The sequence below is a fragment of the Monodelphis domestica genome, chromosome 2, assembly GCF_027887165.1.
Source record: "Monodelphis domestica isolate mMonDom1 chromosome 2, mMonDom1.pri, whole genome shotgun sequence".
Classification (NCBI taxonomy): domain Eukaryota; kingdom Metazoa; phylum Chordata; class Mammalia; order Didelphimorphia; family Didelphidae; genus Monodelphis; species Monodelphis domestica.
In genome coordinates, this window is record NC_077228.1 from 52,163,113 (window position 1) to 52,307,291 (window position 144,179).

The 144,179-nt window shown below is 34.4% G+C and overlaps 1 long non-coding RNA gene across 1 annotated transcript; it reads right to left on the reverse strand.

Moving 5' to 3' along the window:
• Positions 1-13,838: 13,838 nt before the first annotated feature.
• Positions 13,839-111,313, reverse strand: LOC103102853 (uncharacterized). Its single transcript, XR_461220.2, has 4 exons — positions 111,148-111,313; positions 84,840-84,970; positions 47,181-47,234; positions 13,839-15,286 (listed from the first exon to the last, which is right to left on the reverse strand). It is a non-coding gene; the product is annotated as an uncharacterized LOC103102853 (long non-coding RNA).
• Between the last annotated feature and the right edge of the window lie 32,866 nt (positions 111,314-144,179).

Sequence of the window (144,179 nt, forward strand, 5' to 3'; positions counted from 1 at the left end):
AGAATACTGCTAAGCATCGTAGAAATAAACCATTATTAGATTTTAGAGGAAATTTCCAAACCTGAGAAGAATTTTTAAAAAAAGAATTTTTCAGATATAAAATTCATTATTATTTTTAAAGAAACCCTATCACAAATGAATCATGTGAGTACTTTCCTTGTAATTATGCTATAAATGCTGAAAAGTGTCCATATAGTACTAAAACAAACCAGAGGAAAGGGAATAATTTGTTTTGCAATCCAGAAGGAGCTGTAGTGACTGTGAACCCTGACCAGGTCCCAAGATATCTAGTCATAATTCTAAATCCAATCCAATCTAACGAGCATTCATTGAGAATCAAATATGTATAAAGCATGATATACATATTCCAGAGAGCACAAACAATTTTATATGGGATCAGGAGTCTTATAAGATCATAGAATCAGAATTAAAGCTAAAAGGGACCTTAGATGTCATGAAGGCACAGGAAGTTAGAACAGAGATAGGGTACTGCTCTGGAAGTCAGGAAGAATTGAGTTCAAATCTGACCCCATTCTCTTGTTAACTGTTTCACCGTAGGCAAATCACTTGATCTCTGTTAGCCTCAATTTTCTCATCTGTAAAATGGAGGTAATAATAGTGTCGTTCTTTGGATGAAATGAGATCATAGTCATGTGTTTAGCACAGTGCCTAACACATAACAAGCACTATGTAGATTTTATTTATTTTGATGATGATGGCAAATTTCTAATTTTAAATATGTCTAAATTAGAATTAGTCAAAGCCAGCTATAGGCCTTTTCTCTCTTGTATTACACTCACCTTGGTGTATTTTGAATAGCAGTGGACAACTTGGCAGGGAAGCAATACTTTATGATGTTGACATCATAGAGGCTGCCAACAGTACCAATCCTTCTGATCCCAATGATATATAAATCCAATTGTTTATCCTCAATTCATTTATACTATGTTAAATCTTCAAAAATATGAAAAGTACAACATCCTTTAAACATGTAAAGACCCCTTTTCTAGATCACGTAGTTTTCTGGTATAGGTAGGCATTTAATTTTCACATCCCTGGTTCCCACTTTTCAAGTAAAATGCAAAAGCTACACTAGAAAAATGCTGTTTTCCAGGAGTAGGTAAGTCATAGACCTACTATATTCACATTAGTCAAAGAATATTTATAGTATAATGGTCAGCTAAGAACATTCCAGTTGACAAAAGCTATTTATGGTCTGCCCAGAGGAGGGAATTCAGGGTGACAAATGGTCTTTGATTTCATGAAGACTACTAGGAGTAGGTAGCATGCAGAAGAGAAAATTCTAGGGTCCCAAGATGGAGTTCTTCAAATATTTGAATGTTTATGGAATTAAAAGTTTAGGTTCCTCTTCATGATCAAAGGCAGTCAGTAAAGTGGCATTTATTAATCACTGACTGTGTGGTAGATACTCTAGTATAAACTCTGAATACAAAGAAAGGTGAAAGACAATGTCTGCTATCAAGGAGCTTATAGACTCATCAGGAAGATAACACGCAACTAACTAAATATAATTAAGCGCTATACAAAACAAATTGTAGATAATTTCAGAAGAGAAAATACATAATTAAATTGTAGAATATGGAATTTTACTGAAGATTTGATGAAAACTACAGATGCCAGAAGATGGAGTAATATGTGGAAGTTATATGGAGGTGTATTTAGGATTGATATAAGGTGAATAGATAAATAAATAAATACAATAAAAAATAAATGCAGGAAGAAAAAATACTCAGAGCTATACAAAAGTGTCATTATCAGTCTCAGGAGAAATACTCTGAGTCTTCAAGCAGCATTTAGAAAACAACTTAGGGATGTTCTAGTGGAGATTTTCATTTAAAAATTATTTGGGTTGGATGGCCTCTACTATCCTATCCAGTATTGAGATTCTAGGCTTCTATGATCTGAGTAAGCTATTGTCTTAAGGTAAATAATTTAATTAAGGTAAAGAGGGGATGAGAGGGTAAAACATTAAAAAATAGAAAGATTAATTGATTTGTTTTTCTATTGAGTCATCAAATTGGATGAATGTATGTCTTCCTCTAAACTTCAGTTATTCTCATATACAATTAAGACTATTGGAATTCTTATGCTGCCCTCCCTTATTTCCCAATTCACTCCCATATTTTTTTAAATTTAAAATTATTTTTATTTGTTGCTCCCTCTCTTCTTTTCCAAGAGAGAAGGAATTGTTTGTCAAAAAAGATACTATATGTGTGTATTTATATATATATGTATTTACATATATATACATATATGTGTATATTATATTATATGTAATTATTTGAGGAGGATAATAATATTCTGGGGGTGACCAAGAAAAGCATCTTGAAAAACATCTAATGCCCAGTGGACTTACGCGTCGGCTATGGGGGGTGGGGGGGAGGAAAAGAAAATGATCTATGTCTTTAACGAATAATGCTTGGAAATGATCAAATAAAATATATTAAAAAAAAAAAAGAAATTGAAGGAATCAGAATGGCCAAGGAAATAATAAAACCATGTCTTTTTCCAGAAAAAAAAAAAAAAAGAAAAGCATCTTGGAGAAAATCACATATTAGATGAGTCTTTAGGACATCAAGTGGTCAAGTGGAATGAGCTGGGAGTATATCTAGGCAAGAATGGGGAAAGAGAGATCCTATTTAAATGCACTAAATTAGGAGATGGAATGTTGAGTTCCAGGAATATAAATTAAAATTTTAGAACTCAGAGTAGATGGGGTGGGGAGAATGTAAAATTAAGCCAGAAAAGGTTATCAAGGGCAAAAGTTTCTGAGATTTTAGTGTCAAAAAAGGGGATTCTTATTTTATTCTAAAGGTCATAAAAGCATTGGAGGTTTTTGAGGTGAAGAGTGACATGATCAGTGTGCTTCAGGAAGATTATCTTGTTGGTTTTGAAGAGGGTGGGTTGCAGAGGAGATAAAAGCAAATTTGAGAATTCAGTAAATAGACTCTTTCAATAGTTATACAAGAGGTGATGCTACCATGAATTAGTTAGGTGGCCATGTAAGGAGAGATAAAAAGAAAAAACTGCAACATATCTTGTAGATATTGAAAAGGCAAGAATTAGAAACTGATCACATACAGGAACAAGGAAAATATATTATGTTGCATTATACATATGTGTATATGAAAATTGTAGATAGCATATCATATTAGATAGAGTGATGGGGGGTTAGATTCAAGAGAACTAAGTTTCTTTTTTTAAATTAATTGGGAAAGTAAAGATTTTAACACCATGCAAGAGTTAAAAAATTATAAAGTGTAAAATAAATAATTTTGATTACATTAAACTAAAAAGCTTTTGTACAAACAAAACCAATGCAAACAAAATTAGAAGAAAAGTAACAAATTGGGGGAAAATCTATATAACAAAAACCTCTGACAAATGCCTAATCACTCAAATTTATAAAGAGCTAAATCAATTGTACAAAAAAATTAAGCCATTCCCCAATTAATAAATGGGGAAAGGACATGAATAGGTAATATTCAGATAAAGAAATCAAAACTATTAATAAGCATATTAAAAAGTGTACTAATTCTCTTGTAAGTAGAGAAATACAAATCAAAACAATTCTGAGGTACCACATCACACCTAACTGATTATCTCACATGTCTATAAAGGAAAGTAATAAATGTTGAAGGGCATATGGCAACATTGGGAAACTAAAGCATTGCTGGTGGAGTTGGGAATTGATCCAACCATTCTGGAGGGCAATTTGGAACTATGCCCAAATGGTGCTAAAAGACTGACTGCCCTTTGATCTAGCCAGAGCACTGCTGGGTTTATACCCCAAAGAGATAATGAGGAAAGTGACTTGTACAAGAATATTCATAGCTGTGCACTTTGTGGTGGCAAAAAATTGGAAAATGAGGGGATGCCCTTCAATTGAGGAATGTCTGAACAAATTGTGGTATCTGTTGGTGATAGAATACTATTGTGCTGAAAGGAATAATGAATTGGAGGAATTCTATGTGAAATGGAATGACTTCCAGGAATTGATGCAGAGTAAAAGGAGCACAATCAGGAGAACATTGTACACAGAGACAGATACACTGTGGTACATTCAAATGTAATGGACTTCACTACTAACAGCAATGCAATGATCCAGGACAATTCTGATGGACTTATGAGAAAGAACACTATCCATATTCAGAGGAAGAATTGTGGGAAGAAAACAATTCCTTAATCACATGCATTGATGGGGATATGAGTGGGGATATAGACTCTAAATGCTCATGCTAGTGCAAATATCAATAATATGGAAATAGTTCTTGATCAATGACACATATAAAACCCAGTGGAATTGCTTGCTGGCTATGGGAGGGAGGTGGGGGTAGGGAGGGAAAGAATAGGAATCTTGTAACCATGGAAAAAATAATTTAAATTAATTAATTAAATGAAATTTTCCAAAACTTTTCAGAATGAAAAAAAAATTATTTTCATTTATTTTGAATAGTTTTCCATGGTTACATGATTCATGATTTTTCCCACCCCTCTTTTCTACCCACTCCCAAAGCTGACAAGCAATTCCACTGGATTATATATGTATCATTGTTCAAAATCTACTTGCATATTATTCATACCTGCAACAGAGTGATCTTTTAAAGTCAAAATCACAATCATATCCCCATGGAACCACATAATTGATCATATGTTTTTCTTCTGCATTTCTACTCCTGTAGTTCTATCTATGGATGTAGATTGTATTCCTTCTCATAATTTCTTCTGTATTTTCCTGGATCTCTTCATTGCTGCTAGTAGAAAAGTCTATTATATTTGATTGTGCCATAATGTGTCAGTTTCTGTTTATAACGTTCTCCTGGTTCTACTCATTTCACTCTGCATCAATTCCTGGAGGTTTTTCCAGTTCAGACAGAATTCCTCCAGTTCATCATTCCTTTCAGCACAATATTCCATCACCATCAGATACCACAATTTGTTCAGCCATTCCCCATTTGATTGACACCCCCTCATTTTCCACCACATTTGCCATTTGCCACCACAAAGTTCCACTATAAATATTTTTCTTCAAGTATTTTTCCTTATTATTTCTTTGGGGTACAAACCCAGAAGTAGTATGACTGGATCAAAGGGAAGGCAGTCTTTTAGATTCCTTTGGGTATAACTCCAAATTGCTTTCCAGAATGTTTGGATCAATTCACAACTCCACCAGCAGCATATTAATAGGTCCTAGGTTTCTTGGTTTTCTTAACTGTGACACCCTCCCTCAGCTCTTTCCTTACTTTGTTCCCATGGGGTCCTTCTCCTATTGATGAGGTTCTCTTAGAATCCCCATTTTGGAGAAGAACCTAGACCAGTCATCCCTTATTCTCAGGATCATGACATCATGTTAACATCAGAGTAAATTCTCCCCCATCTGTGACTTTTCATATTCTTTTTTATATACTGTATTCCTCCTTTAGAATGTGAGCTTATTGAAAAATTAATGTTTTTATTCATTTTCATTTGTATTTGTATTCCTAACAGTTAATATGAATGACACATAGTTTACAATAAATGCCTAAAGATTGACTTGTTAACTAAATTTCTATTTAGCATATGCTCTCTCCATAGTGTCTCAGGCAATACCTCAATAAAGATTTTCAATTACTTAGATGGATTTAATGTTACATGGTCAAGAAGTTTTCATAATGGAAATTAATTTATTGATGAAATTGTAAATTATCTCCATGTACACTTTATTTACTTAACTTGCATGCAGATTATATTACATAAATACCAAGATGGAGAAATCAAAAGGTGAAATTAAAGGTGCTTGGAGAAGCATAAACAAACTCAGATATGCAGATGATACCACTTGGATAGCAGAAAATGAAGAAGAATTAAGATGCCTCTGAATACAGGTGAAAGGAGAGAGTATAAAAGCTAGACTCAAGCTCAACATCAAAAACAAAACAAATAAACAACAACAAAAAAACCCTAATATTTTTGCAATTGGACCTTGCAAATAGAGGGAAAAGAAATGGAAACAGTGTCGGATTTTATATTGTTGTGCTCAAAGATCATTACAAATGGTGACTGCACACCAAGAAATTTAAAGACACTTGATCCTTGGAAGGAAAACTGTAGTTAAGTTGGACATCATACTAAAATGCAGAGACATCACCTTGCATGCAAACATCTATATAGTAAAAAATATATTTTTTTTCCAGTAACAGTGTTTGCCTGTAAGAACTGAACTATAAGCAAGTGTGAGTAGTGAAGAATCAATGCTTTCAAATTGTAGTGCTGGAAACTTTTGTGAGTCCCTTGGACAGCAAGATCAAATCAATCAATACTTAATGAAATTAATTCAGACTATTCACTGTAAAGTCAAAATTACTGAAGTTGAAGTTTAAATACATTAGCACCTAATGAGAAGACAGGGTTCATGGGGAAAGTCCTGATGTTGGAAGATTGAAGGCATAAAGAAAAGGGGATGGCAGAGGATGAGAAGGATAGACAGTGTCATATGGTCACAAGGAACATGAATTTGAATAGACTTCAAGAGATAATGGAGGATAGAATTTCCTGATGTCCATGAGGTCATGAAGATTCAGACCCAACTGAACAATTGGAAAATTATATTGGCAGAGTATCTTTCATGGAGTCTATTTTGATTATAATCTGATGACATTATTTCCTTAGTTGGATGTTCACTTCAAATTGGTTTGTAGACACTCATTGCTAAAATTTCAGTAACACTCCATATATTTTATTGTTGTGATTTTGTTTTAATGAGCTACAGAATTTCTACAAATAATATTTATTATAAAAACAATTATATTAATTCATTTGCCTAATATCTATTAGATCATTTAACCTAAGATTCATTAAATAGGCAAAATTGAATAAGAAATATATGAACTTTAACATATTTTCAGTCTTCTAAGTATAATTATTATTCAGATTTCTTGCTTTAACTTGGGGCTTTATTTAACTCAAGGATTCTGTTCACCCTAGCTAGAAATTCTGATTTCTCTTAAAGGATTTTGCTTTTTTTTCCTTTTTTTTCCCATATAGGTAACTCCTAAGATTTCTAAATTCTTTGCCTTTCTATTCCATTTTCTTCTTTAGACTACTAGCTACAAAATTACAAGGCAGGCTGAGTATAAATAAATATTAAATTATCAGACTCAAGGTGATTTTTTCTCATTATAAATATTCTTATTATATTAGGTGGTTAAGCAGGATAATTTTCTTTGTTATAATTTTATACAATGTTCCAATCTGAAATGCATAAAATTGAAATGGATTTTTTGCAACAGAAAGAGAACTGGCTTTGGAGTCACAAAACTTGGACTTTGATTCCAATGTTGAGATGGAATGCTTCATAGTGGGCCGTGCTGTAAACAGGATCAACAAGATTTTTCTATTCAATGCTGCCTTAGATTATTACTAGATGCTGTATAGCCTTAGTCATGTCAAATAACTTATCTGAATTTCATTTAGTCTTTGGATATTCATCACAGAATTGTGGCTATTAAATCACTAAGTTATGTAAATTAATGCCATATAAATGGTGGGTGGTTATTACTATAATTTTTTAAGTGATGCTTCCCATATTTTTAAAGGAGAATTCTTCTATCTACCAACCCAGTTCATATTCTAATTCATATCTTCAACAACTTTCTTTAAAAAGCAAAACAAAACATTAAAATTATTTTTTCATTTGCATGCAGAAACATTTTTTTGACAATTGCTATCTAACTTTTTTTTATTCACAATTCCTTTCTCCCTTCCTACCTCCACGTAGTTGCTAAATAGTCTGATATAGGTTATGTCATTGCTATCATGCAACACAAATTTCCATGTTCCCCAGGCCATGAAAGAAAACACAACACACATACAATTAAAAAATATTATGGAAATAAAGTGAAAATTGCATGCATTTATATGCAAACAGACAGCAACAGTTCCCTATTTGGCTGAGGATAACATTTTTCATAATGAGTCCCTTGGGGTTAGTTTGGAATTTTGCTTTGCTGAAAATAGTTTAGTCCAGCACAGTTGATCATTGTATGGTAGTTCTGTTACTATATACAATGTTCTGCTGGTTCTTCTCATTTCAATTTGCATTGGTTCATATAAGTCTTTCTAGTTTTTTCTAAACTAGTTCTGCTAATTATTGTCTAGACATTCTGTAATTGAGGGATTTTTCCCTCAAAAAATGATGGATTGGAGAATTTTTTCATGTGACTGTAGATAGTTTTAATTTATTCAAATGAAAAATGTTATTTCTTATCCTTTGATAATTTATCAATTCAGAAAGGAGTTTTGTATTCTTATAAACTAGCCTCAATTCTCTATGTTTTTGACAATGAGGTCTTTGCTAGAGACATTTGCAATACATTTTCCCCAAGTTGTTGTTTCTCTTCTAATCTTGATTGTATTGGTTTTGTTTATACAAAACTTTTTTTAACTTTATATAATCAAAATTATCTACTTATTTTTATAATGTTCTCTATGTTTTGTTTTTTCATAAATTCTTCCTTCATCCATAAGTCTTAAAGGTAAGCTATTCCATGTTTTCATGAAATCGCACTTTATTTCTAAATCATGTATCCATTTTGACTTTACCTTGGCATATGGTATGATTCACTACTCTGTTTCTTAGGCAGTATGAGGTTGTTTTGAAAGTTTCCACTTTATAATATGGTTTGAAATCTGATATGGCTAGACAGCTTTCCTTCATATCTTTTTTTTTCATTCATTCCCTTGGTATTCTTGACCATTTGTTTTTTCTAAATCAATTTGGTAATTATATTTATTCTAATTCTAGGAAATAATTTTTTGGGTAGTTTGATTGGTATGACAATGAATAGGATAATTAATTTAAGTAGAATGGTCATTTTTGTTACATTGGCTTACTTTTTCATGAGCAATTAATGTGAACATGTATATACATATATACATACATGCATAATTCACACATATAAATGTTACAAGGAATAACTGATCCAATTCAATGGGGACTTATAAAAAGTTCTGGAATGCTCCATTCAATATTGTAGGGAGACTGGCATTTTGCCTTTTTAGAAAGTAGGAAGTTGTTTAAAAAAGACAAAGATTTTATCATCTTCTATTTTTAAAAGGGGTATTAGAGTTAGAGTTCTATCTACCTATCGAACATCATATATATATATGTATATATATTATTATTATTTCATTAGATTCCAGGATAAAAAACAGTTTCCCTGAGCTCTACAGTAAGGGGTTAATGATTAGATCGATGGTACGGTAACCTATCTAAAGAGTAACTTCTACCAGTCTTGTACTCTGCCTATCACTTTACATAAAAGACATTCATATATTGCAAGCATATTTATTATCATTATAATAAGAAGACAGTAATTGGGAAGCTATACAGGTTAGTTTATCTCTCAAAATATACAAAAGTGAAGAGAGCAGTGAACTCTGAGACTTTCAAATAAAATGACATCTCTCAATTGAGGAATTATTTCATCTGAGAAATTTTTTATTATTCTTTGAAGATTCAGGTGCTGGAAATCAACGGACATGTTGAAATTCTTTCTTCCTAATAGGATAATAGCAAAAGAAACCTCTCATTCTCCATTCAAAGTTTGTGTATCCATTTGCTTCTTTTCTTTCTATTTCACAAAAGTATATATGTATGTATTTTGATGTGTACATACATGTTTATGAATATACATACACTTGTGTATATATCTTGCTTTTTATATTTCTATATACAAGCATTATATTCATTTACATGTTTATATACACAGCATAGATATGTATATATAAACACAGATGATAGAGAAAATGAGTTTAGTAAAACAACTGTAAAGGTAAAAAATAATGGTTGGACAATAATTTTATGAAATTATGTGATCACCAATATTTATTATATCTAGAGTCAGAAATTTATTTACAAAATAGAAAGGAAACAATAAAGTAGATAAATGTGAAAGGGATAGAAAAGTTATCTATCCTATCTTAATCCAGACAGAGATTAATTAGCTCTTAACCAGGAAGGCCAGTAGTGAGTAATCACCTGGCCTCCTCCAAGATGGAAGCCAGTCTCTCCAGAAACTAGGAAAGAATCAGCTTTTCACTCACTCCAGGAAGTAGTCCAGGAGTCAGAGTCCATGTTGAAGCTGAGCTCCAAGTCCCAAATCCAAGCCACAGTCTCCAGCAAAGCTCCCTCAAAGACTTTCTCTATTCAATAGACTATCTCCACAAGACTGACTTAAGCCACAGGATTTATGGCTTTTTATGGTGATTTCTTGTCCCTGTCCCTCTTCACAGGGGCAGTCATAGTTTCCCAATTGTCTAGAACTGCCCAGAGGGCAGCATTTGTGGGAATCAGTTCTCACCTTCTGGAGGGGTGAATATTTATTAAAAGGGTTCACAGATTCCTGGCTGACTGAGTTTCTGAGGGTCTATACTCTGATAATAGGATTCACAAGTTTGGGACTGAGTTAAAAGTGTGTTATCTAAGTAAGTGACTTGTGAGTTCTCTAAGTACCTTGCTACCTTCTTACCTAGTACTAAGTAGGGTATTCAGTCTTTTGTTGATTCAATTAAAAAGTAGACAAGGAGATTTAATCCTATTTTCACAATCTAAGTAGGGGTACTTAAGTTAATTTTAACTCAAAATCAACAAAGGGAATAAAGGATTGCCTTTCACAAGTGTAAACTCAGAGAGAACAAAGAATTCCCTATTACACAACCTAAAACAAATTCCAAATAGACTTAAATTCCTTTGTGTACATATTTAAATATATATTCTACATTATAAACCAACACGTGTATTAAATCAGTGCATATTAAGACTAGTATTTAATAAATGTCCCTTAATTCAGTCTATGAAAGCTTTTAACTGTCATTTCAAAGTGGATAGAGGCTATATGAAAGATATCTTCAGCATTCAACTTTTCTGAAAATTCTTTCTTATTAAGAAATGCTCCAAGATCAAGCTGGGCCAGTTCCCCATTTCAATAAAGCATGTGAAGCATAAAGCCAACATTGAGTCTTTTCCCTGGTGTCCTTTTTTTGTGCTACATATTTAGGCTGGTGCTAGGTAGAATTAGTCCCATATCTCTATGTAATATTTCCCCTGCAGATTTGGCAAGGGAAAACCTACCTGCTAGAGAATGGAGGGAGGTGGGAAGAAGGATGTCAATATGGGCATGAGCCTTTATGAACAATTTATCTTCAAAAGGTAGTTGGAGAAGTTTGGAGGGGAGTTAAGGGCTGCATCCTTAAGAAATGAGTTCTGGCATTTATTAAAGAAGCAGCTAAATCAACATGCCTGTCATTATCCTCAGAACCATTCATCAGAGAACAGATGGTCCCCTAAAAGTGAAACTAAACAGTTCTAGGAACATGACAATCCATTTATCTTAATGTGAACATCCTCTAGCAGATATCAAAAAGCAACAGAAGCAGATTTATAACTCCTGGAGTACATTTTACATGCACTTGAAAACCCCAAAACAATCGTTTTAGTTCAATAGTATGATTCATATTAGTAAATGACACATACAAATTTGAGAAAATCTGGCTTAAATATTTTTAAACTTATTCACAACTATTTCCTTATCATTGGTGGAATTCATCCTTGAAATTTATTCATCTTGTCCATTTTAGTGTATTGAAAAAATAACTTTTTTTGTTCTATGTATAACCTATAAAATCTTATAGTATAATTGAACAAATATTGCCTTGAAAAATCTGGCCTTCTGGATTTCAGTCCTGACACTTACTGGCTATACAGCTTTGGTGAATTTTTAATTCTCCTTTGCCTCAGGCACATCATTGGCAATATATTATGAATACTACCTGAGTTTCCCCACAAGGTTTTTTTTATTTTATTTTATTTTTGCCAGTGTTCTCTTTAACTAGCTAGATTCTTAACAATGGACAATAGGGTGCTTGGTTTATTGAACCTTTCTTAGAACATGAAGTATCTGAATACTAAACCTCTTGATTTCTTCAGTCCCAGGTAAAATCCTACCTTTTCAGTCCCCCTTAAGGCTAACACTTTCCCTCTGACCTTGCCTCAAATTATTTTGCATACATCATTTACATACAATTGTTCACATGTTGTCTCACTTAATTAGGTTGCAAAATCCTTGAAGGTAAGGACTGTTTTTTTTTTTTCAATCTCCAGTGCTTAGCATTCAGACTATAACATATGTGTATTTAGAAAATTTAGAACCCTTGGACTCCATCTCCCAGAATTCTTTTCTTGTCCCAAGAATCCTTTTCCCTTCCTACATATGACTGTCATTATGCTATTATTTTTTTAACCTGTGTATTACTCCTCCCTCTCTCTCTTTTTTCCTACATGCATGGCTGGGTGAGCTCTCTCTGTTTCTCTAGCCTTTTATTTTCCTTTTTGCTTCAAGTCATTATAGAATAAATCTTATTAAATATACTTGGAGTATTTTAGATATCAACTTTTTTTTTTAAACCTTTACCTTCAGTCTTGGAGTCAATACTGTGTATTGGCTCCAAGGCAGAAGAGTGGTAAGGGCTAGGCAATGGGGGTCAAGTGACTTGCCCAGGGTCACACAGCTGGGAAGTGTCTGAGGTCAAATTTGAACCTAGGACCTCCCGTTGCTAGGCCTAGCTCTCAACACACTGAGCTACCCAGCTGCTCCCTAGATATTAACTTTTAATCTACACATAGTAGGTTCTTAATAAATGTTCATAATGTGAATGCTTAGAGGGATGATCCCCTCTTAATACCTCAAATATTAGATTTCATCTGTGACACCAAGACTTATCAGATATAATTAAGAGAGTTAGAGATATTGTTACATGTTCAAGGTTATAAAACTCTTAAAATGTAGAGGTAAAATCTGAAGCTGGCCATTTTTAACTCCAAATTCTAGACTTCATTTACCATACTATGCTGCTGATACTTCACTGAATAAGCTGCCAATAATTCTGAGATTTAAGAAAGAGAAAAATGAATTTTAAATTCCTTAAATTTAAACATTTCCTTCATGGTAATAATTGTGCTAAATAAGGAGAAACAGTGAAAGAAAAGAAGTAAAAGAAGAAGAAAACTACTTTTTCCCTTCCAATTATATAATTTATTGCTCATCAGCTTATTTCCTAACCTATTCTTCTAGCTAGGTGTGAGTTGGATAGAGATGAGGTTTCTATTCCTCTTTTCCAAATACCTAGAAAGTAAATTGGTAAAACATTTTAATTATGCTATTTTCCAAGAAGTTAGATGTTGCCTCACTTACATGGCCTCACTTACATGTGAGGATGAGAATTAAAATTAATAAAATCTCCCAAAAACTTTGAAGCTAGAATGTGCTCATTTTTGTATACATAATAAAAGATAGCATAAGTAAATAAATTACAATGCATAACTATAAAAACCAAACAAAAACCACTCATCTTGTATTCAAATTATGCTAGGGGATAGGATTTAGGGATTTGACCTATGATATCATTTGTTTAGGCAACTCACTTATAAGAAAACACTGTCTACTAGGGTCACACAACACCTTTTCTATCAGTTATTGTCTTAGAGATTTGCATAGAGCGCTGAAATCCTCAATAACATTCTGAGACTATTTCAGCAGCAGGACTTTAGCCCATTTCTTCCTTTCTTTAAGGTCAACTTCATTTCTAGTAGCAGGAAACTTCTAGGGTTCAAGGTATGTTATGATATTTAAATAAGAATGTGGCCCCTTAGGAGCTGACTCTTGTAAAGGGCAAAATAAGTAGCAAAGTGATTTAAAGGAGATTATCTACAGATAATTTCACAAGTGGGAAGGGTCAAGGAAGGGAAAAGCTAAGATTATCTATCTATCTATCTATCTATCTATCTATCTATCTATCACTATTTATCCATTCATCTATCACATTAATAGGTTTCCCTGAATGAGGGTGAAATCCACATTCTAATCTGGTATTAAATTTATATTGAGTATTTTACAATGAAATAATAATACATAATTTGACATCTGATGACTTCCTCAAACTGGATAAATATCTGACATCCTTAACTTAATATATTCAGAAATGATTTAATTATCTTTCTCTCCATCAAATTCTCATTTCTCTCTAATTTTCCTATTATTGTTGAGGGTTCTACCATCTCACATCACTGGGTTTGTACTTTGTTTTTATCATTGACTCTTTTCTCTCTCTCACTCCCATGTACAATCTATTTTTGATAGCCAGTGGATTCTAGGGCCAGTTTGGTGGCATCCTGGATAGAAAGCTAAGTCTGGTATCCAGAAGTCCTGAGTTCATATCTTTCCCAGACTTTTACTAGTGACTCTGGGCAAGTCACAATCTCAATAGTCTCACTTTCAATAACCAAAAAGAGAGTATAATAATAATACCTAAACATTAGGGTTGTTGTGAAGATCAAATGAAATATTTGAGAAGTGCTTACTGTAGGTTTTGTTACATTTTTTTAAGTCATTTTCAGTGATAGCTGACTCTTCATGAGCTCTTTTGGGGTTTTCTTAGCAAGGATACTGGAATACTTTTCCATTTTCTTCTCCAGCTCATTGAGGAAACTGAGGAAGTATTAAGTGACTTGCCCAGGGTCACCACACCCACAACCCACCTAGTGTTACCTGAGGCTAGATTTGAACACAAGTTTTTCTGACTCCCTCTCTGACATTCTATCTTCAAATGCCACATAGCTTCCCTCCTGGTACTTAGTAGTTACTTAATAAATATTTGCTTCTCCTCCAACATCTTTTGTATATGGCTTCTTTGCTCTGTTACTACAAACAACTCTATCTGAATCTTTGCAAATAACCTGTTGGTAGGTCTCTCTGCCTCAAGTCTATCCCTATTCCAATTCATTCCTTATTAGTAGGTTATGTTGGTATTCCTAAAGCACAAATCTATATCACCTCTTATTCAATAAACTATAGTGTCTCCGTATTACCTTCAGGATAAAATGAAAAATATACTACGGTGTTCAAAGTTCATCATGACCTGACCTGTTCATGTCTTTTCAGTCTTCTTAAAACTTATTACTTTACCTGGCTCCTGATCCTCCATCCCTTCACATCCAAGAGTTCTCCAGTGCAGTGACACTAATCCCTTTGTGGTTCCTTGAGACTACCTTCTGAATCTTGACATTTTTATGGGCTATGCACAATAACTGAAATTCTGTCTCTCTTCACCTCATCCACTGGCTTCATTGTCTTCCATTAAGTCTCAGCTAAAGCCCCATCTTCTGCAAGAAGTCTTTCTTCTGTCTTCCTTAATCCTGGTGCCTTCACTCTGAGACCATATGTAATTTATCCTATTAAGAGAGAGAAAAAATAGTTAAATAAAACTACAGAAGGAAAGTGGTTTTAGAAAGAGATGGAGTTATAGATATTATTAATACATAATTCTTTGAATGTTTTCTTCCTGATTTAAGTATGAATTTAATGAGAATAGGGCCTGTTTTGCTTTTCTGTATTCCCATAAAGCTCAACATAGTGCTTAGAAAGTAGAAATTGTTTAAAACTTCTAGTTGATATCATGTATGTATAGAATCGTATATAATATTTTAATGTTTGTTTCCCATGTATCTTATTATTATGGGTAATTATAGATCACATTTAGTCCATATTTATTATATTAATATATTGTAATACATCATATTTGTTCTTTCTAAAAGTGTTTTACCCCAGATTCATAATTAAGGCTTTCTGTTAGAGAGATGTGGATCATGTTTATTAGCTACAAAAAAAGAAACTTATTAACATACAATGGAAATTATCTTGAATTATAGTCATAGGCAAAAGAATAGTGCTTCTGCCTCTCAGAAGATAGATGTATGCAAGAGATCAAAAGCTTTTTCAATGAAAAAGAGCTATTTAAAATGTGATAATTTTTGAGAGTTCATATTATATAAAAAATAAGAATATGATATATTATAAGAACATGCTCTTGTGTAGATACATATTATATGTTTTTCATTTGGAGTTTTGTTCTCTTTTGTAAGGTTAATGAAATTTGTGTCAACTTTCCATAAAGCATTGAATGATATTTTTTGTGGAAGAATGTGCGTCACAATTTATTATTCTATTCAATTTGTGTGCAAATTATAAAGAAGAAAGAATAGACTACTTATTGTTTCTAAAATACCCTTATTATAGCCCATACATGGCCTTGGTGCTGAGTGGATTGTCAATGATGAAATCATATGAAGATATTTGTGTTAATTTATCAAAGTAGCATGTTGTTAATTTTGTTTTCAAAGAAGACCAATGGCATAAAGAGGTGAGGTCTTGTCTCTCAAATGAATTGGATTAAGTGAGGGAGAATTACAAAAAGTCATTTTCATGATTGTATTTTCTTCTCACTTTTTTATTAGATTAATCAATGATTCATCAAATTTATCATTTTTTTCATAAACCAAGATCTCTAGCTATTCATTAATTCAGTGTTTTTTTGCACTGAATTTTATTGATCTCACCTTTTTGGAATTTTTAATTTATTCTTTTTCTATTTTTTAATTGTAATTCTAATTTATTGACCTTTTCTTTCTCTATTTTTAAATATAAGCATTCATATATATATATAAATATTTATAGATATATATAAATATAAATAAAAAAATACACACACACACACACACACACACACACATATATATATATATATGTATATATATATATAAATCTTTCTCTAATTACTGCTTTAGATGTATTCCATAGGTTTTGGTATGTTGTCTCATTATTATCATTCTCTTTATTGAAATGATTTTATTGGTTCTATAATTTACAATTTAGACAAGTTATTCATTAAGTTATCTTGTTTCCAATTAGTTTTTTCTTTGTGTTTCTGTGGTCCTTTATTATATGTAATTTTTGTTGCATTATGAAATAAAAATGTATTTCATATTTCTGCTTTTCAACATTTTTCTATAATATTTTTATATCCCAATATAGGATTAATTTTTAAATGTATCTTATGCCACTGAGATGAAGACAAATTCTTTATTGTTTCTGTTAAGTTCTCTCCAGACATCTATCATATTTAACTTATTTAAGATTCTATTCATTTCCTTGACTTTTTTTTTATCAGATTAATCCAGTTCTGAGAGAGGAAAATTGAAATCCCTGGTATTAATATTTTGTTATGTATTTCTATCTCTGACTCGTTGGGTTTTTCATTTTAACACATAGATGCCATAAAATTTGATACATATGAGTTTAGTGTTGACAATGCTTTATTATCTGTGGTACCTTTTAATATAATATAGTTTCCTTTTTATCTTCTTCATATCAATTCAACTTTATCTTTGTCAGAGATCATGATTGCTACCCTTGCTTTCTTTGTACCATTTGAGGCATAGTATATTCTGCTCCAGCCTTTTATTTTTACTATACGTGTGTCTCATTTTTAAGTGTGTTTCCTAAATAATGTATTATCAGATTTTGGTTTTTAATCCATTCTGCTATCCATTTTTTTTGTTTGTTTTGTTGTTGAATTATTTCCATTTACATTCAAAGTCATTTTTATTAGTTGTGAATTTCCCTCCATTCTTTTTTTCATATTTCTGCTTTTCTGATTCTCTTTTTTGTTGTATCCCTCCTCAGAAGTACAATTTCCTCCATCTACTATCTCTCCAATTCACAGTCTTTCTTAAAAATATTTTCCTTATCCTCTGCTTTTGCCTTCTTACATCTAAAGTACCCCATCCTTCTAAAAGCCCCTCCCTTTTTTCTTACCTCTTTTTTTAGTTCTCATTCTATCTATCTTTCCAAGTGTCCCACCCTTATCTCCCCAATCCTGCCTTTATATGTCTTATTAGGAGGTTGATTCTAAAAATCTTTCCATTATCTTATCCTAAGTCCCTTCCTTATCCCCTCATCTTATCCCCTATTTCTTGATATGTAGTTTCTTCTAGGTATCCCTCCTTTTTTATCTCCTTCACTCTTTTCTTTTAATCTACCCTCCTTTCACTTAGTCTTCCCTTTATCCTTTTCCCTTCAAGAGGGAAATGGGGTTAATTTTTAAAGGGTTGGACTTGATTATTTAAGAGTGTGGTTGCCAATAATTTAATTAATTCCAAAGAGATTCTATTTACAATTTATTTACAAAATGTAGAAAGAGTGAAACAAGAAATCTGAGAGGATAAGGTAAGATATCTAGTCTAAGCACTAAGCAATTTATCTCAGCCCTTCCCCCACTCCCATCTCAGGAAAGGAGAGTTAGTTTCAGTCAACCTCAGCAAAGCTGAGGACCTAGGGAAGCCTCTCTCAAGAGTAGGTCTTACCTCAGGCCAGTCTCTTCAGAGAAAAACCAGAAGTTAAGTCAGTCTTTCACTCACCACATGTTAGTCCAGTAAGCATATTCTTTATCAGCCTCACCAGAAAAACAGGGTCATAGGTCCAGTCAGGAGATCCTTCTGCCCATCTTCACCAACTTCAACTCCAAAGCATGAAGAATTAAATTCTCACAGGAAGCAACAGCTCCTTTTAAAGACATTTTCTCTTGTGTTACTTCCTGTGTCTTTCCCTAATTCTACATCTACCAATCACAGTTAAAGAACTGTTCTAGGGCCTGCCAGAAGGCAGTTAGTTGATTCTGATTCATTACTCAGTATCTCACACATGGGTCACAGACATCCTACTTCATGATTAAGTGGGATATTTGCACTTTTGGTGATTAGATCTAAATGGGCAGATCTTCATATTTAACTTTTAAGTACTGTGTTTACACTGATGGGGATTAAATCTAAAAATAGACAAAGTTACAATTTAATCTTCACAATCAGGGGAGAGTTAAGTATTTTCATTGTTATAATCAGGGGAGAGTTAAATTTAATCTTCACATTCCCCATGCCTACTTTTTTTCTGTATGTTAAAAAACAACAACTTTTATCCTTCTAAGTGTATATGTTATTCACCTATTAGAACAGATTTGATGAAAGTAAGGTTCTAGTACTACCAACTGTCTACCCTGATGTTCCCTTTTATTTTTTTTAAACCCTTACCTTCCATCTTAGAATTAATACTCTATATTGGTTCCAAGTCAGAAGAGTTGTAAGGGCAAGGTAATGACTATTAAATGACTTCTCCAGGGTCACACACACAGCTACAAAGTGACTGAGGCAAGCTTTGAACCTAGGACTTCTGGTCTCCAGGGGCCTGATTCTCAATGCACAGAGCCACCTAGCTTTGCCCCCTGCCCTTCTGTTTGACTTTCCTTCTACTCATTCCTCTTTTATATAAAATAATTGTTCTTTCCATTTTAACTCTTCCAGCTCTATTTTATTATTAAACATAGCTCATTCTATTATATTCGACTGATATTCAAATCTATCTTTCTATGCTCTTTTAAATTACTCAAGTGATTATATTTTTAAGTTACAATGGCATTTTTCCATATAACAAATAAATGATATGACATTTCAAGTCATTTATAATTGCTTTATATATATATGTGTATATATATATATATATATATATATATCTTCTTATGTTTCTTGTAGATAAAATTTTCTGCTCATTTCTGCATTTTCACCTAAGAATAATTGAAACTCCTTTAGTTGGTCAAATAACCATTTTTTTCTTGTGTAAGTAAGCTCAGCTTTGTTGGGTATATTAATCTTGTTTGAGAATCCAGTTACTTTATCCTTCAAAATATTGTGTTCTTTACCCTTTATTCTTTTAATTTTGATATGACTAAATCTTGTGCCATTTTGACTGTGACTTCACAGTACTGATTTTTATATCTTGTTGCTTGTAGTATTTTTTCCATAACCTGTGTGTTAAAATGACTTAGCAATGATCTTCCTATGCGTTTATATATGTATGTATTTATGTATATATAAATACATACATATATATATTTGTTGTTGTTGTGATGATCTGGAAAATTCTTTCAAATTCTATTCTACTGTCTAATTGTAGAATTTCTGGGAAGTTTTACTTGGTGATTTTATGGAATATGATGTCTAATTTCTTTTTTATCATAACTTTCCAAGATTCTGAAAATTCTCATATTGTCTATCAATTTATTTTCCTGGTCAGTCATTTTTTTGTAATAAGATGTTTCTTATTCTCAACTATGATTTAATTCTTTTGATTTTGCTTTGTTATTGCTTCTTGCCTTCAGAAGTTTTTATCTTCCTCTTTCCCAATTCTTTTTCTTAATGAATTATTTTCTTCCATGAGTTTCTGGATCTATTTCCATTTCGGTCATCTTTATTTAATAACTTTCTTGAATTTTGTGCACTGATCTTATTTTTTTTCTAATTTTTACTCAATCTCTTTCATTTTTTTTGTGTTCTTCTTAAAGCTTCTTAAAGCTATTAAAAAAACTCTTTTTTGAGCTGATGACCCTTTATTATTATTATTATTATTATTTGCTTTTTTAAAAGTAATTGTTTTTGATTTACTGTCTGGACTTTGAACCCAGGTCTTTTCTGTCCCCATGGTAGTTATCAATAGTTGGGCCCTTTCTTTTTTGGATACTCCTTAAAAGAAACAGTAGCCAGGGCAATCAGGCCTGGTTTTTTTCTTTATGATAGATTTCCAGGGTTCCTAGGTTATAAAGGATTATGTCTCTGGTTTCAGTATATTTTGTTTGTTATTTCTGAGTCCCTAATTAGTTCATCCAACTTTTATATTCCAGACATATGTAGTCCATGAACTCAATATTCAAGACCCAGTCTGATTACCCTTATATGTCCTACAAAAAGCATCCCTGATAAGTTCTACCACTGTAGGAAGAGAGCTCCCCTCCTCTCTTGGGAAGCAGCCAGCAACTCCACTCTCATGGGGATGACCTCAGTAGACTGAGCCCCAGTCCTTCAGTAACCACACTTACACATTTCTGCCCTCTTCTCACTCTTCCTTTTCTAGTGCCTCAGGTTATGATAGAACAGGTGTCTGGTCCACATGCTTGGATCTTCAAAGTCCTTTCCATGTTAATAGTCAACCCCCAACATGGGTGAGTAAGAATCTCTGAGGCCAATGCTTCAATCCATACAATCATTCCCAGGTTTTGTTGCAAGTTGTCTCCACCTGTTTCTGCCACTGGGATGTAAGTTTTCAGGGCCAGCAGACAGATAAGCTGCTGGTCCTGCCCTTAAGGCTTGGTGCTTATTGATTCTGTGGAATCTGCTCATGGGTGAACAATCAACTCCCAGCTGTGGATGAATGAGGATATCTAGAGCCATGACTACAGCTGCCACAGCTACTCAAGGGTTTCTGCCTTCTAGACTCCACAGTTATCTGTCACTGGGATGTAAGCCTCCAGGTTCAGCTGACAAGGTGAGGCTGTGGGTCCTTCCCCAAGGACTTGATGTTTATTGATTCTGTATTGTTTACTCCAGTATATTTGCACTATCTGGTGAGACTGAAGAAAAGGAAGCTATAACATTTCTTTCCTGGTTGTTGTTGGCTGCTCAGTTTCACTGCTGAATCTCATGTTTTTGTTTGTTATTTGTTTGTTTGTGTTGTTTTTTGCTGCTTTTAGCATTGATTCTGTGGAACTATTTTGGAATGTTTGTAAGAAGTATTAGAATACCAAGACATTTCATGCTCTACTCTATCATATTCCCACAATCCCTGAGGCACTAGTGTAAAGTATACAATTTTTAACTTTATATAATTTGAATGATCATACATTTATAATCCAGATCAAATTGCTAACTGTCTCAGGGAGTGGAGAAAGGAGGAAGGATGGAAACAATTTTGATCTCATTATTTTAGATAACATATGTTGAAAATTATGAGTACATATAATTAGAAAATAAAATTTTAAAAACACACATAGTTGAAGTTGTGTAATATAGAAATTTATCAGAGATTCTAATAGAATTTGCCCTCCCAGAATAGGTACAGCAGTCTATAGAAGTGATATTTTACTTTTTTTTAATTAAATATGTTTTCAAAGAAAAAGAAGAAATCTTTAATTGGAAAACCAAACGAAGCCTCTCTACTTCAATCATTGGGGAGCTAAGAATTCAGAGGGATGGACCAATATGAGAATTTTAAGACTAAGATTTGTTGATGTCAAAGGTTAAATATTCATTGATCATTGTGCATATTAATTTGGTGAATCAACAAACAGAAAAAGGAATCACAGTTATTAGCATAATAGTCTAAAATAGCTTCAATTACATACTTAAAGAGCAGAAAACCACTTAGAATCACCTGTTTCTGCTCTATCTATTGCCTAAGTAATCAAATTATCTATTAAACTTATATGTCAAAGGACAGATGTTTCAAAGTTTGTCTGGAACAATTTGGGATATACATAGTTCTAGGAGGTTGAGAATTGACTGGTAGACTAAGATTTTTAGTTAAGAACATAATTCTATCTCGACCCTCAGTGAAATGTGAGACTAGTACAATCTTTAGAATAGATTCAGGAGTTCTTTTTATTTTCAATTTATTTATTTTATTAATTAAATTGGAATATATTTCCATGGTTACCTGATTCATGTTCTTCCCATCCCCTTCCCATTCTGCTCCTGTATCTAATGAGCAATTCCACTGAGTTTTACATGTGTCATTTATCAAGACTTATTTCCGTATTATTAATATTTGCACTAGGGTGATTGTTTAGAGTCTACATCCCCAATAATATCCCCATTGAACCATGTGATCAAGCAGTTGTTTTTCTTCTTTGTTTCTACTCCCAGTGTCCTTTCTCTGGATGTGGATAGTGTTCTTTTTCATTAGTCCCTCAGAATTGTCATAGATCATTGCATTGCTATTAGTAGAAAAGTCCATTACATTTGATTGTACCACAGTGTATCCAACTCTGTGTACAATGTTCTCCTGGCTCTACTCCTTTCACTCTGCATCAATTCCTGGAGATCATTCCAGTTTACATGGAGTGATTCCAGTTCATTATTCCTTTGAGCACAATAGTATTCCATCCCCAGCAGATAACACAATTTGTTCAGCCATTACGCAATTCAAGGGCATCCCCTCATTTTCCAATTTTTTGCCACCACAAAGAGCATGGATATAAATATTTTTGAACAAATATTTTTCCTTATTATCTCATTGGGGTATAAACCCAGTGGTGGCATCACTATATCAAAGGGAAGGCAGTCTTTTAAAGTCCTTTGGGCATAGTTCCAAATTGCCTTGCAGAATGGTTAGATCAATTTACAACTCCATCAGCAATGTATTAATGTCCCAATTTTGCCACATCCCCCTCAGCATTCATTGCTTTCCTTTGCTGTCACATTTGCCAATCTGTTAGGTGTGAGGTAGTACCTCAGAGTTGTTTTGATTTGCACTTTTCTAATTATAAGAGATTTTGAACAATTTTTCATGTACTTATTGATAGTTTTGATTTCTTTATCTGAAACTTGCCTATTCATGTCCCTTTCCCATTTATCAATTGGGGAATGGGTTGATTTTTTTGTATAATTGATTTAGCTCCTGATAAATATGAGTAATTAGACCTTTGTCAGATGTTTTTGTTATAAAGATTTTTTTTCTCATTTGTTGCTCCCCATCTAATATTGATTGCATTGGTTTTGTTTATAAAAAACTTTTTCATTTAATGTAATCAAAATTATTAATTTTACATTTTGTAATATTCTCTATCTCTTGCTTGGTCTTAAAATCTTCCTTTTCCCATATATCTGACAGGTATATTATGCAGAAGATGCTTGCTTATGGTTTTAGATATATACTGTTTATTATTTTTAGGAAAGGCCCTTCTATTCCTATACTTTCTAGTGTTTTTAATAGGAATGAGTGCTGTATTTTGTCAAAGGCTTTTTCTGCATCTATTGAGATAATCACATGATTTCTGTTGGTTTGCTTGTTAATATGGTTAATTATGAGAATAGTTTTCCTAATATTGAACCATCCTTGCATTCCTGGTATGAATCCTACCTGGTCATAGTGAATAACCCTCATGATCACTTGCTGGAGTCTTTTTGCTAGTATCCTATTTAAGATTTTTTCATTGATGTTCATTAAGGAGATTGGACTGTAGTTTTATTTCTCTGTTTTTACCTGGCCTGGCTTTGGAATCAGCACCATATTTGTGTCATAAAAGGAATTTGGTAGAACTCCCTCTTTGTTTATTTTTTCAAACAGTAGATTCTGAAGGGATCACACAGAGGTTGTAAAAGAGAGATAGAGAATAAAGATTAAGTATTGCAAGAACTGAGCCTCAGCAGCAACAGTAGGCAGATGGGATCTCCAGCCCAAATTAGAGATCTAAGAAGCTGAAGTAGAAAAAATTGGTAGCATGGATTAATAACTAAAAAGGGGAAATTAAAAAGAAGAAACAAAAAAAGAAAAAAGAAGGATAACTGAGCTACAGCAAAAAAGGAGCCGTAGAGATAAAGTCTTGTGCTCCTTCATGCTTCCTGCTATGGAGAATTCAAATTGTGACTGCTAGTTAGATTTTCATCTTCAAAGAGAGAGGGGAATTTCCAAAGATTTACTGTTTTTCCGAATATTTCCTGATATGTCTGTCCAGGAATAGGCATTACCATATCCTTTGTTTTTTTCTTTAACTAAAACATGTCCTGATTTATGATTTTGTCTCAAAAATATAGAAGCTTGGAAATAGGAACAATATGATGAAGGAGAGAGAACCAAGAATCTATATGAATGGTAGTTTTCCTAAATTGAGACTCTGAACTCTTATAATAATATGAATTATAGAATACAATTATATTGTTAATTATTTCATATTTTGAATTTCATATTTTATTTTTATTGATTATATTAATACATTTTTCACCTCATTTAAGCTATAAAAATTGAGAAAGGGATCAATTGTCCCTGATGATTATTTGACACATAGGTTAAAAATATAGTTATAGTAATGTCATAATTATGTTTCTCTTATCTTTGTTGTTTCAAAAGAAAGGAGTCAGAGTAGAAACAAGTGAGGCCTAAGTGAATTGGGAGAGGCCTAGGAGAGATTAAATTTCATGCCTTCAAGAAGGAGTGTTAAAAATAAAAATAAAAGATTTAGATAATATTTTCAGTGTTACTTCTTTGGTTTTACTTAAATATTACATTTATATGAAACTAGATGTCAGAATATTGTGTTGCAAAAGTTCTAGATTTTTTTTCAGTATGAAGTTCAAAGTTTATGTTTCCACTCTGCAGTTTCCTCCCTATGTGACAATTAGAAAATTATTTTACATGTTTGGACCTCAGTTTTCTCATCTATAAAATGCTGGACTTGGAGAAAATGACCTCTGAGTTTCTTTCACCTCTGAAACTATGAACCTAAATAACAAAGCAACCCTGATGTTATTATCTGAAAGAACTCACTTTACAAAATCAGTTTTAGAGGAGAGAGAAATAAATGAAAATCCATTTTAACCATATAATGTAACTCCAAAGGACACTTGCTTGTTTTCTGAACTCTTTTTAGCCTATATATACTAGAAAATTAAGTAGAATATATCCAGTTTCCAAGGGGGAGATGCATGTCATTTAATCCCATTTGGCTGAAATATATACATGGGATTCAAAAGTCACTTTCAACCAAATAAACAAGCAAAAAATCAATAACTTTGTATTTGTTTTTCATAATTATAGGGGTTGTGTATTATTTTGAAATGAATATCAGCATGGGATAATGGATAAAGAACCTAACTCAGATCCAAGAAGACATGCATTGAAATCCTGCCTCTTAACAAAGAGTGATTGGGCAAGCAATTTCAACTACCTCTAAGAAGAAGATAGGTAAGAAATAAATTGCAAATAAAGTGATGGATAGTATGGGTAGAAGGTAGTTTTACCCTCATATGTTTCACTGATTATTGAAATCACTGGGCTAGACCATCTGTCTTGGTAAAATAAATTAATGAATGGATAGTTAAAATAGATAAATAAATAAATAATTGAAATAGGTTAGTTAGTGAATGACTAAACCAATAGATATGAAATAGATGAATAAATGAACAAATGAATTATGAAGTTATAATTTCTTTAAAATTATTCAAAAAGGAAAAGAAATACATGAATGGACAAATTTATAAAATAATAATTAGATTAATAAGTTGAAAACACAAATTAATGTGTCAATGAACCAATGAATTAAACTTCTTATCTGAAATTTTGAAGCTCACAGTAGGCAAATACTGTGGACAGTATATATATATATATATATATATATATATATATATATATATATATATATATATATATATACACATATGTGTGTGTGTGTGTGTGTGTGTGTGTGTGTGTATTCCAGAATTACTGGAAAAATTTTTCTTGTTACCCTGACATACCAAGAAACTGAGCAAACAATGTATGTAAGATGAAAAATCACTTCATTTATTTTTAGTGGAATAACTTTCCATTCATAAATTCCTGGAAATGAAATAATTATAGAAATTAAAGTGTAGAGAGTCAGAAACTCATTTTGAATATATGTATATGTTTGGCTGAATCAGGATCTGTCTGTCTCTATATATATGTTATCTAGCTCTATATCCATTGCTATATAAATATCAATAAATATTATAGCTAATTTCATCTCTATTTATAACTAGAAATCCATTTGTGTACATATATGTGTATAAATATCCATATACATTGTGTGCTCATATAAACAAAAATACACATGCACACACATCCATATTCTTATCTCTATACTTATACATATCAACTCATACATACTCATATACTGTATATAAAAACAGGCATGTTATATATATATATATATATATTTATGCATATGAAATTCATTTGTCATAATAACCAACCAAATTATAACATTCATTTGGATTGTTACTATGTGGTGCTTTTTCTATACAGACCAGACTCACAGAAGTTATGTATCCCCTAATCCCTTCATCATCTAATTCCTTGACACAGTGGTATTTACCTTTTAAAACTTTCCATAAACATTTGTCCTAGCATATGAACTTTTCCAAATAATCATGGGAAAAATAGAAGTGGTAAATAGAATTTTGAAAGACTTCAAGTTAGTGCCACTTATTGATTGGTCTAAAATAACTAAGGGTATTTAGTTTCCAAAAGAGAAGATCTATGGGGGATAGATGGATGTAAGAAATGAAGGCAATGGAAAACAAAAATTTTGAAAAAATCATAAAACACCGACTATTAATGCAAAAAAATGTGGAAAATAAATTAAAAAGAATTTATTATATTTTAGTGGAAGAGAAACCCAAAAGCCATGTGACCCTACCTAGCAATCTAAAGGTAAAATGTAAAAATATTGTTTATTTGATTTCTGATTTATATATTCAGTCCCTAAACAAATATCTTCTATATGTGAAGATTAAATTAAATCTCCCCTGATTGTGAAAATGAAATTAAGTCTCCTCTGATAATGAAGATTAAATTGTAACCCTTGCTCATTTTTAGATTTAATCACCAAAAGTATAAACACCCTACTTAAAAGTTGAGTATGGAGATCTGCCCATTTTTAAATCTAATCACCCAAAGTGTAAATATCCCACTTAATCATTATGTGGGAGGTCTGTGACCTACATGTGAAATAGTGGGTGACAAATCAGAATCAACTGACTGCCTCCTGGGTAGTCCTAAGGAAGGTTTTAGACTATGATTTGTTCACATAAAAAGTGGAGACATAGGAAGTGACACAAAAGAAAGGGTCTTTAAAAGGGAGTTGCAACTTCCTGAAGGAATTCTACTGACAGTTCTTCATTCCTTGGGGTGGAGGCTAGTAACAAATCTGCTGAATCGACCTGAGAACCTGTTCCTGGTGAGGCTCTCCTAAAATCTTTTCCTTTGGACTGAAATGTGGTGAGTGAAAAATGACACGTAACTGCTGAATTTTTATGAAAAAAAATAGCCTCAGGAGAGACTTACCTCTTGAAAGAGACTTCCCCAGGTCCTCAGCTTTGATGAGGCTTAAGGACTGACTCTCCCTGCCCGGGTTCCTTCAGGGGCCTGGAGTAAATTACTTTGTGTTTAAGCTAGATATCTTACCCTAACCTCTCTTTGATTTTCTTACTTCACTCTTTTCATATTTTGTAAATAAATTATAAATCTCTTTGGAATTAATATAAATTCCTGGTGACCCTATTTTAAATATAATCCAGTCCAACCTTAAAAATAAATAATGCCCCTCCCCTCTCACATATACTATTTATTGTATTCAAAATCTATATAAAAAGTAATTGTTACCATCTCATATCACCATCTACTAGATGACTATCTGCAATCACATCAAGTTGGTAGCAAAAACAAAATTACAATACCACTCTATACATCATGAGATATCTGGGTATCTGCTCATTGTTGCTGCAGTTGTTTACCTTAAAGACTTCTAACTTGAATAGTTACCAAGCATTGTTCCCTGGATTGGTTAATAGTATCCAACTAATTAGAAAGGGTTACTAGTTCTGAGCTTGATTAGCCAGTCTATGAGTGAGTGTAAATTCCTATCTAGCTTGTTAAAATAAGCATTTTTGCTTTTAGAAAGAGTATTGCTATATATTTTCCTATTAATTTAATTTCCATTTCTAAAAAAAAAGACAATAAAACCCTCCCTTCACTATGAATGATTCACATATTTGTATGGAATTGTCTTTTTAGAATGTAAATCTCTTTAGGAAAGAGGATATTTCACTTTGCTTTTCTATTCTTGTTATGTAGCATGTTAAACAAGAACAGATGCTTAATATGTTCTCTGCTGCCCCCCCACTTCCATTCATTCCTCCATTCTTTACACACCAAATTCTACATGTCAGAAACAGAATTTATTCTCTCCTTCATAATATACTGAACTTACTATCTGCTCGTTTTTCTCTTTCAAATTTACCCGTCTATTCAGAGAATCACCATCTTTCTAATCACCTCGGTTTAAAACTTCAGTATCATCCTCAGCCAATCTCTAGCCTTCACTTTTCATAGTTAATTATTTATCAAGTTTTATTAAACCTAGTTTCTATAAGAGAAATGAGCAACTTAAGAAAGAAGAGGGTTTTCACAGGACAGAAAACAATCTAGACTTAAGATATTTTGGTTTTTAGTACTAGGAGCACTGTCACTGACCCTGATAAGAATGTTATTTTCAAATTTGATGTAGAATGTGTGTGCTCACATTTTTAAAAAGAATATTGAGAAAGCAAATTTAAAATTATGGAATTTTATAAACTTACATTACGCCACTCCCTTGGCAAGTCAATTGAGTACATAGTTCCTATATTCTCTCTGGTATCCAGAATACTTAATGAAACATTAAAGAGAATTAATAAATATGACAATTTAAACTAATAAGAGTTTGAGCTTTTGCCACTGTAATTTGATTTCTTCTTCTGCTACTCCATTCACCTTCTTCGGTATATAGAATAAGGATCCATGGTCCTATGAGATAGAGCACCTAATCAGTTTGGTCAGAAAGCTCCCTTCTACTGCTAAAGGTGAAGATAGATTGAGAGTCTATTCTGTGAGGATATGAGATAAAGACATTGTTCTATCTCTTTCATCTCACTAGGCACTGCAGAAAAATAGCCTCACAGAAGAGCATAACCTATCTGGCAAATCTGCTACTGATGAGGCTTTAGGAGATGGAAAAACTTAAATTATGTCAGTGCTTTACTTGATGGTACAGGGTTATTTCCTTACTCTTTTCATCTCTAGTGCTTTGCTACAGTTCATTTTCAGTGGCTGGAGTGATCTAAACTTCCATTCATTAGACCTTTGGTGGTATCTCCATATTTTGAGAGATTTCATTAAATGAGATGCTCTGTCATAACTTAACATGTCTCATTCTAGAATACTACAATATCCTATACTCTTTTGCTCAGGACAGTAGCATTTGTTTGCAATAATGCTTTTGATAAAGAAATTAATTTGGAATATCACTATCACTAGAGATCCAAATCAAATGTATTTATCTTCCATTTAAATAATATTGCTGTGGAACTACCACCTTCCACCTCCAGCAACATTATTTCACTTAAAATCACGAAACCAATTTTAATGAAACCAATTAATTAATTTAGCTACATTGTAAGCTTTCCTTCTTCTCCCTTTCCTTACCCTTCCCTAATCACCTGCCACTCTACAACAGAGATAGCTCTATCCCCAACAAAACTATGATTAAAGGATAGCTATCTTTCTGGACCACAGAATTACAGAATTTCATATTTAAAAGAGACCTCAGAGACCATCAACCTTAAAGTATATATGAACAAAAATTCTTTCTGCAACATTACTGACAAGTGATCATCATTTCATTTGAAATGATTTCATTTGAAACCTTCTGGTGAAAGGGAAACTAGTACTCCTGGCATATTAGTTCTTTCCCATTGGTGGCATCTTTAATTTGGAGTTAATTAGCTACCATATTGCCCAGAAATCTGTTTCTCTGTGATGGCTACATTGTCCCTCTTTTTGGATTTTAGGAAAATTTGAAAATATTTTCATACCTTACCTACATGACAACTTTGACATCCTTGAAAATATTTATCCTACCTCTCTCCCCTTCAACATCTTTTCTTCTCTAAGATAGTCATTACTATTTTTTTTCAAATGATACTTCTATGACATGATCTCTAGATAGGTTCTTTTTTTTCCTTGCTAGACACAACAGAAATTGTTAATGTCTTCACTAAAATGTAGATCCTACAGACAGGTAGGTGGCTCATTGAATAGAGAGTGAAACCTGAAGACAGGAGGGCTTGGGTTCACATTTATCCTTAGATACTTCCTAGCTGTGTGATCCTGAGCAAGTCACAACCCCATATCCCTAGCCTGCACCTCTTTTCTGCTTTGGAATTGATACTTAGTATCTATTCTGAGACATAAGTAAAAAAGTTTAAAAATTTTAAAATAAAAATGAAATATATTACCTAGAACTATGGTACCTTAATTTAAATATGGTATAACTTGGATAATGTTCAGTGAAGATGTAACCTCCCAGTTCTAGACTGTCTGACTTGTTAAATATAGTTTTGATTCATATTATCTTCTATGCTAGCTTCCATTACAGATAGGGGGTTCATTGTTATTATATTCAGCTTTTTATTGAAAAACCTAAAGAGGGAGAGATTAAAGGCAATAAATCCAAACAATACTACTTCTCAGAACAGCCATTTCTCATATGAATGAAGTCCATGGTCACTTCCTTCCATCTTTGAAGATTGTCTTCTCAAATTTTAGTCCCCGTGAATACATCATGGAACTTATATGAATTAGATTCTTGGCACCAAGATGTTGATAACACCAATCAAGTAGGGAACAAATTTGTGAATGAAATCTTTGTCCTACATAGTAAGGACACTCCTTGAGCCATTTTAATTTTTTAAATTAAAAATATTTAATTAACTTAGAATATATTTCCATGGTTACATGACTCGTTTTTTTTTGTTTTGTTTTTTACTTCCCTCCTTACCCCCCTTGCGGAGCTGATGCACAATTCCACTGGGTTTTACGTGTATCATTGATCAAGACCTATTTCCCTATTATTGATTGAAGTCTACATCCTCATTCACATCCCCATTGACCCATGTGATGCCAATTGTTTTTCTTCTGTGTTTCTACTCCCACAGTTCTTCCTCTGAATGTGTATAGCATTCTTTCTCATAAATCTCTCAGAATTGTCCTGGATCATTGAATTGCTTCTAGTAGAGAAGTCCATTACAATCGGTTGTATCACAGTGTATCAGTCTCTGTGTGCAATGTTCTCCTGGTTCTGCTCCTTTCATTCTTTATCAACTCCTGGAGGCCATTTCAGTTCACATGGAATCCCTCCAGTTCATTATTTCTTTGAGCACAATGGTATTCCATCACTAACAGATACCACAATTTGTTTAGCCATCCCACAACCCAAGGGCATCTGCTCATTTTCCAATTTTTGCCACTACAAAGAATGTGGTATAAATATTTTTGTATAAATCTTTTTCCTTATTATCTCTTTGGGGTATAAACCCAGCAGTGGTATGGATGGATCAAAGGGCAGACAGTCTTTTAAAGCCCTTTGGGCATAGTTCCAAATTGCCTTTAAGAATCGTTGGATCAATTCACAATTCCATCAGCAATGTATTAATGTCACAATTATGCCACATCCCCCCCAACATTTATTACTGTCCTTTGCTGTCATGTTAACTAATCTGCTAGGTGAAAGGTGGTACCTCAGTACTGCGGTGTGGGCCAGCCTCCCACAGAGGATGGGATCTTGGAGGTGGGATGGTGTCAGTGGAATGATGGATGGGACACAGTTTCAACCCACAGCACAGGTTTCACAGGATAAACTGCTTTGCCTTAGTTGAGGCCTTTCTTTATTTTATACCCTCATGATCACACATCTACTAGGCACACAGTATCTTTCTCAACATACATATTTCCATGGAACTTAACAACAGACGCAAAGTCTAAGGAGATAGTCAATGAACATTGTTCCTATAGATGAATGGCATAAACAGGGTGATCTAGAGGTTAGTTTTCCCTGACCTAAAAGAATCATTGTTACTTTTGGTCAGTTTTCACAATCAATCACAATTACTTAGGAGATGAATAACAAAACATTTCATAGCTAGGTATGTGGTTAGAAGGTAATTTGAGACAGACCAGATTTGGGGTTTTCCTCAATTTCCAAGTCACATTTTTCTTATGTTTTACTTGGGTGCTTGGAGATGTTTCTCTTGCTATTGTAACATAAGAAACCAGGGAAGTGTGTCTTGTCCACCTGGGTTTGAAGGTGATTGATGTTCTTTGTTTGCCTTGCTTGTATTGGGAGTGAATGTAATTCTGTGGAGAGTGAAAGGAGGGGGGTAATGGGTAGTGATCTTTAGGTTTTAATTCTGTGAATGTAATCTTTTATGGTAATAATCTGGGGGGGATTAAGATGTGATATATGTGTGTTAACCCTATAAGTCTTTGCTCTCATATTATTTCTCCTGTATTGGAGAGGGAACAGTAATCATAACAATTCTATTAGAGAGAGAAGTCACATAGAGGGGGATTCCATGAGTGCCTTATTTTTCCAAAAATTCTCTTTGCAACTCTGGAACTCACCACGTCAGTGACCATGTCAGATAGTGTGAGATTGATGGCTTCCCACAATTCAAAGTTGTTTTGATTTGCATTTCTCTACTTCTAAGACATTTACAACCCTTTTTCATGTGCTTATTGGTAGTTTTTATTTCTTTCTCTGAAAATTGCCTATTCATGTCCCTTGCCCATTTATCAACTGGAGAACAGCTTGACTTTTTGTACAATTGATTTAGCTCCTTATAGATGAGTAATTAGACCTTTGTCAGAGATTTTTTTATGAAGTTTTTTTTTTCCCAATCTGTTGCTTTCCTTCTAATTTTGTTTGAATTGGTTTTGTTTGTACAAAACCTTTTTTAATTTGATGTAATAAAACTTATTAATTTTACATTTTGTAATATTCTCTGTCTCTTGCTTGGTTTTAACATCTTTCCTTTCCCAAAGATCTGACAAGTATGCTAGCCACTTCAATTTCTTATGCTTTATGAAAGTAGTGGTTTTGGGTGACAAATTCCTTGCCTGTGGCTCCCTTGTATTTTATTCACCAAATCCTATCTGTGAGACAACTTTCTACTCTGAGATTACACTCACTCGGGCCTCAATGGGTGGCACTAGCAGAGAGCGCATTGTCTCTGTGAAAGCTCCAAAGCCAGGTATTTGGCAATATGGCTGAAATTTTGGATGTTGCCGTCATCAGTGTTTGGGATACCGAAGCGCAATGCATATTTTGAGATTTTGTGTACAGTCATCACCTGGGGTTACCCATGTTATATAGATGTCATTGTATTTCTCTTTGATATTTTTGATCATATTAATTTTCAAAATGGAGTTTCCTTGGAAAGAGTCCATTACATCTACTTCAACACTGCTGTGGACCAGCAAGTCAAGCCAATATTTCTCTTTTGCATAAGTGCCAATGTCTGTTCCACACAAAAACTGCTTTTGGGTACTTGAAGGCCAGGAAGTATTTCTTATTCTTCTTTTGGTTCATAGAAACAATGGTGACCACTAGAATATCATCCTTGCTCAAAATGGGTAATTTCCCTTTCTTGCTGTTCTCCAGGATTTCATTGACTTCATTTAATATGACCACAGGATAAAGGATGAAGCCCCCACTCATATATCATCATATTTTTTCTTGTTTACACCAGATTTATTTATTTTTATTTAATTGATTAACTTAATGCAGAGTCTAGGTAAGCTTCACTCATACATAAATGAGGAAACTGAGTTCAGGAAAAGGAAGACTTTCTTTTTATCCGAAAAGGACACAAAGTGGCATTCACTCAAGTCTAGAATTTTTTTTCTTTTGGCTCTCATTCAGTACTCTGCATAATATGCTATTAGATTAGGCCACCTGGAAAAAAAATCTTTCCTGGGCAAGGGAAAGATTGGTAGGTAGTTGTTGAGGATGATGATGAGGTTGTTGATGATTATGTTCTTGTTGATGATGATGCTGCTGCTGCTGATGATGTTGATGAGGATGCTCTGGATGTTGAGGTTGATGAGGATGTTGTGGATGTTGATGATGATGATGTTGTTGATGATGATGATGACTGAATTTGGATTTGGAGGTTTTCTTTCCTTTTGAACCTTTCTGGTCCTTCCCATTGTAATGATTAAAATTTTCTTGGAGATTGTCTCCAACCTCTTTCACCCTTCCATTATCTTCCTTCCCTTTCCCCCATGTGTTTTTTTTGTAAAATGTAAAATTTTATTTTGTTTTATTCCTTTTCCCATTTCTCTTAGTATTATCTTATTGTTTTACCCCTAGTTTATATATTAATGCTTTTTGACATTTCATCCTATACAGTGCTTCAGTTTTCCCTCTAAGTATACTTCTTCTAGCCTCCCTGATGATAATAACACTTTTTAAGAGTTACCAATATCGTCTTTTCTTATACAAATACAAATAATTTGAACTTATTGGGTCCCTTAAAAAGTTGTTTGTTTTTCCTTTTCTTAATTGCCTTTTGGTGATTTTCTTGAGTTCTGTGTTTCGGCATCAAATTTAAGTCAGGTTTTTTCTTTAGGAATGCTTAGAAGTATTCTATTTTATTAAATGACCATACTTTCCACTATAAAAATATACTCAGTTTTGCTGGGTAGTTGATTCTTGATTGTAGATCCAGTTTGCTCACTTTCCCAGAGTATCATATTCCATGCCTTCCAGTCCTTCAGTGTGGATGTAGCCATGTAACCCTAATCCTTAATGGGTAGCTTTAAGAGAGCTCTTTCTCACATGATATTATATACTGTCACAGATCTTCCATTCTTTATTTTATTATAGTTGGTTTTGAATCCAACTGAATCTACATTTATTCTTATTCAATTTCATCTTTTATTTACTTATTTATTTTTAAGATTCTGTTCATCATTTATGCTCATTGAAATAGCCTTGATTGCTGATTCTACTATCCAACATATAAGTGATGTCTTCAACTTTGTGTCTTCTGCAAGTTAAATAAGGATGCTATATATTGCCTCTAGGATAAAATTAAAACTCCTTTTTGATATTTAGATTGCTTCTCAGTTTAGATTCAACCTATTTTTTTTGGACTGATCTCATGATATTTCTTCACACCCAATCGATAATACAGTTTGGTTCAGCTGCTTGCTATTCTATAAACAATGCCATATCCCCATCTTCAACTCCAACTTTTGGAATCTTTAGAGTCCTTCAAAGAGATTTCTGAGTCCACCCTGTGCTAAAGTATATAGTAAAGCAACCTGAAAATTGAAAAATATTGAACATTGTCTCAGCTAAAGAGAAAAATAGAGGAAGGGATTTCTGAATCAAAACAGACTATAGCTATTGTGAAAATTATTGCAAAACAAACAAATAGTGTGGGAGGGCAAAAAGAGTGAGACTAGATCTTGTGATTGTACATTTAGGTAAAATAAGGGAAAGAGAGGAGGCTGATTATGAAAATATCAATCTAAGAAATAAGAAGTAAGGGTTAGTTGTTTTGTTGTTTGTTTATTTCTTTTGGTTGCTTTTAATGTCTTATTCTAAGGAAAAACATTTTAACAGGTTTTGACGGAAAGAACATAAAAGAAATATAACCATAAATATGAGGGATAATGTTAAAATGGTGGCAGAAGGCTTTAAAATGAATATCCATTTTTAATTATAATAAGTTTGGTTAAAACATATTCAGAAAGAGATCCAAAGAGGTATTAGAGTAGATTTTTCTCATACTGTGAGTCAGTCACAGAAAATTATTCATAAGAATAGTCAATTAAATAGAAAAAATCTGTATGGACAATGAAGATATACACAGGAAATACATGGCTATATTTTACATAAAAATTTTATAGATGATGAAAAAAATGAGGTAGGGGATCCAGACCAATTTCATTTAATTAATATGGAGAAATATGAGTGAGTACCTTCCTATTGCTGTGCAGATGACCAGCAGTTCTGATACCATCTTAAAGTTATCTAAAGTAATATGAAATTAAGTAATGTATTCTGGGTCACAATATATTGCTGATAATAAAGTCTTCTCTATAATCATTATTTCCTATTGCTTCAATATCAACACTATTTATACTACATAGTACAATAGAGGCAATGAGATTTATAGAAAAAGGTACTAAAGATAGTAAAGGGAAAAATATTGCTATCATTGACATGTCTCATTCAAATTTAGAGATATCAAATAAAATATTAATTTTTATAAGGAATAACAAAATATTAGAAAAATTAGATATGAAAGAGCCTTGACAACTATTGAATATGAATTTTAAATATTGTTTTTCAGTTTTATATGACACCCCAACCATGAATGATGCTAAATAATGATGGTATTAGAAATTGGATTAGAAGATTGAAAAAGTCAATGAGAACACAAAAATTAGAAAGAATGAATGCAAATGTTTCCCCCACCCCGGGTGTTTAGCTATAAATTGCAGAAAACATATTGAATGATATCTTGAAAAGAATGTATTTTTTAAAAAAACACATGAGGATGCAGAAGGGAGGAGCTAGGTGACTCGATGGATTTAGAGCCAGGTCTAGAGATGAGAAGATCTAGATACAAGTATGATCTCAGACACTTACACTTCCTAGCTGTGTGTCCTTGGGCAAGTAACTTAACCTTCATTGCCTACCCCTTACCTTTCTTCTGTTTTGAAACCAACATACAGTATCAATTCTAAAGCAGAAAGTAAGAATTTTTTTAAATACATCAAGGAAACCCAGTCATATTTGTAGGCAGTAGAGATTGAATCAATATTAAATGAAAAGATTGAAGATGATTGTCAGAGAGAAAGTAAAAGAGGATGATTGCCAGAGCAATATTTTCCAGGAGAAAAAAGGCCACAATGCTCCATTGAAAATGGAAGAAAGTAAGGTCAAAATGGAATGTCTTCTTGATAAAGGTTATGCAGGTAGTAAAGACATAGACTAAATTCAGACTCGGGTATTTTTTAGCTTTTATTTCAATAATCTTTCCATTATATCATACTGAATTGGTGAAAAGATACAGAATCTAAGGACTTAGATAGAAACAGAGATAGAAGAAGAAATGTGGCAGTGGAAAGAAGTAATGAATGATTAGAACACCTTCTATAATGCTAGATCATCTTCATACAACAGCAATGGAAATATTTCAAGACTGAATTTTTATTCATGTTTTCTCCTGGCTGGTCAGTATTATCAATTTAAATTTCCCAAGCCATCCAAACAATCTGTTGTAAAAGAAATTTCAAGGATATGATCTTAGTAGATATTCTCTAAATCCCTGATGAATTGATAACCCTTGGCTAAAATTTCAAATTTTATGGAACTCTTTCCTCATTGGTGAACATTGATTGCTCAGTGCTTATATGCCTCAGTGAGGGTTGGCTGCAGAGTTGGTTACAGTGGGAGGGAAACTTCCAGATAGATGTGCAATGCTAAATATATAAACAATTACAGAAGGAACAGAAAAACTGAGAAAAGTTGACATACCTGGCAATATTCATCATATTCATTTCCTAAGACTGCTGTATTAGAAATTTCAGGATATTTTGCACTTGGGTCAAATACAGGACTTACCCTCTGCATAGTTTTAAAGTATGCTTGTGCTACTTCAACATCATGTATTGTCTTTCTCATATGTGTATTTTCTTGGAGTTGTTCTACTATTTGACTAGGATAAATGGCATTTGGTGGGATGGGTGTCAAGCTTTGGACAGAAAACTTGGGTTTTCTCATTTCCACATTAAATGAAAAGAAGTTAGAAGTTCAGATTGAATTTTGAAATTATATTCCCTTAATTAAAAATATTTAAGGAAGCAAATAGATATAAATCTAGCACCTCTCTCCTCTGAGGAAAGTAGATTGGTCAATATCTGACTCCAAACTCTTGCTTCTTTCTTGATGGGAATAAAAATTTCCCTTGTGATTTTTGTTTGTTTGCTTATTGATATGGTCAATTATGTGAATGGTTTTATAATATTAAACCATCCTTACATTCCTGGTATAAATCCCACTTGATCATAATGAATAACTTGTGATAACTTGCTGGAGTCTTTTTGCTAGTATTCTATTTAAAATTTTTGCATCTATATTCATTAAGTAGATTGGTCTGTAGTTTTCTTTCTCTGTTTTGGCTTTGGAATCAGTACCATATTTGTGTCATAAAAGGAATTTGATAGAACTCTTTCTTTGCAAATTATGTCAAATAGTTTGTATGGTATTGGGATTAGGTGTTTTCTGAATGTTTGATAGAATTCAATTGTGAATTCATGAGACCCTTGAAATTTTTTTCTTAGGGACTTTTTTGATGGCTTTTTCAATTTCTTTTTCTGATATGGGATTATTTAAGCCTTCTATTTCTTCTTCAGTTAATCTATGCAATTTGTATTTTTGTAAATATTTATTTATATCACCTAGATTGCCATATCCATTCTCATATAATTGGGAAAAATAGTTTTTAATGATTGCCTTAATTTCCTCATCATTAGAGGTGAGGTGTCCTTTTATATCTTTAATGCTGCTAATTTGGTTTTCTTCTTTCCATTCTTTATTAAACGAAACAGTACTTTGTCTATTTTATTTGTTTTGTAAAAATACCAGCTTCTAGTCTTATTTATTAAATCAATGGTTCTTTCACTTTTGATTTTATTAATTTCTCCCTCAATTTTTAGGATCTTTAATTTAGTTTTTAACTGGGGATTTTTTATTTGTTCCATTTCAAGTGTTTTGATTTGCGTACTCAATCCCTTGATCTTTGCCCCCTCTAATTTGTTAATATATGAACTCAAGGATATAAATTACCCACTGAATACTGTTTTGACTGCAGCCCATAGATTTTAAAAAGTTGTCTCATCATTGTAATTTTCTTCAATTAAATTATTAATTGTTTCTATGATTTCTTCTTTAACTAACCGGATTTGGAGGATCATATGAATTAATTTCCAATTAATTTTTATTTGGCTCTCCATGTACCCTTAATAATTATTTTTATTGCATTGTGATCTGAAAAGGTTGCATTTATTATTTCTGCTTTTTTGTACTTGTCCACCATGTTTTTATGCCCCAGTACATGGTCAAACAATCTTTGTGAATGTACCATGTGCTGATGAAAAGAAGGTGTATTCCTTTATGTTCCTACTTAGTTTTCTCCATATATCTATTAACTCTAATTTTTAAAATCACATAACTATCTCAATAGACACAGAAAAAGCCTTTGACAAAATACAACACCCATTCCTAAAGAAAACACTAGAATGTATAGGAATAGAAGGGCCTTTCCTAAGAATAATAAGCATTATATAGCTAAAACCATCAGCAAGCATCATCTGCAATGGGGATAAATTAAAAGCATACCCAATAAGATCAGGAGTGAAACAAGGATGCCCATTATCACCTCTATTATTTAACATTGTACTAGAAACACTAGCAGCAGTAATTAGTGAAGAAAAATAAATTGAAGGTATTAAAATAAGCAATGATGAGACTAAGCTATCATTTTTGCAGATGATATGATGGTCTACTTAAAAAATCCTAGAGAATATACCAAAAAGCTAGTAGAAATAATCAAGAACTTTAGCAATGTTGCAGGTTAAAGATAAACCCACATAATTCATCAGCATTTCTATATATTTCCAACACATCTCAGCAGCAAGAGTTAGAAAGAGAAATTTCATTTAAAATTACTCCAGACAATATAAAATATTTAGGAATCTATCTTCCAAGACAAATATAAGAACTGTTTGAAAACAACTACAAAACACTATCCATACAATTAAAACTAGTTCTAAATATTTGGAAAAATATTAATTGATCATGGGTAGGAAGAGCTAACATAATAAAAATGACAATCCTACCCAAACTAATTTACTTAATTAGTGCCATACCCATTAAACTACCAAGAAACATTTTTGCTGAATTAGAAAAAAAAACTATAACAAACTTCATTTGGAAGAACAAAAGATCAAAGATATTCAGGGAAATAATGGAAAAAAAAATGTGAAGGAAAGTGGCCTTGCAGTCCGAGATCTCAAACTATACTATAAAGCAGTTGTCATCAAAACAATATGGTACAAGCTAAGAGAAAGAAAGGAGGGTCAGTGGAATAGACTTGGGGTGAGTGATCTCAGCATTACAGTCTATGATAAACCCAACATTTCTAGCTTTTGAGACAAAAATCCACTATTTGACAAAAGCTGCTGGGAAAATTGGAAGACAGTATGGGAGAGATTAGGTTTAGATCAATATCTCACACCTTACACCAAGATAAACTCAGAATGGGTAAATGACTTGAATATAAAGAAGGACATTATAAGTAAATTAGGTGAACACAGAATAGTATACTTGTCATATCTTTGGGAAAGGAATGGTTTTAAGACCAAACAAGAGTTAGAAAAAAAATGTAAAATAAATAATTTTGGTCACATTAAATTAAAATGTTTTATATAAACAAAACCAATTCAACTAAAATTAAAAGGGATGCAACAAATTGGGGAAATTTTTCATAACAAAAACCTCTAACAATGGTCTAATTACTCCAATTTATAAAGAGTTAAATAAATTGAACAAAAAAATGAAGTTATTCCCCAACTGATAAATGGGCCAGGGACATGAATAGACAATTTTCAGATAAAGAAATGAAAACTATTAAAAGGCACATGAAAAAGAGTTCTAAATCTCTTATAATCAGAGAAATGCAAATCAAAACAACTCTGAGGTACCACCTCACACCTAGCAGATTGGCTAACATGACAGGAAATGAAAATAATGAATGTTGGAGAGGATGTGGCAACATTGGGACATTAATGCATGTGATAGAGGCTGGCACTAGAGAAAACGTGCCAGACTGAAGAGTATATGAAATTGATCACCTTGATGGGGGAGGGGCCCCAGGAATGAATTTCTGGAGGAGAGAAGATTCTGGCTGGGAGAGTAGTGAGGGTCTCTCCGTCTTGAGACATCGAAGAGAGAAGGTAGATAAAGACTTTCTCCTGAAGGTTACCCACTTTTCCTGCTTCTGACTGGAAATCTTTCCCCCCACACTTCCCAATTGAAGGGACTTTCTGAAGAGAAACCTCAGCTCCTATTGACCAGGGGTGAGTCAACCTGATTTTTTCTCAGGGGGCATAGGCTGCCAAGGCCTGAGACCCCCCCCCCCCACAAAATTGAGGAGGGATAAAAAGGGTTTAAATAGAAACAGGGACCCCCTTTTCCCACTTTCCTTTTCCTATTCTTTCCTGCAATTATTCCTTTTGTAGTATCTGATTGATTTAACATTAAAAGTTATCTGTTCCCCAAGCTGAGTATGAGTGAATGGACCTAGGGGAAACCTTTGGGACTGGAGTAGTGGAGGGGAGACAAGAGGGACAAGAGTAAATTGGGGAGAGCAGCATTAGGTAAGGAGGGAAGGCAAAAGGGGGAAAAATCTTCAAACCCCCTCTCTTCTCTCTGAGCCAACCCATTACATCTTCTGTCTCCCATGAACTCCACTTTGTGAGAAGTGGGTCTTTCCCCATCTCCATATCTCAGGGTCCAAGCCTCCCCTCGGGGTCCATCCCTTCCTTCTCTTTCTTTTTTATTTTTTAAAACATGCATTGCTGGTGGAGTTGTGAATTGATCCAACCATTCTGGAAGGCAATTTGGAAGAATGTCCAAAGAGCTTTAAAAGACGCCTGCCCCTTGATCCAGCCATACCACTGCTGTATTTGTACCCCAAAGAGATAAATGGGGAAAAAAAGAATTGTACAAAAATATTTATAGCCTCACTCTTTGTGGTAGCAAAAAATTGGAAAATGAGGGGATGCCCTTCAAATGGGAAATGGCTGAACAAATTGTAGTATCTATTGGTGATGGAATACTATTCTATTCAAAGGTATATTGGACCGGAGGAATTCCATGTCAAATGGAATGACATCCAGGAATTGATGCAGAGTAAAAGAAGCAGAACCAGGAGAACATTATACACAGAGACTGATACACTGTGGTACAATCGAATTTAATGGACTTCTCTACAAGTAGCAATGCAATGATCCAGGACAATTCTGAATGACTTAAGAGAAAGAACGCTAACCCCATTAAGAGTAAGCTCTGTGGGAGTAGAAACATAGAAGAAAAGCAACTGCTTGATCACATGGGTCAATGGGGGTATGATTGGGGTTATAAACCCTAAATAATCACCCTAGTGCAAATATCAATAATATGGAAGTAGGTCTTGAACAATGACACGTCTAAAACCCAGTGGAATTGTGCATCGGCTATAGAAGGGGGATGGAAGTAGGGGAGGAAAAAAAAACATGATTTTTGTAATCCTGGAAAAATACTCTAAATTTATCAATTAAGTAAATTTTATAAAAAATTATAAAATAAACATTTCCCTTGGAGCAATGTGGGGAAAGGAGATGGTATAGACATATTGCCTATCTGCAAACAACATTAAAAAGTCAATGCTACAAATGAATTAATACATAAAAAAGAGGAAATCAGAAAAAATGAAAAATTCCTGACAAATTTCATCAATATCCAAAAGATGGAAAAAGCAATGTTTTCTCCTGGAAATTATCTTATGAAAAAAAAAACCCAACATTTTTACTTATCTACTCTAATAACAATCATAGCAATCTAAAGAGCTTGAACATTTGGCAGTCTGATAACTGATTTCTCTAGAAAAATATAAGTTCATTCAAGACCGGAATTATTTTGTTTTTGTTTTGTTTTTAATCTTTAGCCATAGCATAGTACCTTCCTCATAAAAGGCACTCAATTAATTTTTATTAAATTGAAGATAATGGGAATGAGTATAATTGATGTAATGATTGATTATCTAAAGATTAAATTGAACAATGTGAGATCAATCACATGTACCAAAATATTGGACTTTATCACAAAAGCTTTTGTGTTATTATACTGTAGATACAATTGTACAAAGTTTCACAATCCAAAGGTGGGGGGGAAATATTTGATCTATGTTGTTCAAATTATATAAATTAAAAAATAATAATGACTTCCTAGAGAAAAATTCATTCATATATTATTCAATTTGGAACCAATGTATGTATGCCTTAGTCTATTCAGAAAATTTGGGATCAAATCCTCAGGAATACTAACATTTTATCTTTGCAAGGTCATGACTAATATATTTTTCTTCATCTTTTTTACAATTGAGCTGTTGGGCTTTGGAATCACAGATGTTTCTTTGCACAATACCAAGATTTCTTTTTAGAAAAAAAAAATTAAGTGATGTTGATATAGTAAAAATATCCCAAGTTCCAAAGCAAGGGTCTCAAAGCACAGAGTGAGTATAAGGTCAAAGTTCAGGGAACAATATGGATTGGATTATATGTTTTCTTAACTTGCTGCAGGCTTTAAATGACTTTCTAAATAATTTACTCCTGCAATTCATATTTAAGCAACAGGCCTGAGATTTGTGAGTTTTTTTCTCATGAACACAAACCTGTTAGCAATGCTTTTACTAATGAATGTTGATTTTTTTAGCTTTAATAAACATAGGTGTGTTTAAATCATAAAGCTCTAATAATATTTTCACTGAGTGTTATTAAGAATTTTAAATGACTAATTACTACTAGTATGCAAATTTAGTGAAACTCAATTAAATAGATATCAGACCTATGGATCAGCTAGCTAAACAAATTCTTTCTATCAGCCATAGACATCCTAGGTATGTAGGGAAAGCTGTTTAAACAAATAGATGATAAAAGATTAAATGTATCTAATGAGGTATTCCCATAAGTTATGAGTGCTGGAATCCAATGATTGCATTTGCCTTATAAATGTGCTAATACTTTGTTTCAATTTTTCAAAGGATTAAAATAATATTATCCAAAATAAATATTATCCCCAATTGATAGGAGGCTTTGTTTTAAGGGAATGGAATAACATAATGTGTTTGGAAAAATACTCTTTGGAGCCATAAGATCTGGGCTCAAAACCTAGTTCTGTTATTTGCTATCTAGGTCACTTTGGGGTGCTTCAAATCGCTGAGCTTTAATTTCCTTTTTAAAAATCATTTATATCACTTTTTTTAACTTTTACATTCTATCTTGGAATTGATACTAAATATTGGTTCCAAGGCAGTAGAGTGTTAAGGGCTGGGCAATTAGAGTTAAGTGACTTTCCCATGGTCACATAGCTAGGAAATGCCTGAGATCAGAATTTTGAGGTTTCTTCCCATAAGACTCAAGGGACTAATGAATGGCCAAGTCACTACACTTATAGATATGAATGACTGCCACATGGAAGAGATTTTGGATTTATTCTGTCAATTCCCAGAAGACAGAACCAGGAACAGAGGATACAAATTGGTGGGGGGGAGGGCAAAATTCAACTTGATTTAAGGAGAAACTTAATCAAAGTAGAATGAATTGCTTTGAGAGGGTCTGTGGCTGACACTGGAAGTCTAAAAAGGGAAGCTTATAACATTCATTCATTCATATTGGGTAGTGTAAAGATGCTTAACAGTAGCTTGTAGAAGCAACTCAAATTAGGTGGCTATGCAATCACCGTTTTCAACTGAGATTCTATTAATTTGTAATTCTTTTATGCCATTATCATTATTAGCCCATTGAATGGCTAGATTATACCTTATATTAATGGAAGCAGTATGGCCTAATGAAACCTAGGATGGTTTTAGAGTCAGAGGATCTTAGTCTAAAACCACATTCTGCTTCCCTCATCCCTTGGGCAAGTTATCAAATCTTTCTAGCCTTCAATTTCTTCATCTTTATCATGAAACTACTGAAATGAGTTATTTATAAGATTCTGAGGTTGCAGTTCTAAATCTATGTTCTTAAGGTAGCCAATTTTTAAAGAGTTCTTCTTTATATTACAATGAAGCTGAGATTTTTACAATTTATGTGTGTGTGTATGTGTGTGTGTGTGTGTGTGTGTGTGAGAGAGAGAGAGAGAGAGAGAGAGAAAGAGAGAGACCAAAGAAACTTTCCTATGCCCCAAAGGACAAAATGAATGAAAATAGAATTACATATATATATATTTATATTTATATAGATAGATATAATGAAAGGACAACATCCAATAAAGTTTTTATAAAATCTCAGCTATCAAAGATATTTAACTAGGCAGATTTCATTGATGTGCTCTAAGGTTTTGTCAACTAAAGCTTCTCCCTTTCACACTCCCCCTTTAATTGATTATCCATTCCGTCTTCTTTTCTCAAAGGCACTCAGCAGGAGCCACTGTCTACAGACAGAAAACAGGATCTTGCTGTAGGCATGGGTATAAAACAAAAAGACACTGATTAAAGGGGGGTAAGAAAGCAGACCGCTGTGACCATTTGATCTTAAAATTATTGATCTTGTCTATCAGTTACCGACACAGAGTGCCCATTTAAATTGGTAATAACTATTAATGTTACCACCATAATGCTAAGCATTTTTAAAGTCCAAGAAATCCATAGGATAATGTGATTTGATGTTAATTTTACAATGAGGAACTACAGTAGCTAAGCCAGTAAACATTTCACTTTATGGAAGCCAGACTTCCAGAGAGGCCTCCTCACTCTTCCTTGGTGGATCTCAAGGTAGCAGATACTAGTGAGTAATGACACTAACATCCACATTTCCTAAAGAGAAAAGATGGAAGAGAGTATCAACAGGTCGATAGAATTAGATGTTGGACATGGAAATTGATCTAAACCCCTCCAGGTCAGGGACTATTTCATTTGTGCATGTTTCCCTGGTACATGCTAAAGTGGATTGATTGATTAGCTTATTTAAAAGATAACTGGCATATTAAAACATAAAATAATCCCAGTGTAAGAGTAGGGGAAGGACTGAGCAAATTTGTTCTCAAAACGATCCTGCCTTCAGTCACCTCAATCTTGATTATGTACTTTCTCAGCATAGATGGCTGATACATGAAGATTGCCAATAGACTTCCTTCCCTACTCTACAAACTGGGATCAAACAACAGAGAGAATTGCTGTATTAAAACAGCAAAAAACCCCAAAAAACTTCTAAAATACTTCATCCTTTCAAACCATTGTTCCTTTTTTTCAACTTGAGAACTAATTTGTTAATAACAATAATAATAATTAGTGTTTATGAAACAATTTCAGCTTTACAATGTGCTTTATATATATGTATATGCATATATATATATTATCCCATTTGATCTTCTCAATAATCCTGGGAGGTAGATGCTATTATTACCTAAACTTATAGGTGAGACAACTGAGGCAAAGAAAGATTAAATGACTTGTTCTGGGTCACACAGCCAGTAGGTATCTTAGGCAGGATTAGAATTCTATTCTTCCTGTTTCAGGACCAGCATTCTTTCTGCTAGTCAGAAAGAACATGACTTGTGTGTATATATATACATATATATACGCATATATATTTAGTACAATAGCATCAAACTCAAATAGAAATGGAGGCCATCAAATGAGATATGAGGATTCTGATTAGCTGTCTATTGACTGAGAAAAACACATATTATTATCATCTATTTTTATCACACATTTGTTAAATATTTCCTAGTTACATTTTAATCTGATTGGATTGTACTTTGCAGTGTCAGGGGCCATTTGTGGCCTGTGGTTTGCCTCTTTAACCTCTCTTGTATAACAGATAGACAACTGGTTTTGCTTCAAATGGTATCTTTGACAGATATTGGCTGTATGGTCCTGGGTATGTCATTTCTCAGAGTTCCAGATTACTGTTGAAGAATATAGGTTATAGATTGGATAGTATTATATTGGAAGAAGGAGCTTCTTATTCAAAGTCAGATAATGTGGGTTTAGACCCATCACTACCACTTACTTTTTGGAGTTGGTCTTCTAATTTCATCATCAGATTGTACCTCAGTTTCTTTCTCTGTAAAATAAGAAGTTTGGTTTTTATCATACTTAAGTAAATTCTGAATATGTCTCAGATATCACCTAAACTGACTGATCTTTTTAAAAAATCCTTTCTCTAAAACACCCAAACAGTGGGATATCGAATCTTTGCTTGAAGACCTTTTAGGAGGGAGAAACCTCCCCAAATAGTCTATTTCCCTTGTGGACACCTGAAATCATTAAGGAGATAGTTTTGTGCTATTATTTATTTTTTATCCTGATCTCAATCTAAATCTACCACTATCAGTGTAGGCTCCAAATTCTGTTTTCCAAGGATAAGCAGAATGAGTTTAAACATGCTTCCACTTGACATGATGCTCTTCTCCAGATTTAAAAATGTGTTCCTTTACTATAATTCACCTGCCACAGTCTGTTTATTAATTTCTTTTTGAGGCATCTTTCTTTCTTAACATTGGAGATTTTTGTTTTTCTTACTCTCATGAGAAATGGAATGGAATACCCTTGATAAAGAGATAGACATGAGGTCAGAAAAACCTGTGTCAGATCCTTAAATCAATCAAGAAGCATTTATTAAGTGCCAACAGGCCTTACTGATAAAATGTCATAAATGAAGCTCTTTGGCTTAAAAAGTTGAATTATACAAGTAAGTCTTTAAGATCCAAATTATAAAGCCTGCTGATGTTCTTCATCCACAAAAGTGATTTCCATACTGGGAATTCTCTATATCTATGAATTAAAAGATCCAGACATCTTTCCTTTCCACCTTTTCCTTCTACAGCCTCCTAAAAAAGTTATGCTATTATTAGCACCTTAGAACTGACAAATTTAAATCCAAATAAATCTTCTCCAGGGTAAGTAGGGAAACATATGTATCCCACACAGCTAGAACAACTTCTTTAAAAAGGCTTTTATATAATTGCTATTACAACTAAAATATGTGAACCATAGAACTCTTCACCTTCCATCCTAAATGGGCATTTTAAAATATCATTATTCCAGGGTTCTGGGAAATTTCACAGACAACCAAGTGCATATTTAGCCATATGTTTCTCCCATTCTCTTTGTGCTCCACATCATTGTGGCCAATATACAAATGAGTCATTCTTTCATTTCAGTGGCAATGAAGTGTTCTAAGTTTTAGATATGATATGTATTCATATTCATTCAGGCCTTCATTTTATTTTCCACTGTTCGTGCTCAGATCTCCAAGATTACTAGAACTATAATTGTGATTGTGCTTCAAAAGATAAATTGTAGGATGCACTGAGTAAAGTTGGAATGACAGATCTCTAGCTTTTAAAAATTTTAAATGTCTTCCCTATTATCTATTTTCTTGAAACCACAATGTAGCCTTATATGATTAATTTACATTTATAGACTTTTCTTTTTCTCCTGCTAAATGTCATTCATACTGTGAGGTAAGCATTATTCACCACAAGAAGAAGAATGGAAGAGGAAAGACAAAATTTACACTCCTACTAGCTTCTTAACTGCATGAGCAACTTGATCTCAACAAGACAAAGCTGGGGACAGTGAGGCATAGAAACTGACTTCAAGTATTTCATATGGAAGAAAAATGTTAATTTAACAGTTTGATGTCAAAGCACAGAACCAGGGGTAATGAGCAGACATTGCAAAAAGGAAAATATAACTGTGATTTTAGGAGGAAAAAAAACATTCTAAAATTCAAGGTATCTAAAAGTAGTAGAGATTGATGACCTGGGTCATGGGGATATGACTGGGGTTATAGACTCTAAATGATCACCCTAGTGAAAATATCAATAATATGGAAATAGGTCTTGACCAATGATCCATGTAAAACCCAGTGGAATTATGCATTGGCTATGGGAGTGGGTGGGGAGAGGGGAGGAAAAGAATATGATTTTTCTAATCTTTGAAAAATACTCTAAATTAATTAACTAAATAAAATAAAATTAATAAATAAATAAAGATAAAATAAGGATAAAAATAAAAGTAGCTGGAATGAGTTGCTTCTTAGTCAATAAACATTTATTAAGGACCTATTATGTTTCAGAAACTACAACAAATGCTAGAATTGTAAGGAAAGGCAAAAGATTTCCCCTTTTCTTATGGAGGTCACAATCTAATGGAGGAGATAAAATAAAAATAACTTCATGAAAACAAGCTAAAGATGGGAAACACTGGCGATAATTAGCAAAGGACAAGAATTAGCAGTAAGAAGGATCAGTATAGATTGCCTATAGAAAAGGGACTTTTAGCTCTTACTTGAAAGAAGTCAGGGAAGCTATAAGGAATAGATAAGGAAACAGATCATAGGCAAGGGGAAATATCAATGAAAATACTTGGAGTGTGGAGATAGAGTGGAATATCTTGTTCTAGTAAAAGCAAAGTCAGTGTTACTGAACTCATATATGTGATGAGATTTTGGTTTTGGGGGGGAAGAAGTAGTTCTAAGGAATATAAATTGTAAGAAGACAGAAAAGGAAGGAGGTGACAAGTTTTGAAGGGCTTTATAAATGAAATAGAATTTTATATTTTATTCTAGAATTTTTAAGATCATGCTTATGAATTAGTATCACAATGGCAGCTAGACTGGAGTGAAGAGAATTTGAAGTCATGGGACCAATCAGTAGACTATTACAATAATCATGATATGATGTAGTTAGAACCTGTACTATGGTGGTGGCAATGTCCAAGTAAAGAAGGGAACAATTAAAGAGTATTTTATTAAGGAAGAAACAAGATGACTTGCCAAGACTCAGAATGTGGGAATTAAAAGAGTATGTAGCTCTAGATGACACCTAGATCATGATGAGTCTGGGGGACTGGGAGGATAGGGGTGCCTTAAACAGCAAGAGGAAATTTGAGAAGTGGAGAGAGTTTGGCACAAAAAGATAAAGAGTTCAATTTAGAAAATGTTTTATTTCAAATGTCTCTATGACATTCAGTTTGAGATGTCTAATAAGGGGTCTATTTGCATGAAATGTTTGTATAGACTATATGTTCATATATATTCTTCTATAGAAGTCATTCTTGATTTTTCTACTGATCTAGAAATTTCTCTGAAAATTCATGTTCTAGTAAGCTTTCATTAAATGATCCCATCTTTAACAGATTGATGATGTCATGTCTGTTGGATTATTTTATATTTTTTCTCAATTAATTGTAAAGCAAAAATTTTAACATTCTTTTTTTAAGTTTCAATTTTTAAATTGTCTCCCTGACTCCTTCCCATTTCTACTCTTTGAGAAGGTAATTTGATATCTATTATACAAGCTCAATCATACAATACATTTTCATATTAGCTATGTTGTAAAAGAAAAACACAGATAAAAAAATTCAAGAAAGTTTTTTAAAGTATATTTTAATCTGAATTCAGATATATCTTTAATGTTGAGTGAGATTAAGTAAGCCCAATATTTTACTAGCCACTTTCAAAAACTGGTTTCAAAAATTGCTGCCTGGGAGAGAATCAATTGAGCCCCTATATCCTTGCCTCAAGAAATATAGATAATAAATAGCAGAGAATATAGGTCAAATCTTCATAAAAATCCATAATGAACCAACAGAAGGGAAGAAATTGATTACTAGAGTTCATTAAAAAGATAAAATAAAATTCTTGGATATTCAGAACTTGCCATGATTCATTCATTCATTCAACAAATATATATTGAATAGCTCTTCTGTGCAAGATATTCTGTTAAGCTCTCCAGTTATACAATAATGAATATGATAGGATCTATAATGGAGGAAAATCACAATTCAGCTTAATTTTAGTTCACTAATAATCCTATTATAGGGTAAATTGCTACTTGCTAAGAGAAACATACACATTATATAATATAACATATGATATTATATAATGTGTGTTTGTGTTTGAGTTTGTGTTTGTGTGTATATACCATAAGGGTTTAGAAGATGTTTCTTTTGATCAGAGTTGATCCAGCCATAGCACTGCTGGGTTTGTACCCCAAAAAGATAATAAGGAAAAAAATGTACAAGAATATTCATAGCAGCCCTCTTTGTGGTGGCCAAAAATTGGAAAATGAGGGGATGGCCTTCAGTTGGAGAATGATTAAACAAATCGTGGTATATGTTGGTGATGGAATACTGCTCAAAGGAATAATAAAGTGGAGGAATTCCATGGAGACTGGAACAACCTCCAGGAAGTGATTCAGAGCAAAAGGAGCAGAACCAGGAAAATATTGTACACAGAGACTGACACACTGTGGTACAATCAAACATAATGGACTTCTCCATTAGTGTCAATGCAATGTCCCTGAACAATCTGCAGGGATATAGGAGAAAAAACACTATCCACAAGCATCTTGACAAATTCCTTAATGTCTTTGGGATAAAAAAAATGACCCTTTTAATTTGGAATTTATAGCATTTCTTATTCTAGTTCCATTTGAAGTTTCTATAGATAATTCATTACAAGTAAACTCACCTAGATATTGTTCCCTATAATGGAATTTCATCTCCTGCTATCAAACCTTTATCAAGGCTGTTCCCAGTGCAAACTAGAAAGTAACTCCTTTGAATCATAGATTCTTAAAATCCCCAGTTTCTTTCAATACTTGATTCAGAAATGTCCTTTAAAGTATGTAAATTAAATTCAATATGATATTTGGAGAGAAACAATCATAACTGTAAAATGACACGAGTTGAGAATTTCATGAACATGATATGATTGGCATTATCAGTGATCATCAATTGTATTCCAACTAATCCCATGACATGACATTAAATATAGCTTTTATGAATTATGAAATTTATTATGAATTATAATTATTATTAAATTAAATTCATGTAAAGTAATATATGGTCTCTACCCCACCCTCACTCTCCAAACACACCACTACCACCTATACACAATTTTATTGTACTCTCTATTTCCAATGTAGTCTCCCATTACTTCAGTAAAGTGATTTGGAGTATAATCTAAGCTCTATTACATTCTAGTTTTTAGTACTTCACTATTCATACCATCTCTCTTGGTTTCATTTTAATCATCTATTAAATGAGACAGAAAGTCTCTAACATCTCTTCAACTGAAAATCTTGTCTTCCACTCAATATGTTTTTTTATCAGAGGTTTTAGATATATGGACTGCTGGCAATATGCAGCCTATAACACTCCCGAGTGCCTTGAGAATCAGGTTAAAATGTAAATCTAAAATATTTAAGAAAATAGCATAAATACAAAAAAACATAAATAATATGAATGTGTAGCTTTTAAGACAATATTTGTTCACAGAAATCCTTATGAATGTTTAGTGGCATCTATTTCTATTTTATTTTGGCACCATTGCACCATTGATCTTTATTGCAGTCAAACTTTTCAATTTTCTATACCCATTGTCATTCATAATTTGTGTTTTAAGTTAAACTGCAACTTTCCCAAGAAGTCTATCCTGAATCCTCTGGTTGATCATCTCCCTTTTGCCTTCAGATCCATGTTTGTTTTGCGTATCTCTAGAAAATTAAGTATTACTGAGCATAAATTAATAAATTAAGCCATGGACAAGAATTTGGCAAGGGTCTACATTATATCAAACATTGGGTTAGGAATGGTGTATGCATCTGTGTTGAGGGGGGGAGGTAGTTATCCATCATAATAGTCTCTTCCCTCAAGGAACTTACAATCTACTGAGGGTAGGGAATTATGACCATATCTGGGCTTATAATTAAAAAGAAAACAGATAAAAAAGTATTTGGGAGAAAAGAATGAGCATCATCTTTAACTAAGGGATCTTATCCCCCTAATAAACTCTGGGATCCCATAGAAAGATGTCTTGTTTCTCCCTAAGCAGTATTGTAGTGGTTGGAGAGCCAGCCATGGAGCCAACAATACCTGATTTCATTTTTTCTCTCTTACACGTGTTGTTTGTATGACTAGACATGGCATTATACTCTCAGTTGTCAAAGAAACTAAGAATGTAAGTTGCAGAAAGGTAATGATCTGCATTATTAGAAGGAATTTAACAATTTAACAATTTAAGAATAATTGGACTACCAGAAGACCAAGACAAAAGAAAAAGCCTGGACATAATACGATAGGAAATTATCCAGGAAAACTGTCCCAAGATCCTAGAACAAGAGGGGAAAGTGGAGATTGAAAGAATCCACAGATCACCCCCTGTATTTAATCCCCAACTGACAATACCAAGAAATGTTAGAGCCAAATTCAAAAACAATCAGATAAATGAACAGATATTACAAGCTGCCAAGAAGAAACCATTCAGATACCATGGAGACACGGTGAGGTAACACAGGATCTGGCTGCATCCACATTGAAGGACTGAAAGGCATGCAATATGATATTCTGGAAAGCAAGGGAACTAGGTCTACAACAAAGAATAAAATACCCATCAAAACTAACTATATTCTTACAGGGGAAAGTATGGTCATTCAACACAACAGAAGAGTTCCAAGCATTCATAAATAAAAGACCAGACCCTGAACAGAAAATTTGATGTCCAACCACAGAACTCAAGAGAATTATCAAAAGGTAATTTAAAAAAAGGGGGAAAAACAACAAAAACAAAAATTTTTTAAGAGACTCAATAAGTTAAAATGATATGTATCCCTATAAGAAAAGAGGTCATTGGTAACTCTTAAAAATTGTTGCTATCACCTGAGCAGCTAGAAGAATTACACTCAGAGGGAACAGTGACAAACTGTATAAGATGAAAGGATAAGACATAAATAAGTATATAGATATATGCATGCATAAATGCATATACATGTGTATGTATGTATATATATATATACATGACTAGAGCTAAAAAAGAAAAGAGGTTATGACTAAAAGAAATGGGAAAAGAAACAAATGGGGGTAAATTTATATGTCACAAAGAAGCTCATGGTGGGAGAGGGGAGAATATCGATACACTGGAAGAGTAAAGAGGTGGGAGATAGGAAATACTCAACTCTTACATACTTTGAAACTGACCCAAAGAGGGAAGAACAATCCAATCCATTGGGGAAGAGAATAGATTTGTGCCCTATAGGGGAGTAGAAGGGTAAAAAATGGACTGGTGGGGAGGGAAGCAGTATAAGGGAGGGAGAATTTGGGGGAAATTTTAAAAGGACTACAGGGGAAAATAAGGGAGGGAATAAGAAGGGATGGGGGTAGAAAGGGAAGTAAAATAAGGGGGGGAATTGGAGGGGACTGACTAGAAACAAACATTGGTATAGAAGGAAATAGTGAAAGAAGAAAAGGCAGGACCAGGATTAGAAATCAAAATGCTGGGAAACACACAGTTGGTAATCATAACTCTGAATGTGAATGGAATGAACTCACCCATAAAACGCAAACAAATAGCAGAGTGGAGTAGAATCCAAAACCCTGCCATATGCTGTCTACAAGAAACACACATGAGGAAGGTAGATACTCATAGGGTGAAAGTAAGAGGACGGAGCCAAACCTATTGGGCATCAAATGATAAAAAGGAGGCAGAAGTAGTAATCATGATATTGGACAAAGCCAAAGTAAAAATAAATCTAGTTAAAAGAGATAGGGAAGGTAATTACATCCTGATAAAAGGCAGTATAGACAATGAGGAAATATCTGTACTCAATATGTATACACCAAATGGCAGAGCATTCAAATTTTTAAAGGAGAAACTAGAGGAGCTCAAGGATGAAATAGATAGAAAAACTATACTAGTGGGGGATCTGAACCTTCCCCTATCCGAACTAGATAAATCAAATCAAAAAATAAATAAGAAAGAGGTGAGAGAAGCAAATGAAATTTTAGAAAAACTAGAGTTAGTAGACATATGGAGAAAAATAAATAGGGACAAAAAGGAATACACCTTCTTTTCAGCAGTACATGGTACATTCACAAAAATTGACCATGTACTAGGGCACAAAATCACTGCAAACAAGTGCAAAAGGGCAGAAATAATAAATGCAACCTTTTCAGACCACAATGCAATGAAAATAATAATTAGTAAGGGTACATGAAGAGAAAAATAAAAAAATTAATTGGAAATTAAACTATATTATTCTCCAAAACCAGCTAGTTAAAGAATAAATTGTAGAAACAATTAATAACTTCATTGAAGAAAATGACAATGGTGAGACATCTTTTCAAAACCTATGGGATGCAGCCAAAACAGTAGTCAGGGGGAAATTTATATCCTTGAGTTCATATAAAAACAAATTAAGAAGGGCAGAGGTCAATGAATTGGGCATGCAAATTAAAAAACTAGAGAGTGAACAAATTAAAAACCCTCAGATGAAGACTAAATTAGAGGTCCTAAAAATCAGGAATTAATAAAATTGAAAGTCAAAGAACTATTGATTTAATAAATAAGCCTAGAAGCTGGTACTTTGAAAAAACAAATAAAATTGACAAAGTACTAGTCAGTATAATTAAAAAAAAAGAAAAAAAAACAAATTGACAAGTATCCAAGATGAAAAGGGAGACCTCACCTCTAATAAAGAGGAAATCAAGGCAATCATTAAAAACTACTGGGCCCAATTATATGGCAAAAAATATGGCAATCTAAGTGATATGGATGAATACTTACAAAAATATAAATTGCCTAGGCCAAAAGAAGAAATAAATTACCTAAACAACCGCATATCAGAAAAAGAAATTGAACAAGCCATCAAAGAACTCCCTAAGAAAAAATCCCCAGGTCCATACAGATTCACAAATGAATTCTATCAAACATTCAAAGAACAGCTAACCCCAATACTATACAAACTATTTGACAGAATAAGCCAAGAAGGGGTTCTACCAAATTCTTTTTATGGCGCAAACATGGTACTGATCCCAAAGCCAGGCAGGTTAAAAACAGAGAAAGAAAACTATAGGCCAATCTCCCTAATGAATATAGATGCAAAAATCTTAAATAAGATACTAGCAAAAAGACTCCAGCAAGTCATCACAAGGGTTATCCACTACGATCAGGTAGGATTCATAACAGGAATGCAAGGATGGTTCACTATTAGGAAAACCATCCACATTATTGACCATATAAACAAGCAAACCGACAAAAATCACATGATTATCTCAATAGATGCAGAAAAAGCCTTTGACAAAATACAATACCAATTCCTAGTAAAAACACTAGAAAGTATAGGAATAGAAGGGCCTTTCCTAAAAATAATAAACAGGATATATCTAACACCATCAGCAAACATCATCTGCAATGGGGATAAACTAGATGCATTCCCATTAAGATCAGGAGTGAAACAAGGATGCCTATTATCACCTCTACTATTTGACATTGTACTAGAAACACTAGCAGTAGCAATTAGAGAAGAAAAAGAAATTGAAGGTATTAAAATTGGCAATGAGGAGACCAAGCTGTCACTCTTAGCGGATTATATGATGATTTACTTAAAGAATCCTAGGGAATCAACCAAAAAGCTAATTGAAATAATCAACAACTTTAGCAAAGTCACAGGATACAAAATAAACCCACATAAGTCATCAGCATTTCTATATATCTCCAACCCAGTTGAGCAGCAAGAATTAGAAAGAGAAATTCCATTTAAAGTCACCCGAGACAACATAAAATACTTAGGAATCTATCTGCCAAGACAAACACAGGAACTATATGAACACAACTACAAAACACTCTCCACACAATTAAAACTAGATCTAAACAATTGGAAAAACATTGATTGCTCATGGATGGGACAAGCTAACATAATAAAAATGACCATCCTACCCAAACTTATATATCTATTTAGTGCCATACCCATTGAACTACCAAAAAACTATTTTACTGAATTAGAGAAAATGATTACAAATTTCATTTGGAAGAATAAAGGATCAAGGATATCCAGGGAAATAATGAAAAAAAAATACAAAGGAAGGTGGCCTTGCAGTCCCAGATCTCAAACTATATTACAAAGCAGCGGTCATCAAAATAATTTGGTACTGGCTAAGAGACAGAAAGGATCAGTGGAATAGACTTGGGGTAAATGACCTCAGCAAGACAGTCTTTGACAAACCGAAAGACCCCAGCTTTTAGGACAAAAATCCAGTATTTGATAAAAACTGCTGGGAAAATTGGAAGACAGTGTGGGAAAGATTAGGTTTGGATCAACACCTCACACCCTACACCAAGATAAACTCAGAATGGGCGAATGACTTGAACATAAAGAAGGAAACTATAAGAAAATTAGGTGAACACAGAATAGTATACATGTCAGACCTTTGGGAAGGGAAAGATTTTAAAACCAAGCAAGACTTAGAAAGAGTCACAAAATACAAAATAAATAATTTTGACTACATCAAATTAAAAAGTTTTTGTACAAACCAAACCAATGTAAATAAAATTAGAAGGAAAACAACAAATTGGGAAATGATCTTCATAACAAAAACCTCTGACAAAGGTCTAATTACTCAAATCTATAAAGAGCTAAGCCAGTTGTACACAAAATCAAGCCATTCTCCAATTGAAAAATGGGCAAAGGACATGAATAGGCAGTTTTCAGTTAAAGAAATTAAGACTATTAATAAGCACATGAAAAAGTGTTCTAGATCTCTTATAATCAGAGATGCAAATCAAAACAACTCTGAGGTATCACCTCACACCTAGCAGATTGTTCAACATGACAGCAAAGGAAAGTAATGAATGCTGGAGGGGGATATGGCAAAGTAGGGACATTAATGCATTGCTGGTGGAGTTGTGAATTGATCCAACCATTCTAGAGGGCAATTTGGAACTATGCCCTAAGGGCGATAAAAGACTTTCTGCCCTTTGATCCAGCCATAGCACTGCTGGGTTTGTACCCCAAAGAGATAATAAGGAAAAAGACTTGTACAAGAATATTCATAGCTGCACTCTTTGTGGTGGCAAAAAATTGGAAAATGAGGGGATACCCTTCAATTGGGGAATGGCTGAATTGTGTTATATATTGGTGATGGAATACTATTGTGCTAAAAGGAATAATAAAGTGGAGGAATTCCATGGAGACTGGAACAAGCTCCAGGAAGTGATGCAGAGTGAGAGGAGCAGAACCAGGAGAACATTGTACACAGAAACTGACACATTGTGGTACAAGAGAATGTAATGGACTTCATCTGTAATGGCTTTACAATGTCCCTGAACAACCTGCAGTGATGTACCAGGAAAAAAAAAACTATCCTCAAGCAGAGGACAAACTGAGGGAGTAAAAACACCAAGGAAAAGCAACTGCCTGACTACAGAGGTTGAGGGGACATGATGGAGGAGAGACACTAAATGAGCACTCTAATACAAATACCAACAACAAGGAAATGGGTTCAGAGCAAGGACACATGTGATACCCAGACAAATCATGCCTCGGCTAGGAAAGGGGTGGCAGGGGTTTGGGGGGGGAGGAGAAAAGAAAAGGATCTGTTTCTAATGAACAATGTATGAAAATGACCAAATAAAATAATGTTTTAAAAACTAAAATAAATAAATAAATATTAAAAAAAAAAGAAAGGCAATTTGAAACTATACCCAAAGGGTGCTAAAAGACTGTCTGCCCTTTGATCTAGCTATAACACTGCTGAGTTTGTACCCTAAAGAGATAATAAGGAAAAAGACCTGTACAAAAATATTTTTAGCTGTGGTTTTTGTGATGGCAAAAAAAAAAATTGGAAAATGAGGGGATGCCCTTCAATTAGAGAATGGCTGAAAAAATTGTGGTATATGTTGCTGATGAAATACTATTGTGCTCAAAGGAATAATGAACTGGAGGAACTCCATGTGAACTGGAACAACCTCCAAGAAGTGATGCAGAGTGAAAGGAACAGAACCAGGAGAACATTGTACACAGAGTCTGATACACTGTGGCACAATCAAAGGTAATGTACTAACAGCAATGCAGTGATCCAGGACAATTCTGAGGGACTTAGGAGAAAAAAAACACTATCCATATCTGGAGAAAGAACTGTGGGAGTAGAAACACAGAAGAAAGACATTTCCTTGATCACATGGTTCAACGAGAACATGACTGGGGATGTAGACTCTAAACAATCACTGTATTGCAAATAATAATTTGGAAATAGTTCTTGATCAATGACAACATGTAAAACCCAGTGAAATTGTTCATTGGCTACAGGAGGGGGGAGAGAGGAGGTGAGGGAAAGAACATGAATCAAGTAACCATGAAAAAATAGTCTAAATCAATTCAATTAAGTTAATTAATTTAATTTTAAAAAAGAAGGAATTTCTTTTTTCTTTTATTCCCTATGAAAGATGTCATGTACATGGCACAAGGAATAAAGGAATAAGTCTGGAAAACTTGAGGTAAAACCCACCGGTCACTTACTAGTTGTAACACTCTGGACAAGACATAATTACTATCTGCCTCAGTTGCCTCAATAAAATGGTGATACTAATGATACCTTCCAGGGTTATCTATCATAACAATAAAATGAAATAATATTTATAAATCACTTTGTTGGGAAAATGAAAAATTCTTAGAAACTGGATCCTGGGTAAGAAAACCCATTTATTAATCAGGGTATCATTAACCAATAAATTAATTTTGTGACAGAATCTCCTGGTTACAAAAAACAAAATTTTTCAGCATCTGGAATTCTTAAAATCAATTTTGGAAGTTCATTAGTCATCCCTCCCCCAAATTTTCCTAATTAGTGTATATATAATGAGAAAGTAAGTTTAATAATTTTTCAATGCACCTTTTTAAGATTGATTTTTTTTTTGTTTATCCCAATAGGGAAACCAACTACATTGCTATGTTGTCTACAGACATACTTGGCTTAAACTAATTCTTGTTCACTAGAAAAGATGGGCTCATATTCTCAATGATCCTGATTTTAGAAGGTGATCTGAAATAGGGAGCATACCTTGGATTAGAAGACTGAATGAATGAGGAAAGAGGTTTGAAAAAGACTCAGTCTCAATTAGAAAATTATATAACATATCATTTAGAAAAAGAAATGATACATTTGAAATAATCTTCTCAAATACAATATCTGGCACATAGTAAGCACTTAATGTAGCCAAATTTCTTTCTTCTTTCTTTTCTTCCCTCTATCACTTATATCCCACATCTGGTCCTCTCCCTATTCTGTCTCCTCCAGGATCTAAAAACATTTTGCATATAGTATCTGATTAGTAACTGTTTTTTTTAAATTAATGAATAATAGCAAATTTTTGTTGATGATTTCCAATAAATGTCATTGTAAGACATTGTCTTTTGGGCTTTCTATGAAATTAAAAATATGTGCAAAAATGTTCCCAAGATGCCAATTATTTTTATTAATTAAATACAGGCAGACTTATACAAATCAGCTAAAATTACATCACATAATATATGAGAATACCACATACAATATACTATAACATAACTGCAGTTCTCAGTCACACAAGGTGAGAATCCAAAAATGATTATTCATCTTGCTGAGTCTCAATGACACTTTGAACAGCTCAGCAGTCACTTCTAGGTCCAAAACTTGAAGGTCATAGATTCTGTAACTCAATGTGCCAAGGTCAACTCAGGATTTAACAATAGCCCTAGGAGACTCCAGACCATGTAGATTTGCTTTTTTCCCTGAGAGAGAAACCAGCAAGACTTTTACATTTGATTACACTCCTTGATGAATACATGAATCAACCAATTTACACAACATGATGGAAATGGGGGATGGGATGGAGGGAGAGGAAGAAGTTAGTAAATAATAGTATATATTATCCCATTTGGGCATTATCTGGGAGTTAGTAGCAAGGCACTAGAGAGAATCAGCATATAAGAAGAGAAAATATGAAAAGTCACTATAAGACCAGTTGCTTATCCAACAGATGGAACACCACAGTGAGTTGTCAGCCACCTGAACTGTCATGTATGACCTATGGTCATAGTAAACAAAGAACCTTGGGGATGGAGGCAGAAAGTGACTTTAGAAGGACACTTCATGATTTCATGATCTAGTTTTTGGTAGGTGGAGTCTAATATATGAAGGTTTATAAGCACATGATCAAAGGACAAAATAAAGACTAAATACTGGTTCTCTCCCACCCCTTTCTGGAAATTTAAGAACAAAGTATTCCAAAAATCTAAAACATGACACAGAGACTTGCTGGTTACCTTCTCTCTCTTCTATGGATATTTTTTTAAAGCACAACAAAAATCACTTTCATTTCTGCCTGGTGTCATCTGGTGACCATTGTGCTAAAGTACCAAGTTTTTCCTTTGTTTCTAGGACTCCCTGGGGCTCAACAACAGGTATTAAAGGTTGTTCTAGAAAGGACCTGGACTGATGCTATAAATTGCTGGGTGCTTCTTCACTCTACAGAATGTGTTTCTAGCCCAGGATCTTAGGGAAGAAATGTCACTAAGCATCTGGACATAGAGATACGTTTGTTTACTTCGAACAGAGTTTTTGTAACTAACCTACACAAAGGAAAAATAAATGAAATGTCATGGGTTTTATTATTGATAAACTCAAAGGTTAAATGATTTGCTCACCTGTGTGAACAGTATGGGATGGATATGATTCTTTTACAAAGACAATAATGCCCAGAGTGCATCAGATATGAAAAGGGGAAGGAGGAGAGAGCTATTATGTGGACAGGCCAAAGAATCAAGTTATCCTTCCTGGTTCTAGTAAGCTATAAACACAGAGATGATATACTTACATAAATACACACACATTTGTATATCTACACTTGCAAATGTGTGTGTGTGTGGCTAAGTGGCATAGTGGATAAAGCACTGGGCTTAGAATCAAAGACTCATCTTCATGAATCCAAAACTGGCCTCAAACACTTATTAACTGAACTTTGAACAAGTCATTTAACATTTTTTGCCTCAGTTTCTTATCTATAAAATGAGCTTGTGAAAGAAATGCCAAACCACTCTAATATCTTTGCCAAGAAAACCCCAAATGGAATCATGGACAGTTGGATGTGACAGAAAAACATTTGAAGAAGAAGAACAACATATATAAGTGTATATCTATATCTATGTACAAAATATCTTTGTTTAAATAAATTTGTGTATATATTTATAAAATATATGTGTATGTGTTGCATTATCATTTTGAAAAAAGTCATCCATAACTTGTTTTTATATTTATAATAGTAATTTTAAGTTAGCTTCAAGAAAATATAAGCTCCTCTGAAAGTGCGTTGACATGGAGGACTCTGAATGAGGAATGAGGAAATGTGGTTCAAGAGTATGAGTCTATGAGTATGGGACCTTTATTACTTGGATGACTATAAAACAGTCACTCAATAAACTTGAGTTTCAGTTCTCTTTTTTGTATAATGAGAATAATGAGAATCACAGAATTAAAAGACACATCAACAGCCAGAAGAGCTAATATTTACATGGTGCTTCAAGGCTTGCCAAGAACTATAAATTATCTGTTGCATTTACATCTATTATCTATTATATTTGAGTCTCATGACTCAAAGGCCTATGCATTTGTTTTTATCTTTATTTTGCAAATGAGGGAAATGATTCTGCCAGAGCGGTTAAATACTTGTCCAAATTAATGAAGTTAGTGTCTATAGTAGGATGAGGACTCAAGTTGTCCCAACTCAAGTTTTAAGCCCTCTATCCACTAGGTCAGTTAGCTGCTACAAATTCTATAACAACCACAACAACAGCTTTAAAAGGAATGCTCATTATTATATACTTAACAGGAGAGAATTTATTTAGCCCCTGTTTAGGGATTTCCAATAATAAGGAATTCACTAACTCTTGAAATAGTATATTATGTTTATGGAGGGTTTAATTTATTACAAAGTCCAGATTTCAATTTTAAATAGCTATTTAAAAATTTTAATAATAACTAGTATTTATAGAACACTTTGTGTTCTGCAAAGCAATTGCAAATATATCATTTGTTCTTTATAAGAACCTTGAAGGTAGATGTTATTATTCTCCACGTTTTTTAGATGAGGAAACTCATAGGTGATTTGGTCAGGGTCATGCAACTAGTAAGTTTCTGAATCACAATTTGAACTCGGATCTTTATGAAAATCGGTTCAGAAACCTATCTTTCATTCCATCTAGTTGCTGTTTCTTCTTCAAACAAAAGTTTAACTTTTCTAATATCTGACACACAAAGTAACTCTTAAGCTTTTTGTTACATTTTTTCATGCATGAAAGAGCATTTAAAACTCTAAAATTCTATGTCAACATGAGCTACTGTATTATATACAAGGTCCAGTAGGTAGAAGAGTTGGCCTGGAATTGGTAAAACCTCAGCAAATCTGACTTCAAACACTTAATAGCTATATGACTTAACAACATAACAGGGATAACAATAGCACTTATCTCCTAGGATGGCTGTGAAAATTAAAAAAAAAAATCGTAAATCACTTAACAAAATGACTAGCATATAATGGGTTATTAATGTTTCTTTCCTTCTCCCTTTCCTTCTTCTCTTTGCTCCTTGTCTTCCTTCATTCCTTCCTTCCTTCCCTTCTTTCCTTCTCAGAGTAAATAAATCATTTTATATTCATTATAATTGATGGAATCATAGAACTTCTGATTTTAGAATAATCTATCTTAGAAACTTCTAACCCAAACTCTTCCTTGTAAGGTGAGGAAACTGAGTTTCAGAGAAAATAAATTTGTTGCCTAGCATTACATAGGTCATCAATAACCAAATAGAGATTAGAACCTTGGTCCTTAGGTTCATAATTAAATGTTCCTTTGAAAAGTATGGTTCTGCTATTCCCATGATCTTTTAATCATTTAAATTACTTATATGATGTTAACTTTTCATTTTAAAATGTCAATGTCTAAGGAAATTACAGTTATAGTATTTGTATGTATGCTAGAAAAAATACTTGGAACAAGTTGGTGGCTTGGCAAAGGAAAGAGCATTTCACAACTTTTTATACCTATCATTTATACCTCTTATACACCTTGCAAAATGGCTATAAACTGCAAAATTGTCAGCAGTGAAAAGCTATAAAACTATATGGATAGGTCACTGCTAAAGCAGTATTTTTGTTGTCTCTTAAATGAATGGGCCTGCATCATGAATGCACTGTAGCATTTTCTATTTGGAGAATGGAAACAAGGAAATAAGCTTTTTCATGAGCCTTACCTTTTTAATGTTAGACAAAAAACAGTGAAAAAATGTGAGTCCATAGAATGTTTTGTATATGAGAAGAAGTTCCTGCTGGACAGCCAGTCATGAGCTTTGAGATATTTTTCTGGGAGCAGCAAACATTTATACATATCCATTCATGTTCTCACATTCAGTCCATTGTTAAAAATATCATATAAGAGAGGAGAGTGAGTCAAGAGGTTCCCTTCTGTGATAGAAACAAAACCAAATCATGTTATTTATGGTCTCATGAACATAGCCTTTTAATTAATGATACTAAGCATTTCACAGTAACAAAGAACAATATTACATCTGGAGATTATGCAATATCATTGAATGGACAGCCTAGGATCCTTTCCATTAAGATACATAAATAGGTGGATATAAAGGAATATAAACAGTAATATACATAAATATCAAAACAGAGTATATTTGATATAGATGCAGATAATTGTATTATGGGTAGATGTGGTTAAGTGAAATATATGTGAATAAAGATTATTATTGATTCACATACTGATATAGTCAAATTTATTGCTAGAGATATCAAGGATATGTAGGAGAAAGAAGGAAAAAAGGAAGGAAGATGGATAAAGAAAGATATTGGTAAATGAATTGGGTATAAAGTTTAACTGGAGGTAGGAAAAAAGGGTTTGGATAGTTGTAAAGTTCTGCATGGTGGGTTTAGACAGACTTTCACACTTTACCAGTAGGAAATTATAAAGAACAAGAAGAGTAAAAGATGCCACCAAATAATTTTTCAAGTTAGAAAAGGTGTCAATAAGAATTAATATGAGTCTTGGTTTATATATTACTTTAAGGTTTGCAAGCACTTTACATGTTTTATCTCTTTTGATTTTTATAGCAATCTTATGTCATGGATACTATTATTTCCATTTTATAGATGAGGAAGGGAACATGGTGGTTCAGAGGATAGAGCACTGAGCCTAGAGTCAAGAAAATGAATTCAATTGTGGCCTCAGATATTTTCAAGCTGTGTGGCCCTGAGCAATTTACTTAACTCTATTTACCTCAGTTTCCTCATATGTAAAATGACCTGGAGAAGAAAATGACAAACAATTCCAGAATCTTTGCCAAGAAAATACCAGATGTGGTTACACAAAAGTTGGACAGAACTGAACAACTGGCCAAAAACAATTTGCAAGATCCAGAAAATAATCAGAGGAGAAAGATTACAGCCAATGATGGGGGGCGGGGGAAGAAAAAAATATGAGTAAACAACAGAAAATTAAAAAAAGAAATTACAATTGACAACTTTTATCCAGGTAATGAACAAAGAACAAATGGAAGAGAAGAAGACCAAGGAACACCAAGCAAAATCACAGAAATTCCAGAAAATTAGACTCAGGCTTTGGAAGAACTCAAAATACAATTCAAAAAACAATTAAGAGAGACTGCAGACAATTGGGAAAAGAACTTAAAAAGCAAAATAAGTCATCTGGAAACAGAGGCACATGAATTAAAACAAGAAAATAGTGTCTTTAAAGCCAGAAATGACCATCCTGAAAACAAGGCAAAGAAAGTAAAAGATGACCAACAAAGGAAAACAGAAGGAGAAGGATGACCAAAAAGCCAGGGATGAAATTCAGTGTTTAAAATTAGAATCCAAAAGCTAGAATCAAATGACTTTATAAGGCAGAAAAAGTCTATAAAATAAAATTAAAAGAATGAAAAAATTGAGGAAAAAATTAAATACCTTATTGATTAAACTACAGACCTGGAGAATAGATCCAGAAGAGACAATTTAAGAATTATTGGACTACCAGAAAATCATGACAAAAGAAAAAAGTTTGGACATCATTCTAAAGAAAGTTATCCAAGAAAACTGCCCTGACATTCTTGAATAAGAGGGAAGAGTGGAGACTGAAAGAATCCATAGATCACCTCCTGCATTTAATCCTTAATTGACAATGCCCAGGAATGTTACAGCCAAATTCAAGAACTACCAGATCAAGGAAAAGATACTACAAGCTGCTCAGAAAAAATCATTCATATATATTTGAAACACAGTTAGGCTAAAACGGGTTAGGGTTAGGGTTACATCCACACTGAAGGACTGGAAGGCATGGAATGTGATATTCTGGAAATTAAGCAAACTGGATCTACAACCAAGAATCAACTCCCTAGAAAAATGACTATATTCATACAGGGGAAAGTATGGTCATTTAATAACATAGAAGACTTCCAAATATTCCTAAAGAAAAGACCTGACTTAAAGAGAAAATTTGGTGACCAAACACAGAACTCAAGAGGATTACCAAAAGGTAATTAAGAAAGGGGAAAATGGACTTCCAGTTAAGATGGCGGCTTAGAGAAAGCTGAAGTTCAGATCTCCGGAAAACCCTTCCCGACCAATCTCAAACTAGAAGCTCCTAAGGCGCCGAAATTCAAAACGATCAACAGCACAGACCCTGGGAACCCTCCTCCTGGACCTGGACCCGGTTCAAAAGGTATGGCTCCCCTTAAAAGCCAGAACCCGAGATCCCTCGGACCTCAGGGGTAGGAGCGCAGAGTCCAAGGCTCCCGGAAGCGGCAGCCGCGCAGGGCTCAGAGAGCAGGGTCTGAGGAACAACAACCCTCAGGGTCTTCTACCCAAGTCCCAGTCCGAGTGAAAGTTACTGCCTGGGGCCTCCGCTGCAAAGAGCTGGTCGGTCCAGGTGAAAGTTACTGCCTGGGGCCTCCGCTGCAGAGAGCTGGTCAAAACAACAGCAACCCTCAGGGCGGGCAAGACAGCCTCACAGGCTGGATCCTGCTATCCAAGTCTCAGTGAAAGTCTGTGCTCTCGGAGCTTGGGGAAGCGGCAGCCCATCCCCCCGCAGGCCAACGAAACAGCCTCACGGCCAGGGATTCTGAAGGCAACTTCCGGAAATCGAGCCAGGGGGAGAGTGTGGCTTCGTGGTCCGACCCTTCCATTCCAGTTCCAGTGAGGCATATTCAGTTTAACCCAGGGAACGCTCATAGAACCAACATCTGCCCAGGACTAAAGCCTCTGATCACCAGACAAAGACAAGAAAAGCCAATCCTCCACGTTCAGAGATGACAAACTCTACAGAAGCACAGAAGCCCCAAAATACCAAGAAAAATAAGAAGAAAGGGGCGACTCTGGACACATTCTATGGAGCCAAAATACAAAATACAGAGCAGATAGAAGAAGATATACAAGAAAATTCTCCAAAATCTTCCAAAGGAAATAGAAACTCTCCACAAACACATGAAGAATTTGAATCAGAAAGGACCAAAAAGATGGAAGCCCTCTGGGAGGAAAAGTGGGAAATGATGCAAAAGAAATTCACGCATCTACAAAACCAGTTTGACCAAACTGTAAAAGAAAACCAGGCTTTAAAGCAAGAACTAATAAAGCAAAGCCAAAACACCAAGAAATTAGAAGAGAACATAAAATATCTCACCGACAAGGTGATAGATCTGGAAAACAGGGGGAGAAGAGAAAATTTAAGAATAATTGGACTCCCAGAAAAGCCAGAAATAAACACCAAACTGGACATGGTGATACAAGATATAATCAAAGAAAATTGCCCAGAGATTCTAGAACAAGGGGGCAATACATCCACTGACAGAGCTCACAGAACACCTTCTACACTAAACCCCCAAAAGACAACTCCCAGGAATGTAATTGCCAAATTCCAAAGCTATCAAACAAAAGAAAAAATCCTACAGGAAGCCAGAAAAAGACAATTTAGATATAAAGGAATGCCAATCAGGGTCACACAAGACCTTGCAAGTTCTACGCTGAATGATCGTAAGGCATGGAACATGATCTTCAGAAAGGCAAGAGAGCTGGGTCTCCAACCAAGAATCAGCTACCCAGCAAAACTGACTATATACTTCCAAGGGAAAGTATGGGCATTCAACAAAATAGAAGACTTCCAACTTTTTGCAAAGAAAAGACCAGAGCTCTGTGGAAAGTTTGATACCGAAAATCAAAGAGCAAGGAATACCTGAAAAGGTAAATATTAAGGAAAGGGGAAAAATGTTATCTTCTTTTACTCAAACTCTCTTCTATAAGGACTACATTTATATCAACCTATGTATACTAATATGTGGGGAAAATGTAATGTATAAATAGGGGGTAAAGAAAGACCAAATAGAATAATGGTTCTCACACAAAGATTCACAGGGGAAGGGGAGGGGAAGAAAACTCCTATAAGAAGGAGAGGAAGAGAGGGGGGGGGTTTACTTAAACCTCAATCTCAGGGAAATCAACTCTGAGAGGGAAAAACATCCAGATCCATTGGGATCTTGAATTCTATCTTACCCAACAAGGGTAAGGAGAAGGGAAAACCAAGGGGGGGAGGGGGAGAGGGAGAACAAAAAGGGAGGGAAAGAGAGGGGGGAGGGGGATGGAACAAAAAGGGAGGGACTAAAAAGGGAAACATCAAGGGAGGGGACAAGGGGGACTGATTCAAAGTAAATCACTGGACTAAAAGGTAGAGCCGAAGAAGAAAAGGTTAGAATTAGGGAAGGCAATCAAAATGCCAGGGAGTCCACAAATGACAATCATAACTTTGAACGTGAATGGGATGAACTCACCCATAAAACGTAGACGAATAGCTGAATGGATTAGAATCCAAAACCCTACCATATGTTGTCTTCAAGAAACACACATGAGGCGGGTTGACACCCACAAGGTCAGAATTAAAGGATGGAGTAAGACCTTCTGGGCCTCAACTGATAGAAAGAAGGCAGGAGTGGTAATCATGATATCTGATAAAGCCAATGCAAAAATAGACCTGATCAAAAGGGATAGGGAAGGTAATTATATTTTGTTAAAAGGGACTCTAGACAATGAGGAAATATCATTAATCAACATGTATGCACCAAATAATATAGCACCCAAATTTCTAATGGAGAAACTAGGAGAATTGAAGGAAGAAATAGACAATAAAACCATACTAGTGGGAGACTTAAACCAACCATTATCAAATTTAGATAAATCAAATCAAAAAATAAATAAGAAAGAGGTAAAAGAAGTGAATGAAATCTTAGAAAAATTAGAATTAATAGACATATGGAGAAAAATAAATAGGGATAAAAAGGAATACACCTTCTTCTCAGCACCACATGGCACATTCACAAAAATTGACCATACATTAGGTCACAGAAACATAGCACACAAATGCAAAAAAGCAGAAATAATGAATGCAGCCTTCTCAGATCACAAGGCAATAAAAATAATGATTAGTAATGGTACATGGAAAACCAAATCTAAAACCAATTGGAAATTAAACAATATGATACTCCAAAACCGTTTAGCTAAAGAAGAAATCATAGAAACAATTAATAATTTCATCAAGGAAAATGACAATGGCGAAACATCCTTTCAAACCTTTTGGGATGCAGCCAAAGCGGTAATCAGAGGCAAATTCATATCCCTGAAAGCTCATATTAACAAACAAGGGAGAGCAGAGATCAATCAATTGGAAATGCAATTGAAAAAACTCGAAAGCGATCAAATTAAAAACCCCCAGCAGAAAACCAAATTAGAAATCCTAAAAATTAAGGGAGAAATTAATAAAATCGAAAGTGATAGAACTATTGATTTAATAAATAAGACAAGAAGCTGGTACTTTGAAAAAACAAACAAAATAGACAAAGTACTGGTCAATCTAATTTAAAAAAGGAAGGAAGAAAAGCAAATTCACAGCATTAAAGATGAAAAGGGGGACAGCACCTCCAATGAGGAGGAAATTAAGGCAATCATTAGAAATTACTTTGCCCAATTATATGGCAATAAATACACCAATTTAGGAGAAATGGATGAATATATACAAAAATACAAACTGCCTAGACTAACAGAAGAGGAAATAGAATTCTTAAATAATCCCATATCAGAAATTGAAATCCATCAAGCCATCAAAGAACTTCCTAAGAAAAAATCCCCAGGGCCTGATGGATTCACCTGTGAATTCTATCAAACATTCAGAGAACAGTTAACCCCAATACTATACAAACTATTTGACATAATAAGCAAAGAGGGAGTTCTACCAAACTCCTTTTACGACACAAACATGGTACTGATTCCAAAACCAGGCAGGTCAAAAACAGAGAAAGAAAACTATAGACCAATCTCCCTAATGAATATAGATGCAAAAATTTTAAATAGGATACTAGCAAAAAGACTCCAGCAAGTGATCAGAAGGATCATTCACCATGATCAAGTAGGATTCATACCAGGGATGCAGGGCTGGTTCAACATTAGGAAAACCATCCACATAATTAACCACATCAACAAGCAAACTAGCAAGAACCACATGATTATCTCAATAGATGCAGAAAAAGCCTTTGATAAAATACAACACCCATTCCTATTAAAAACACTAGAAAGCATAGGAATAGAAGGGTCATTCCTAAAAATAATAAACAGTATATATCTAAAACCAACAGCTAATATCATCTGCAATGGGGATAAACTAGATGCATTCCCAATAAGATCAGGAGTGAAACAAGGATGCCCATTATCACCTCTACTATTTGACATTGTACTAGAAACACTAGCAGTAGCAATTAGAGAAGATAAAGAAATTGAAGGCATCAGAATAGGCAAGGAGGAGACCAAGTTATCACTCTTTGCGGATGACATGATGGTCTACTTAAAGAATCCTAGAGATTCAACCAAAAAGCTAATTGAAATAATCAACAACTTTAGCAAAGTTGCAGGATACAAAATAAACCCACATAAATCATCAGCTTTTCTATATATCTCCAACACAGCTCAGCAGCAAGAACTAGAAAGAGAAATCCCATTCAAAATCACCTTAGACAAAATAAAATACCTAGGAATCTATCTCCCAAGACAAACACAGGAACTATATGAACACAACTACAAAACACTCGCCACACAACTAAAACTAGACTTGAACAATTGGAAAAACATTAACTGCTCATGGATAGGACGAGCCAATATAATAAAAATGACCATCCTACCCAAACTTATTTATCTATTTAGTGCCATACCCATTGAACTACCAAAATACTTCTTCACTGATTTAGAAAAAACCATAACAAAGTTCATTTGGAAGAACAAAAGATCAAGGATATCCAGGGAAATAATGAAAAAAAACACATATGATGGGGGCCTTGCAGTCCCAGACCTCAAACTATATTACAAAGCAGCAGTCATCAAAACAATTTGGTACTGGCTAAGAAACAGAAAGGAAGATCAGTGGAATAGACTGGGGGAAAACGACCTCAGCAAGACAGTATACGATAAACCCAAAGATCCCAGCTTTTGGGACAAAAATCCACTATTCGATAAAAACTGCTGGGAAAATTGGAAGACAGTGTGGGAGAGACTAGGAATAGATCAACACCTCACACCCTACACCAAGATAAATTCAAAATGGGTCAGTGACTTAAACATAAAGAAGGAAACCATAAGTAAATTGGGTAAACACAGAATAGTATACATGTCAGACCTTTGGGAGGGGAAAGGCTTTAAAACCAAGCAAGATATAGAAAGAATCACAAAATGTAAAATAAATAATTTTGACTACATCAAACTAAAAAGCTTTTGTACAAACAAAACCAATATAACTAAAATCAGAAGGGAAACAACAAATTGGGAAAAAATCTTCATAGAAACCTCTGACAAAGGTTTAATTACTCATATTTATAATGAGCTAAATCAATTGTACAAAAAACCAAGCCATTCTCCAATTGATAAATGGGCAAGGGAAATGGATAGGCAGTTCTCAGATAAAGAAATCAAAACTATTAACAAGCACATGAAGAAGTGTTCTACATCTCTTATAATCAGAGAGATGCAAATCAAAACAACTCTGAGGTATCACCTCACACCTAGCAGATTGGCTAACATAACAGCAAAGGAAAGTAATGAATGCTGGAGGGGATGTGGCAAAATAGGGACATTAATTCATTGCTGATGGAGCTGTGAACTGATCCAACCATTCTGGAGGGCAATTTGGAACTATGCCCAAAGGGTGCTAAAAGAATATCTACCCTTTGACCCAGCCATAGCACTGCTGGGTCTGTACCCCAAAGAGATAATGGACACAAAGACTTGTACAAAAATATTCATAGCTGCGCTCTTTGTGGTGGCCCAAAACTGGAAAACGAGGGGATGCCCATCAATTGGGGAATGGCTGAACAAACTGTGGTATATGTAGGTGATGGAATACTATTGTGCTCAAAGGAATAATAAAGTGGAGAAGTTCCATGGAGACTGGAACAACCTCCAGGAAGTGATGCAGAGCGAGAGGAGCAGAACCAGGAGAACATTGTACACAGAGACTAATACACTGTGGTATAATCGAACGTAATGGACTTCTCCATTAGGGGCGGTGTAATGTCCCTGAACAACTTTCAGGGATCCAGGAGAAAAAAAACACCATTCATAAGCAAAGGATAAACTATGGGAGTGGAAACACCGAGAAAAAGCAACTACCTGAATACAGAGGTTGAGGGGACATGACAGAGGACAGACTTTAAATGAACACTCTAATGCAAATACTATCAACAAAGCAATGAGTTCAAATCAAGAAAACATCTAATGCCCAGTGGACTTACGCGTCGGCTATGGGGGGTGGGGGGGAGGAAAAGAAAATGATCTATGTCTTTAACGAATAATGCTTGGAAATGATCAAATAAAATATATTTAAAAAAAAAAGAAAGGGGAAAATGTTTTTAAGGGACCTAATTAGTTCAATTTTTTAATATTTATTTAAGAAAGATATTAGTAACTCTTAAAAATTATTATTATCATCAGAGAATCTAGAAGATGTATACATAGAGGGTAGAGTGACAAACTGTAGAGGATGACATGTCAAAATATATAAAAATATGGATAAAACTGGATAATACTAAGAGAAATGGGAAAAAGAGATGAAATGGAGTAAATATATATTGCATAATGAAGTTCACGGGAGGAGGTGGTGAGAAGACCTATACAATGGAAGGGTAAAAGAGGTTGGAGACAGTCTCCAAGAAAATTTTAATCATTACAGTGGGAAGGGTCAAAAATGTTCAAATAAAAGGAAAATTTCCAATTCCAAATTCAGTCATCATCATCATCATCAACAACAACATATTCATTACAATCATCAACAACAACATCAACATCAACATCATCATCAAGGCCATCAACACCAACAGTATCCTCATCAACATCATCAAAAACAACATCAACCTCATCAGCTTCATCATCAACTTCATCATCATGAAGAACATCATCAGTGTCATCAACATCATCATTAACATCAACATTAACATCTCACTATCCATCTTTTCTTGGGCCAGGAAAGATTTTTGTTGGGTGATCTAACCTAATAGCATATTATGCAGAGTACTGAATGAGAGCCAAAAGACCTAAATCTAGGCTTCAGTGCCACTATATATCTTTTGTGGTTAAATAGAAAGCCTTCTTTTTCCTGGACTCATTTTCCTCATTCATGTATGAGTGAAGCTTACCTGGATTCTGCATTAAGTTATTCAATTAATTCACATAATAAATCATGTGTGAACAAGAAAAAAAAATTGAGAGGAATACTGAGGTTGAGAGAACTAAGTGGTTTGACCAGGTTCACAATGATATGGCACGTCTGAGGTTAAGATGTGAATTCACTTCTTCTTGGTTTCATTTTAATGTCAACAAAAAGTATCATGATCAAAAGAAAACTATTTTGGTCATTTGACAATAGCTAGGTATACATAAACTTCCATTTTAATCAGTAAAAAATGAGAAAGACTATACAATATTGGGAAGGACCCTTGTGGTGAACCTTTGGATCAGATAAATAAGAATTACAACACGAGGGACATTGACATTTTTAGAATGAGTACCACAATGATTGCATGATAAATGCATTGGGTTATATGGATACTTACTTTAAAGCAGGCATCTAATTATGTCCAGATTGTTTAGTAAGAAAAAAATGATGGGGATAAGCCACTTTGTGACGTAGTCAATTCCTCCTCCTTGGGGTGTATGGGGTGTATAGGGAGAACTAGAACTTATATGAAGGATTTCTGAGCCCTTTTCAGGGCTGTTTATCCATCTTTGGTATTTACCAGTCATCCAGCTCTTACCTATGGCTCTAAGAATCTGTAGCACATATAATAGCCATACCTTGACAAAACTATCTTGGTAGATGGACTAAACTAGGTTAAGGGTAACTTATAGGCCACAAAATATTTGGTGAGTTGGGGGTTGGGGATGAATATCTACTCCAAGTGAGTGAAGACTTCCCCTTGAAATAGGCAGATCAGAGAACAATTTGTTCCAATGACCATAAATGTATATGAAGCAAGAACTATGGAGTGCATAAAACTTGGTCAGCAAATGAAGATGCCAAAGTCTTCCACTACATCCCAGATCATCACCAGTCATTGACTTTTGTCTTTCCACTGTACTTTGTTGACTCTTGTAATGATAATTTAGGATTGAGACCTAATCTAAGTTTGATTTTTGGTCACCAGGAGATATCCCAAATAAAATACAGAAATCAATTTGGAAATCTATGGTAGTTTAATCAATATAGAGGGAAGAACTCAAGGAGAAGAGAGAGGGAAGGGTATAGTATTTCACCGGCGTGGCCTGTGCCAGGGGGAGTTCAAAGTCCTCTGCCACAAGGTTTGTGAAGATTAGAGGCTTCTAAGTGGCCAGTGTTTGGAAGGTAAAGGAGAAAAATCAGTCTAAACTCTGAGAGAGCTCAGAGAAGACTCACATGAACTAGGTTACTAAGCTTCCTCCAGTATGTCATCAAGGAAAACTCATCGCCAAACCAGACAATAGCTGCAGCCACGCCAAGATGCCAAGAAGCTCAGCAAGCTGCCACCAGCCACTTCTCTGCCACAAAAGAACCCGGAGAGAGGAAGTGACTTGAACTATATAGACAGTTTTACATCACTTTCCTGCATCTCACCTGTACCAATGGTAGCTTAAGCTTGACTTAGGACAGCCCAGGGGTCTGTCAGCTGATTCTGATTTGCCATTTGCTAGCACATGTCTATCATAGGTCATCCTCCTAGATACTTAATCCTTAAGTATGCGTGTAGACATTCCTGATTTTGTTATAATAAGTAGAGTGGAGTAATCTAAAATTCACATTCCAGAAGAGAGAGTTAGGCCAATAAATGTATCAACTCTGCTTCACTTAAATCCATGCATTAATGGATTTAATTAATTAATTATTGCATTTTATGTAAATTTATACAATTATGCAATATGCATAAATAATATACATAATTAAAATTAGTGCATGAGTCAGGACATCACCCTATGATGCCACTGGTCCATTTTGAAAATGAAGGAAAAACAGCAACAATTTCTCTAAGTGAAAAGTGAGTGGAACATTTCATTAGAAAACCATAGAGAACTTTTTTATGACTCATTCTAAAATTTTCTGAATTTAGATTCTTAGTGTATATTCTTTTTAGGACAAAAGACATGCTGATATAATTTTCAAAGGGCTTGCATGAAAGAAAATTAAGGTGATGAAGAAAATACACAGCTCTGAATCTCAGAGAAAACACAATAAATAAGTATTTAGATGATTTTACTATAGAAAGGATATTATGTATATCTTGATTGGCTTGAGAGAACAAAATTAGAAAACTATAGGCAAGTTGCAGAGATGAACATATAGTTTCCAAATGAAGAGAAATCCTATAACAAATTAAAGCTTCCCTAGGATGGAACAGCTGGAGAATTAAAAAATTTGAGAGTTGTTAAGGAACTCCGGAGCCATCTTGTTCAACCCACACACTAAAGGAATCCTTGTTATGCCATATCTGACAAGAGTAAACCTCTACTGGAAGAACTCCAATGAAAGGGGAGCCCCTCAGTTTTCAAGGAAGCTTATTTCACTTTCTACAGCTGTTAACTTTTAACAAGTTTGCTAATTTATTAACTTTTATAGGTATTTCCAATAGAGAAGAATTCCAAGAAAACGTAAACTCTCTGAAGGCAGGAAATGATTTGTTTTCGACTCAGTATTCTCAGGAAATAGAAGCATATTTAGTAAGTCTTTTAAAAGTAATCAGTTCCTTACTATTGTATCAGATGAATGAGGAATCATTTGATTTCTATAAGAACTGGAAACACCTACATGATCTGATGTGGAGTGAAATAAGTAGAACCAACTTATTTAGTTCCTTCCAATGATCCTCTTATGATATAATCTCAAGACCTGTCTTTAGGAGGAATTATGTGCCCATTCATGGAAGGACTCAAAGAAAGGCTAGATTAAAAGAACAATGATAGCTAACATTCATATAGTCCCAAAAATTTGCAAAGTGATTGACAAATTTTATCTCATTTTATACTCATAACCATGAAAGATAGTTCAATTATTCCTACTTTGCAGACAAGGTAACTCAGACTGCCAGAGATCAAATAAATTGGTAAGGGTCATGTAGCTAGTAAGTGCTTAAAACCGATTACAAACTGAGGCCTTCCTTTGTATTAAATTTAAATTTATTTATTTGTTTGTTATATTAAAATACTCATATAACTCTCCTCATCTATTCCTTGCTTTAGAGAAAGTGCCATTAGACAAAAAAGTATGTATATATATATACATATATATTATATTTATAAACTATATCTTGTTCATGTCTATTTATCAGTTCTTTCTTTGGAGGTGGACATACACAAATCATTCTTGAAATAATATATATGTATATATATAATGTTCATTTTTTTCTGCTCGTTTCATTCTTTATAATTTTCTGTTGGTCTTTCCATATTGTTTTTCAAAATTAATCTGTTCATAATTTTTTACAGCATAATAGTATCCCATCACAGTAATATGCCTCAACTTGTTTAGTTATTTCCAAATTGATATGCATAGGTTCAATTTCTAGTTATTTGCTGCCACAAAGAAAGCTTCTATAAATGTTTTATAACATATAGGTTCTTTTCCTTTTACCTTGATCACCCCAGGAAATAAACCTAATAATTGATCAAAATACATGCCTGTTTTATAACTATTTGAGCAAACTTTCAGATTGTTCTCCAAAATGATTTACTTTTATCAAACACAAAGTTAATATAATCTTTTGCAACAGTTTGTTATGTTTGGTCTGTTTCATGGATTTACTTTTCTATTTCTTAATCAGTAGCAGATAGTTTACATAATTATTGCTTCATATAGTTCAAAATCTGGAACTGCTACATTTCCTTTTTTACATATTTATTAATTCTTTTGTTATTCTTGAACTTTTGTTTTTCCAAGTAACTTGCTATTTTTTTCTAATTCAATAAAATATTTTTTTGTAATTTAATTGGAATGGTATTGAGTAAGTAGATTATTTTATTTAAGCATAGTTTAGGTAGGATTGACATTTTAATTATATTGATTTTGCCCTCCATGAAAAAAATATTGCATCAATTATTTAAATCAGATTTTATTTGTATAAAAATTGTGTTATAATTATGTTTAAGTAGCTTTTGGGTTTATTATGGCAGATATACTCCTATGTCCTTTAATCAATCTATGGTTAGTTTAAATGGAATATCTCTTACCATCTCTTCTTGCAGGACTTTAATTCATGCTGATGATTTATATGGGTTATATTTTGTTATTTTGCTAAATTTATTGACATCATAAACTAATCTTAGATGAATTTATAGGACTTTATGGTCTTCATATCATCTATAAAAAGAAATCATTTTATTGCTCTATGCATATTCTGATTCCTTCAATTTCTTTTTCTTTTCTTATTGCTATTGCAAGCACATCCAATACATTATTACATAATATTAGCGATAATGGGCATTATTGTTTCTGTCCAAATTTTTTTGCGAAAGTTTTTAACTTATCCTCATAACATATGTTTCTTAATGGTTTTAAATATATGCTTCTTGTTAATCTAAGGAAAATCCATTTATACATTTCAAGTTATTTTAATAGGAATGATTATTGTATTTTATAAAAAACTTTTTCTGCACCTCTTATATGATCACATGACTTTTCTTACTTTTCTGTTGATGTAATAAATTATATTATTAGTTTTTTATTTATATTAAACTATCCTTGCATACCTGGTACAAATCCTCTTTGGTCATAATGTATAAACTTTATGATATATCATTGGAATCTCCTGGATTATATATAATTTAGGATTTTGGGATCTATATTCTTCAATGAATTCAGCATTCAGCCTATAATTTTCTTTCTCTGTTTTTGTTCTTCCTGGCTAAGGTATCACAATTATATTTGTTTCACAAGACTAATGCCTTCTTGCCTTCAGGCTAAAGGCTTTTTCCAATTCATCAACTTGAATTCATCTAAAACTTTAGAGATATTTGCAAACATTACTCTCAAAACAAGCCTGTGAGGTAAGTGATTCAGGCATTGTTGTATCCAATGTACAAATGAGACAACTGAAGTTCTGAGAAGGTAAACTATGTGATTTTCCTATCATAAGACAGTTTGTAAATATCTTGTGATGGAATAGTATTTCTATCCTTCAGTCCTTTAACTTTAAGGTTAATCCAGCAGTCTATTCACTATGCTACACTACCTCTGGGACAGAAGATATTCCTGTTCATTACTGTGATGCATTAGATAACCTTGGAGACTTCATCCATTTCTAATATTTTTTTATTCTTGGTTTTTTTAAAAGATGTTTGTTCATTACTCTGGGCTTACAGTGGATTCTTAGGAAATATATGATTGCTGGTCTTCAAAAATTAACTGACCACCTCACACCTAGCAGATTGGCTAACATGACAGCAGAGGAAAGCAGTGAATGCTGGAGGGGATGTGGCAAAGTAGGGACACTAATTCATTGCTGGTGGAGTTGTGAATTGATCCAACCATTCTGGAGGGCAATTTGGAACTATGCCCAAAGGGAGATAAAAGACTGTCTGCCCTTTTATCCAGCTATAGCACTGCTGGGTTTGTACCCCAAAAAGATAATAAGGAAAAAGACTTGTACAAGAATATTCATAGCTGCACTCTTTGTGGTGGCCAAAAATTGAAAAATGAGGGGATGCCCTTCAGTTGGAGAATGATTAAACAAATTGTGGTATATGTTGGTGATGGAATACTATTGTGCTCAAAGGAATAATAAAGTGGAGGAATCCCATGGAGACTGGAACAACCTCCAGGAAGTGATGCAGAGCGAAAGGAGCAGAACCAGGAAAACATTGTACACAGAGACTGATACACTGTGGTACAATCGAATGTAATGTAATTCTCCATTAGTGTCAATACAACGTCCCTGAACAATCTGCAGGGATCTATGAGAAAAAACACTATCCACAAGCAAATGACAAATTTTGGGAGTAAAAACATCGAAGAAAATCAACTGTTTGACTACAGAGAATGAGGGGACATGTCTGAGGAGAGACTCTAAATGAACACTCTAATGCAAATACCAACAACATGGAAATGGGTTCGAATCAAGAACACATGTGAAACCCAGTGGAATTGTTGTTGCTATGGGGTTGGGTGGGTAAAGAAAATGATTTTTGTCTCTAATGAATAATGTTTTGAAATGACCAAATAAAATATTGTTTAAAAAAAAAAGAAAATAGCGATCCTTTCCCCCAGATCAGATGAGAGAGAGGTAATGGTCATTTCACTTGACCTTTAGCCTAATGTGGGCTTTCTGAAATGAACTAAGCAATCAATTTCGTAATTGGGTAACTATTTCTAAATAAGGTCTATATGATGTTATGTCTTGTGATATGTCATCAACCTTATACTGAAATATTCATTTTATATAAACCAGTTCTTGGCCTCTGGGTGTTGTCTCTTGTCAGGCTCTAACAACTTACATGTAACATACATGTAAGAGAATTCTTTTATTAGAGGACTTGTCCCTCTTCCAATAAAATCTAACTTTCTACCTTGACTTGGAAAAAAATTAACTGACCAAATTTCTCAGTCTTAATCTGTGGAAGAGAAGACTTTTTAGACATATAGCTCTAATCTGTTCAAATTAAAAGATTTTTTGCAAAGTTGACATTAAATGCTTTTTCCTAGTCATCAGATACAAATAACAGATACTGTTTTAAGTATATATTTGTATTTGTTGGTTTAGATTTCTTTGAATTATTCTTGTAAAGAGGAGAACATTGAGGAAAAGAAATTACTTTTTTAAAATACTTCAAATAAGCTAGTATTCCAAGAAATGCAAACTCCTTTAAGATAGAAAATAGTTTACTCTTGTCTCTGTTACCCAGATCTAGCACAGTGTTTAAGACATATTTGTTAAAATTAATTAATCAAACACATCAATTATTTGAAATATTTGAAAAATTGAAAAAATTTAATCAAACAAAATTTTTAAACAAAATTAATCAAACACATATTGAAATAGTTTAAAATACTGAGGGAAAAAAAAGCTCTGTCTTGAATATTTTCCACATAACCATTCCTTATATTTGTGCACTGGTTTACCCAGAAAATAAGTTTCTTAAGAAGGCTCAAATGTTCTTAGAAGGCATATGGATACAAATGCAAATACAGATCTCTTGCTAACAAAACATCAACTTTTTCTATGAGAATCATAATGTATGTTTTTTGTTTTGTTTTGTTTTTATGCAAAGACTCTTTAGACTTTTACTTAAATTGAAGATTCTCTTGGTTCTGAAGGTGATGGTCATTTACTGTTATTAAAATAAGGTCAACTGAGACCAAGCAATTGATATTAGATAATTTCCTCCACCTAATTCTGCAGCCAGACCTGGTTATCTTTGCATCCTCTTTGGGTCTGTAACAGATGCTGGCTGCCCTCTAGTGACAAGACATACTGACTGTTGCCTATAGAAAAAGATGTTCTGTGTCTTCATCGCTTCATCAAAACCAACCAACTTAGCAATGGACTCTAGAAAGAGTTGCTTCAATGTTCTTTTGATATTATAATCTAAGAGATGACTATGGAGATCCAATTATCAATAATTGTAATTTTTCCCACCATGGCTTTCTAAAATAGCCATACTTTTTGAAATATTCATACTAATTGATGAGCCAAAAAATGTTCTTTTGATGTCTGCAAACAGAGTGACCTTTCAATTAAATAAATTAATTATCTCAAACAGCTATTTCTTTTCTTTTCTTTCATCCTGATAAACAGAGCATTCTGTATTTCTCTAAACAATATAGGTATAGTCCCAGAATTCGGAAGATGGTCCTTTCCTAAATACTCCAATATTTCTGGAGATACATTCAGATGATGATGTAGACTGATTCTGTTGGACCATATTTTTAAAGTTAATGAGCAAAGGAGGGAAGAGTTCTGTTAACAGCAGTGATGTTCAGTCACCAAGGTCACAATGGATCCAAGAAGATTACTTTCTTGGTTCACCTCATCTTTAAAGTTCAAGGGGATGATGCTGAGTTTGGTTATTTCAAATCAATGAAAAAGAAACATTGCATTTTGTCTCATGGTCGAAAGAGCTCAACAAAATCAAAGTTCCCTGGCAGCTAGACAAGAAAAAATATTATCTCTTTAGAAACTGATGGAAGAGCAAAGACATTCTTCATTTCTCAACTGGTTAGGTTTTATTAGTTTCTTTGCCATTGTCTCCTCTTCCAAAAATAAACATTTTCCACCATGAAAAGGAATTGCCTTACCTATGAAAAACAATTTTCCTTGTGAGTGTGAGAACATAAAATTACCTCTTGCAAGAAAAAAATTCTTAAGACTAGATACTGAAGAATATTCCACCCTTTCTTTAAATATACTGTAGCATTTGACTTTATATTATATTAATGTATAAATAAATGTCCAAGATTTTCAAGTGGGCTGACCCTGAATCCTGGAAGCCCTGGGCTCAAGATCCTCCTCTAATGTGTTGCAGCTATTTGACTCTATGCAAGTTCTTTGAACTCTCATTGCTCAGGGAGAAATTTGTACTCATAGAAGGAGTTTACAAATGTCAATGACTTATAGAAATTATATGCCCTCAATCAGTTTCACAGTTAATCACTTTGTCATGATTCTTAAGATTTTTAGTTTTCTTTTTAATTTTTAAGTTTTTTTAAATATATATATTCAAAGTAGCATCGTTAAGAATGCAATTTGAGTTACTTTCAAGTTTTTAGATCTTCAATTATCAAATGTTATTAAGAAGAAAATATGATCCTCCTTATATTTATTAAATGACAAGAAATCCCTTATTACCCCAAAATAAAAAAAGAAAAAAGATAAAGCACACTTGATGCTAATAACTGTCATAGGATCTCCTGTTCCTGCTACTCACACACTTCTGGTCTATATCTGTTAACTACCCGAATGGTTGACTATTGGAATAGTTGTTTTTTTTTATTGTAGGAAATTGTTTAGAGGTGCAAATTAGCAAATTAGGTTCATGGGATTACAGATTTAATGTTCAAAAGGACCTCTGAGGTTATCTATTCCAATTACTTCATTTTAAAGAGTAGGAAAGCAAAGGAAAATAGAATTGTTTAGAGACTCTTCCAAGGTTATGTATCTAGCAAGTGGGAGAGTCAGCAGTTAATCCCATGAGCTCTAGCTCCAAACAAATAAATTTTTCACTGGGTTATGAAACCTGGTTACACTGAGAAGTTATATTACTTGTCCATGACCACAGAGGTAAAATATTCAAAAAGAAGAAAGTAACCCCTTCATTCCAAGCTGGGCCAATTATTTATCCACTATGCCTCATGATTTAGAAATGTGGGAAATGTGAATCAGACTTTTGGACATATATCTATAAACAGAAGGCATCATAGTGAGATACGATGTTGTTAATAGTTAATCTGTTATTAAACATGCATTAAGCACCTACTATGTGCTAAACATTGTGTTAGCTGCTTGAGAAACTAAGAAAAAAGTAAAAGGCAATCCTTGCTGGGAATGAATTTATAATTGAATAGGAAAGAATCATGCAAAAAATTTTGTATAAAAATATATATATATAGGATGAATTACCTCTCAGATTATTTTGACTGAGTTTGGGAGGAAGAGGGAGGAAATGTATTTATTAAGTACCTACTGTATGTCAGGTGATATATTAAACACTCAAATGCCTCATTTGATTGTCACAACAATCCAGGAAAGAGGTGCTATTATTATCCTCATTTTACAGCTGAGGGATCTGGGGGAAACAGATGTTAAAGGACTTGCCCTGGGCCATACATCTAGTCCCTGTCTGAGATCAGATTTGAATTCAAGGCTTCTTGCTGCTCATATTCTATCCACCTTGTCACCTACGTCTAGGCAATGAAGATGAAGACTGAGCCTCCTTTGTTCAGAGCACATTGACACATATGAGCTTAGGTTACATTCAGGAATCAACAAAGGCCCAGAGCTGTTGGGTTTATGACTTGAATTGAGGGAGGAGAGGGAATGGAAGTTAGAACAGGACACCAAAGAGAGACCGAGTTTGAAGGAGCTCCATTGCTTTGGCCACTACCTCCATCTACTGGGAATCTGATGAGAGGCATGGATGAAATTGACTGGAGCTGAATGATGAGTATCTCTTTAAGTAACTGACTATCCTGGTGACATGCTCTACCTCCTCCATCTCTGATTTTATCCCAGTGTTTCTCTGTTCTTAAATCTATTCTAAGTTATTAGTCCTTTAAAGTCAGCTCCCTAAAGATGTTTTTTTTTTATGGATTAATCCTAACCATTTTCATTCATAGTCATCTTATTTATGAACATTGTAAATAGTTGGTTGATGAATAGAAATTTAAAAAACAAAAAGTCAGCATTTTGATTCTTGGTCCAAAGTCCCTGGCTTCTTCCTAGCAAGGGGCTGGATCCAAATGAAAAGGAATCTCAATGAGTTATTTATAATTAAACTATGTGATTATACCATATGCATCTGGATCATTAAATCTAGGCAATTCCTGAATCAAGAGAAAACAACTTAGGAGGTGGAAGGAAATTCTGTCAGAAGGAGAGTATTTCCCTAAGGACCAATGAGCCTCAAGAAATTTTACTATTCACCTAAATCACTAACCCCACTGCTCCCCACCCGCTATGGCCTGACCCATTTAACTTCTACCAGACAGTCAAAAAATAATTCAGGCCAGGGCTGAGTCAGAGGTGGACTGGTGGTATTTATGAAGGGAAAAAAGTACTTAAGAAAGAGTAATTCCCCCCTCAATTCCAAGATTGGGGATGTAGCCAAGAGGCAGTGCATAGTTTGTAGGTAATTCTACCCACCAGAAACCTCATCGGTCAACATACCTGACTACAACATATCTGGATAGGAGGAAAGATGTGATTTCATGGGCGTAGGGAGGTCATAGTATGGAAAGTCCTGCTGTAAATGTGGAGATTCACCTACATTTTTAGTTTTATAGAGTTATGTGGGATACTGACAGGATGTTACTTTACCAAAGTCACATACCTAATGCACATGAGAGACAGACCTTGAACTTATTTCTTGCTGATTTGAAAGACTCTATTCAGTTTTCCACAATCCTTGTAAGTGTAAAAAAGCCATTGTCAAAAAGAGATTTGTTGCATAATTTTATTTATTATCAACACAGCTAATATTTATAAAACATTTTGTGCCAGTTTCCATACTGAGCATTATATAATTCTCATCTCTTTTGATTCTGATTAATTCTATTTTACAGCTGAAGAGATGGTGAAGAAAAGTTAAGTGACTTACCTTGGGTCACAGCTAGTAAAGGTCTGAGGATATATTTGAATGATTCTGTTTTTATTGTCTCTAGGCCTGGTACTCTAACTATATGTTGCCTCATTGGTCCAATGTAGTCAGTGGCTTCAGTGGCCCAAAAGCTGTATAAGAAAAAGATCAGACCAAATTCAATGACCAACTCTGTCTTTCAGCAAGAATTTGTCCAATTTAACATTTGGAAAACATTATCTCCTAAATCATTCTGCCTTTTATTCTCCTTATTTTCCATTTGGGAAAATGCATTTTTAAAATTATTCAAGACAATAGCAAGTATCACCTTCTCAGAAAATCCTGATAATTCATTCTGGGCTTTGCAAGTCTAGGTAAAGTGACAGAAATTAAGGCTTCCTAGAGTTGGAAAATACTTTAATTGTTAATCTAAACATCTCATGTTTTGAACAATTTAAATAGTAATCTTACTTCAGGCAGTCTTACAGAGTCTGCATCTCTTTACTTTGTCCATAGCACTTTGTAAGATAGTTTACCACATGCCTTCCTAAACACATTCAGACCTACTCTGATCTATCATTCTAGTAATTTCTTCTAAAAGTGATAGGAAATTAGTCTAGTGAGGCATTCTTAAAGTAATCCCATGCTGTCACCTAGTGATCAGTTTCCCTTTCTAAATGCTCTCAAATAATACTTTTACTTGTTGGATATTGTCAGGAATAGGCATTAAGCTCCTCATTCGTTAGCTTACAGAATTCTTCCCAATTTTGTAATTTGGTCCAATTTTGTTTCTCTATTTCTCTTTTTTTCCTATCCTCAAGAGGTCCATTAACTCACAAATGCTTTTAGTAATCTGAGCTTTTCTTCTTAAGGGCAAAAATCTGGAACTCATTTGGATCCAAAGATGATCTCTTGTTATCTCCTCCACCTTCCTTGGGTTTGAATTCAATGGCAACCAATTTTGTTCTGTCCTTCCCAATCTTCAGATCACTCATGTTGATACAAAAAGAGGCACTACATAGGAGAATTCCCAGTAACTTTCTACACCATTTGCTATCTTTCTCCTCCAAGAGATTCATGCATTCAAGAATTTATATCAGTGTAGATGTGTTCAGTGCAAGAAACACTTAATCCAATGATAAAATGTTGCTTATAATAAGTTTCTGCCTAGAATGCCCATATCCTAAAGATCTAAGCAGCTTAATAAACACTTATTTCAGGGATTTCTGAGACTTTAAAGAAATGTAAGTGAGAAAACACCTAGTCATTTTCTCTGAACTTTTTCCATGTTATTTTCAATGAGCTTGCCATCTAAGTGCTGGGTTTCTTTAGCAAAGGAGATATTTGACTGAAACCTACCCATGTGATACTGTTGAGAAATGGACCACATCTCCTACTGATTCCAAGTGTCTTAATTTATATGTGATAACAAGGATCGATATCTCTGAAGGTGGAAGTGGATATTTGTTCAAATATTTACTTTTTTCAAAATCTATTTTTACCATGTGTGGGATCCAATGAAAATGTCTGCTTTTTTAAAATTTATTTTTAAGGCAGTATGATGGGATAGCTAGGTGGCTCAGTGGATAGAGAACCAAGCCTGGAGATGGAAGATCCTGGGTTCACATCTGGCCTTAAACACTTCCTGTGTGACCCTGACCCAATTGACCCAAGTCAATTAACTCCAGTAGCCTAGTCCTTTCTTTTCTTCTGTCTTAGAACAGATATTTGGTATCAATACTAAGAAGAGCAATACGGGTTAAAAATAAATAAACATAGGCAGCATGTTTTGAATGGGGTGTTGCACTTGACTTTCATTAGTCTGATACTTACTGGCTGTAAGATGGTGGACAAGTAAATAAGTTTCCATAGGTCTTATTTTCTTCATCTTTAAAATGGTGGTAATAATAATGCCTACCTCATAGAGCTGTAGTAAAATTCTAACAAGTTTACATATGAAAACTACGTGCACATCTTAATTCACTACACAAATGTAAGACACTTTTATTATTACTGGTTAACCAATTGTTCATTAGTATGCCAATTTATTCTTTTAGGCTTCAGCTTTTTCATCTGCAAAATGGAGATAAAAATACAAGAGATAACTAATATATAGGCTTGTTCTAAGATTCACATTAGCCTGATGTTATAGTGCAAGAAATAGTATAGTTTTAATAGTGGGCAATGAAGGAAGGATGGCAAAATAATTTTTCCCTTCTCCTCTACACTGAAAAATCTTATAAAAGTGTAATCTATCTCCAGATGGCTTTTATTCTCTGTCTCTCTCTCCCTCTCTCTCCCTCTCTCTCTCTCTCTCTCTCTCTCTCTCTCTCTCTCTCTCTCTCTCTCTCTCTCTCTCTCTCTCTCTCTCTCTCTCTCTCTCTCTCTCTCTTTCTCTCTCTCTCTCTCTCTTTCTCTCTCTCTCTCTCTGTCTCTTTTTATATCTCTTTCTCTCTCTTTCTCTGGCTCTCTCTCTCTCATACATAAGTCTATCCACCTACATTTATCTCCCTATTTTAAAGAATGTGTATGCATTCTATTAACTTTTCATAGACAATGCTAGTGTATTCCTTGAATCTTCCTTTCCCCTTTTCCAATGGCAGACCTGAGACTTCAAGGCGGCAAGCCTAGCCTTTACTCTAAGACAATATTCTAGGAAGGGAATGCAGTGCAAAAATAAAAGAAGGAAGGATTAAAGATGTTTCCCTTTGTAATATACACATAGAAATTGTTTTGCAAACTTTACAATGCTCTATTTACATTAATTATCATTACTTTTCAACTAAATTGATTTTTATTCATTATCATTTAAGCCAGTCTATTCCTGGATTCTACAAATAAAAGAAAAAAAAAACCTTCTTTCAATATCTTTAATATGACTCCATGTATGTCACTGCTACTGATAATGTCCTAAATATTAATGTTCAGTATAACTCACTGATAACTTCCTTGAAGCTGAGCAAGAAACTTCTAAGATCTATAGGTGAGAGAAGATTTGGAACCTTATAGCAAGTTGGCTTCCATCACTGGTTTGTAGATTCTTAGCTACACAGGATTATGAGACCATGTTCAGAATAGATCTTCTAAGAGAAAATGCCAGGCTTTTTGTTTTGAAGAATGAAAAGGACTAAGCTTTTGTTCCGTGGCAAACTATACCTAGTTTAATTTCAAATAGTAGTATTAGTAGTAGTAGTACTCTCTCCGTAACCGAGGATGACAATTGTCTTTGTGCATTTTTGTGCACAAAGACACTTGTGCATGAAGATTTAAGTGGAAAAATCGATGCACAGAGACAGTCCCACTCTCTCGGCGTTGGAAGCCTGGGTCCAGTGGCACGAAAAGTCATTACACCTGGAGACTTCCTCAGCTGCATTGGATGGCCTTGTTGTCCTTTGTGCTCAAACACGCCCTAAGCACTCCACAGTGCCTTGCTGTATCGCCATCTCAGCCGTTGAACCTTCTTGTTGGTTTCTTCCGCCTGTTCCGCCGAAATAGTCTTCACATGCTGGGTGAGCAAAGCCCTAGTTCACCAGGGGTCGATGATGACCCGATGGCTACCCTCACAAGGTTTAGCTGGCCTGTCGAAGCCATTGCCCGGGGTGTGGCCGCTGCCGCATGCTAGCAGCTACTAGGAACCACAAGTGAGAGCTGGGTGTCAGGTGAGGGTCAGACGCTGGAGAGCTGCCCTAGGAGGGCACGACAAGCCCTCCATACCAAAGATATGGGGTGTATGGGGTGCTCAGGGAGGAGTAAATTTCAAATACTACATTTCAAATAAACCATACAGTTTTCCAACTCCTTCATTTTATAAATGAAGGATCTGAGGTTGAAGAAATTTAGGTGACTCGCAATCGCATTTAGTTAATAATTTTTTCTCCAAGATTGCAGAATTATAAGTATGCACATATGTGTGTCTATATGCATATCTGTACATATACATATATCTGTATGAATATTCATATTTGTCACTATGTATTATTAGGAAAACTCATAATTTTAAATTGCTCTATTCTTATTTTTAGCGCTTTGGGTCAAATTTTCATTTGGCCACTTATATTAGTAATTCTTATTTTAAAAGCTGTTCATGTTGCCTAATATAGAATTAGAAATTTTATTTTAATGTTGTACATTTGTGTCAATTCCTTAGATTTTAAAATTTTATTACATTAAAATACTAAAGTAACTCCCCTCACCCCAATTAGAAAGGCATAATTTTATAAAAAGATGCATGTATGTATACAATTATGTCTTGCTTATTTGCATTTTATCAGCTCTTTCTCTGGAGTTGGCCACACATAAGTCATTCATCTAACAATATTTCTGTTGTGGCATATAATGTTCCCTCTATTCTGCTATTTTCACTCATAACTTTATATATCTCTTTCCATATTTTTTCAGAATTAGCCTGCTCATTTCTTATAGCACAGTAGTATTGCATCACAATTATATGCCATAACTTGTCCAGCTGTTCCCCAATACATGGATATCCCTTCAGTTTCCAATATGTTGCTACCACAAAGAGAACTGTTATAAATAGTTTAGAACATATTGGTTATTTTCCCTTTTCTCTGATCACCTTAGTGAAAACAAAACCAAAACAAAAAAACAAAAAACAAAAAATAAAAAACAAAAACAAAAACAAACTAATAGTGATATTGCTAGGTCAAAAGGTATATACAGTTTTCTTACTCTTTGGGTATAATTTCTCCAATTCCCTAGCTCTTTTGTCTGTCAGACTTGTATTGGTTATATTTGATAGAAATGTTTTCCCATTCAATTGTTTCTCTTCTAATTCTATCTTCATTGATTTTATTCATGCAAGATCTTTTTAATATAGTCAGAATGATCTATTTTATATTGTATGATTTCTTAGTTTAGTTAAGGGTAGCTGGAACTTGTCCTTATTCTTTTGAGAAAATAAATGCTACCTCTTGAGAGGGGGAACCTTTCAGATCAGAAGAATGTCCTGTATCCTGATTCCTAAGAATTGTTTCCCATCATTTGTTTGAGTGTTCACCAGTAAAGTTTGCTGACTGTCCAAAGTGATTTGTATTAAAAAAAAAACACTCTAAGTATTCCTCAACAAATTAGGGACACTTAGAATGTGTTTCTTTGGGTCAGTCGCTAGAGCTGAACCTGACGAAAGTAGGGTAATTGATTAGGAGCTGCAAAGTGTTTAGGCGTCATTTAGTCATAGGGATTCTGAATCTATAACTTTATATTTTTCCCACAATTCACAAAATCCAAAATATGTTCATATGAAATGGGAAACTCTTCAAATAGCAACTTTTTCTCAAGGATGTAGCAAAAGTATTGGTCATTTATCAATCTCAATTTCCTTTTCCTTTAGAATAGATCATTGTAAATACCTATTTCAGTGGTTTTCTGCTATCTACCAAATACTTTCTGCTGGCAGAGTGATTCCAGTGCAGAACTTGACACAATCCTTCTTTGTGGTTCCAAACATGTGTCTTTGGGTATTGTTCTTTGAAGCTCTCTTCTCTTCTAGTATTTTTCCTATAGCTCCAGTGGTGAGGCTCATTCTGAAGTTCTCAGATTCTTCAAGTAAGTATTAACAGTTGTTTTCTTCTGTCTTTGTATTATTGTCCCTTTTGCATTTTTCTCTTTTTTTTTTAATTTTATAGTATTTTATTTGATCATTTCCATGCATTTTTCATTAAAGACAAAGATCATTTTCTTTTCCTCCCTCCCACCCCCCGTGGCCAATGCGTGATTCCACTGGTATCATATGTGTTCTTGACTTGAACCCATTGCCATGTTGTTAGTATTTGCATCAGAGTGTTCGCTCCGAGTCTTTCCTCTGTCATGTCCCCTCAGCCATTGTAGTCAGGCAGTTGCTTTTCCTCGGTGTTTCTATTCCCTCAGTTTGTCCTCTGCTTTTGGATAGTGTTTTTTTCTCCTTGATCCCTGCAGATTGTGCGGGGACATTACACCACCACTAATGGAGAAGTCCATTACGTTCGATTATACCACAGTGTGTTTGTCTCTGTATACAATGTTCTCCTGGTTCTGCTCCTCTCGCTCTGCATCACTTCCTGGAGGTTGTTCCAGTTCACATGGAAATCCTCCACTTTATTATTCCTTTGAGCACAATAGTATTCCATCACCAACATATACCACAATTTGTTCAGCCATTCCCCAATTGATGGGCATCCCCTCATTTTCCAATTTTTGGCCACCACAAAGAGCGCAGCTATGAATATTTTTGTACAAGTCTTTTTGTCCATTATCTCTTTGGGGTACAAACCCAGCAGTGCTATGGCTGGATCAAAGGGTAGACATTCTTTTATCGCCCTTAGGGCATAGTTCCAAATTGCCCTCCAGAATGGCTGGATCAGTTCACAACTCCACCAGCAATGAATTAATGTCCCTACTTTGCCACATCCCCTCCAGCATTCATTACTTTCCATAACTGTCATGTTAGCCAATCTGCTAGGTGTGAGGTGATACCTCAGAGTTGTTTTGATTTGCATCTCTCTGATTATAAGAGATGTGGAGCACTTCTTCATGTGCTTATTAATAGTTTTGATTTCTTTATCTGAAAACTGTCTATCCATGTCCCTTGCCCATTTATCAATTGGGGAATGGCTTGATTTTTTGTACAATTGATTTAGCTCTTTATAAATTTGAGTAATTAAACCTTTGTCAGAGGTTTTTATGAAGATTTTTTCCCAACTTGTTGTTTTCCTTCTGATTTTAGTTACATTGCTTTTGTTTGTACAAAAGCCTTTTAATTTGATGTAGTCGAAATTATTTATTTTACATTTTGTGATTCTCTCTATGTCTTGCTTGGTTTTAAAGTCTTTCCCTTCCCAAAGGTCTGACATGTATACTATTCTGTGTTTACCCAATTTACTTATGGTTTCCTTCTTTATGTTTAAGTCTTTCACCCATTTTGAATTTATCTTGGTGTAGGGTGTGAGGTGTTGATCAATTCCTAATCTCTCCCACACTGTCTTCCAATTTTCCCAGCAGTTCTTAACAAATAGTGAATTTTTGTCCCAAGACCTGGGATCTTTGGGTTTATCGTATACTATCTGGCTGAGGTCGCTTTCCCCCAGTCTATTCCACTGATCCTCCTTTCTGTCTCTTAGCCAGTACCAAATTGTTTTGATGACTGCTGCTTTTTAATATAGTTTGAGGTCTGGGACTGCTAGGCCCCCCTCATTAGTGTTTTTTTTTCATTATTTCCCTGGATATCCTTGATCTTTTGTTATTCTAAATGAACTTTGTTATGGTTTTTTCCAAATCAGTAAAGAAACTTTTTGGGAGTTCCATGGGTATGGCACTAAATAGATAAATAAGTTTGGGCAGGATAGTCATTTTTATTATGTTGGCTCGTCCTACCCATGAGCAGTTAATGTTTTTCCATTTGTTCAAGTCTAGTTTTAGTTGTGTGGCGAGTGTTTTGTAGTTGTGTTCATATAGTTCCTGTGTTTGTCTTGGGAGGTAGATTCCTAAGTATTTTATTTTGTCTAAGGTGATTTTGAATGGGATTTCTCTTTCTAGTTTTTGCTGCTGAGCTGTGTTGGAGATATATAGAAAAGCTGATGACTTATGTGGGTTTATTTTGTATCCTGCAACTTTGCTAAAGTTGTTGATTATTTCAATTAGCTTTTTGGTTGAATCTCTAGGATTCTTTAAGTAGACCATCATGTCATCTGCAAAAAGTGATAACTTGGTCTCCTCCTTGCCTATTTTGATGCCTTCAATTTCTTTTTCTTCTCTAATTGCTACTGCTAGTGTTTCTAGTATGATGTCAAATAATAGAGGTGATAATGGGCATCCTTGTTTCACTCCAAATCTTACTGGGAATGCATCTAGTTTATCCCCATTGCAAATGATATTAGCTGATGATTTTAGATATATACTGTTTATTATTTTTAGGAATGACCCTTCTATTCCTATGCTTTCTAGTGTTTTTAATAGGAATGGGTGTTGTATTTTATCAAAGGCTTTTTCTGCATCTATTGAGATAATCATGTGGTTCTTGTTGGTTTGCTTGTTAATGTGGTCAATTATGTGGATGGTTTTCCTAATATTGAACCAGCCCTGCATCCCTGGTATAAATCCTACTTGATCATGGTGGATGACCCTTCTGATCACTTGCTGAAGTCTTTTTGCTAGTATCCTATTTAAGATTTTTGCATCTATATTCATTAGGGAGATTGGTCTATAGTTTTCTTTCTCTATTTTTGACCTGCCTGGTTTTGGAATCAGTACCATGTTTGTGTCATAAAAGGAGTTTGGTAGAACTCCCTCTTTGCTTATTATGTCAAATAGTTTGTATAGTATTGGGATTAACTGTTCTCTGAATGTTTGATAGAATTCACTGGTGAATCCATCAGGCCCTGGGGATTTTTTCTTAGGAAGTTCTTTGATGGCGTGGTGGATTTCATTTTCTGATATGGGATTATTTAAGAATTCTATTTCCTCTTCTGTTAGTCTAGGCAGTTTGTATTTTTGTATATATTCATCCATATCACTTAAATTGGTATATTTATTGCCATATAATTGGGCAAAGTAATTTCTAATGATTGCCTTAATTTCCTCTTCCTCAGAGGTGATGTCCCCCTTTTCATCTTTGATGCTGTTAATTTGCTTTTCTTCCTTCCTTTTTTTAATTAGATTGACCAGTACTTTGTCTATTTTGTTTGTTTTTTCAAAGTACCAGCTTCTTGTCTTATTTATTAAATCAATAGTTCTATCACTTTCAATTTTATTAATTTCTCCCTTAATTTTTAGGATTTCTAGTTTGGTTTTCTGCTGGGGGGTTTTAAGCATTTTTCTCTTTTAACCAGAAACTTGTCCCAAGTGGGGTAATATCTCGGATAGCATCTGTTGTCTTTTAGCCAGGCTAAGCTCCTTTGTCTAGAGCAAGAGATCTTAACCATTTTTGTGCCCTGGACTTTCTAGGCAATCTGGCGAAATGTATGAGCCTCTTCTTAGAATAATGTCTGTTTTTAAATGCATTCAATAAAGTGCATAATGCTACAAAGGGAAATCAATCATTTGGGGAAAAAATATTTTTTCCATCTGAGTTACAGGTTAAGAACATTGTAGGTGAAGTTTCCTATGACAATGGAATAATCTTAACTAATGGGAAAACACACACACACACATAAAACCTCGAGTTCTTCTTTTCTTGCAGGAAACATAGTTACTTATTTATTGTATTTTATCTCTATTGATGCAATACTTTAAAGGGTCCAACTTATTGAAAATGCTAGGTTTTTTGTCACTCCTTATTTCAACTTCAAAGCACTCATTAGCTTTCCTAGGAGTAGGATTTCCCCACCAATGTTCCAGTTGCAAGACAGTCCCTTTAATCATTTATGGGAAAGAAAACTAAATAAAAAGAGTTGGGGCTCTGCCACTCACCTCTTGGGTTATGTTTGAAAAGTTTATTAAACTCTCTGGTCATCAGTTCCCACATAGATCCAGACATAAACATAGAGATACCCTCATGCATCTACATATTCATATCTGCGTGCATTTGCAGTGAATAAGATGTCCAGGGAAGACCAGCACCTCTGGCATGAGGTCTTGCAGAGCCCCTTACAGGGGTTCTCATCCACTTTGGGTATCTACCTATCCCCTAACACTCAACACAAGCATATACATATGAGTGTGCACATATACAGAGGCATTGCCTATGTCTGTTTATATACTCTCTACATATATCTAGTATAATTAGAAAATCTTGTACCTTTGAACTACATCTCCCAGCATTCCTTTCCCCTTTATCTCCACGTTCCTGTTTGTTACGCATATATAGTTCTGTAACTCCTCCCTAGCTCTCTTCTCTCTTTTTTCTGTGTGTACAGCTGTGTGAGCTCTTTTTCTCTAGTCTTTTATTTTCCTATTTTGCTTCAAGTAAATATTAATAAATCTTTTTAAATATAATAAAGTATTTTAGATATTAGTTTTTAATCTTTAGAAGTATCTTTATATATATATTTGTCTTTATACACATCTTTATCTTTAAGTTTAAGATATATATAAAGAGAAATATATATATATATATATATATATAATACATGCCTGTATGCTTTCAAACACTAGCTATATGAGTGTTTGTATAGATGTTCTCTGAGGCTTATTTTAAGTTCTGTAGCATGCTCAGGACTCAGTTTACTCCTTTATGAGAAAGGAAAGTTGGATTTGACAATTTTCCAAGTACCTTTCAATTACTAGGTTAAAAGCAATGGACTTAGAATCAGGACAAATCTGTGGGAATTCTTCCCGAAGACCCTACTAGATGAGTGGCCCTGATCATTCAAATTGGATATGTGTCAACTGAATGTTGCAGTTCATAGAGTGCTGAATTCAAAGTCAAGATAATCTAAGTTTGGAGCTTGCTTCCTACACTTTCTAATTATGTGGTCTTAGGCAAATCATTTTCTTCATTTGAAAAATGGGGAAAATAATACACCTCCTTCTGAAGGTTGATGTGATGATGAAATGAGGTAACACATCAAAAATATTTCAAACACCTTAAGGTACTATATAAACATTAATATTGTTGTTGTTATCCTTAACTTTAGTATTCTCATTTGTAAAATAGGAATAATAGTTTCTGTAGAATTTACCATAGAGGGTTGTTGTGAATATTCAAATGAGAAGAAATTATTATCAATTAATAACAGTTGGCAGATCTTAAAAGTATAAGGGTCAGCGATTGTTATCATCATAACCATCACCCCATTATTGTATTTGTTTTCTAAAGTTTCTATTTTGTTTGCTTGATTTTTCAAAATAAAACATTTTCTGTATTTTGAGTGAATTATGTATTCATAAGAAAAATCAATGATAATATCCTGTGTGATGTCATTTAGCGAAATCTCCAGATTTTCTTGAGGGAAAGAAAAAAAGGGCAAATTTAGAGCAATTGCCACATTTCTAGCTACATTCCTCTGAAAGTAGAGTAAAGGCACTTTACTTGCCCATTATTCTCTTCTCTCCCTTTTGGTGAAGACATCATAGTACTATAGTGGAAAGTTAGGGGTTAAGGATCACCTTCATTTTTTCCATTGAGACAATAAAAGCTCAGAGGTGCTATGACTTTCCTAACTTTAGACATTAAGTAAGCAGCAGAGTAAGGAAATAAAGCACAGGTTCTCTGAATCCATATCTGCACAGCTATTTCCATAATGCTATGGGACCTCAGGAGAGCCAGGCCTTCCTGCATGGCATGGGGTGATGGGGGCCTTTGATGATCATTTGCCACAGGTGAGTTAGAGTGAAGCTCTCATAAATTTCCCGTTCCTCTCAATGGGGTGTCAGCTCAGAACCTTAGGGGGCAAGAATAAACCTAGGGATCCAAATTGCTCAGGTAGGACCATTAAACTATATTATCTTAATCATGAATTTTGAATTAGCTGGGACCTCAGAGGTCATCTAGCAAAACCTCTGCCTACTGTAGCATAAAATTCGTCTACCATGGCAAGCTGTCATCCAGCTTCTGCATGAAAACTTCCAGGGATAGAAATAATTCCAATTATGATATTAATTCAGTGCCCAAATAATTAGTATCTCTGTGTGTTTGGATTTCTTGAGTCTTTTCAGATTTGTTTTTGAGTCAAGAGAAGATAATTCTCACTCCTAGAAGGGAATAGAAGCACTGTAAAGGTTGGTTATATATCATCAATCTACATCCTTCTCATGAAAAAAATTCCAAAAAAGCTATAAGAATCTTATTTCCTTTTTAATTTATCTTATGTAGACATTTTGTTTCACATTTATAAAGCAATGGTAAAATTCTAGATACTCAATTTCCAGTAGTATTTTTATATTTTGAATCAAAGAAAAATGGGAAAAACCTACCAGTAAATGTTTTTGGATATTGTTTTCACTTAGTTTTGATATTAGAATCTCACATGATTTTCTAAAGATTAGCTTTAACTAGTTTACTGTCTAAGTCACCTTGGAATTTCTTAATTTTATCAACATTAAAGAAATAGTTAATCTATAATTGATCCTCTGATTTATTTTTATACTCTAAATATTATACAACCAGTTGCAGGCAAATACTCAGAGCAAGAACAAAAAACAAAACCAGTATTTTTTTAAGAAGCTTTTCATCTTCATAATGGTATGCAATAAAATATCTACATAAGATAAATTAAAAAGGAAATAAGATTCTTATAGCTTTTTTGGAATTTTTTTAATATACTAGAGTCAATATTTTAACCTGGAGAGAGGTATCAACAGCTGAGAGGGAAGAGGGCAGGAATATATATATATATATATATATATATATATATATATATATATATATATATGCAAGATTCAAATGAAAAAATCTAAAAATATAGATTCAATGGTATATTAAAATATTCAATGTAATATTCCCTGGCCATGAATTTTCTACCTGGGCATATTTAAATTATTATATCTGTTTTCCAGTATCATGTCTTTGTACTAGTAGTATCCCATTCTTTGAATGTACTCCTTCAATTCTGCTTCATGGGGCTCTATTTTTCTTTAAGACAACTCAAATATTACCTTCTCTAGGTGACTTTCCTGCCCTCTTCCCTCTCAGCTGTTGATACCTCTCTCCAGGTTAAAATATTGACTCTTTGGTATGTAATTTTATATTCATATATGTTTGCATATTGCCTATATCTTTCTCCAATACACTCCCCTTGAAATATAAGCTTTCTGAAGTCAGGGATTTTTTTTCATCTTTTCATTCCTAATTCTTTGACCTGTGTTTAATGTATATAACAAATAATTGTGGATTGTTTGATAAATTATTACTAAATACTAAAGGCCTGTAATTTACTTGAGTTTATATGAAGTAAAGTATTTTTGCATCCTTGTTAATAATTTTCAGTATCTATAAAATCAAAGACTCTCAGCTTAGCCTTGAAAGAGAATTTTGATGTGGTCTTGTCCAACAACCCACTCTCTTTAAAGATGAGTAAATACATTCTTGATAGCTCTAATCCTTTTCCTAAGGTCATTGAAGTGGGAAATTGGAAAGCCAGGAATTTAACCCAATCCTCTGTTTGTCCCCTCAAACCATATTTTATTCTACATTTATTAAGTGCCTAGTATGTGTGAGACATGGTGCTAGGCATTGAAGGAGATAAAAAGTTAAATAAGGAAAGCCCCCCAAAAGGTTAGTGTCTAGAAGAGAAGATAAGGCCTTAGTGAATAACAAATAAATTAAGGCAAATTGAAAGACAATCAAGTGTGGTTGATGGAGATGTAATCAGAGCCAGTAGGACCAGACATCATTTACAGCTCCATTGCAAGCTATGTGAAACTGGGAGAATTCCCTTAGGTTATTCTCTAAGACTATAAATTATAGAGAAGGTATTTACTTTTGAAAATAGGATTAACTCTCTCCTTGCCTATTTTTAGCTAATCAAATCAAGAACTTAAAGTACCCCTACTTGGTACTAAGAGTCACTTACTAGAGTAAGATCACACCTCCAAAGGTCATTGTCCCCTCCCTTCAGTGGTGCTAGACAAATTGAAAGACTGCCATTAGTTTCAGTCAAGTGGAGGAGCAACAGAAAGTGTCCTCAAGAAAACTGCTTTTAAAAAGGCCACCTTGAGGATTCAGGGATTCACTCTGCTTTGGTGAGCCAGACTGGAGGAGGAGACTCTTTCCCTGGATCCTGCTAGCAGGGTGAGTGGCTGTGATTCCTTTCCTAGCTTTGGAGGAACTATGGCTGAAGACACTACCAGAACCTCTGGTTGAGGATTACTGAGAAATCCACATGGAGATCTGACTTGTGGAGGCCCTGCCTGGCTTCTCAGGAGAAGGGCTGGTAAGCTTAATAGAATCTGTCTCTTTATCTACATTTTTCCACTTTCACTCTTTCTACCTTTTTGTAAATAAAGCTGCTAAAAGTCATTGTGACTTAAGCTGTAATATTTTTAAATCAGTGACTACAATATTAGTTTAGAATTCTCATATATTAGCATAAATCTCTAAATTTAAATCTTACATCTTTTATTGGTAGAACAAGTTGCTTCACTGAGAGCTTCCTACTTTTATGAAACCATTGCATCAATTAAAAAATAAAAGTTTATCAATAATAGCAAGATACTAACAGCAATAGCATGTTAACCTTCTGGATAACAGAGCTCAGAGAACTCAGATACACAAGCAATCCACTAAAATAAATAGCTACAAAAAACTACAACTTCCTAAGATTCATACTTATCAATTATGAAAGAAGCTTGCATTTGAAGCAAGGTAGAAGGGAATATAAGTTTTAGGCACAAAAAGCATCTTGCTTGATGTAGGATCATATCATAAGATGATAGCTCTAGGGTCAGAAGAGGTTTCTGAGATTCTTTGGTCTAACCACTTCATTTTACAGATGAAATAACTAGGGCCCCAAAGAGTGACTCTCTCAAGGTAAAACAAGCAATGGAGTTATGTCTTTCCTTTCTAATGATCATTCTGGTGTACACTCTAGTCTTCCTTATGAATTTACCTTAAGTCTTCTCTTTCACAATTAGTTTGTAATTTTTTTTTTAGTTTCCTCAATCCAGTTTGGTTGATTTTACTCTAGAAATTGTCTGCAAGTCTCAAATAACCCTGTAACCTGAAGCTGCTTCCTTGATGAATGACCATAAGTGATTTGGGAATAGGAAAGCTCTGGGAACAACATACTTTTGAGCTTGTGCTTCTCTGAGGAAAAGCTTCTGGATTCCCCCAAGCATTCAGTCTTTAATTAGGCACTTACCCATATACCCTGGATAACTGCCACTAGCTGAAAATAGGCCCAGATAAGTGTGTTAGTAAAGGTGTTAGAATAAGTATCTTATTAAAGGCTGGGGTGCCTAGAGGAAAAGAATTAAAAAAAAAATACCAGGAAAACTCTACTTGAGAAAGAATACCCATCTTTGCCTTTTCAGTAGTACCTAATTCAACTTTCTTTAAAAAGTCTTAGTTGGAGAGAAAAAATCAGAATATTGTTGAGACAGATCATTCAACTGATTCATAAACCCTTAATTTGAAGCTAAGGACACTTAGAGTTTTTTTTCCCCCTTCTTTTTTTAGCCTTTAGAAGTTTTCATGATAACATAACTCTGGGTCATGAAATGAGTGTTAAAACAGTGGTGGTTTGTGATTTCCCTTTTTTCACATTTTATTGTATGTCTTATATCTCCCAATATATTAAGGATAAGAATATAGAATGAACATTTTTAGTCTGGAGAAAAGAAGAGTTGGGATAGCTGTCTTCATATATTTGAAGGAATCTCATGTGGAATTCTACATTAGTGTAAGTACTTTATCTTTTCCCTAGGTAGAGAATCTCCAGAATTCTTCAAAATGAATTTTTATTTTTAATATCTAGAGCTAAAGGCCTTCATTCATTTAGGATAAGAAAGTGAGTAATATACAGGAGATGTCAAGGATCAAGTATGTTTTGAAATTACACATGAATGTATAGCCCAAGGAAGTAAAAAACAAAACTCTCCATATGTACTAAAATATTCATAGTAGCACTTTTTATAGAAAATTTTGGAAAGAAGCACTGAAAACAAAGTGGGTGCCCTTCAAATGGAGAATCATTGAACAAATTCCAATTTATTAATGTGTAAGGATTACATTTTTTGACTCAATAAGAGAGTTATAAAGTAACATTGTGGTTGCTGATTTTAAAATATAGCTTAAGTCAAAATGACTTTTAGCAGCTTTTATTTACAAAGAGGTGGAAAGAGTGAAATTGGAAATGTAGATAAAGAGACAGATTCTAAACAAGTCTAACAGTACTAAGAGTTTCTCAGGGAAGTGAAGTCTAGTTCAGCATCCTGGCAGGAGGCTTCCTCAGATCTCAATCTCCAAGTGAAATCTTGAGCCAGAAGTTCACCAGCACAGCCTCCTGTATAGCTGAGTCACTCACCCAGTAAGCCAACATTGGATCCAGGGAAAAAGTCTTCTTCAAAGCTAAGGCAGGAATCTCCAGAACCAATCTCTCCAAACACCAGGAAAGGAATGGTAGAAGGCCCTGCTCTCTACCTCCTATTGGTCTCTTTTAGGCCCCATTTTCCACATCATTACCTGTCTCTCTCATTTCTTCACAGAAACAAATTGTGGTCTTTCAGTTTGCTTATTAGTATTCCCCAGGGCTGTGCACTCCCCTTTGGAGGTGAGAGTTTTTGACTTGTGAATTCTTTTACCTAAGGGTTCAGGAGGGGTGCTTTGAGTTCTTGATTGATTGAGCTAAAGATCGTTGATGATTTCATTAAAATAGACAATGAGATAATTCTATCTTTACAAATGTAAGGAAATATATTGTGCTCTGAGAAATAGAAATTCAGAAAAACATGGACTAATAAAAAGCCAATTGAGCATAACCAGGAAAACCATAATAAAGGCAATTAATATAAGGGGAAAGATCACTAAAATGAAAGCCAGTGCTGAGTAAATGTAATAGCTGATCTTGGCACTTGGGTAGCTAGGTGGCACAGTAGATAGAGCAAAAGTCTTATAGTCAGGAAGATTCAGCTTTCTGAGTTCAAATCTGGCCTCAAACACTTGCTAACCATGTGACCTTCAACAAGTCACTTAACTTTGTTTGCCGTGGTTTCCTTATCTGTTACAGTGGAACAGAGAAGGTGATGACAAACCACACTAGTATATTTTCCAAGAAAACCTCAAATGGGTTCAGGAAGAATTAGAATAATAGCCACAATCTTTGACACTAGATATGATATGATACGATATGATATAACATAACAACATAACATAATATAATATAATATGATATGACATAATGTAATATATGACATGATATATGATATAATATAGTATAGTATAATATGATATGATATGATATAATACAATACAACATAGTATATTATAATATAACATAACATAATATCACATAACATAACATGATATAATATGATATGATATGATTATACATGATATGATATAGTAAAATATGATATAGTATAATACAAAATGATATAACACATAACATAATATTATATAATGTAACATAACATATTATCATATAATTATATATTATTGCATTATATTATTAGCATATTATTATAATTTATATTTTTATTTATATATGATATGATAGGATGCTTGTTACAGTAGTGAGGGAGTACATTATAAATACAATGTATCCACTGTTAGCTATGGTCCCTCTTTTGGTCTGATTAACTATTTTTCTCTGTTAAGAAGTGAGGGCTCAGGGGCAGCTAGGTGGCACAGTGGACAGAGAGGCAGACTTATAGACGAGATCCTGGGTTCACATCTGGTATCAGATACTTCCTGGCTGTGTGACCTTGGGCAAGACCCTCAACCCCAATTGCCTAGCCCTTCTCACTTTTTTCTTTGGAGCCGATATTTAGTGTTTATTCTAAGGCAAAAGATAATTGTTTAAAAAATGTGGGATTATTTTGGAGGAAAATGGTCTATATGCTTAGTACAATAGAAAGAACACTTGCTTTTGAATCAGAGTTTCTATATTTTAATCCAGCTCTGTCATTTTATAGTTATAAGATCTTGGAAAAGTTCCTTAACCTTCCAAGAATCAGTTCTCTAATCTGTCAAATAAAATTACTTTTAAATTCACTTCTAGCTTATGACCCAGGATCTAAAATGTCTAGTAAAAATGGCATCAAAATGCATTATTAAACCCTTACTTTATATCTTAGAATCAATACTAAGTTTTGCTTTTAAGGGAGAAGAGCAGAAGGCCTGGGCAATTGGGGTTAAGTGACATGTCCAGGGTCATACAGTTAGGAAGTATGAGACCAAATTTGAACCAAATAAGAACTCCTGTCTCTAGTCCTGTCTCTTAATCTCTGAATCACCTAGCTGCCTCTTCAAAATGTATTTTAAAAAGTAAAATAAAAGAAAACATGGATGAATTATGGAGAAGAAAAAAAAGAATATTTACATAAATAAATGCTGTTTTCCTTTAAAGCTCTTTTCATATTCTCCCTGACAAAAAACTGGAAACACTTATTTTTTCTCATTCATGCCTGTTAGTGCTTTTGTGACATGACCTGCTATGACTGAGGAAGCCACCCCACAGAGACACTTCTTAGTTCAACTGTCATGTTTGTCTTATGTGCTCGAGTTTTCAAATTATGCCAGGAAATCATCCACTGATGCTGCTGCTCAGCCCTTTCTATTGTCTCTCTGACATTTTAAGGGATCAATCAATCAATCCTTTCCACCAAGAGCCACAACATCCAGCCTGGTCTGACTCAACTGATGCTGACCAATTGTCTTTTTTAGCAAGAGGAGTGATTCTTCTTATCCCTGGAGAGGTTAACTGTCTGTGGGATTTTAAATATCAAATATTGTGGAATAATTCAGGTCCAGGAGTTTATGTCGGGAGCCAAGCAAGGGTAAAAGAAGATCAATGATTTTTTTTCAATAAATCAGTTGCTTAATCCAGGTGAGATTCTGTAGCTATGGGGTGGAGCAGCAGAGGAGATCATTATTTTTATTTAAACAAGTGAAAAGAAATCAATTTTTTAATCAAGGATCAAGCAGGACAGACTGATGGAAGGATGGATAGAGCAAACAGTAGCTATTTTTAGGCTTGAAAATCCTTCCCCCTTAGTGGTGATATGGTCCCAGTTCATTAGTTCAGCAATTACTAAAGGTAAGGGCATCCTTAAACACAGATAAGTGACCTAAATGAAATTTTGTGGGACATTGACAAAGACAGAAGACTCATTGGGAGAATTTTTCTAAAGACATTTTTTTTACCTATTACATCAATAACTAATGAAGGGCTGGTTGGCAGATTAGACTTTTCTACTTTTTATTAGTATATATACATATAAATATATATATGCTATCTGAGCCTCTCTGAGTATGTGTAGGTCTATTACTTGGGCTTAATAGTCTCCTGAGGCAAAAGATGACTTACATGAATATTAAATTTCCCAAGGAAAACTTTGAAACAAAGCACAGCACTAATTTTAATGTCAAATTTCACTTATTTTTGTGATACCAACTTTTATATAGTGATGCCTTGAAATGAATGTAATGGGCACCTTTCCAATGGAAGATTGACTAGGTAAAGAATTTCTGCATATTGAAATCTATTCCCTACTGGATGTCCATTTTTCCTTATGAAATGTGTTCATATAACAAATAACAAATACTCATGGGGAGCCTGCTATCAAATGACACATTTGCCTTTATTTCTATAGGGCTTCATACTTAAAAAGCACTTACCGATTCATAGATTTGGAGCTGGAAGCAGTCTTAGAGATGATCTAATCAATCAGTCATTCAACCAATAAACATTTATTAAGCACCTGCTATGTGCCAGCTACTTTGCTAAGCTCTGGGAATATAAAAAAGAGATGAAAGACAGCCCCTGACCTCAAGGAACTTAAAATCAAATCTATTTTTTAATATTTCAGATAAAGAAATGGAGGTTAAGGGGTAAGTTGTCAGAGTTTGAATAGAAGTCATCTGACTCCAAACCTAACATGTTTTCTACTGCATCTTTCTGCCTTTACTTTTAAACACACACAATTGACATTGATATTTAGGGTCCTCTTTTGAGGAGGAAGTAGATTTACTATCATTCTTATTTTACACAGGAGGCAATTGAGCTGGGGGGGGGGGCAATGATGACACCCATTCCCTCCATTTCTCTTTGTTTTCTCAAGGCATCTGATTTTACTTTCCTCTTATTGAAATATGAACCCTGTAGTTAACCAGTTCAAATGGATACTGCCTTTGCCATTGTGTCTTGTCATTCATCCCTTTCCACTCCCCAAACTTGGTTTACACCCATTATCCAAATTCTCCATTCCTGCTTGCTGGCTCTTTAAGACTATAAGAGGTAGGTATAGAACCTTGTTGACTGGGTCCTCTAACATTTTATGTAATGTAATTTAAATTAGGTCCTCACTTCCTTGATTATACTAACCCTTTTACACATCATTAATTGACATTTTATTACACTATCCAAAGGGACTTGTTTTAAACCTTCTATGCTCTCCTAAAACCTTCCCAACATTCCCTTCCAAATTTGTCATAGCAGAGTACCTTGCCTTATATTTCACTGAGAATGTTAAAGCCATTTCCCCTGAAGGTTCTTTCCTTTCTTATTCTCTATTTCAAAGTTCCTCAACATCACCACCACCTCCTCCCTTCTCTCCTCCTTTGCTATAATCCTGGACAATGAGGTGACCCTTTCCCTAACTAATGCCAGATCCTTCACTTGTACACTCTACTCTGAATTCATGGTCTCTCTTCCTCTTATCATTCCCATTCTCTGCCTAATTCCTAAATTCTCCCCATCTGTTGGCACCTTACCTGTTTTAACCAAACATGATGAAATCCCACTTATAAGTTCTTTTTTCCACCATAACATCAACCCTACAACTCTTCTTCACAAACTCCTAGAAAAATCTATCATCATCACCTCCATTTTTATGTATTTACTTTTACTTCTCTATCCCTTACAAACTGCTTTTAACACTATCTACAAAATAATTATTTTCTACCTGTCAAACCAAAACTTCTTGATTCCCTTTGCTGGATGATTAACTATGCACCCTTGTTATCTTTCTTCACATTCTCTCTTTTGGGGATATTATCAGCTCCTTTATATTCAACTATCATCTCTATGGAGATATCCTCAAATTGCCATTCAACTTCTTTTTGTCTGAGTTCTAATTCTACATGTTCAATACTCTATTTGATATCCTGTCTAGAATATGATATAGGCATATAGAAAAAAAAATCAGGCCCCAAACAGACCTTAATATCTTTCCTCCTCAACTCATTCTTCTTCCTAACTATTATAAGTCTGTCAAAGGCATTACCATTCTTTGGTACTCAATCTAGGAATCATATTCAACTGATCACCTTCTTTTATCCTCTTCCCCTCTTCCCATATGTGGTCAGTTGACAAATATTGCATATTTTACCTCAGCATCTCACCCATTTATTCCCTTTTCTCTATTAATCCCGTTGCTTAGATTTAGGCCTTTATTATTTCTTACATTAATCCATATTGATATTTCTAAAAATCTAACTGACTTTGTCACTCTCCTGGTGAAGCAGATCCCTTTTACAATCTAGACTGATAACTATTCTGACATTTTTTCATCTGAGCTAATGCCAGAATTGGCTTACACAGGGTCACACTGCCAATATACATAAGGACTGGAATTTGAATCGAGTACTCTCTCTATGCCTTCTTAAAGTCTTTGCAAGTATACATGCCTCTATTCTAAAAGTTTTCACTGTTTTCTCCTGAAATTGTCTCTGTGGGGTCCTGCTGACTGAATTGGTAGCTGCCTCACCTGGTCCATTATTTCAAGATCTGAACATATTAATGCTTCTTGTCCAGTTTACTATCAATGTGCATTAAGTTTATTTCAAATTTATAATTGGAAAATAACTTGAAGAACAGTTAGTCCAACAATTACAGAAATAATTTTTTATTACATACCTGATAACTCACTTCCTTTTAGTAAAATGAGGCCCAATCATACTTTTTGGGCAGTTTTAATTATTATAAAATTGGTGTTGTTTATTATTTAATTGAGTTTTATTCTCTTCCCTACCTTGTAAACCTCGCCTGCATTCATCTATTGTTACTAATTCTGCTTTATGGAGCTAAGAGAAAAAGTCTAAACCCTCTAGTATATCTCACCTCTGCTTCTATAAAAGGCACCATTATCTCTATGCCTAAAACTATTTGAAAACATTGTCAATGTTCCCTACCTCTCTGCTCCCCAACACACACATTTCCCTCTTCTTGAGGTTAAATCCCAAATTTCTTGTTCCTTAATCTGATCCTGATATGTCATATTTTCTAGCACTTAAGCATGCAATTTTCCCTCTTTGGCACATTCTTTACTTTGTCATAAATTTTCATAAAATGAAAACAATATCCTGAATAATTGTTAGACTATGATTCCATATTATATTAGAATATAGTAGGATATTTATTACATGGAATTTTATCAGAATATAATACACCCCAAACTCCTATTAGTTGCTTTACTACTATTATCATATGAGTGATTCATATCCATTCTTTGAATTGAATTAAATTAAATCAAATTTTATAGTGGGAATAAACACTGAATTTAGGTTCACATCTATTTCCTGTTTCATATAGTGTAACACTGAATAGGTCTAGATGGCCATCCATCAATGACCTATTCACCCGAAATTGAGCCATTGAGCTTTGCATCTGTCACTGAGGCAACAGCAATTGACATGGGAAGTATATGGGGAATATCACTGATTGGGGAACTTGTGAGAAGTGAAGTAGGAAGGTGGCTCCACTGTTTCTCGTTTTTCCTATGACATACTGATATTACAAAGACTTTTTCTAACAGAAGTGGAGGCGATTTAGGGCCTATTTCTGGGCCCATCATTTGGGTTGATCCATTCCTAACTCAAACTTTTATAAAGCCTGTGCACATGACATTAACCAGGCCAGGGTTAAGTACAAGAATGTGTGCAGTGTATTTATTCTCAGAAGTGCATGGCTGGTATGGCTGGGCAGTAATGAACTGCTAGTTTAGTTTACCTGAATATAAAACAGAATTAAATCACCCAGCTTGGAAAGCACAGAATTTTAAACAGAACATTTTTCAAGGGTTATACTTTCTGAGATTTGCTTCCAAGCCATGTACCTCTATTTGCTTTTTAAAAATATATAAATCTTTGATTCTTAACTTGGGAAGCATTGAGGTCTAAGACACTGAATATTTACTGAATATAAAATAAATGTTTTGAAATAAGAATGGCAAGAACTTGATGTTTTTTTAAGTGTTCCTATTGTAAAAGGTCATTTTCCCATTTTGAAACATAATTAAATATTAAAAATAACAGGAAAAAGTAATCAAGTCTCACCCAGTAAGTAACTGGAGGCGACACACATGGCATAATTTTCTAGAAATACACATTGGTAACATGAAGTCACAGAGCATAAAGTAAAAATGAAACCCTATGTTTTTGATAAAGTAATCATTTCTCAACAATTTTACATTATTCATTAGATATTCAGCAATGTTTTTGAGGGTATTAGTTTTTCCATGCAAGGTTTTAGAGAGAAAATACACTCTTTGCCCTGACTCTGGATACACCGCTTAAGATAATGGAACAAGATTTATTTTACTTTTGAAAATTAATTCCCAAATATCATTAATGCTAACTATCCATTGAGATCAAAATATACATATAGAAATGTGTATACAAATACAAAGAAATGACAGAAATAATGAACTGATATGCTGTAACATGGTGGCAAATACAGAAAATTGACTTTGAAGCCAGAGAGACTAAGGTTCAAATTTCATCCTGACACCTTCTCCCTTTAGCAACTCTCTAACATTATGTGCTGAAAATATATAGAATATATAGAAAAGCCATGGACTTGCTTTGATACACAATGTTCTTTCTCCTGGGAGTTCTTTATACCAATGAAATCATAGCTCTAGTCCTTGTGCTATTTATAAATATCAATTCTTGAAAGTATTTTCACTATTTTTATCTGTGCTGTATTAAAAAAAAAAAGCTTAGCAGATATTGATGTCTTTTGAAAGATGGAAAAATTGAAATGCAAACGACTTTGCAGTAGGCGACCTAGCCAAGATACGATAGGGTTATTACTGCTATAGTTGAAATTGGAATTCAAGGTTTCTCAACTTTAATTTGATTAGGACCAATTTAATAAACAATACGTATTCACTATGTGCAGAACACTATACTAATCCCTGGAGGAAAGAAAGTTTCCATGAGACTAAATCCTTGCATTCATTAGTTTCAATTCAAGAAGTGTTTATTAAGTTGTTATTATGGGTCACATTTGTATAATGAGATAGTGGCAAAAATTGGCCTCAGAATTAAGGTGACCTGGATTCTAATTCTACCTGACACAGGTTGGCCAGATGAATCTCTGTAGCCCTGGCAACATATTTGCAAAGTAGGTGCCAGCTGCATAGGTAGTAGAATTTTACTCTTCAAAATTCCTTATTTTGATAAAATTGTAGGTATTTTTATGTTTTAAGAGTACAAAGAAAAAAAAAACTCAGTCCTCTAGGATCTTAAATTCTATTGGGAAATTGTATACTATATTCTTATGAAACATTGAGTCTGATAGAGCCATGGTCCTCCTCCACTTTGCAAATGCAATCTTGTGGTGATTGAAGTTTAAAGCTATATGACCAATGACTATTTGTGTGTTTGTTTCAATATCCTGCTATTTCTGTTATACATCTGAAAAGTAATTGGAGCTAGGGACAAGAACTATTTTGTTGAAAAAAAAGATAATTTCCAAGATGGTGGGGGGTGCTTCTGAGAACTATTCCCCAGGAATTGGAGGTAGGCCAACAAATTGGCCACTGATAGATTTGATCATTCATTTCCAACATAGATATCATTTAAATAAGTGTCTGGTTGTGATATGTTCTGAGTTCAACTATCAACCTAAGCCAGCTGGTCCTTAGTATTATTTACATAAATTAAACATGATCAGTCACAGTTGTGAGATATAACACCTCATTCTGTGAGGCTCTAATACTGTGAAATTCTAAATTCATACTTGACTTCCACCTGCAGTTGGGGTGGAAATAAATAAATATATAAATAAGTTGTAGATGGAGTAAAACTCCAGGGAACTATTTGGAAACCATTTGAAATAATGAGGAAACATGAAGCCCAGCTAGCTTTGAAAATCCTTGTGGATTGAGCCAGAAGATGAATCTTAAATGTGGTCTGATGTTTTCCACAGATAACCAGAAAAAGAGAAACCAATCCCTCAAAAGCTTGGCTATATCAATTTTAAAAATAAAGATTATTAAAAAATATTTATTAATCAGCAAATAAGTTAAAGATAGTGTGTTACCTATATCTAGAAGTAATTTATGGTCATGAGTTCAACTGGTTCAAATTGGCCCTCACTAAATTGTGGTAATTTTTGTTTTAGCCCTTTAATATTTTGTTATTTCACTTAAATTTGTTTCCTGTGTGATCATCAAAGTTATACCTAGTAATCACAAGGATCCCCAACATTGTCCTGAATCTTCCTTTCTTTGGGTGACCTATTTATATCAGTTTCCTTTTCTATAAAAAATTAGTAATAATAGAGTAATAATAGCCCCTACATCCTAGGGGCCTTAGAAGAAACAAATGACTTGATAATTGTAATGGCTTAGCATGGTACCTGGTATAAAGTAAGCACTATATAAATGTTAGCCAATATTATTATTTTACTTTTTCACTTGATAGTCTCATCAGTTCTAATCAATTCATCTTTGCACACATGGATCCTGTAAAATGGAATTCTTTTTCTGTTTTCATTTAATGGGGGACCTGGAGGTCCTCTTACTGTAGAGATGTGTAGGGATTAACCAGCCCACGGTGACAGGAAGTAGAAACCATAGGGACAGGAAAGAGAAACCATAGAGATAGGAAGAAGAAATCATAGAGACAGGAAGTGAAGTAGAATAAACGGAGAAAAAGGTATCAGCCTCAGTTGGTCAGTCTTTTAGTTACTGACAGGGCTGGAAGTTGTGGGGAAGTTGGCTGTTGGGCATGAGTTGGTAGTTGCAGATTGGTTGCTGGTGGTGTGGGTTGGTGATTAGTTGGTGATTGGGAGATATAAATATATGTGTGTGTATACATATATATACGTATACACACAAATATCACTTTTTTATTGACTGGGAATTGTTTTAAGACTGTTCAAAGGAATTTCTTTAGGGAGTAGTGAGGGAAGAGGTGTCTTTTCATGTACCCCATCAAGTATATATATATTCATTCTGCCTGGAGAGCAGAGCTGAAGGGTGAACATCTAGACTTTCCTTAATGTGAGTTATAGGCAATTATAGGTAGATATAGGCAGTTTTAGTTAGCAATTATAGGTAGTTATAGGATAACTAGTTGTAAAAATGGAGATTTTGAACCTGTAATATTTATTGGGAAAGGAAATAGGATTGGAAAAATGGGGGATAAAGGGAGGTTTGTATGGGGTATGGAGGAGAGAGAGGAGAGAGGGTATATTGCTTGGTGAGGCAAGGGAGGGAGATGCCCCCTGCTGAGAGGAAGCCGCAGGGGTCCGATAAGGACTCTGTCCTGGAATGATTGAGCTGAAGTTCAGCTCCCTCTATGACCAGAAATGATAGTCCACTTATCTGACTGTGTATTCAAATAATATAAAGTTTAATAAGCAGTTGGAATTGGAGTTTTTTCTCAGCTTCAGACCTGAGGCCAGGCCCAGAGGCTGACAGAGGGTTTGTCCTACTCCCATCTACTCTCGTTGTTCTAATTCAGAATCTTAGCAGTACACAGAAAGCAAACATGAACAGATCTAACCTTCAGAAGAGATTGGACTTGAATCTTCAGGCTGACCCAAGAAAGAGGGCCACCACACCAGACTGGGCTGACAAGCTCCTTCCTCCTCCAACACCCAGAAGCAAGTCCCACCCGGCAGGCAGGAAGTGCTAGTCACAAGACCCCACTGCCACTCCCAGCAGGAAGGAAGTGCTAGTCACAAGACCCAACTGCCACTCCCAGTTGTCCCCTTCCCCCACAAACTGTCAGTCTTATTTCCTTTCCACAAACCCCCAACTTCAGTCCCCAGAAGTCCTTGGTATTTCCCAGAATTCCTTATAATCTCACCTGAGTCTCCACCTGGGCAAGATCACAATTAGTATTTAACTGTCAGTAACATCTCCCAAGCGCTCTCTCCTCTTCCATTGCAATTATGTAGTAAGTCAGCTTTGAATGGGCTAATCAGCCCTTACACATGGTTATTATTTTGTACCCTTGATTCTAATAATCCTTAATAAACCTTATAAAATATAATATTTTATTACTAGAAACTAATTTAATTTTTACAATTAATGGCAATATTAAGTTGGATGAGAACTTTTAATTTTTTTTTAAAGATAGCCTAGATAATTTTTTTAAGCCATGTTTCTCCTGTCAAGGCTCTCTTGATTCAGCTTGCTCCTGCTGCCTGGCTCTGCACTCTAGCCATCCGCTCCTGCTATCCATGATTGCCTCTAGCCATCCACTCAACCTGCTTGACCCAGATTGCTCTCCCACCCCAGGCCCAACCTCAGCCCCACCCAGCCCCAGCCCCAGCCCCAGCTGATCTCCAGCCTCCAAGCCAGATCGCCCCAGGCCAGCCCCAGGACCCAGGCCACTGGTAGCTGCCCCTGTGTCTTTGGAATCACAAACTAAATGGTAAAAAGTGGGGTATTCTTTCCTTAGGCAACAATTAATCACCACGTGGCAAGGGTACCAAAAGGGGTGGGGGGACTAGGAGAAGGAAGAGACTTGTCCAAACAGGAAGTTACAAGTATGGTGTAGTCTATGAGAGAGCAGTGAATTGCCTATTTCAAAGGATATTTTTTCAGTGCACTGATAATTTTACTTATCTTACCTGAGATTCAGGGGTAAAATTCATCTCCCTGCAACTCTTTGCCATTTGGACCTGCCCAATTTGAGATTTCTAAAACCCATATTCTTCCTTGCTATGGAAAATCCCACCACAGTCTTGACAAAAGGCATCTCAATGGATAAATGAAAACAAAACAATACAAAACAAAAAGGAACTTTAAAGAGACTGGAGGTTATATTTTTAAGGCTATTCAGAGTCCAATGTTTTATAAAAATCTCTGTATTTTATTGCATTTTGCTGATTGTTTTGTTTAAGTTTTAATTCTGTTGGTTTTAAGTTCATATATTACTGTATTTAATACTATTCTGTTACACTGAATCATCTTAATGTACTGGGTTTTAACTACTGTTATATTCTGTTGCTTTCCCCCTGTAACTATACTGAACAAATAGTATTGTATAAGCCCATATAAAAACAGCCTTTTATTCTATTTTGACTTTGTAAATTGTCACATAAAGGATGGATGGACTTCATCAAAACTGGTTACAATTGTATAACGACCTTTGGAAAATTCAGTGAGCTAAATATATCAAATTGATTTTAAGGGGTTTTTAGACATTATTTTTAGATTTGTTTTTCAACAAATGATCATTTTGCCTGCCTCTGACAGGAGGTAAGGTTCATTTTAGTAGCTAAAGTGTAATACAATTATAATCCCTACCTCCCACATTTATAAAAATGTGAATGAGCTGGGAAGGTAATCCCAGGCATGGTACCCCTGGATGGCTCTCCAAAAGGGAGCATCTCTCATTTATAATTCTTCAGCTTACTTTACTTCTACCAGAACAAACTAGATTTCTTGATGATGTTCTAAACCCAAATAAGTTTTACTTTGTTTAAAAATATGCTTGCCAAGCTTGAAACATTGCTTCACCTGAAAAACTTGTGACAAATATCCATGTTACTAGTTTTTGGGTTTTTTTTTGTCATACGGCAACTTATATGAAATATGATAGTGGGTTTTTTTTGCTTTTGTAATTAACTGGACTATTGCGAACTTTGGGGAATTTGGTACTTTTTGAATGTGCATTACCTATTGTACTACTGTTCCTTATAAAAAAACTGTTACTTTGTGAAAATTATATGCTTGTACTTACAGTGGATCATGGCCAGATAGGACGAGGAAATGGATCTCATTTTGGTAAGAAACTTTGTATTCTATATTTCCTTAGTTGACGCAGTGTGTCAATGATTATAAGCTATATTTTTTTTATTTTTTTAAAACTTTTATTATTATATTTTTGAGCATGTGAAATATACTATTTCAGGGTTTTTTTTTCTCTTTTTATATTTGAAGCACATGTCACCAGTATTAAGATTTTCTTTAACTTTTTTTTATTTTGCAGTAATATGTTTAAACTATATTTGCTTTAATGTAAATGCATGCCCCAAAAGCTTGAGACTCTAAAAATGTTGCCACTGATTGTTTAAGAAAAAATTATGGGACTTTGCTTAATGATTCTGTTTGATTCCAGGACAAGAGAATACAAAAAGAGCCATTACACAGTGCCAAAGAAGCACAAAGCTAAAGTGCATAGTGCCAATCAAGCACAAGGTCAACGAGACCAACCAATCCCAATAGGGTTGATGAAAATTTTGAGCCATGACAAGAGGACTTGAACATGTTTGGGGTTTGAGGTTGCGGCTGTTTAACATGTGTTAGAGGCAGGTCTTCCTTGTTCCACATTATACCAAGTATCTCAAATTTGACTCCTACCTGGCTACTAGAATCTAGTCCCTTTTCTGTCTTTCATAGTGTGGCAACTTTCTATGGTCCTTGTTACTGATTAGGTAAATGCATCATTGCTTAAATCATTTTAATTGGGCCCTGATTGAAGGACCTGTTATAGATTTATTTTTCCTTTACTTAGAATTTTTACACATAAGTCTTTGATAGTCTATATTTCATCCAGGAATTATCTTTTTTTTTTTTTAATTTGGATTTTTTTTATGTTTTTTATTTCTCTTCCCAATTAATTCATATACCTCATAACTCAGTCATGCATCCCTAAATGATTCCTGTGTTTTTCAATGGGGGCATGTATAATTATTATTTTAAATTGCAAAGTTTAAATTCCTTTTGAGAAGAATTTTAGGTTAAGAAACATGATACTTCTCCAAATCTAGAAAATGAACTGTTTGGAAAAGACACCATGAAGATGTCTCCACAGACCACATGCTACACCAGAAGATCAAGAGTGAAATTTGGGATGTGGTGATTTGAACTGTGTGGGTTTAAAATGCATTTGTTTTGTATGTATACTCTTATGCCAAATGGGACTGCCTCCTAACTGACTTTTTGTCAATGTGCCTAGCAATCTTTGGTTTTGTTCTCTTTTCCTCTTATCCTCAAATTATTGTATGTTTATAATACCCACCCGAGAGACTAGTCTTCCTCAGACCTCATGAGGAAATGTCAAAATGGAGATTTTGAAACCCAGACTTCAGTCCCCAGAAGTCCTTGGTATTTCCCAGAATTCCCTACAATCTTACCTGAGTCTCCACCTGGGTGAGATCACAATTAGTATTTAACTGGCAGTAACACCTCCCAAGCGTTCTCTCCTCTTCCATTGCAATGATGTAGTAAGTCAGCGTTGAATGGGCTAATCAACCCTGGCACGTGGTTATTATTTTGTATCCTTGGTTCTAATAATCTTTAATAAACCTCATAAAATATAATACTTTTACTATTAGAGATATAATTTAATTTTTGCATAGTATAGGCATTAGGAAATTTTCTTTCTCTACCTCTTTCCTATATTTCTCGCCTTTATTACATTCATTTTACTATATTATTTTACTGTCTCTATTTTAATTAAACTAAATTGTTAATTGTTAAAAGCTGCTAGAAGTTTTCTTTTCTCTGACTTAAAGGGATAATATTAATTTATAGCTCTACTATATTATCATTAAAACTTAGATTATTAAGAGCTGCTCTCTTATTTTATCAAAAGCCCCTATTTTAACCCTTATAGTCCCAAATCTCTATATAACCAAGCCTCATCACTCCCTTTACATCTATTTCCATGTCACCCAGATATCTTTCCTATATATTCTCTTCACTCCATTCACCCAATTGGCACCCACACAGAAGTTATCAACTCACATTTGAACTACTCTACCAACCTTCTGGTTCATGTCCTTGGCTTTGGTCTTTTCCCACTTAAATTTATCATCTAATGAGCTGAAAATTGATTTTTTCATAATGCAGGTTTGAGCATGTCTAGCTCTATCTCTGCCTCTAACTCTGTATACTATAAAAGCTCCTTATTACATCCAGTATAAAATATTGAATGTTCTGTTTGGCATCTAAAATATTTTGCAACCTGGCCACTTTCTACCTTCCCATTTTTCTTGTACTTTATTCCCTATCATCTAATCCATAAATTAGCTTCTTTTGCACACCTCTTGGTCCTTGTTCATAGCTCTTTATCTCCCAAAAAGGAAGTGTAAGAAAGACTATCTTATTTACGCACAACACCAAGTAAAAACAAGTCTCTTCATTTATCTCCTGTCTGTTCTAAAGAGGATCATTTCATGCAATACAAACAGAGTTGACTTTCCTGATTGTGGACGATTCCATATAATCTGGGGGGGGGGGGCTGCTACTGAATATGTGTGTTTAGCTGCAGCTGGTAGAGCTCATAATTCAATATATGTGTGTACAAAGGCATAGCCCACTATTAAGTCTTACGTTTTTATTAACTGGAAATTGTTTTAAGACTGTTCAAATGAGTTTCTTAAGGGAGTAGTGAGGGAAGAGGTGTCTTGTCCTATATACCCCATCATAGACTCCATGTAACTATGCGAACAATATGTCTCTTTAAAGCAAGCTTGAGATTAGGCTACGAAAAGTCCTCTTTAACCCCCTCTACCTCTTTTCTTTTTATTGGTTCCACAAAAGATTTTCAGCCTCCAGGTAGATATTTCTAGGCTTGCAGTTGAACTTTTAATTTCAAGACTCATGCTAACTGAGAACTAAGTGGAGCTGAACAACTTTTTACCCAAGGGAGGATGGCCACTGACAAGAGGACTGACCCAAGTCTAGCCATTTATTTAGTTTAGTTTAGTTTTCTTTAGCTTTTTTCCCCCTTAGAATTATTTTGACAGTGAAGTTCCAAGGTGAAATGTTTATACCTCATAAAAAATCTTTAACCAATTCTGATGAAATTTAAGTAGCTGTCTCCCAGAACACTGTAATAATAATTATACATTGCTAGTAATTTTTTCTTTTCAAAAGTATATTTGTTAATATTGTTTGTCATTTATTTTGCATTTCAGAGATAAATAACTATCCTATACATTATTTTTTCATACATTGAATACCTTCTTAATTCTACATTTTGGTGCAATCTTGTATGTAAGTCTTAACTTAATCTTTTATTTTTTTCTTGCTGGGGGGGGGGGTATCAGAATTGGGTTAACACAACTTAAAAAGTCGAAGGAAATGGACAGTTCCCTCTACCCTTCTTGGTAAAGACCAGACTACCCAAAACTGAACCTTTCATTTAAAGTAGTAAGGACTCTTGGTAGGGTAGGGATTTATGCTATATCTCACTCCCACCCACATAACTTTTCAGTTTCAATTATAGGGATAGAGATAGGAACTGGAGCTATAATTTCATTTATATAAGGGAATCCTAAGTGAAGAAATATTTTCCATATTTGATATTGATATTGATATTGAATATTGATAGGTTATATGATTTGCCCATATTCACAAAGATAATACTATAAAGGGTCTTTCTGACTTAAAGGACATCTTTCTGTTCCACTACAACATGTTTCTGCATCTGAAGGAAAGAAAGAGAGAGAGAGAGAGAGAGAGAGAGAGAGAGAAAGAGAGAGAGAGAGAGAGAGAAAGAAGGAAGGAAGGAAGGAAGGAAGGAAGGAAGGAAGGAAGGAAGGAAGGAAGGAAGGAAGGAAGGAAGGAAGGAAGGGAGGGAGGGAGGGAGGGACGGAGCAAGGGAGAGAGGGAGGGAAGAATATATAGTCAGAAATAACCTCACCTATCCCTCAAGTCCCTAGTGGGAAATTCACCAATGTGATGACTGGACAATTATTGTAATTTTAAAATATGATATATTTAGATATATAATTTCTAATAGTACAGAATGGCATTAGATAATCTTGATTTTTATATTTAGCCTCTTCATTGCTTGAGCCTGGGCTATCAAATGGTAAGTGACAGATTATGCTGAATTAGTGATTTTTGTCTGGTTTTAACAAGATTATAATTTGTTTGATTCATTAGCATCTTAGGCAGGATTGATTATGTTTTCATTGGACTATTTTGGCTTTTCTAGAAAGGTGGATAAATGTCAGCCAGTCCATTCATGCCATGTAGACAGTCCTCAAAGGATTCTTTAGATTATTTTACCGAAGATCTAGTAATTTCAGTAAGAAAAATTCTCTCAATCAGTGTGCTGAAAGAAGAACTTGATAGGCTATGGGGCATTCCTTACAGATTCACATGACTGTCTTACTGTGTCGCTCAGATTAGTTGTAACTCCCTACTTTGACCTGAAGGTTCATGATCAGAAGAATAGAGGCCTAGACACCCAAAAGAATTTCCTAATTTCTTGTTAGTAATTCCTCAGGGATTCATATTGAACTTTATATAGGCCAGGTAATTTGAACTAAATTCCTCAATTTATAAGAGATTCACAGATTAGGTTAGCATGGAATTTTAGCAATCAGATTCTAACTCACTTTTTAATGAAGAAACTGAGGCACGAGAAAAGGACAAATAACATTTCCATGTTCACATAGATAGAAAATTGGACGACTGGGTCCTCACCCCATGGTCTCTGACTATATAAAATTGTTTTTCATAATATCACAGCACATTCTATTAAACTTTTAGAATGTCTACCAGCATACCTGGTAAAGAACTATAAGAATAGGAAGATATTATTGCTAGGAGTTTTCCTGGCTAAAAAAAACAAAACAACAACAAGAAAAACCTTCACACTAGACAAGTTATGGTGAACCTTTAAGATACAGAGTGCCTGCCCCCTCTCCCACCCTACTCTCTAAGACCAAGTACTATGTCCACTCCCCCAGAGACCTAGTGCCATGGTCCTCACCCTGCCACATTCTGGGTCATACCCTGCCCTCACTTTCCCCACAGTAGGGAGGGAGGAAACACTCCCATTTTGCTTCTGGACAGAGGGGCAGATAATGTGAAAAAAGTCATCAGGAACAGTGCAGAGGTGGAGGAATACCCTCCACCCAAGTTCTTCTGCCTTTCTAGTAATGAACTGGGGTAGGGGGAGGCAGCTATGTGCCCACAGAAAGTGCTCTGCAAGCTATCTTTGGCACCTGTGCCATAAGGGTGCCATAACTGCCCTAGAGTAAGTGCCATGGCAGCCCCCCCACCAAATATTGAGTGTCACAAGATGCCCTTCCAGAGGATCACTCTATCCTTACCCCAGAGAGAGGAGGGAGGAAGCACTCTCATTTGGCTGCTGGGCAGAGGGGTAAGTGATGAGAAAAGAATGTGGAGAGGGAATGGAGAGTGACCTGAGCCCTCTGCTCCCCTCCAGCTCTGCTTCCTGTGAGCTGCCCACTTTACCCCCTGAATGTTCCCATTGGGTTTCTGGGCAGAGGGGCAGGTGATGTGCAAAAATGTCACCAACCCTGGTAGAGAGGGAGAAGGGAGAAACTCCACCTAAGTCCCTCTGTCTTTCTAGTAACAAATGCTATGGGGTTGGGCAGGATGGTTGGGGTGAACATGCCCACAAAGAACTCTCTTTGTGCCACCTTTGGCACCTGTGCCATAGGTTCACCATCACTGAAGCAGACTAATAAAATCCCTATGATGCACAGGGTTACTAAAATAATGACAGATCAGCTGAATTCTGGGGACATAGGATTTTCCATGAATTTGGAACAATATTTTTAATGTTATACTCTTGGAGTGGCCTGATAGATGTGTGCTCAGAGATTAGGTCCAAAACCAGTTGACTTATTAAGTGTAAAGAATATTGATTCAATGCTACCTGGGTGAAATTTTCCAATATAGTGTCTTAGGGCTCTATCATTTACCCTGTTATATCCTACATGTTGTAAATTAATTTGTTGATGATATGAATATCATACTTTTCAAAGCCAGAAAATATGAGCCAAGAAATGGTGGTTAAAAGCACCAGGTGAGAGAATTGGAATCTGAAGTTGGTTTCAACCAGGTGAAACAGTAGATAAGACCTATAAGAAAAAAAATTGTATACAGAAGATTATATATTTCATTTGTAATATAAAAGGATAAATGGTTAAATGTGGTTAGATCATAGTATAAACAAAAATGCAAATAAATATTTGTTACCAGTATGATTATTAATTAGATAATGCTAAAAGAAAAATTTTATCTTTAACATAAAAAAATTATTGTTCTCATACTTTGTGCTAGTGTGGTTATATGAAGGAATTGTTCCTATTTTCTATTTTAGGAAGGTTTTTGATAATGAATGGAGACAAGAAATATTACACATAACTTTGCTTACTTTGCAGTAAGTAATGTGCTAAATACCTGGAATAAAATTAGAAAACAAAACCTGTATATTGTGAATCTTAAAAATTCTCAGACCCTACTTCATAAGATTTGGTTAAGACCATTCCCCATTTTAAACAATGATGGGACATAGATCAGGAATGCAAGACCTCTACTCCACCCCTATTTAAGCATGCCTTCGGGTAAGGCTGCCTTGCTGAACCATGAAAAATACTTAAACCCATACTTATAGTAAGGCAAAAGTTCTTAAGCTGTGCCTATTTTTAGTTCTAATACAAAAGGGTGCTAAGTACTTATAAAGGTCAGGCAACTTGTGAATTTACAAGGATCAAAGAGGTGAGAACTTAGAGGTTTTTCAGGTGTGAACTTAAAAGTTTAAGTCTACTCAGGTGTGAATTAAGAATGGTCTGTCCTTTGGAAAAATATCTACTGTGATTGGTAGATGTGAGAATTTAGGGGAGGTGACATAGAAGAAAATTCACTTTAAAAGGAGCTCAGAAAGGGCCCTGAGGGATTCAGCTGGTCATTCAGCTGAGAAACAGCTGGAGATTCAGCTGGTAAAAGCTGAATTGGAGGAGGCAGCTGGCCAAAGCTGCCTTGAAGGACTCTCTCTGGAGATGGAGCTGGCCAAAGCTGAACTGGTGTCTCTCTGAACACTAGAATCTTGCTTGGGACACATCTTGTGGTGAGTGGATTGAAGACTGACTGATTTCTCTCTCTCTCTTAAGGCTGGCCTAAGCTGGCCTAGCCTCTTTTCTCATTATTCCTTTTTTTTTCTCTCTCTCTCCCTTTCTTTAATTCCTCATTTGTATTAATTAAAATCTCTATAAAACCCAGCTGACTTGGGTATATTTCATATTTGGGAATTTTTCCCTGGCGACCACTTTACATTTTGATTTTAATCAAGACACTGTCTTGAAACCATATTTCTGCGGTCACAATTTAAGCCAAACCATTCTTTTATCTGCCACAGTTTATGAAACCAACTATTTTAAATGTTACAATTTGTACCCAAGAAGTTTACATTTTAAGTGGAGAGACAACACACATAGCTTGACAAGTAGAGTTATAGCCAGAGAAGGAAATTTTTGTTGCTGAAAGCTATTGAAGTAATGAATGGAGATATTTGGGAATAGATTAATATATATTATCTAGTCTGGAATGGTGGGAGATTAAATTTGATCAAGATTCATAAATGAATAAAATAGATGGCAAAGATAGGAAAATAAGAAAGTTTTTCATATAGTAGCAATGAAATTGGAAAACCTGTTAGAGAAAGTTTCTAGAGAGCAGGGATTGAGAGAAAGCATGATGACTGGGGCATTCCTGAAATAGCATTAGGGGAAAGGCAATAATCAATAGAGATGGTAGGGCTCAAAGTCAGATGTTGTTCTAGGGTAGGTATTCTTTATATATATATATATATTAAACCCTTACCTTCCATCTTGGAATCAATACTGGGTATTGGTTCCAAGGCAGAAGAGTGGTGAGGGCTAGACAATGGGGGTTAAGTGACTTGTCCAGGGTCACACAGGTAGGGAGTATGTGAGGTCAAATTTGAACCCAGGACCTCCTATCTCTGGATCTGGCTCTCAATTCGCTTAGCCACCCAGCTGTCCCCTATTCTTTATATTTTTTAGTGTTGTAGACACATTTGTCTGTCATTCTTTTTACATCTATGAGTACATTCTCAGAATAATCTCTTTAAATTCATTAGATAAAATATGTGGGAAACAAAAAACATAGAAATAAAGAAATATTTTCCACATTCAAGTTCATGGATCACAGTAATTTTATTGAGTGCTGGAGGAGGGGAATCTACATACCTTAGTCTGAGAACTCTTGCTCTAGGATGTGACCTCCAAGGACAAGGCAATTTGTCAAGACTGTGAAGGAGGTAGCTGGGGAGGAGGGAGTCAAGAAAAGCTGGAGAGTTTACAGATGGTAGTGGCTTGGATAAGTGTAATCACTCTAGGCCTTTATCAGCAATTTAATGCTAAAAAGGGAAGATAAAAGCATATTTACTTAAAAGGAAATATTCTGTTTACTATTAAAGGATGTGAGATCTTGCTGCTATTGGCAAATTGGCATGTTTTGATAAATGAACTGATATGAGTGGTGAGGAGAGACAAAAAGGCTTGAATAGATAAGTTTGGTGAATGAAATAGTTCCACTCTTAACAGATATCCTAGAGTTTAATGATGGGTAGGGTTAGGAGGAAAAGTAATGTTTTTCTTTTTGATGCTATTGAGTTAGTGATGTTAATGGAAGATGGAAACAGATGGCCAGAAGGAAATTGGTGTTGCACTCCTGGAATATAAGAGGTAGAGAACAATTGTGTATTTAGGTATTTGAGTCATTCATAGAGGTGATAATTAATCTCTTGGATTTGATAAGTTCTCCAAAACAGAGTGTGCAGAGATGTTTTTTTAAAAAGAGGGATATAAGATAGCTTTGGGAGACACATGGTTCAGAGAAAAGAAATAGATGATGAACCAGTAAAGAAATTGAGAATAATAAATCAGCAGTAAAATAGGAGGAGATCTGGCAAAGAACAGTCATGAAAGCTGAAGGAAGAGAATATCAAGGAGATCATAGTGTTGAAAGCTTCAGAAAACTTAATTCTGGTGAGAACTGATAAAATGCTACTAAAAGAAGACTAAGAAAGGATACTTAAAAGAAATATTGCATTGCTTTATTGTTCCCCTATTTTAAATATTTTATACCTCACACCCTCCACTCTACAAACATGCTCTGGTATTCAACATCCCTTTACCTTGCTATTTTTCCAAACAAAATGTTCCATCTCCTGAATCAAGGAGTATAAAACTGGTTAAATGTTTGCAGGTTTTCTTCCTCTTGTCTCCTCTTCTTCCTCCTTCCTCTTCCTCTTCTTCCTTTTCTTTCGCTTCTTCCTCTTACTCCTCTTGATCTTTTTGTTCTTGTTCCTTTTCCTGTTGTTGTTGTTCTTCTTCTTCTTCTACTTCCTCCTCTTCTTCCTTCTATTTCTTCTCTTTCTTCTTCATCTTCCTTGTCATTACAAGGAAATACTCCCTGGTCTCAGGATAAATGGAAGGCATGGAGAGGAATAGGTAAATTATTGAAGTATTGAAGAAAGCCTTAGCCCTCAAAATATATCATGATTTTATTATCTTTTCTACCTCTTTGAATCTATAGGCAAATGATTTTAGAATAATGAAATCACTTCCTTTTCAAAGCATAAATTTTCTCTCAAGTTACCTATTGATCTATTTCAATTTACTTATGAAGAAGGTGGAAGGTCCAGAGTTTTATCAACTTCCTGTAATTGAGGTCACACACAACTACTAAGGGGAAGAACCAAGATTCCAATTCATATCTACTCTTTCAGGATACATTCTGTACTACTACTTCCCATGTGAGAGATTCTGAAAAGCTGCCGAGGCTAACTTCCTATTTGCTATAGGATCATCCTAGTTAAGAGTTTCATTACCTTCTGTCCATGATCCTAGTTTAATTGTATAGTGAGCATATGGTTCAGGGGAATTTAGAATCCCTGAGTTATCACTGACCCTCACCTAGAATCACCAAATAAGAAATAGAACAGAATAGATGCAATATTACCTCTATCCATCCACCTGTCATCCACTAAAATTTCCAATTCTGTTCCAAGTCTCCAGTCTATAGCATTCCCTATAGTGTGGGAAATAGCTTTGTTGGATAGACTATTTACAGCTTTGACCACTCAGAATAAGGAGTATCATGGGCATCCTAGACTGTCACAGCCAAAACAAAACAAAACAAAAAATCCCTGAAAATGTAGGGGAAATTTTGGCTTTGGATGCTCCTCATGTCACTGTTATAGCACAGAAAAAAAAAACAAAACAAAACAAAACATAAAGACTTCAATTCAACTCATTCCATTCCTTCTCCTGGATTTCCATAGGGGAAAGGTTCAGATCTGTGCATGGGAATTCACAAAATTAAAGAGTCTTGGAGTTGGAAGAGAAATCAATGATATCCTTAATGTAATGTGACTGACAAATAATTGTAGTCTCTGGTTGAAGATGCTCAAAAGGTGAAGGTACAGTAGTTTCCAAGACAATCTATTCAAGTTATAGATAGTTAAAGTTACACGCACACACACATACTTTATTCAAGTTCAATCCATTTATCTTATAGCTAGTTACATTTTATTAGGAAAAAAGTAGTAGTGTTGGTTGTTTTCTGATATCAGGTATAAATTTCTGTCTTTGTAATTTTTAACCATTTCACAGATTCGGTTGTTTAGAACTAAATAGAATTAACCAATCTTTTTTTTTCCTCCACCTGCTAGGCATTCAAGAATTTGAGGATAGCTATCATGTTCCCTCTGAACACTCCCTTGTTGTACTCAACATTACTTGCTAGTCTATTCAACAAAATTTTATGTGATGTAGAATTTTAAATTCTTTGCTATTACATCTGACTATAGTTTGTTAATGTGGCACCCAGAAATAAACTTCAGTTTATATACTATTGATGCAAATGTTCAATTCATCTTCAATTTATATTATTAGAGTTGTTCAGGGCAATGAGTGGTTATGATCTTGCCCATAGTTATGCAAATATTAGATATCAGAGACAGAACTTCAGCTCAGGACTTACTGACTCTCTCTACAAAGTAGTTAAATAACCAGTTATATACTCCTTGAGTCAGGAGATGGAACATTTTGTTTGAAAAAATAACAAGGTAACCAGTGATGTTGAATCACAGAGCATGTTTGTAGAGTATAAAATATTTGAAATAGGGGAACAATAAATAAATCAATGCATGTAATTCTTTTAAGTATCCTTTCTCAGTCTTCTTTTAGTGGCATTTTATCAGTTCTCATCCATATTAAATTTTCTGAAGCTTTCAACACTATGATCTCCTTGATATTCTCTTCCTTCAAATCAGCAATAAAATAGGAGGGGATCTGGTAAAGAACAGTCATGAAAGCTGAAGGAAGAGACTTCCTACTGACTCTCTCTAGCTCTCTTTATTTACCTTCTTACCTCTTTGCTTTATCCATTAGTTATTTATTGTATAATTATATATGTAATAAATACTTATTGTATTTATAATATACTTAATTATAATAGGTTACTTGTAGGAAAACCTACAAAGGACTTCCATTTTGTTGTTACTGTAAAGAACTGAATTCCTATGCAAGGAAAACAAACTTGTAATTGATTGAGTCAATCCTTTTAACCTTCCTTCCCAATAGACCAGAGCATAACCTTGTAATAATAGGGTAAAAAGTCTAAGTTTTATAATTTTTAAAAATATTTTAAAGTTTATTTATATAATTAATTTAGAATATTTTCCCATGGTTACCTGATTAATGTTCTTTCCCCCCCTCCTCCCAATTCCCCTCCTGTAGCCAAAGAGCAATTTCACTGGGTTTTACAGATCAAGACCTATTAACATATTGTTAATATTTGCACTGGGGTGATAATTTAGAGTCAACATCCCCAATCATATCCCCATTGACTCATATGATCAAGCAGTTGTTTTTCTTCTGTGTTTCTACTCCCACAGTTCTTTCTCTTGATGTGCATAGCATTCTTTCTCATAAGTCCCTCAGAATTTTCCTGGATCATTACATAGCTGCTAGTAGAGAAGTCCATTACACCCAATTGGGCCACAGTGTATCCATCACTGTGTTCAGTGTTCTGCTAGTTCTCCTCCTCTCCCTCTGCATCACTTCCTGGAGGTCATTCCAATTCACATGGAATTCCTCCAGTTAATTATGCCTTTTAGCACAATAGTGTTCCATCACCAACAGACACCACAATTTGTTCAGTCATTTCCCAATTGAAGGGCATCCCCTCATTTTCCATTTTTTTTTTTGCTACCACAAAGAGTGAGGCTATAAATATTTTTGTACATGTCTTTTTCCCTATTATCTCTGTGGGGTGCAAGCCCAGCAGTGGTATGGCTAGATCAAAGGACAGACAGTTTTTTAAAGTCCCTTGGGCATAGTTCCAAATTGTCTTCCAGAATTCAATTCACAACTTCAGCAGCAATGTATTAGTATCCCAATTTTGCCACAACCCTCCAACACTTATTACTTTCCTTTGCTATTATAATAGCCAATGTGCTAGATATGAGATGGTACCTCAGAGTTGTTTTGATTTTCATAGAATACTTTCTCATGTGCTTATAGATAGTTTTGATTTCTTTATCTGAAAATTGCATATTCATGTTCCTTGCCTATTTATCAATTGGAGATGACTTGATTTTTTTTTGTACAATTGATTTAGCTCCTTGTAAATTTTAGTAATTAGACTCTTGTCAGAGGTTTTTGTTATAAGGATTTCCCCCCCAATTTGTTGCTTCCCTTCTAATTTTGGTTGCATTGCTTTTATTTGTACAAAACCTTTTTTTTTCATAATCCTTTATTTTACATTTTGTAATATTCTCTGTCTATTGCTTGGTCTTAAAATCTTTCCCATAGATCTGACAGGTATACCATTCTATGTTCACCTAATTTACTTGTAGTTTCCTTCTTTATTTTAAGGAATTCAACCATTCTGAATTTATCTTGGTGTATGGTGGGAGATGTTGTTCTAAATATAATCTCTCCCATACTATCTTCCAATTTCCCCAGCAGTTTTTGTCAAATAGTGGGTTTTTGTCCCCAAAGTTGTGAACTTTGGGTTTATGGTACATGTATTTCTGAGGTCATTTGCCCCAAGTCTATTTCATTGATTCTCCCTTCTGTCACTTAGTCAGTACCATATGATTTTGATGACCACTATTTTATAGTACAGTTTAAGGTATGATACTGCTAGGCCCCCATCCTTCGCATGTTTTTTATTACTTCCCTTGATATTCTTGATCTTATATTCTTCTAAATGGACTTTGTTATAATTTTTTTCTAATTCAGTAAAAAAAGTTTCTTGGTAGTTTAATAATTACTGTATTTAATTAGTAAATTAATTTGGCTAGGATTTTCATTTTTATTATATTAGCCCATCCTACCCATGAGCAATTAATGTTTCTCTAATTATTTAGATCTAGTTTTAATTGTGTGTAAAGTGTTTTGTAGTTTTGCTCATATAGTTCTTGTGTTTGTCTTGGCAGATAGATTCCTAGGTATTTTATATTGTCTATGATGATTTAAAATGGAATTTCTCTTTCTAACTTGCTGCTGAGTTGTGTTGGAAATAAATAGAAATGCTGATGATTTATGTGGGTTTATTTTGTATCCTGCAACTTTGCTAAAGTTGTTGATTATTCTATGTTTTCTTCTTTAGCATCATGATTCAATCTTTTTGTTCCTTCCACACCAGGACAGTTTCATAGATTTTTAATATAGCAATTCTCACTGCTTTTCCACAAGTTTGGAGACTAGGACATAGTCTTAGCTAGATTGTCTCCCCTTTATTACTGATTGCATTTGACATGTTAGTAAATCCCTAACCCTTCCTCATCATTTCATATAGTTGGATCTAGACATGAAGCATCACTATGATTTAAACTCCTCATATCTGAAGGAAAACATTTTGAGGGACTGATGAACACACAATCTCTTTGCCATAAGTCTTGAGGATTCTGATTAACTTGTGGGCTTTGCATTGCAAATAGCATGCTCCTCTAGAGCTAAGATATTAATCCCTGTCTTTCTCTAAGAAGCATACTGAATTAGGACATTGCCTTTTCTAAAAGATGCTTGAACTTGGAACATCTCAGTCTTTTTGGTAACCTTCAATTCTAATCAGAAATTATAAATCACATCTTCAAGTCTAGAATCTGGAATCATGATAAAAAACATATAAGACCATAGATTTAGAACTAAAAGTGACAATAGATTCTGAGTGCAATTCCCTCATTTTATAGATGAAGAAATCAAGGCACAGAGAAGTTAAGTAATTTGCCTGTAGTCAAATTTCTAGTAATTCTCTGAAATAGGATTAAGAATTACTTCTTCCTGACTTGAAGGGCAGAAGTTTCTATATTATGTCACCTAGAAGTCATCTTTAAAGAGGAGCTTGGGATTCATACTCATTGTTCATGATTCCCTCCTCTGGATTATGCTTCTGCAAGACATCAATTAGTTTCCTCCTGCTTGTCATCTCTTAGTGAGGAAATTACAATTTATGAATGCCTTCAGGCACAAGGAAGCTGTTTATATTTGTGTTGGAAAGATAAGGTTGTGTGTAGTCCCCATTTCCCCAACACACACACATACACACATACACATGCACACACACACACACACACACACATCCTATAATGTGCTCACCTATCTTCTGAGCAGGGAAATCTGGAGGAGAAATGTCCAAAAAAAAAAACCAAAAAACAGCTGATCCTTCCTTTTATGGACTTCAGTGAAGAAGAGATCCTAAAAAAGAGTCCATTCAGCTGAGTCCCAGCCATCTGAATATCTCAGAGGCAGCCTCAATCACAGAAATCCATTTATTAAAATATTAAAATTTTAAATTTTAAAAGAGTAAAACAATACACCCTTTCAATAAAAGCAAAAGTTTGGAGATTCCCTTGGCATTGATATGTGTCTCTCAGATGCCTCTGAAGGAAGACTTACTCCCTACAATTTCATCTAATCCCTTGTGTAACTCGATGTATTGGTCAGCTCCTTTTCTAATTATTCTTTTTCTTTCCTCCTTATATATATAAATAAATCTGTGCATTTGTGTGCATGTGTTATATGTATCATGTATTATATATAATACGTATTATATATAATATATAATATAATATATAATCTATAGGTGCATATATATAGTATATTAATGAGAACAAACACAACACATATGCATATAGGTTGCTGTGTATATATTTATATGTGTGATTTATGTATGTATTATTTATACTGTATATTTCTAGATAGTATTATATATATATGAACATATATAACCATATATCTATATATGCAGTACTTTTGTAGTATATATAATTATTTATAAGGGTAATATACACACACACACACACACACAAATAGGGATGTGTATGTGTTTGACATGGCTCAAAAGAAAGAAGAATCTTTATAAATCTCAAACGTTTGGCTGTCACTGCCCCTGAGCAAACAACACTGCCCACAGCCCTCCAATTGGAGAGGCAAAAAAAGGTTTGGGGTCCTTGCTGGTTGTATGATTGAACAATTTCTCTCTGCTGAATCTACAATAGTCCTTTGGACTAACTTTCCCTCTTTAAATGCAGATGGGTTCAGCAGCAGCAGATCCAAGCTCTGGTTAGCTCCAAATGATCCTTAATCCACCTTTCACTCTGACTGATAACCTCCAGTCCCTTTGCCCTTTTATTTGAAAAAATAAAGTTAAGAAACACATTTTCAAAATGTCCCTGCCAGGTCTCTGGAATATTTACTACCCGGGGCTCAGTTCTCTGCAGTAGCATGTAATTAAATGGTGCTTCCAACTTCTGAATGACAATATCATATTGAATTCCGCAAGGAAACCTGTCAGCAAAATACGGATTATTCATGTTGTGAATTCAGGAATCTTGATTTGAAGGAAAGTCCTGGTGAAATGCTGGAGAGAGCTAGACAGATGAAACAATCAGAAAAACCTGATAAATTATACTGTTTCGAAAATTAAATTTCTTTATGTTAAATCAAAGAAGCCAGTGAACCTAATATAGTCTACGGAAGAAGACTATCAGAGATTCTCTTCCAGGCAGACTGCCAGGTAGCTCGGGCCAGCTTTCCACAGTTCTACCTTCAGGTTTTATTTAAATTGAAATAAAACCTGTCGTCTTAGCTTTTGCTGGCACAAGGATATTCACTGCTTCTTGCTCAGTTTCAACATTGGCCCTGCAAGGGCATCCAGTGTGATACATCTGCAAACGACAGGCCTCGCCACTTTTATACTCCTTGCCAAAATTTATCGCTAAATTTCCTCGTCAGCTAAAAAGTGAATGAAGCAAACAAACAAACAAACCCAAGCCTCTCAAATGCTTCACCATGCCAGACAGGACTTGCCAAGGGATACACATAAACATCTGGAAATAACACAAATAGAATCAAAGAATTTAGAGATGACCAATAAGGGTCATCTGCTTTCATTCCCACCAGATGACATGGGATTTTCCTTTTATGAAAATATACTGTTTTTTTTTCCAGCCAGGTCTCAAGGTTTTAAAGGCTAGGGCTTGAGAGAATATTATTCTAGTCAAGTAGTTTCCCATTCTGAGAACATTTCTCAGATTTCCCGATATTCAGCCAACTTTTTTTTCTTTGCTTAATTTGGTGCCATTATACTGATGTAGTGCTACGCTCGTCTAAACAATTCTTCTCAGTGTTTATATAAACCATCTGTTCATAAAGTTACTGCAATTATACCCATCAAGTATGTGGGGATGGTTATCAAGTATCCTTTAGTCATTGTTTTGTTGAGATGTGCACATTTTCTTTTTTTTTTAAATCCACCTTGTTCCTGACTTGTTTGATTTTTTAATGCCTTTACTTTCATCAATATCACTTAGTTTGCAATTTCATTATTAAAAACTCACTGTTCCACTGTCTTACTTTATTTAAAAGAGAACTTGAGAAATTATTTCTCTGTTAATCAATGCTAGAATAAAAATAAAGCAATCTTTAGATTAAAAAAAAACATTAGTAAGCACTTTGAGAAAACATGTATTTCTTAGGGATGATACTTTAAAAAGTCAAACCACTGATAATAAAAATGTAAATTAGACAATTTAGATATTATTGGTTAAAATGCGCAATAGACTTTTCACTATGGGTTATCACAGTGATTTGATTATTTAATACATTTATTGAGTACTTGCTGTGTGCAAAGTACTGTGCCAGGCATTGGAGAGATTATGTACAATTCAATTCATAGTGATTAAACATCTATATGCAAATAATCATCATACTTGATGTTGGGGATTCAAAGACAAAAGTGTCTTCAATAACCTTATATTATGCTGGGAATAATGAATGGGGTCTACACAGAAATACCTCTATAGTATATATATAAATTATGTATGCATATGTATGTGTATATATCACAAATCTATGTCTATACATACATAAATATAATATATAAATATGTGTATTATAAAATATGATGCATTCTTTGACTTTTTTCTCTCCCTTTCTCTCTCTCTCTCTCTAGTCCACTTCAATCCATCCACCATTCAGCTACCAAAGTGATTTTCCCAAAGGATAAGGTCATACTCAAGTGACTCCTTATTACCTCCAATATAAAATAGAATTTGTCATTTAGATCCTTTCAAAATATACACCCCCTTGATCTTTTCAGGTTTCTCACAAATTATTTCCTGTAAATCTAGTAACCCTGGGCTCCTTGCTCTTCCACAAACAAGACACTCCATTTCTCAATTTTGTTCATTTTCCCCAACTATCCTCTATGCCTGACCATCTCTTTCTCCTCACTTTCTCCTCACTACCTAATGTCTTCCCTGGTTCCTTAAAGTTCTGTCTTCTTTAGGAAGCTTTTACCATCCCCTCTTAATTCTAGTGCCTTCTTTCTTTTATTTCCTTTTTCTGTATATGCCTTGTTTGGACATATTTATTTGCTTATTGTCTTCTGTATTTGATACTGAGCTCTTTGAAGGAAAGGAATGTCTTTTGCTTTTTTTTTTTATCCCTTGTTTTTTAACACAGTGCCTGGCACATGCTATTGTTTTTGTTCAGTCATTTCATGAGCCCATTTGGGTTTCCCTGGCAAAGATCCTGAAGTAGCTTACCATTTTCTTCTCTAGCTCATTTTATAAGATGAAGAAACTGAGGCAAATAAGGTTAAGTTACTTGCCTAGAGTCACACAGCTAGTAAGTATATGAGACCATATTTGAAATCAGGAGGATGAGTTTTTTTGACTCTAGTCCTGGCACTCTGTCCACTGCACCTTCTCCTTTCCCCTGCCTGGTATATAGTAGCCACTTAATAAATATTTGTTGACTGACTGTCTTTCCCTTCCTATCCTAGTATATCAATCAACTAATCTATTATTAATTGCCAGATCTTTATGTTTTGCCAAAATCTGTTTTAACTACTAAGAATATAAAGAAAAGGTGAAAACAATCCCTATTTCTTGAAAAAAACAACCACCTTCTCATATGGGGTGGCACCATGTGGAATATATTAGATACATACACAGTACAGATAAGGCAAACTTTTAGGGTGTTGTATTATCAGGTATGAGTGTATTGTGTTAGAGGATGGTACCGGAACATATTTCTATAGAAATAGAGTTTGAGTTGCATCTTGAAGGGAGAAAAGGTTTCTAAGTCATTGAGGGAAAGAAGAAAAGTATACCAGGCATGAAGGATAGCCAGTGCAGACACAGGATTAGGAAATAAAATTTCATCTGTAAGGAAGAACAAAGAGACCAGCGTCCCTAGACCACAGATTCCTTGATTCAGAGCTCAAAAGGATCTTGGATATTTTCATTTTACGGACACCAAGTTCATCACTCTACCTTTCTATTAACTGTACAAAGGAAAATAAAGCATAAAACTGGAAAAATAGGAAAAGGCCAGTTTGTGAAGACTCTTAAATGACAAACCAGGGAAATATATTTCATTCTAAAGGTTATAAGATATATATATATATATATATATACATATATATTTAATTAATTTGGGACTTTTGGTGGGGCTACATTTGTTAGCAGATTTGGTGAGTGCTTCTTTCCCATCAGTGGTTGGCCCTTCACTTCTAATCTTTCCCAGATCTGAAGTCATCCCCCAAACCTGAAGTTTCTGGAAGGCTGGTTTTAATAGCTAAAGTTTATAAAGTATACTACAAATTGGTGAATTGTTACAGCTCAATAGTTGAAACTGCTCTTTGCTCTCTTAAGGAACCTTCTAACTCAGTTGGGACATTAGACATTGCTAATTTTGCTTCCTACTATGAAAGTAAAATAACAAGAACCCTGAAAACTATTATTGGACATCTTCACTTGTGTGAGAAAAATAGTAGATTTCCAGCATAGGATTGTGCAAAGGGAGAAACAGAATGGATACATCTGAGTGATGCATGAACAGAAAAAAATGAGGACTGGTCAGCCTGGGCTCTCAGATTGGCAGCCTGAGGGGTTCATTGCTCTCTACAGGATATCAAGTGACCCATATATGGCAAGTGACTCCTGTTGAGTATGAACAGGTATAAGAGTCAGATTTTCCTGAGCAACAGTCAAACAGGGTGAAAAGAGATGGAATGCTCACTATCTGCATTTATAGAGTGAATACTCTATAAATCCTAGATCTGTCAAAATAGGAAAGAAAAAAACTTTGAAACTATGAAGTATAATAAAGCAATATACCTTGAGCCAGGAAGTCTTGGGTTCAGATCTTGTTAGCTGAATTTCATTTCTGTCATATGTAGATGTGAAGATTAATAAAGCCTTATATTATTTATTACTCATAGGGTTGGGTTGCCAAGCTGATCAATTACATAGTATATGTAGAAAACTTTTCAAATTTAAAAGCACAATAAATATGTCATGTAGGCATTATAAGAGGAGAAGGAGAAGCAGTAAATCTTGCATTACAAAAAAATACTTCACATTAAAAATCCAGTTATTCAGGTAGATTCATTATTTTTAATTTTTCTATAGAGGTAGTGTTGAATAGTAAATAATAAACTGGAATCAGTGTCAGAAATAAAGAAAATCAAATCGCATCTCAGACACTTGCTACCTCAGGAAATCACTTAACATTTTGAGCATCGACTCTCTTATGTTATAGGGTACAAGAAGCAGCAGTTACCTCAAGTTTTAGTTTTGGGATCAAATGAGGAAACATATATAAAATACTTTGCAAATCTTAAGGTATAATAGAAAGGTGAACTATTACATTTATATTAATTCCTTTGCCATGGCGAGAAGATAACACCAATATCATGTAACTAGCCTTGGGTAAGATAAGAAATGTAGTCTGGATTAATCCTGATTTGAAAGCCCATTATCAAATTTAGTTGTACAGTCAAAGTAACTGAAGTTTCATTTGTTTTATTCTTTAAATTATGTTCTTTGAAAATTCACTGACGGATTTGGACTCAAGATCTTCCTGTAAGTGAATACCAAGATAATGACTGACATTTTGGTATATGTATAAGTATCTATATTTATTATGAAGTATCTTTGCAATATCATAATAGTACTTGTCACATAGTAGGTACTGTAGGATTAAAAATTAATATCCAAATACTACAAGTAATATTTTGTAAGATTTCATAAAAATAACTTGAAGCAAAGGAAAGAATACCTTTAGTAAGGAGAAAGCTTCTCAGACCCTATACCCAGGAGACAGCACGAAGCCCTCAGAGAAGCCCCAAGGGCAGCATTTCCATCAAACTTATTTCACAGGACATGAAGGAAAGGGATGCTGGGTGACATAGTTCAGGGGTATAAAATTTCTATTTACAAAGTACTTAATACTTAAATGCTTATCGACTTCACTTTTATGAATTATTGCCCTTTTATGTGGTCCTCATAGTTGTAAAATATAATTATTACATATTCTTGTAATATCCATTTATTTTTAGAAATATTCATATATATGTACACAATTATATATGTGCATAAATATCACATATATAACCTTGTATATAAATATAGATGTATGATCTCTAACTTAGAGTCACAAAGAATTTCTCAGGATACTGAGTTTAAACCACTTACTCATTCAACAGGCATTTATTAAACATTTACTATTTGCCAGACTCTGTGTTAACTGCTGAGAATACACAGAATTTTTTAAAAGACTTTCTTTGCCTTCAAGAAGCTGAGATTCAAATGGTGAAAACAACATGTAAATTATTGGGTAACACAAGATATAGATATAGAGATATAGATATAGAGACAGACAGACAGACAGACAGACAGATAGACAGACAGACAGACAGACAGATAGATAGATAGAGATAGATAGACAAACAGATGGATGAACAGACAGATAGGCAGACAGACAGACAGATAGACAGACAGACAGAGAGATAGATAGATAGATCGATAGATCGATCCATAGATAAATAGATAGATAGATAGATAGATAGATAGATAGATAGATAGATAGATAGATAGATAGATAGATAGGTAGATTATATGGGAAAGATTGTAGAAGGAAGAACATAAATCAGGAGAGACAAAAAGACTTCTGACAGAAAGGAGAATTTAAACTCTGTCATAAAGGAAGACAGAGAAGCTTAGAGTTAGAGAGCCTTGTAGGCATGAAGGAAAATGAATGTAAATGTAGAGTTTCAAGAAATGTGCTGTTGTAAGAGGGGAATGGCACCTAGACCAGGACAACTAAATGATAAAATATATAGAAAGGAGAAAACCATTGTCAGCAAGCATTGGTTAAGTCTTTCCTATGTTTCAGGAACTATGTTAAGCATTGGGAATACAAAGAAATGCAAAGGCAATCCCCGCTCTAAAGGAGTTCACGATCTAAGAGTAGAGACAACATAGATATAATTAGGTAGATACCAGATACAGAGCAGATGGTAGGTAATCTGAATTGCAAAAGGAGTAAAATGTACAATGAATAGTAAGGTAAGAAGGTTACAAAGAGTTTTCAGTGTCATACAGAGATGAAAATTGGTCCTGGATAAAATAGGGAATCATAGGAACTTACTGGGTAGGGAAAAGCACTTCAGCAAAATTGGTTCTTTTTTTAACATTATTTTATTTTGTCATTTTCAAATATTATTCATTAGAAAAAAGATCATTTTATTTTTCTCCCTCCCCTCCCACCACCCCTCCCAATGGCGATGTGTGATTCCTCTGGGTATCACATGTGTCCTCATTCCGAACTCTTTTCAATGTTGTTATTTGCATTAAGGTGTTCATTTAGACACTCTCCTCAATCATATCCCCTCCACCCCTGTAGTCAAACTGTTGCCTTTCCTTGGTGTTTTTACTCCCCCCCCCGTTTGTCCTCTGCTTGAATGTAGTGTTTTTATTTTCTCCTTAATCCCTGCAGAATGTTCAAAGACATTGTATCGACACTAATGGAGACGTCCATTATGTTCTCTTGTACCACAGTGTTTCAGTCTCTGTGTACAATGTTTTCCTGCTTCTGTTCCTTTTGCTCTGCATCACTTCCTGGAGGTTGTTCCAGTCTCCATGGAATTCCTCCACTTATTATTCCTTATAGCCCAATAGTATTCCATCACCAACATATACCACAATTTGTTCAGCCATTCCCCAATTGATGGGCATTCCCTCATTTTCCAATTTTTTGCCACCACAAAGAGCACAGCTATGAATATTCTTGTACAAGTCTTTTTCCTTATTATCTGTTTGGGGTACAAACCCAGCATTGCTATGGCTCGATCAAAGGACAGACAGTCTTTTATTGCCCTTTGGGCATAGTTCCAAATTGCCCTCCAGAATGGTTGGATTAATTCACAACTCCACCAACAATGAATTAATGTCCCAACTTTGTCACATCCCTTCCAGCATTCATTACTTTCCTTTTCTGTCAAGTTAGCCAATCTCCTAGGAGTGAGGTGATACTTCAGAGATGTTTTGATTTGCATCTCTCTGATTATCAGAGATTTAGAACACTTTTTCATGTGCTTATTAATAGTTTTGATTTCTTTGGCTGAAAACTGCCTGTTCATGTCCCTTGCTCATTTATCAATTAGAGAATGGCTTGATTTTTTTGTACAATTAAATTAGCTCTTTATGAATTTTAGTAATTAGACCTCTGTTTGAGGTTTTTGTTATGAAGATTGTTTCCCAATTTGTTGCTTCCCTTCTGATTTTAGTTACATTGGTTTTGTTTGTACAAAACCTTTTTAATTTGATGTAATCAAAATTGTTTATTTTACATTTTGTGACTCTTTCTATGTCTTGCTTGGTTTTAAAGTCTTTCCCTTCCACAGGTCTGACATGATTACGATTCTGTGTTCACCTAGTTTATTTATAGTTTCCTTCTTTATATTCAAGTCATTCACTCATTCTGAGTTCATCTGGGTATAGAGTGTGAGGTGTTGATCAATTCCCAATCTCTCCATACTGTCTTCCAGTTTTCCCAACAATTTTGTCAAATACTGGATTTTTGTCCCAAAAGCTGGGGTCTTTGGGTTTGTCATAGACTGTCCTGCTGAGGTCACTTACCCAGAGTCTATCCCACTGATGTTCCTTTTTGTCTCTTAGCCAGTATCAAATTGTTTTGATGAATGCTGCTTTATAATATAGTTCGAGATCTGGGACTGCTAGGCCACCTTCCTTTGTATTTTTTTTTTCATTATTTCTCTGGATACTCTTGATCCTTTGTTCTTCCAAATGAACTTTGTTATGTTTTTTTTCTAATTCAGTAAAAATTATTTTTTGGAAGTTCAATGGGTATAGCACTAAATAGATAAATAAGTTTGGGTAGGATGGTCATTTTTATTATATTGGCTCGTCCTACCCATGAGCAGTTAATGTTTTTCCAATTGCTCAAGTCTAGTTTTAGTTGTGTGGAGAGTGTTTTGTAGTTGTGTTCATATAGTTCCTTTGTTGTCTCGGGAGATAGATTCCTAAGTATTTTATTTTGTCTAAGGTGATTTTGAATGAGATTTCTCTTTCTAGTTCTTGATGCTGAGCTGTGTTGGAAATATATAGAAATGCTGATGACTTATGTGGATCTATTTTGTATCCTGCAACTTTGCTAAAATTGATGATTATTTTGATTAGCTTTTTGGTTGAATCTCTAGGATTCTTTAAGTAGACCATCATATCATCTGCAAAGAGTGATAGCTTGGTCTCCTCATTGCCTATTTTAATGCCTTCAATTTCTTTTTCTTCCCTAATTGCTACTGCTAGTGTTTCTAGTACAATGTTAAATAATAGAGGTGAAAATGGGCATCCTTGTTTCACACCTGATCTTATTGGGAATGCATCTAGTTTATCCCAATTACAGATGACAAAATTGGTTCTTTAGGAAAATCACATTAGCAAATAAATGGAGAATGGTAATGATTGGGGAGCATCTTGAGACAAGGAGAAAGACTATTATTTCAATAGTAGAGGTGAAAGATGAGTAGGACTTTTTTAAGAATGATAGCTGTGTGAATAGAGAGGGGACTATGTAGCCTAGATATGATGAAAAGGCAAAAATGATAATCCAAAAAAGATTGGATAAATGGCATGAATATGGTAATAATGAGGATAACAGTGAGGTTATTAGCCTAAATGATCTAGAAGATGGTGGCAACTTTGACAGGAATATAAAAGTAGGGAGGAAAGGAGGCCTTTGGGGAAAGAAAATGAGAAGACAAGTTCTGTTTTGGACATATTGAATTCCCTTTTTTTAATTCAAGAATTTTTCATTGGTTACATGCTTCATGTTCTTTCCCTCCCCTTTTTCCTCTCACCTCCCAAAGCTGACAAGCAATTCCATTGGGTTTTACAGGTATTATCACTTTATACCTATTTCCATATTATTAATTTTTGTAATAAAATTATCTTTCAAAAACCAAAACCCCACATACTATACCCATATAAACAAGTGATGAATCAAATATTTTCCTTCATTGTTTCTATCCCAAAAGTTATTTTCTTGATGTGGATAGCATTTTTTCTCATAAATCCTTTGGGATTATCATGGATCATTGTATCATTATTAATAGAAAAGTCTATTTTATATGTTCATTTCATAATATTTCTGTTTCTGTGTAGAATGTTCTTCTGGTTCTGCTCATTTCACTCCCCACCAGTTTATGGAAGTCTTTCTAGTTCATATGGAAATCAAGTACTTTATTGTCCCTTATTGCACAATAGTGTCCCATCACCATCATATAATACAATTTGTTCAGCCATTCCTCAATCACAGGATACCCCCTCATTTTTCAATTTTTTTGCCACCAAAAAGAGTGTGGTGATAAATATTTTTCTACAAGTATTTTACCTCATTATCTCATTGGAGTACAAACCTAGTAGTGGTATTGCTGGCTCAAAGGGCATGCATTCTTTAAAAGTCCTTTGGGTATAATTCCAAATTGCCTTCCAGAATGGTTGGATTAATTCACAACTCCACCAGTAGTATATTAGTGTCCCAATTTTTCCACATAACCTCAAACATTTATTTTTTTCCTTTACTGTCATATTGACCAACCTGATAGGTTTGAGGTGGTGCCACAGAGTTGTTTTGCTTTGCATTTCTGTGAGGAAAGATTTAGAACACTTTTTTCATGTGATTATTAATAACTTTGATTTCTTCATCTGAAAACTGCCTTTTCATATCATTTGACCATTTGTCAATTGGGGAATGGCTTGATTTTCATTTTATTTAGTTCTTCTTATATTTGGGAAATTAGACCTTTGGTAGAGAATTTTGTTATAATTTTCCCCCAGTTTGATGTTTCCCTTCTAATTTGGTTTCATTGGTTTTGTTTGTACAAAACCTTTTTTCAATTTAATTTAATCAAAATTATTCATTTTATATTTTATAATGTCCTCTATTTCTTGCTTGATCTTAAATTGCTTCTTTTCCCCATAGATCTAACATATACTATTCTAAGTTCACCCAATTTATTTATGATTTCACTCTTTATAAACAAGTGATGAATCATATATTTTCCTTCTGTGTTTCTATCCCAAAAGTTCTTTACCCATTTTGAATTTATCTTGGCTTAGTGAGTGAGATTTTGATATAAACATAATTTCTCCCATATTGTTTTCTAATTTTCCAAGTAATTTTTGTCAAATAGTGATTTCTTGTCCCAAAAGCTGGGATATTTGGTTATACTGAACTTGCTGAGGTCATTTACGCCTACTCTACTCTATTGATCCACCCTTATATTTCTTAGCCAGTACCATATTGTTTTGATGACCACTACTTTGTAGTACAGTTTAAAATCTGGTACTGCTAGGCCCATATGCTTAATTTTTTCATTAGTTCCCTTGATATTCTTGACCTTTTGTTCTTCCAGATGAACTTTGTTATAATTTTTTTTAATTCTATAAAAAAAGGTTTTTTGGTAGGTTGATAGGCATGGCACTGAATAAGTAAATTAGGTAGGATTGTCATTTTTATTATATTAACTCATCCTACCCATGAACAAATAATGTATTTTCCAATTGTTTAGATCTCATTTTATTTGTGTGAAAAGAGTTTTGTAGTTGTGTTCATATAATTCCTGAGTTTGTCTGGGCAAATCGATTCCCAAATATTTTATATTATCTAGAGTGATTTTAAAGGAAATTTCTCTTTTGAACTATTGCTGCTGAGTTTGTTGGAAATGTATAGAAATGCTGATGATTTATGTATTTATTTTCTATCCTTCAACTTAGCTTAAATTATTAATTATTTCTACTAGCTTTTTAGTTGATTTTATAGGATTCTCTAAGTATACCATCATACCATAATATCATGTGCAAAGAGTGATACTTTAGTTTTCTCACTGCCTCCTTTAATCCCATTAATTTATTTTTCTTCTCTAATTGCCATCGCTAACATTTATAATACAACATTAAATAATAGTGGTGCTAATGGGCATCCTTGCTTCACACCTGATCTTAATGTGATTATCCCCATTGCAGATTATACTTGCTGATGGTTTTGAATAAATACTGTCTGTTATTTTGAGGAAAAGTACTTGTATTCCTATATTTTCTAGTATTTCAATGAGAATGGATGTTATTATCAAAGGCTTTTTCTGCATCTTTTTATACAATTATGTGATTTCTATTGATTATTGATATAGTTAATTATGTGGATGGTTTTCCTAATGTTAAACCAACCTTGCATTTCTGGTATAAATCCAACCTGGTCCTAGTGAGTAATCTTTGTGATGACTTGCTTATGCTCTTTACTAGTATTTTATTTAATTTTTTGCACCAATGATCATTTGGATATATGGAATTTAAGATGTCTTTGAGACATCCAATGTGAGGTGTCTAAAAAAGCAATTGGCAATGTGGGTCTGAAGCTCAGGAAATGGACTAGGACTGGATTTATAGATCTAGTGATCATTTGCATAGAGATGATAACCAAGCCTAGAATGTTGATGATATCACCAAATGAGACAAGAAAGATAAAAGCCAAAATTGGGAAGCTTGACAGATATCCATGGTTATTGTGAAAAACCCAGATTTGACTAATGTCACATGGCCAATATGTGTCTGTCCGGCATAGGAGTTGAGTCTATATCTTCCTAACTCTTGAGAATTTCTTGACTCCATTATATCCCAATACCTCTTATTGACAATTTCTAGCAACATGACCCTAGAGGTGAAAGAGCTTTTAGGAATGTACTGAGTCTAATCATTTCCTTTAATATATAAGAAAACAGATACCCACCAAATCATGATTTAATTTTATTTTTTATTTAGATTTTTTTTTTAATTTGTATAGGGCTTAAAGATTTTTAAAGGACTTTTATGCATTTAATACTCATAACCCTGGGGTGGAGTAGATATTTATATTATCTCCATTTTACCGATGAAAAAACTGAGGCTTAACACAGTGAAAGGAATGACACAGGTCATTTAGCTACTACATGTCCAAGGTAAAATTTGAATTCAGATCTTCCCAATTTCCAAGCCTAGCACTTTGTTTACTACCCCATCTTGCTACCTTAATCAACATCCTAGATTTGTCCATGATGGAATGTTGATCAAGGGAAGAGACAATTATAAAAAGAGGGACTATCCTAAAAATACATATTTGAGTGAAATTTCAGGAATTAATTTCTCTCTGTGTGTCTTTCTGGAGGTGCTAGTGGTGTTCAGGGGACTTTAGAAGGATCACAACACAGGGAGAACAATCCTATTTTTAGTTACCCCAAACCTTTTTTGACAGGAAGAGAAAAAGCCCAGTATCTGGGAGAGTAAGGGGGAATGTGCATTTTATGTCCGATTACATTGATTGATTTCATAGGAGAAAGGAGCCATTTAAAAATTACACGCCACTTTCTTATCTCTCTTGTACTCTCCAACAGATGGCACTCAGCAGAAAGCACATACCATCAATCATGCCGTGTAGCCCGGCATTTTCCTGTCCTACTTGTCTCATGCATTTCAGCACCATGTGCAGTCTGTGCGTCCTTTGTTTGAATTCGACAACAGGCAGCAGCCCTCGCTTAACAACTACCTTCTCTCACATGCCAAGCACCGACTGGACCAAAGCCAGGTACCCTGCCAGCCATTCTATGGGTTCACAGAGACAGTGGACAGAAATCTCCAGAGCAAAAAATAAATAAAATAAAATATGGGTGGAGGTAGATGCCAAGAGGTTTTATAAATTTTGTGGGAAAGTTTTGCATGACAACTTTTCATCACACAGACACACTGCACACTCACAAAGTTTTCAGCGTGTGCCGTTTCTTTCTTTTGTATGTGTGGGGTCGCTTTTTGGTTTCCTGGCTCAGATCGATGCTCTCCCGCATTCGGAGACGTTTTCAAGATTTTGACAATTCGTACCAATTAAGTTCAAATATGTCATGAAGTGACCCATCTGACAAGATCTTGTCAGTCAGTCAACAACAAGTTACTCCTGTTGCATGAATTATAGAAACAATCCAATCCCGTGAGGGCCCTGGATACAGACATATTTTTTTTTTAAATGACAACGCTGGCGACTTATTAAAAAGGGAAAGAGACAAAATTTAAAGGATGGGGAAATTAACTTCCATTAAGTTAATAAGTGTCTAAGCTCTTTTGATTACTAATAGGTATTATTCTGTACTTAGGAACCTGTTCTGTCTGACTGAACAGATGCTCCTTAAAAATTGTAGCACATAAAATTTGAGAAACAGTTCTACACATAGAATTCTAATAATCTGATGGTGGGTGGCATATGGTGCTCTGTACCATATTCAGTGTGGGTGGAGATGCACGAGGTGATAGACCATTTGTAGTAGGGATGAGAGGATGAGGCCTCCCTCCCCCATCATGGCTACCAAAAGGAAAGGCGCTGATTCTGTGGAAGCCAAAAATCCTGATTTCCTCCCTCTCAGAGACTAATCTGGCTCTATACTATGTTTCCATTTACTGCTCTTAGTTCTAGAATTTAAAGAAACATCAAAGGCAATTTCTTTCAATTCCCCAAATAACAGATGAGGAAACTGTGGCACAGAGGGGGCTACATGTCTTCTCTTAGATCTCAATTAGTAGGTAAAAGAAACATAATTCAAATGTGTGTCTTTGGACTTTAAAGCTTTTATATTATTCCAAATTCCTCTTGGAAAGTTTCACAGAATTATAAAACTGGAAGGGAGATTAAAGACCTACAACTATTTTAAGATATCCACAAGAAAAGGATCTCTTATCTGAGGTAGCAGAAAAGCCCAGCCTTTGCTAGAATGCATCAAATTATGAGACACTAACAACCTGATAAGATGCTTCATTCTAATGTGAGATATCTCTGATTCTTATAGATATTCCCTTATATCAATACTGAATTGACCCCATTCAGCTGTTCTATAGTCTGAAACATGGGCCAAGCAGAATGAGTCTAAATACTTCTTCTTTAAATACTCCTATTATATCCCCCAACCACAAAACTTTTATTTTCTTTTCCTTACACCAATTTTCACATGACATGAATTGGAGACTTCTCACCCTCCTGATTGCCTTTCTCTAGAAAATACAGGTAATAAATGTCATTTTAAAAACGAATACCCTAATGACAAGGGATAGATTATTTTGAACTCTAGAAGAATAAAAAAAAATTTTACTCATTCTCTAATTTTTATATAGGTGTGCATTTTTTATTTTAAGACCCTTACTTCTTGTCTTAAAATGAATATTAAGTATTCATTCTCAGAAAGAAGAGTGATAAGGGTTAGGCAATTGTGTGGTAAATCACTTGCCCAGGGTTATACAGCTCTTAAGTATCTGAAGCCAGATTTCAATTTAGATCCTCCCAACTCTAGATCTGGTGCTTTATCCACGGTTCTAACAAGATGCTCCTACTTATCATATATTGGTATTTTGTTTATATATTCATATGTATGCTTCTATATAAATTACTATCATTTTAATCTATTTACATGTATACGCAAAATACTATTTGTGAATAAGATTTTGTTAATTACATAACACTCTAACAATGGCAGAGCCTTCTGAAAGAGATCTATAATCACTCAAATGAGTCTGGACTGACCATGCACATGAGATAATTAAGTGGATGATAAATATCTGGTTGTATAGAATACAACATTCAATTAGAAAAACCTATAGAATTATCTATTAGCATGCATTCTAGGACAGATGTTACAGATGAACAAATTGAGGTCACTGTTGAAAAGAAAGAAGAAAGTAGGTTGTGTCATTTTTGGGAATTTTTTTTCAATTTTCTTTTTTTTCTTTAAATAATATTTTATTTGATCATTTCCAAGAATTATTCATTAGAGATAAAGATCATTTTCTTTTCCTCCCCCCCCCCATAGCCAATGCTTGATTCCACTGGGTATCACATGTGTTCTTGATTCGAACCCATTGCCATGTTGTTAGTATTTACATTAGAGTGT